General features: G+C 41.1%; 6 protein-coding genes, 1 long non-coding RNA gene and 1 other non-coding gene across 9 annotated transcripts; 2 read left to right on the top strand and 6 right to left on the bottom strand.

Annotated features, from left to right (window-relative positions):
• Window positions 1–759: 759 nt before the first annotated feature.
• On the bottom strand, window positions 760–1,719 carry LOC144225000 (olfactory receptor 2S2-like). Its single transcript, XM_077756080.1, has one exon. The coding sequence runs from the start codon at window positions 1,717–1,719 to the stop codon at window positions 760–762; it is 960 nt and encodes a 319-aa protein (XP_077612206.1).
• Window positions 1,720–12,471: 10,752 nt separating this feature from the next.
• LOC144224999 (olfactory receptor 13C7) lies at window positions 12,472–13,431 on the bottom strand. The gene has a single exon (XM_077756079.1). It carries the CDS (start codon window positions 13,429–13,431, stop codon window positions 12,472–12,474), a length of 960 nt encoding a protein of 319 aa, XP_077612205.1.
• An 11,745-nt stretch (window positions 13,432–25,176) lies between these two features.
• Window positions 25,177–26,133, bottom strand: LOC144224998 (olfactory receptor 13C7-like). Its single transcript, XM_077756077.1, has one exon. It carries the CDS (start codon window positions 26,131–26,133, stop codon window positions 25,177–25,179), a length of 957 nt encoding a protein of 318 aa, XP_077612203.1.
• A 5,584-nt stretch (window positions 26,134–31,717) lies between these two features.
• Window positions 31,718–32,674, bottom strand: LOC144224997 (olfactory receptor 13C7-like). The gene has a single exon (XM_077756076.1). The coding sequence runs from the start codon at window positions 32,672–32,674 to the stop codon at window positions 31,718–31,720; it is 957 nt and encodes a 318-aa protein (XP_077612202.1).
• Window positions 32,675–39,450: 6,776 nt separating this feature from the next.
• LOC144224996 (olfactory receptor 13C7-like) lies at window positions 39,451–41,841 on the top strand. Of its 2 annotated transcripts, XM_077756074.1 has the most exons (2): window positions 39,451–39,471; window positions 40,915–41,841. In XM_077756074.1, exons 1-2 carry the CDS (start codon window positions 39,451–39,453, stop codon window positions 41,839–41,841), a joined length of 948 nt encoding a protein of 315 aa, XP_077612200.1. The 2 variants fall into 2 exon arrangements, with proteins under 2 accessions (XP_077612200.1, XP_077612201.1); XM_077756075.1 differs by lacking the exon at window positions 39,451–39,471 and having other exon boundaries at window positions 40,891–41,841.
• A 17,095-nt stretch (window positions 41,842–58,936) lies between these two features.
• Window positions 58,937–141,887, top strand: RECK (reversion inducing cysteine rich protein with kazal motifs). Its single transcript, XM_077756194.1, has 21 exons — window positions 58,937–59,069; window positions 76,439–76,497; window positions 79,361–79,435; window positions 79,808–79,844; window positions 82,334–82,419; window positions 83,833–83,880; window positions 96,444–96,477; window positions 98,663–98,860; window positions 101,016–101,283; window positions 103,364–103,543; window positions 109,915–110,127; window positions 111,567–111,703; window positions 113,743–113,883; window positions 115,279–115,467; window positions 118,255–118,377; window positions 120,556–120,727; window positions 135,337–135,529; window positions 136,671–136,881; window positions 138,450–138,523; window positions 139,341–139,496; window positions 140,330–141,887. The coding sequence occupies exons 1-21, from the start codon at window positions 58,970–58,972 to the stop codon at window positions 140,549–140,551; spliced, it is 2,916 nt and encodes a 971-aa protein (XP_077612320.1). The 5' UTR covers window positions 58,937–58,969; the 3' UTR covers window positions 140,552–141,887.
• TRNAR-UCU (transfer RNA arginine (anticodon UCU)) lies at window positions 62,367–62,450 on the bottom strand. The gene has a single exon. It is a non-coding gene; the product is annotated as a tRNA-Arg (tRNA).
• LOC144225057 (uncharacterized) lies at window positions 132,797–135,097 on the bottom strand. The gene is made up of 3 exons (XR_013333199.1): window positions 135,008–135,097; window positions 133,604–133,759; window positions 132,797–132,900 (listed from the first exon to the last, which is right to left on the bottom strand). It is a non-coding gene; the product is annotated as an uncharacterized LOC144225057 (long non-coding RNA).
• Window positions 141,888–144,179: the final 2,292 nt, after the last annotated feature.

Below are 144,179 nucleotides of genomic sequence, written 5' to 3'. Positions count from 1 at the left end.
CACCTTTCTCTCTCTCTCTCGTCTTTCTTCTGTATTTTCCTTCCTTCCTCCCTCCGTTCCTTTCTCCCTCCCTTCCTTTCTTCCTTCCTCTCTTCCATTTCCAGAATCTGAGTTATTATCTAACCAAAAACTAGCTTTTCTACTAAGAATTGTATAAGTGGTAAACATCAAAATCTAACTTTATTCTCCTTCTTGAATTTAAATAGCAGTATTTCATAATGTGAAGTGCATTGAGAAAAAATAGCCTCAATTTTCTCATAGCTGAAAAGCAATTCAGTTTATCAGACTATTATTTCCACCCAAAAGCTCTCTATGTGGAACCTTGTCTTTGTTTCCTCTTAGTATTTCAGGAAAACTGAACCTAATAACGACAATTTCCACTTCTTCTTGTTCCTCTGGCTGTCCTAGGGAGTCCAGCAGAGATGACAAGTTGCTGTGAGAACCCTCTCTATGTACTGACTCTGTAGCTCACACACTGTACAGGCCATTCAGCTTGCTCTAAATGTCCTGTCACCTTGGATTTTCTGTGTATTCAGAATGTCTTTGGACACATTAGCAATTTATTGTCTAACATCTGTTGAAGCACTCAGATATTGGACTAAAACTCAAATGATACAATCTGAAAAGTTAACACATTCCCTGAAAATGGACGTAAGGGCAAGAGATCATTTCAGTTAGTGTGACCTGGCTTGTGAGTGGAGCTGTAATGATCAAAACCCATGATCCACAAGATAGTAACCCCAGAGAACCCCTCCTCCATCACTGACTGAAGTATTTCAGACCCACCAGGTTCCTCACAGCAGCCTTTACGTCCTTGTTCCTGAGGCTGTAGATGATGGGGTTGAGCATGGGGGTCACCACCCCGTAGAAGAGAGGGATGAGCTTGTCTGAAAGGTCCTCTTTGTCTGCCCTCTGGGGATCCTTAGACTTGGGCTTCCAGTACATGACAAACAAGGTCCCGTAGAAGATGACCACCACAGTGAGGTGGGCAGAGCAGGTAGAAAAGGCCTTTTTCCTCCCTTCAGTGGAGGGGATTCTCAGAATGGTGGCAATGATGAAGATGTAAGAGACAGAGATGAACAGAACTGGGACTCCCAGGAAGATCACATTTGTCACCCCCATGCTAATCACATTGATGGTGATGTCAACACAGGCCAATTTCAGGACTGCCAGGATCTCACAGCCAAGGTGGTTGATGACATTGTTCCCACAGAAGGGCAGCTGAATTGTCAAGGATGTGTGTACCACAGAAGCAGCTCCACCAATTGTCCAGGAGCTGACAACCATGGACACATAGACAGACTTGCTCATGACCACAGGGTACCTAAGGGGGTTACAGATGGCCACATAGCGATCAAATGCCATCATGCCCAGAAGCACACACTCTGTGGCGCCCATGGTAAAGGAGAGGAACATCTGCATAGCACAGCCTGAGAAGGAGATGGTTTTCCTGGGAGTGAGAAAGCCATCCAGGAGTAGAGGGACGGAGGTGGTTGTGTAGCAGATGTCCAGGAAGGAGAGGTTCCCCAGGAAGAAGTACATGGGCGTGTGCAGGTGGGAGTCAAGGATGGTCACCAGGATGAGGACCCCATTGCCCAGCAGGATCACCAGGTACATCAACAAGATGAGCACAAAGAACATCTTCTCCAGCCTCGGGTGGGCAGAGAGTCCCAGGAGAATGAACCCCACCACAGGGGAGGACCAATTGGCTTTTTCCATGTGATATCCCTTGTGTCATCAGCAAAGTACAAAAGCAGCACATCAGGCTTTCTTGAGAAGAGTCTCAGGCATCTAGTATGTGGTCAAGTCTCTGCTACAAAAAGGAGAGTGTGTGTGTAAGAGAAACCTGGCTGTAAGAGACAGTAGGTAGGCATGTCCATAGCTTTTAGATGAGAGAAGGTCAGGGATGGAACACAACAGAATCTACAGGGTCTAACACTGAGGGAAAGCCTCAAATATTCCAGCCAACTGTGTGCCAGGGTTTTTCTGATGTTGCATCCTCATTGCCCATAAAGCAATTGAGACCCCGAGATGGGGAGTGACCTGTCTTAGTCTTCTGAGCAGGTTGCCGATAGATGCAGGATTGGAGGCCAGGAGAGCTAATCCCAGTGAAAGAGGACTTTTCCTCTGCTTTATGATCAACAGCTGGAAAAGGCTGTCAATCATTTCTTTTTAATGCAAACGCATACAAGTTTCATTTAATCTGGGCTTTCTTAGATTCTCAGGGAGGAGAATCCCCAAGCTGCTCCCATTCTTAGAACCAGCATATTTTCAAGCTTCTGAAAACGTTGATAACATTTGGAGGGAACTTGTATAAAAGTGTGAATCCACATCCACACAGAATGAAGCCCAGGTATAGGCTAAGCCGTGACAAGGGTTATTTCTTCAGTCTGCCCACCCTCAGTAACACAGACTTGAGGGTCATCAGAATTGAGATCTGCCTATTTTTATACACATTAATAGCCATATGGGGGGAGGTTCCTGAAAGGGTAGAGCATTTCAGAGTCACCACAAGGATCAATTGGAGTTATTGAACCCACACTATGGCATGACTATGCAGCTCACTGACTGGTTAACACAATTCTTACTATCCATGCTGACTACAGTAATCAGATAGCAGGAAAAATAGCTTTGACTTCTAATCCAGCTCATTAGAATCTGGTGACTTTATTAGCCAGGGGAGAGTAAGGAATCTTTTTCTTTGTTTGTATGTTTACACTCTCTTGTGAATATTCTGGCTCTTTGTCTCCGATCTTGTGTTCCACACAAGCAGCGATCTTATAGAAAGTCCTGCCTGCCTTTGTATAGAGGATTTCCAGTTTCCCTGCTGCTATTGACCACCATGTATATTCAGGATTCTCATTCATCATATTTCTATAGCTCTTTCTTAATTGCAATGGTGCATGTGTGTGAGCATGTTAGTGTGTGTGTGTGTGTGTGTGTGTGTAGTAGTGGGTGGATGGTAGAACACAAGTGGTTAATATTCACAAACATCTATTCTGTGCCATATTCTTTGAAACACCTCATAGAAAAGATACTATCATTCACGCTTTATTGGTGAGAGTAACCAAGGCTCAGAGGAGCCAAAGCTTTGGTACCTAAGATTCAATGTCAAATAGCTGCCTCTCTCTTGCACAGATGTTTAGAAGAGTCTGTCTCTGCCACAGCAGCTCTGTGTATTCTCTGATCCGCCTCACTGTCCAGCACACTCTTGCTTCAGTCACGGTAGGAGTTTATGTCAGTTACATTGTCAGACAGAGTAGGCCCCACCCCGAATTGAACCCAGACGCCCTCAGCCTGGGCACTGTGGACACTTGGGACTGGAGAATTCTTTGTTCATAGGGCAGGGGGTGCCCTGTGCATGATAGGATGTTTACCACCATCCCTGACCTCTGCGCACCTGTTGCCTGTAGCACCTGCTCCTTGAGCTGTAACAACCCAAACTGTCTCCAGACATTGCCAATGTTTCTGGGAGGTGGAGGGGGTACAAATGTGCCCAGCAGAGAACGAGTGATCCCACCCAGAGAGGTCTGCCCCATTATACAACCATGGGTTTCACTGTCTTTTCTGTGCAAGCCTATGACCCTTTCCCGTCCCTGTCCACATAGCACAGGATAGTGCTCCAATCAGCTCAGTGCAGGCCCACTCTGGGTGCTCCACCATGAAATTCTGCCCTAGCTTATCTCCCCTTCCTCCCAGTGGCTCTCTCAGACCCTCCAGAAAATGAAAAGTAAATATTACAGTCAGTTCCACAAGCGGGATTCCATAGTGTCAAGGATATGCTGTGATTGCAAAGGCCAAGGACAGTGGCTCTGGTGAGAAGCCATATTGTCTATTCCCATCAGCTAGGGGTGTGCACACAGAAGTGTCTGCCCGTGAACGATGTGCCATGGGCCTGAGTGCTGCATGGGATTTGTCCCACGTGAGAACTACAGCCATTTAAGTGTCCAGTTGGAGAAGTACTGAATGAAAGCTGCTTCTACTGGAATGAACGAATGGCTGAAAGATCTTGTGCATGGAGCCAGAGCTATGGGACCTGCCTCTGCCTGTGACATGGGTATTCTGGGTAGCTTGAGCGAGTCCCTAAGCCCCAGTTTCCCCATGTGCTTTATCTAGGCTGAACAAGTGCGTCCCTGGCAGAGGCATCCCAAATCTGTCATGGATTGGTCAGCATCCTCCTCACCAGGCAGGGCACAGTCTTTGGTGAAGTGACTTTCTGATCCTTTGGGTGTATGGTATGGGCTGTTTGTGTGTGCGCGCACGCATTGCTTCACTCATGAAGGGGAGATCTGAATGCTTGGTCTCCTATGGAAATATGGCTAGGAGGAAATAGGGCTGTCTTAGGTGCTAGAGGAGACTCAGGATGGATGAAAACCAGGAACCCTGACTCCAACAGGCCCAGATGGGCTGGAGTCCGTCTGGGATCGTGAGGAAGGGAAGAGAACACCATGTTGTCAAGAGCCCCATACACTGACATCTGTCCTCCAGGAAAGCAGAAAAAGGAAAAACCTGGAAATCCCACATAACTCAGCAATTTTCCCACCTCTGGAGAAAAAACCCTAAATCGATGAGTGTAGAGTTTGTTATCTCTCAATAAAGGCATTTATCACAGCCATATTTGTGAATGAATATAGGAAACAAATAACTGTCTACCAATAAATACATAATGAAACTGTTTCATATATTAGAATATTAGACATTAATAGAATATTAGACATGATAATAATAGACATTAAAGTTAAACTTATAATTTTTATACTATTACATCATTACACTACCACGATAACTTGAAAGCGAGATGACAAAATTGTACACACTGACATGATCTCAATTAGTTAAACAATATATGTGGATAAAAGTGACTCAAAAGAAATTATAGAAAAATCACTATGCGAGGGGATTCCTCTTTTACCTCTTCAGTATTATCCAGTATTCTAATACTGTGGGACCAAATTGTATTTGGGAGAAAAAGTCTTAGTACGATAATACCTCCCCCCTCACTTACCGATATTTTGCGTTCTGAAGTTTCACTTCCTGCCCCGCCACCACCTCCAAGTGTGGTGTGGAAGCAGAAGGTGGTCTTTCTGAGTATGGTCAGGTCAGTAGTAGCCTCACAACACCTAGGTCACTCACCTCACTTCATCTCGTCATGTGGACGTTTTATCATCTTCTTCATCTCAAGAATGGGGAGGGAGGCGTGCAGCATAATAAGATACTTTGAAAAAGACCAAATTCACATAACTTTTATTATGATATTTTGTTACGGATGTTCTGTTTTATTCTTGGTTATTGTTAGTTTCTCACTGTGCCAGATTTATAAATTAAACTTTATCGTAGGCGTGTATGTACAGGAAGAAACAGTACACACAGGGTTCAGTCCTACCTCCAGTGTCAGGGATATACTCGGGGACTTGGGATGTGCGCCCCGTGAATAAGAGGAGACTACTGTAGCTGTCGGAAGAAGGTAGGAAAAATGGAAANCAGAATTGGCTGCATTCGTTGAGCGGCTCCCATGTGCCAGTCACTGCGACAGACTCTTCACAAGCATCAGTTTTTTGTTTTTTGTTTTTAAAATAATTCTTCTTTTTCTTTTTTTATTTATATATTTTTTTTCTACAAATAGTTTATTGTCAAGTTGGTTTCCGTATAACATCCAGTGCTCATCCCCACAAGTGCCCAGCTCCACATTTTCTCCACTTCCCCTCCAGGACATGTCATTTCTTGTCTTTTTGAGCTTAGGCATTCTGACAGGTGTGAGGTGGTATCTCATGGTGGGTTTAATTTGCATTTCCCTGACGATTAGTGATGTTGAGGCTCTTTTCATGTGTCCGTTAGCCATCTGTAGGACCTTCTTTGGAGAAATGTCTATTCAGATCCTCTGCCCAGTTTTAATCAAATTACTTGTGGGAATTTTTTGGTATTGAGTTTTATGCGCTCTTTATATATTTTGGATATTAAAACTAATATGTTATCAAATATATTGTTTGCAATTATTTTCTCCCATAACTTTACAATTTTAACTTAAAAAAGCCAAATAATTTACTGAAGACCACATCTCTTGTGAATGCCAGAGCTGGTATTTTAGTCTCAGTACATCTGAATTTCTTTATCATCATTGGATATCTCTTCCTTTACCTCCTCGTCATCATGATTATCATCACGTTAGTAGACATTACTTGTACCTGAAACAAAACTTAAAAGGTATAGAAGAATGTATAATAAAAATGAAGCCTCTTTCTTGTCACTTAGTTATGTTCCCTTGCGGCAACCAACATTAGCAATTTTTTGTATGTCTTTTTTCCCCAGAGATATCCTATCCTATGGATATTGTTGAGTGAGAAAAGCAAGATGTGAAGAGAGTGACAAATTTTACACAAATACACAGTTTCAATATCTTGATTCTCTCAGTTAACAATATATATTGGAGCTATATATCTGGAAAATATGTAGAATATTTATACATATTTTGTATCTGATTCTTTTACTTACTTATTTATTATTAATGTTTATTTTTGAGAGAGAGAATGCATGAGCGAGGAAGGGACAGAGAGAGAGTGAGAGACAGAATCTGTTAATGGAAAGCAGGGCTTGAACCCACAAACCATGAGATCATGACCTGAGCCAAAGTCAGGTGCTCAAGTGATTGAGCCATCCAGGTGCTCTAGTGGAATGACTTCCTCACGTGATAGGAAAGAGTTGTTGGCATCCTAATTCACATTCTTCTATTTGAGTCTCCAGGTGAGAACCAAGCCCTGACCAGAACCTAGACTGCAGTCTTGTGGAGGACCTGATCGAACTGCTGACTTACAAAACTGCAAGTTTATAAATGTTTGTTGTCTTAAGCCACTAAGCTGGTGGTTCTCTGCCATGCTCCAATTAGAAATTTCCTGAGGAATGGCTCTGATTAGTTTGACTTAGGTTGCATGCCTTCCATTAGGCCGATTGCTGTGCCAAGAGTTGATGTACTATGATTGGCAGCCCCATTAGAATCACATAAGAGTGAGAGCGAGCAAGTTCCCCCGCCCCCAAAATAATAGGTGCCCAGTACAGGAGATAGCTGACCTCTGAGATAGCATTCTTAGGGGGTCCAACTGTGTCTTATGAGTGCTTATACTGGATTTGCAACCTATAGCCAGATCCAGCTATGGATCGAACTTTGTTTGATCCTCATACTACTTATCTTGGTACCATTAAAGAATTTTGAGGGACACTCAGCTCAACTCTGCAACCATCAGAGGTAAACATGGAACCTGCAGCTGGGACGATATCTCTATAACCTTCCCCCACTCCTACATCCCTTCCTGGTGTTCTGCTGGAAGAGGCAGTCATGTCCTCCTTCGACACCTGGTCCTTTCCTGCAGTCCAGCATCTGAAATGCTCTGATTTAAGCTATGTGGGTGATTACATTCTTAACCTGTTATCTGTGATTATCTGTGGTGCTTGATTTGATCCTGTTTGTAATCACTTTCATTGGATACTGTAATCTCCAGAAGATTTTAGAGATCATCCTAACCTGAGATAAACGGTCACTTGTTGTAATGACGTGGCAATTAATCGGCACATAAGCAGAGCTCTGAAAACCACCATTTGTCAGTGGTCTCTTCCAGACTCTTTGGTTACCTCCAAAAGCAAGGGCTGAGCTGAGGCTGGTTTTCTTTGTTTCTGTAACCTTTAGATCAGTGAGCCTTCACCTTGCCTCCAAGCCCTGAGCGTGGACCTTCTTTCCCAAAGAACAGGATGTGCTTGCTCTAAGGATGGGAAAGTGGATGGAGCATGGCTCATCCCAACCTGTTAACAAGGGGGAGAAAGACTTTGAATGAGAGCACGTGGAGGATAGTTAAATATCCTGAGGCTTACATTCAGGGTACGTCGTTCTTTCAAAATGGAACTGTCTCTTTATTTCTCCTGTTAGTGTGTGACCATTATAAATATATAATATTCATTATAGTTTTCTCATACTTCTGTATATGTTTTTCCTAGGCATTTTCAAATTCTTGTGACTGTTGTGAATTATATAAACCACTCTAGTGTACTTTCTTACTACTTATATAAGCTTTGGCATTTGATTAAAATTTTTTTGTAGTTGAACAACGAATGGGAATAGTTTTCTTATTCTTTCTTCTTTTCACCATTTGTGTTCTTTTTTTCCTGATCTCATATAATTAGCTAGACTCTGCAGAATGATGCAGACATTGAAAACAGGTGTCCTAATCCAAGTTGTAGACAGGCTACATGTCGATGTTCTTATGTTTTCTTTCATGTCAGGAATGGTTTCCTCTACTCAAGCCTCCTATTTTAAAAAAGTCAAAATTAATGTTAAATTTTATCAAATGACTTCTCAACACTTGTTTCTGGGATCACTTTTTCTGCTTGAATCCATTAATAAAACAGTTGCAGTAAACCCAACATTCCTAATGTTAGAAACCCTGAAACTCCTTTAAAAACTGGGTAATGTGTATCATTTGTTTAATATACAATGATCTTAATCTACTCAGATTCAGTAAATTACTTTTTTTCATTTGGTCAACTTTTTTTTTTTGTTCATTCACAATCCTCTAATTCTTTAAAATGTCTTCATCCTAATATTTGTCTTATGGTCTTTTCTCTTAAAATTTCAACAAGTATATGGGGCGCCTGGGTGGCTTAGTCGGTTAAGCGTCTGGCTTTCGCTTGGGTCATGATCTCGCGGTTAGTGGGTTCGAGCCCCGCGTCGGGCTCTGTGCTGACTGCCAGCTCAGAGCCTGGAGCCTATTTCAGAGTCTGTATCTCCCTCTCTCTCTGACCCTCCCATGCTCACGCTGTCTCTCTCTCTCCTAGAAATTAAATTTAAAAAAAATTTCAACAAGTATATTAAAACTTGTATTTCATTATCAATTCAGTTAGTTAGACTCTTAAGATTTCTGCTTCTGTACATTCTTCATAGGATGAAGCCTTAAGTGGGTTGTACTTTTACTTCTCTTTCTTAATTTCTCAGCTGAATAGAGTCATCTAGAATTGTAACTGGAGTTACACCCTTGCTTTGTTATCACTGTTTACCTCTGCATGTTTTCTAATAATTCCATCATGTATTTGTCTTGGCAAATTTGGTATCAAGAGTTCATTAGACTTGATTATTCTTAAGCATCTGTTCATTCGTTTCTTACATACCATATCTGTCACATTCATTCAATTATTTATTTTTAACTATGTGTTGGGAAAACTTTATAAGTAAAATTTCTTCTTCAGAAAGCGACGACAGAGCTATGTGCTTTCTGTGTTTGCGTGCACCAGCGACGTCTTTCCACCTCTTCCATTTGTGCAATGGTCCTGGGACATAGGATTCAGGACTCGCAGCCCATTTCTGTCAGGACTCTGAAAACCTTGTTCCGCTGGCATCTATATTTAGGGCAGCAGAGCAACAGGCCAATGGCAGCCAGATTCTGATTCCTTGCTGGGAAGTATGCTTTTCTTCTGTGGAAAAGTCTTTAGAATTATTTTGGCATATATGAGAATCAAAAATTATCCTTGGATCGACTACACATAGGTATGTCTTTGGCTACAATTCTTTTTAAAAAAAACCCAACGCTTAAATGTTTTATTTATTTCTGAGAGAGAGANCTGTTTCCATCTGCTAGAATGCAAGTTTCACAGAGCAGGGATTTTTTTCCACATTGTTTACAAATGTATCTTCAGAATAAAAACTGGAGCTGGCTTACATTTAGGCACTCAACGAATAGCTGCTGAATAAATTAATAAATGAATTCGTGAACTACCCTTATTTTCTCCTTTGTTCCATGTTAACCCTTCTTTTTATATTTTTACTTTGAGCTCATCTTTTTTAATTTCTAATTTTGTAAACTTTGAATAATGTAAATAGTATATTGGTACAGTAGAACATTTGTGTATTTTATAAGTAAATAACAGTGTAAATTACAAGGAAGCATGATTTCAAAACCCTGAGGACCACTGACCCCAGATACTGAGCTTCTTTCTGGCTATGGCTCCACCTTTTCAATGTTTAACAAACCTGTCTTTCCTAAGTGGCTCTTAAATTTTGGAAATTCTATCTTGAGCAGAACAAGCTTGCAGAATTCAGGATTTGGGGCCCTATTCAGGGAGGATCTATCATCTTCCTTGTGCGCACCACATACCTTTCTTTGTCGCACGCCTCCTGTTTTGGAAAGTCTGAGCTTTGAGATGCCTTAGGGGTCGTGTTTGGAGTCTCTCTTTCTCTCTCCAAATTGGATTTCTCCTGCCACTCTTCCATAGCCTGTCACCCTTCAGTACTACACTCATGGGCTTGGGTCTCCTGTGGAAGGCTCAGGAACAAGTGGAAGGGCCCACACCATTGCCTCAGCTGTTGTGATTGGCCCCAATACTGCCAGGCACACAGGAATGGGGAAACATATCACAGTGACAGCCCGACTCACTTCTGCTCTTTACAGGAACTGAGTCCACATTAGCTATCAACATTTTATTATGTTGATATAATTTTGTTGGTGGGTGGACTGGGGATACCTCAGGCTCTGCCACAGCCCATCGAAAAGATATTGCTGGGGTCTGTTGGTCTCATCAGGAGAAAGAATTCAAGGATGGGGTGCCTGGATGGCTCAGTCAGTTAGGCATCTGACTTCTGCTCAGGTCTGATCTCACCATTCATGAGTTCCAGCCCCTAATTGGGCTCTGTGCTGACAGCTCAGAGCCTGGAGCTGCTTCAGACTCTGTGTCTCCCTCTCTCTCTCTGACCCTTCCCAACTCAAACTCTGTGTGTCTCTCTCAAAAAATAAATAAAACCTTAAGAAATGTAAAGAAAAAGAAAAAAAAGAATCAAGGACAAATACAACCCAGCAGATGAGCAGCATGTGCAGGAGGGTTTATTAAGGCAAAAGTATACTCTAATTGTGAGAGTGGGTGAGCTCAGAGGGGAGCTATGCCCATTGCAGTTTAGATTTCTATCTTTTATTGACAGTTGTTAACAAAGGGGTGGAATATTCATTACTTGAAGGTGGAGATTTTCTTGGAAGCAGGGTGGTCTCTTCCAGGAATGTGGGTCATACACCTTTTCTTCCTTACTTGGTCAGGGATTTTCTGCCATGGCACCCTTAGGGAGGAGACTTTCTCAGCCGTCTTGGGCCTGTCTGGTGTGATTGGGTTTCTAATGCTTCATTTTGGTGTGCTGCCAAGACAGGCTCTGACTGTCTTTAGCCATGACTTCCTCTTTGCTGGCTTCCAGGCATCCTGTTAGAACCTAACTAACTGTGTCAGCACGCCTGGGTGGCTCAGTGGGTTAAGCATCCAACTTTATCTCAGGTCATGATCTCACCGTTTGTGATTTTGAGCCACGCATCAGGCTTTCTGCTGTCAGCACAGAGCCCACTTTGGATCCTCTGTCTCCCTCTCCCTCTTGTATACCCCTACGCTTGTGCTTGCACTCTCTCTCTTTTAAAAATAAACATTAAAAAAATAAATGTTTGGATGGGCATGGAGGAGGACACTTGTGGGGATGAGCACTGAGTGTTATGTGGAAACTAATTTGACAATAAACTATTAAAAAAACAAACAAACAAAACAAAACAAAACAAAAAAAATAAATGTTTAAGAACCTAACTAACTGCTTCTAACAACTTTAAGCCCTCTCCATACTTTGGATATCAGCTCCATAGTCATTTTGTTTCAGGAGCTCTTATTTCTTTTAGTGGAGAGTGGTATTTCGAACCCCAATCTGAGTGCCAAGGGTGCTATTGATTTTCTCATAGTTTCTAGGACTCTTAGTGGAAAGAGAAAACATGTGTACGTATGAAATATTTCTATGTATATAAAATTCATACCTATATTTTCTACAGAATTTTTGCTTAACCTCATTGATTAAGGTTATCTCCTAAGAACTTTCACATGCATTTTTAGGATCCAGTTCACTTGCCCTCACCTGAAATACTCTACATGGAATCTACATGATCCCAACTTCTCTGAGTCTCAGGGGAAGGAAAGAACCAAGTTAATTCTTATCTCCTCTCTCAATCCTGTCACTAAGAAAACAAAATTGAAAGATGTGCCATTTTATCTATAATGCTGATAATTTTTTACACTTCTGCCATGAAGTTTTGCTCCACACTGTCTTCCTTGGTTCCTTTCCAGAGAAGGATCTTGGGTATTTATGTAACTCAAAGGTATATTAAGCTGTTTTTCCCAAAACAAATGGGCAAGCTGCTCACAAGGGTGAATTCTGACACACCCAAAAGGGAACCAGCAAAATCATTTGTGTTGTCAGCAGCACCCACTTCCGACCCTTCAAGTCCCACCCCATCAGGTTTTAGATTTTATTGTTTTTGAACTTGGGTCCAGTAATAGCCCAAGTTCTCCATTGTGTATGTAATTCTGTTTTCTGGCAATCATTCTTCACATTTATCTTCCTTGGGGGGACATATTCTTCTGAGATTCATGGGTGCAGGCAGCCAAGAGCACAGAACTACAGGAACATTTGTCCTTCAGACGTCACTGGGTGAAGCATTTCTGACTCACCAGGTTCCTCACAGCGGTCTTCACATCCTTGTTTCTGAGGCTGTAGATGATGGGGTTGAGCATGGGGGTCACCACCCCATAGAAGAGGGAGATGAGCTTGTCTGAAAGGTCCTGCTTGTCTGCCCCCAGGGGATCCTTGGATTTGGGCTTCCCGTACATGAAAAGGATAGTCCCATAGAAGATGACCACGACCGTGAGGTGGGCAGAGCAGGTGGAGAAGGCCTTTTTCCTCCCCTCAGCTGAGGGGATCCTCAGGATAGTGGTGAGGATGAAGATGTAGGAGACAAAGATGAACAGAACTGGGACCACTAGGAAGATCACATTTGTCACCCCCATGCTGATCACATTGATGGAGATGTCAGCACAGGCCAACTTCAGGACAGCCAGGATCTCACAGGTGAAGTGATTGATGATGTTGTCCCCACAGAAGGGAAGTCTCATTGCAAGGGACGTTTGAACCATGGAGGCAGCGCTTCCAGCTGCCCAGGAGCTGGCAGCCATGGGCACGTAGACAGCCTTGCTCATGACCACAGCGTACCTAAGGGGGTTACAGATGGCCACATAGCGATCAAACGCCATCATGCCCAGAAGCACACACTCTGTGGCCCCCATGGCAAAGGAGAGGAACATTTGCACAGCACATCCTGAGAAAAGGATAGTTTTCCTAGGTGTCAGGAAGCTGTCAAGAATGAGAGGGACAGAGGAGGTTGTGTAGCAGAAGTCCAGGAAGGAGAGGTTCCCCAGGAAGAAGTACATGGGCGTGTGCAGGCGGGAGACAGACACAGTCACCAGGATGAGGACCCCATTGCCCAGCAGAATCACCAGGTACATCAGGAGGATGAGCACAAAGAATGTTTTCTCCAGCCTTGGGTGGGCTGAGAGTCCCAGGAGAATAAACTTGGTCACAGAGGCAGTCTGGTTGTCACTTTCCATGTTATGTCTCTCTTTCAACAGAGGAAAACACCCACGTATCCAAACTCAATATTCTTTGGCCTGCATAGGCCCTGGACATATGCTCTGGAGTTCCAGTTAGGCTGAGTAATTGGATAATAGTCTTGAAAGTCCACAGTCTCAATTTCTTTCCAAGAAAGAGATGCAATAAAATCAGAAATTACTTTGGGACAATAGGACATCAAATTTACAATGTTTAAAATGGTGATCTGGTATTTTAATGAATTTGATCAGAGATATGACATATAACACATTCTTTTTTTTTTTTTTGGTACTGTGTCCATATGCTCCTCTCATTAAACTTCGATCTGAAAAGTGACATTAAGTTTGCTCCATTTCTCCAACTTTGTGCCAGTTACTAGTGGAATGATTAGTTGTGAATACACACTTTATTTCCTCTCCAGGTCATTCTCACAGAAAACGTACTCTTGTTGTTTCCAACATCTCCTTTCTCATGGGCAACACTGGATTCAGGGGTTTTCATCCATCTGTCCATCCATCCATCCATCCATCCATCCATCCATCCATCTGTTTGTGTGTGACCATCCTTCCACCTACTTTTTAAGCTCTCAGTATATGGGTATGACATTTACTATGAGGAGTAGGACTGCCCCATAACCCAGACTTAAGTGAGCTCACAACTTCGCAGGAAAGGGAAGCAAAAATATTCAGGAGAGGCTAGAGTAGCCGAAAGGGCACCCAGGGTATTGGTGGAAATAGGGTCATGGAAAGCTCCTTTGGTAATATAAAATCCAGCTGGGTTTTTAAGGACAAAATGAGATGGAAAGACAAGTTGTGTGTTTTGGGTGGGAGGGGGTCTCAAAGTAACTTAATGTTCTGGAAATGTTAATATGTCCCAAATAGCTTGAATCTGATATGAAACTACAGGACTGGCATTAAAGATGCAGAGAGAAATCACAGCTTCTGGAAATCTAGTTCTGTTAGATATGTAGAGCAGCATTTTTAAAAATCATTCTACTGGGTCACCTTTCCTCTGGGTGAGCATCCATACAGAAATCAACGGACATTAGTAGTTCTTGAGCCTTTTTACTTAGCTGCTAGATATGTCACTCAAACTAATAGTCTGTCACTGATTATGTTCCCCAAGCAATCTAATCCAACCCTCTTTCCCATTCAAGATCATTTTCTACCCACAGATGCATGGTTTTTCAGTTTCAGCTTGATATCTTCTAAGAATGAAGAGATTATTGCATTCCTAAACAGTGTACTCCATTATTTGCAGAGCTCTAAAGTATTAGAAAAATTTTCTTCATTTTGAACCAAGTAGACAACTTTCTAACAGTTCCTTATTTATTCAGTGGTAGTCAGCTTCCTTCTGGAATTGCAGTGAATCTGTGGAAAGTCATCAGGTCTGTAAGACACACATTCGGCTACATTCTTCTTAACTTTCTAACTTGCTTTGTAAACTTCAGTTCTTCCTTCCCTCTCTTACATCCTCAAGTTACCCTATTCTGTGTTGGGATTACAAGAGATCAGTAATGTTCAAACTCTTTAGTAAAGAGAATTTCTTTTCTTTTAAGGAAAGAGAACTTTTGTTTTCTTAAATTCAGAGCCCTCGAATATAAATCAGAGCTGCTCTTGTTGAAGTGGGGAAGGAGGGCTCAGGAAGTCTGGGCTGCTGAGCCAGTGAGGCTCCTTCAAGGCCAGGCTACAATGATGAGCCAATCCAGATCCCATTTACATTGCAGGCAACATAAACGGTGCCCTCTGGAGCCTAACTCTGGGTAACTTCAGTCTTTTCCATGACTACTGTGTGAATAATGCTCCCTGGAGTTATAGGAGAAGAGGCTCTGAAACCATGGGACCATCTCATTTCCAGGGGTGTCTCTAAAATTAGATGAGTCCATTAAATGAGACTGAAAAGTTTCATAGGCTTTCTGCCATCTAGATTTTTCTAAATCCAGGAAGAAGCCATTTGTGTGGCCCTCAGTCTGCAGTACCACTGAAATTATGTCATCTCTTCTCTTTTCAAGTCCCAAACTTTTTGAAAAATCAAGTCAGAAGCTGGAAGTGTTGCTATGCAAACAAAAGGTTGAGTATTACTCTGATAAGAACTCTCACTTACCTTTATCAGGAACCTACGGAAAAAGGGTCCCTACAGCTTGGGAATAGTGCATAAGCCAGAAATAGTAATACTAGTTTGAAAGGCTCAGGCTGAGATGTCCACTTCGGATTTGAAGAAGGAATGGAAACCATTCCTCCCATCTGTTTTGATTCCGTGCTTTAGGCAAAATCTCCAAAGAAACAACCAGTACATACAGAAGGTGATTTGAAATCAGTGCTGTAATTGGGACTATTGTGTTCCCTGAAGTGATTAAGTTTGGAAATGGAATCATACAAAGTCAGAAAACTTTTTATACTTCTGGGAAAATGTCCCCAGGATCTAATTATGCACTCTAAGAAGACTTCTTTTTCTCTTTCTTTTGTTCCTGCTAGAACTTTCCATTCTTAGGCCATTGAAGGATATCAAGGGAAGCATTTCCATGCCCTACTTGAATTTCTACAAACTTCAAAATGCTTAAAACTCTTGAAAAGAGCAGATGGAGAGATATGAATTATTTACAAACAGCCTGTGTTCATGGCATTATGAAACTAGCAGCTGCGGGCACAATGCTTCTAAACCAAGTGCTTAAGGGCATGGCTATGGACACTTGGGGGGAATTTCCACCTAGAGCCCTAAGAAGACTTCAGGGAGGAAGAGATTTCTGGCCAGGCCTTTAACAACGAGGGAGAATTTACACATGGAGAGATAGGAAAGGGGTGGTCAGAAAAGGAAAACCATCTTGGAGACAGAGCTTGGCACAAGTGTTGGGTTTTAGTATTTCTTCCATAGCCTCAAAAAGTCATTTATTTGGAAAGCATCATGGAGCAGGACGTATAGAACAAAGTCCAGGGAAGGTGTTCCTGGGTGGTTCAGTCAGTTAAGCATCCAACTCTTGATTTTGGCTTAAGTCATGATCTCACAGTTCATGAGTTCAAGCCCTGTGTCAGGCTGTGCGCTGACAGCCTGGAGCCTGCTTGGGATTCTTGCTCCCTCTCTCTCTCTGCCCCTCCCCCAACAACCCCCGTCCCAAAATAAATAAATAAACTAAGAAAAAAAAAAAAAGAAAATGAACAAAGTCCAAGGAAGACGTTCTATGTCTTCTATGTTGGTAAGAATCTGACTGTAGCCTCTAAGATGGCCCTCATTGATTCTTGCCTACTGATATTCATGGTATTGTGTAATTCCCTTCCCTTTAGTGACTTGATTCTAACCAAAAGACTACACTATCTTTCTGGGTTTAATGAAGCAAAATGTCAGAGAGGCCTCTGTGGCAAGGAACTGAGGGAAGTCTCTGTCTGACAGATAGTGTAGAATTGAGATCCTTAGACTAACTACCCTCAAGTTACATGGCTAACAACCATGTAGGTGAACTTGGAAATAAAACTCCTCCCTCTTTCCCAGTGAAACCACCAGAAGAGATCCCAGCCTTAGTCAACATCTTCATTATAGTTTTATGAAAGACCCTGAAACGGAAGACCCAGCTAATCTGTGCTCAGATTCTTGACTTACAGAGATCAGGAAGCAATGCATGTGTGTTCCTCTAAACTACTAGGTTTTGTAGCAATTTGTTTTACAACAATAAATAAATAACAATAAAATAAATGGATTCATGGAGTGAGCTGTGAAGAAGAAACTAGGGAAAGGAAGAGGTGACACATCTAGAAAAAGGTGGTTCAGTCTAGAAAAAGGTTGTTCAGTGAAAGGGAACCTTTTGTCTTCCCAAAAGTCTATTTCATTGCCAGAGGACATTAGTGATCAGAAGGATTTTTCTCACTCTGGACCAAAGGTTGCCTATCAGCCTCCCTCTCGCTTAGCTCTTGAGAGTCACACAAGACATGATTGCTTCCTCTTGTGTATCAGACTTCCAAAAATAAGAAGACAATAAATCATTGTAGACGTGTTCAGTTACACTGAAGATGTTGAGTGCCGCCAAGATGGCGGAGAAATAGGGAGCTCCATGCATTTCGCTTGCACCCATCTCTCAAACAGAGAAGGCCTGAAGTCATAGGACACTGAGCCACAGGAGTTTGGGAAGAGAAAGAAATAGAATACACTGGGAAGGAAACCTCATAAGTGCGGCTACCTCAGTAAACAAGCCAAAGTACACATGGTGGAGAGTCCCAGTTACACTGAAGATGTGAGCCTGAAGTAAGCACAGCATCTCTTCCACAGTAATTTAACAAATAGCATACAGTAACTAAACAGTAACTCAATAAATAAATTTAGTTACTAAACAGTAACTAAATAAATATGATAAAATCATGACTTAGAGCCATCCTGCAAACCAGTCCCTATCATCAGATCACATGACACAAGGAATCTTGGGCCCTTGAATGACCTGCTTACAAGAGGGGCTTTTCACTGTGATTTAGAGCGAAGTAACAATAATAAATACAATAACAAGCCCCCAGTAGAATACACCTTCCTGCTGTGTTGAGGCTTCTAGGAAGTTCATTAGACAGATTTGTGCCTTGCCAATAGCAGTCATTATAACAAGTCCATACATTTACGCAGACTGATAGAAAGTTGTTCGCTTCTGGGGAGTAAATTTTACTTACAGTGAGATGTGTACATCTTAAGTGTGTCATCCAGTGAGTTTTGACAGATGTGCACACTATGTGACCCAAATCCAATCAAATTAGAGACTATTTCCAACACTGTAATGAGTTTTCTTATGCCCCTTCCCAGTCAGTCCCCAGTACTACCATGCCCAGAGCAATCTCCATTGTTCTGATACTTTTTACCTTTTTAGAAACATCATATTAATAGAATCATACAGTAACTTTTCTTTTGTCTAGGTCTTTATTCAGAATGTTTTTGAGATTTATCCATGTTGTTAAATGATTTAGTGGTTTGTCCTTTTTTTATTGCTGAGTAGTACTCTGTTACATGGATATTCCAGTTTGTTTATCCATTCTCCTAGTTGATGAACATCTAGTCTGTTTCCAGGTGTGGTTATTATGAATAAAGTAATTATTGACAATCTCATACAAGTCTTTTTGTAGACATATATTTCAACCTCTCTTGGCTAAATACCTGAGAATGGGATTGCTGGGTCATAGCATAGGTATACACTTAGTTTTATAGGAAACAGACAGAACTTTTGCCAAAGTATACCATTTTACATTCCTATCAGTAATGTACAAAAGTTCTTACTGCATCACATTCCCGTCAGTATTTGGTGTTGTCAGTCTTTAAAATTTTAACCAACCTCTCAGTCAGTTAAGCATCTGACTTTGGCTCAGGTCATGATCTCACGGTTCATGGGTTCAAGCCCCATGTCAAGCTCTGAGCTGTCAGCACAGCACAGCACAGCACACAGCACAGTTTTATTAATAAATGAACATTAAAAAATTAAAAATTTTAGCTAAACTGATTGATGTGTAGTGGTCTCATTACGATTTTTCTTTCCATTTTCATGATAACTAATTATATTGAGTACCTTTTCACTTGCCGATTGGTCATTTATGTAGCTTTGTCAATTATTGGTTCAAGTATTTTGCCCATTATTATACTTTGTTGTTGTTTTTAAAAATAATGGTTTGTAGGAGTCCTTATATATTTTATTATTATTATTAATGTTTATTTATTTTTGAGAGAGACAGAGTGTGAGCAGGGGAGGAACAGAGAGAGAGGGAGACACAGAATCCAAAACAGGCTTCAGGCTCTCAGCTGTCAGCACAGAGCCTGACATGGGGCTTGAACTCATGGGCTGTGAGATCATGACCTGAGCCAAAGTCGGATGCTTAACTGAGTCACGCAGGCGCCCCCTTTATGTATTTTAGATATGAGCCTTTGTCAGATATGTGTATTGTGAATATTCTCCCAGTGTGGTGTGGCTTCCACGTTCATTTTCTTAATAATGTCTTCCGCTGAGCACCTGTTTCAAATTTTGATAAATTCTATCATTTTTCTTTTTTGGTTATTCTTTCTGTATCCTATCAAAGAAAATTTCGCTTACCCTCAGTCAAAATGATATTTTTCAATGTTTTATTATAAAAAGCTTTATAGCTTCCACTTTAATGTTTAGGTCTATATTCCAATGTGAATTAATTTTTAATTTTTTTTTGTCTAGTTCTATCAATTACTAAGAAACAGATATGAAAATCTCCCATTCTGATTATGAACCTATATATCCCTTTAATTTTTTTTTAATTATTTTTTTTTAATTTCTGAGAAAGAGAGAGAGAGAGAGAGAGGGAGAGAACGTGAGCAGGGGAGGGTCAGAGAGGGAGGGAGACACAGAATCTGAAACAGGCTCCAGGCTCTGAGCTGGCTGTCAGCACAGAGCCTGACGCGGGGCTCGAACCCACAAACCGCGAGATCGTGACCTGAGCCGAAGTCGGACGCTTAACAGACTGAGCCACCCAGGCGCCCGGCTATCCTTTTAATTATGTCCATATTTTGTTTTATATTATTTTGAGGTTTTGTTACTAGGTGAAATACATTAATGATTTTTATGTCTTCCTGATTGACACCTTGTCATGATGAGATGTCTCTCTTTATCTCTGGTAATACTCTTTTATTTAAGTCTACCTTATCTGATATTTATATAACCCTCCAGCTAACTGTTTGATATATTTTTCCATCCTTTTGTTTTCAGCTTGTATGTGTCTGTATATTTAATTCTTTTAGACTTCTTTAGAGTCTGATAGTCTCTGTATTTTAATTGGTATGTTTAATCTATTTCTATTTAATGTAATCATTGATTAGTTGGGTTTAGATTTACTATTATGTTATTGTTTTCCATTTATCTCATCTATTTTTTGTTTCTCTCTTCTTCCTTTCCTGCCGTCTCTTGGGTTAATCGAATAGTTCTTAGAACTAATTCCACTTTAATCTATCTATTGGATTTTTGGCTTTATCTCTTTTCCAATGGTTACTTTAGGGATTACTGTATACATCTGAATCTTTTAGCTGTCTCAAAATTATTACTCAAACAGGAATTTATAAATCAGCCAGAAAAGCAAATTAATAAATCAACCCCAGTGCCAGACTTCTTCTGCCAGAATATTCTAGGTACTTGCTCCTCAAGGTGTAGTTTAAGACCAGCAGTGACATCACTTGAGATCTTGTTAGAACTACAAAATCTCCAGTCCCACTCCAGATTTGCTGAACCATAATCTGCATTGTAACAAAATCCCCAGATGATTCATATTCACATCAAGGTTTGAGAAGCACTGTCCTCAATAATTAACTGACATTCTGGAGTAACACAGAGCAAATATTAGACCCATCTGAATCCCTATTTGATGATGTCCATCACTTCTTGGAATCCATCACACCATGATCATCTTTGGTCAACTTGGATAGTTTTGTTTGTTCCTGTTGTGAGTACTACTCCTTGATTGGCCACAACCACATAACCAGTCTTTTGTTGTACTATCAGCTGCTCGGCTTTCTGCATTGTTCTGAAACCTGATACTTACCTAGTCCCCTATAAATGGAAAGTGCACAATGCCTTTGCTCCATGCAATGCCACATTTATTTTATTTATTTTCTGTGAAATTCTTTCTTTTAACTCCACAGCTGTGTTGTGTTTGCAGTGGAATACCTTCTGGACTGAAATGATTGCTCTCTTGAAAGCCAGACAACCTGATTCAGAATCTCTGTGATATATGGTCCTGTTGTTGGATACAAAGCAGTCAGAGGTTGAGTTTTCTAGGTTATAGATTCTGGATTCAAAATATGAATTTTAGTGGGACACAGATATTTAGTCCATAGCAGCCCTCATTGGGTTAAAGCAGCCCTGTCTCCTCCTGATTACTAGGATCAGTGACTCCTTGCCTTGCCTGCTGGTCTCCTGGCATAAGAAGTCCAACATGACTGGAGGATAGCCATAAATTTAAGTTTAGTAGATATAACAGAATAGAAAGTCCAGAAATCAATCCTTAAATTTATGGTCAATTGACTTTCAACGAAGGTGCCAAGGCAATCCAATGGGGGGAGGGGGGGGTTTGGAAATAGTCTTTTCAACAAATGGTCTGAAACAATTGGATATTCATATGTAAAAAATTAATGAAATCCTTACTTCATACCACACAAGAAGTTAACTCAAAATGGATCACAGACCTAAATGTAAAACTTAAAACTATATAACCTGTAGGGTGCCTGGGTGGCTTAGTCAATTGAGCATCTGACTTTTGATTTTGTCTCAGGTCATGATCCCAGGGTCATGAGATCGAGCCTTGCATTAGGCTCCATGGTGAGTGTGGAGATGGCTTAGGATTCTCTCTCTCTCTCCTTCTGTCCCTCTCTCCCACTCATGCCCTCTCTCTTTCTCTTTAAACAACAACAACAACAACTATACAACTTCTAGAAGGAAACATGGGATAAAATGTTTATAACCTTGGATAAGTGAAGATTTCTTAAATAAGACATCAAAATTTATTTTTAAAAATTGATTATTATACTACAAAATTAAAAACTTTTGTTTTTCAAATGATACCATAAAAATGAAAAGACAAAAAAGACTGAAATACTTGCAATTTACATATATGATAAAGGATGTACATCCAGGTTACATAAAAAACTCTTATGTATGGCTCAATAATGAAAAGATTAATAGCCCAATTTAAAATATCTTCACTAAAAAGGTGTGATGGCTAATAAGCACATGAAAAGATGCTCAACATCAGTAGCCATCAGGGAAATGCAAATTAAAACTACAGTGGGTTGCTACTGTATATCTACTAGGAGAACTACATTGAAAATACTAATAATACCAGATGTTGGTGATGATGTAAAGAAACAGGCAGTGTCGTACAATGTGGGAATTTAAAATGATGCAGCTACTTTGGAAACCAGTCTATCAGTTTCTTACAGATAAACATATTTGTACCAATCAACCCACCAATTCCACACAAGCTTGTGTACATGAATGTTCATGGTAACATTATTCATGATAGCCAAAAGGTAGACAAATCCAAATGTCCATCAATGAATGAATACATAAACACAATGTGGTAGATCCATACAATTCTTGTCTGTGATAAAAAGGAGAAAACTACTAATACATGTTATAACTAGGTGAGCCTCAAAAACATGCTAAATGAAAGATGTCAGACACAAAATACTATATATTGTATTGTGCCATTTATCTAAAATTTCTAGAAAAGGCAAATCTTTCTAGAAATAAGTAGATTAGTAGTTACCTGGGACTGGAGTTGGGGATTGATTACCTGCAAATGGGCATGAGAGAACTTTTTGAAATGATGTAAATGTTCTAAAATTGGTTTGTAGTGATAACTGGACAACTGTATAGATTTATCAAAAATCATTAAACATGACTTCTAATGGGTGAATCTTATGGTAGGTAAGTTATACTCTATTAAGTGCTACAAAGGTTTAATGAGACTCTTTCTGTGTCTCCCGGTGGAAGCCACACTTCTCTGAGAACTAGGACACTTAGACCTATAAAACCTAATGTTACAGTCACTGAAAGCACAAATTGTCCTAATAGACAACTGGAGGTTATGTAACCAGGGCTACTCTTGCTTCTTTGTGTGGAAGAATATACCTGAGATTGTTCAAGAGCAGTGAATACACTCTTGGTCTCTCAGCTCTACATGGCTGGCCAGGGATTTGAACCTAGACATTTTATGTTACATCAGCCTCTGGACATGTTCCAAATATACAGAAGATGGGATCCACAGAGATCAAAGCCACTATAGCAGAAAGGGAGTAATTGATTACAAGAAGCGCTGCCTAATGAGTTCACAACGGTTGTTTCAAAACTGAATTCTTTAAGGCTTTTGCTGTTCATTATAGCCTAGCACTCCGTTTGCACAAGGCACACAATAGAGAATATCTACTTTCTACAAGTTAGTAATCATATTAGATATGACTTTTATTGCCCTCTTTCAAAGAAAGTAACTTAATCTAGATTATTGAAAAGTATAATCTAATAGAGAAGAGTGTCCTTTAGAAGCAGAAGTGCAGGAATATGGGCCAGGTTGAGGAAAAGTTGGAAACCGAGAACTGGGAACATATGAGGATGCCCTCAATCATCTGCTCTTTGGCTGTTCTCTCTCTTCTCTTTGCAGACTTGGTTTCTCTTTATCACCCCAGTACACATGGGCAGACACAATTACCCCAAAATTCCCAGGTTTGTATGTTATGGTTGCAGTGACTCATTTCTTGGGTATTAACAACAGTCCCCAAAACCTTGCAGAAAGAATCTGGCTGGCCAAGATAGGGTCAGTGTCACACAGCTCAGACATGCACACCTCATATGTGAGGATAAGGAAGAGGGATGACTGGGGAAATGCCCAGAGAAATGGGATTATGGACTCATAAACTAGGAAGCCAAACAAAAAGGCACTATAATAATAAATTGAAAGTGATTCAGTTAACTGTGGAATTGAACTGTATTCAAGTGTCATATGGCCTCAGAGGAGTTATTTAACATGTTTCATTAATAATAAAAATGTTCATTTATTAATTGGGAGAAAACTCTTTGTTAACCACTGTGCATCATATATGTATATATATTAAATTGATATGGAATATATGAATTATTTTTATTAATATAATTTATTGTCAAGTTGGCTTACATACAACACCCACTGCTCACCCCAGCATGTGCTCTCCTCAGTACTCATGACCCATTCTCCCTCTCCCCCACCCTCACCCCCCGTCCTAAATGAAACATATTTAATCTCCACAACAACTCCATGGGGTTGATTTAATTATCTCTAATATACAAATTAGAAAACTGAGTCTACAAGATTAAGTAGCTTTTTAAAAATGTATCCGGAATCACACAGGCAGAGGCACCTCCACATCAGTCAGGCTCCAAAGTCCATGCTCTTAACCATATGGGTAATTACAAGTGTATTTGTAGCATTGGTGCCAGTGTCCAGTCCAAATCCTGAAGAGACAGAGGAAACTGAGTTTGACCATTGGGGTCTGGATAGTTGTAAGCATTAGAAATAAAGGGACTCAGAATATAAGCTTTGCATTGCAGTAATAATGAACTGGAGAATGCTAGAAATTTTATTCTTGGCCTACAATGTCTTGAGTTTGATTAGTATTGACACAAAATCCTCCTTCACAAATTTGGGTAGGAATAGATGTGCTTTATGTACAGTAAAAGAAGATGGAGCCAAAATAAGTTCTATGATATTAAGCAGGAAATAATTAAACAGGAAGCACTCTGGGCCCCTTAACAGGGTTAAATGGTATTATTGAGATGTCTTGGTGTTGGTAATTTTCCGAAATGGCAGGTTGGTTTTCAGTTTGGACACCAGTTAAGAAGTGACTTTTCCTCCCTGCCCTACTCCCTTCCCTTTGCACAGTAAAGCAGAAAACAACACAATTGGCACAGACAAATTGCAGCTGGTCAGCACATGAACAAGGAAAGTATGTTTTTCTTACAAAGTTTTCCATTTTTATTTATTTTTCATGATAAAAATAAAATTTAATAGTCACTTATCCTTGTTTCTAGGTGATGTAGCACAGTCCTCTCCCCTCTTCATTCCAAGGATTTCATGTTCCATTGTCAATCAGTCAGGAGAGTCCCAACCTGATGTGCATTGTTTGGGCAGTTTTGTGATGAAACTGGTGTGTAGGACCATCGAACAACTCTATGCTTATGAAGCAGTCATTTCCTAGGGTATCTGTATGCACAGAGCCACAAGTTATGCTGCTTCCTCCCACTCTCACTGGGCAAAGCATTTCTGACTCACCAGGGTCTTCACAGCGACCTTCACATCCTTGTTTCTGAGGCTGTAGATGATGGGGTTGAGCATGGGAGTCAGGACTCCATAGAAGAGGGAGATGAGCTTGTCTGAAAGGTCCTGCTTGTCTGCCCCCAGGGGGTCCTTGGATTTGGGCTTCCCGTACATGAAGAGGATGGTCCCGTAGAAGATGACCACCACAGTGAGGTGGGCCGAGCAGGTGGAAAAGGCCTTTTTCCTCCCCTCAGCTGAGGGGATCCTCAGGATAGTGGTGAGGATGAAGATGTAGGAGACAAAGATGAACAGAACTGGGACCCCCAGGAAGATCACATTGGCCACCCCCATGCTGATCACATTGATGGAGATGTCCGCACAAGCCAACTTCAGGACAGCCAGGATCTCACAGGTGAAGTGGTTGATGACATTGTCCCCACAGAAAGGTAATTGCACTGCAAGAGAGATCTGCACCAAGGAGTTGGCTCCACCAGCCATCCAGGAGCTGAGAGCCATGGGCACATAGACAGACTTTCTCATGACCACAGGGTATCTCAGGGGGTTACAGATGGCCACATAGCGATCAAACGCCATCATGCCCAGGAGCACACACTCTGTGGCTCCCATGGCAAAGGAGAGGAACATCTGCATGGCACAACCTGAGAAGGAGATGGTTTTCCTGGGAGTGAGGAAGCCGTCCAGGACAAGAGGGACAGAAGAGGTTGTGTAGCAGATGTCCAGGAAGGAGAGGTTCCCCAGGAAGAAGTACATGGGCGTGTGTAGGCGGGAGTCAAGGATGGTCACCAGGATGAGGACCCCATTGCCCAGCAGGATCACCAGGTACATCGACAGGATGAGCACAAAGAATGTTTTCTCAAGCTTTGGCTGATCTGACAGCCCCAGCAAGACAAATCCTGCTACAACAGATTGGTTGCCCACTTCCATCTTAAATTCTCTCTTCTACCCTCAGGAAAACTGAGGACAGCAAGCACATGTTTATAGGGATCGATATGTGGTGATTTAAAAATGAGAACTTAAAATAAATTTATGCTTTGACATGCCAACTTATAATACCAACATTGAAGTTATGAAAATCATTCTCCACTGAAGTTACCTTAAAAGTCAGGATATATAAAATCAAAAGCAGGAAGAACAGACCCTGGAAGAACAGACCCTGGAAACAAATTATGATATACAATAGAATTTTAGCCAGATCAGTAGTGTCGACACACTTGAAGGAAGGGTCTACATAGGAACCAGAAACAAGGAACTCTGAGGGTATGCTGCATGCCTGGGTCCAGAGCACTGATTGACTCTTCTGACGCCCTGCCTGCCCGTAATTGTCCCTGTAGTGTCCATAGAACTTAAGGCTGTCTTATTCAGTGATGATAACCACTGACATCACTTCACTTACTCCCCTTGCTCTAATCATGTGCTTATACAATAATTTTCTGACAATAATTTGGCTCCACATGGAGTCCTACATGGAGAGAATGTGATGAACAGAGGTCAGGAACATTAGAATCTGCCAAGCATTTATATTTGTTACTTGATGCCTGGCTTATACTTCATTTCTCATGAGTTTGAGAGGCTGATCTCCTTCATTACACTGTCAATAGGGACTATCTGGCTAATAGTTCGTGGAGACCCTAACAAAAGCACTTCCACATGCCCCCTCTCTAACCATGGCCTTTGTCCACAGCATTGAAGTTGCCCTTCCAGCCCCCTTCTCCAGTCAGTTCCAGCCCCCAGCGCTAGGGAGCAAGAGTAGAATCCAGGGATGAATGTCCTGCATGCCTCCCAGTGTGAATATTTGTGACTTTATGATCAGGCTCTATGTTTTTGTAGCTGTTTTATAAGTCACAACTCCCCACTCAGACCCTTTTATATCAGAGTTGACCATTAAAGCTGGTGCAATGCCACAGTGATTCTTTCTCCCCCACAGAAGAGCAGACAATTCTACCCAGCCTTGTAATAGGGTTTCTCCAAAGAGGCGCTGGACATAGGATGTGCTCCAGTCATGTAGACCAGTTAATCCAATATATTAGAGAAAACCTCAAACCTTGGCTTCTCATGTTAAACATGAGGAAACAGAAGCTCACAAGTGCTCCCCAGTTGGTGCCAGAGCAGGTCTGCTGAGGATCCATGGACACACTATGAAATCCTGTTCATGTCCTGATCCTGAGATGTCACACCTTTCTCTAAGATATCTGCCTTGTAACAGAGCTTGGGTAGGGGGCTGTCCCTGGGCTTCACACATTACATGACTATTACATTATTGATGCTACTTTGAAGCTGTCCTCATGCAATTATCAGAAGACATTAACTATAGGCATTGAGAATCCTTGGAAAAAAGAGATCTGTTTTTAGAGACATTAGTGCTATTGGCTGAAGAATCTCAAGCTTGGCAGAAATGTCAAAAAGTAACTGGTTTGCTTCTTTCCCCTCGATTGTATGAACATCTATGAAATGCAATTTTCCCATTTCTGCTTTGAATACCTTGAGCTATGCGAGTACATGGCTCCCATCACTTTGTCAGACAGCCTTGATTGCTGGAAAGTTTTCTCTTACATTGAACAGAACTTCCTTCTTCTAATATTATCCCCATACCTTACCTCCTACTGCCCCCCACTGGCCTGAACTCCCAGGACATGCCTGCTCCCTTCCCCTACAGAAGTCTTTCAGAGACATGGAAGCTGTGAGCTGGTACCTACTCACAACTATCTTTTCTTTTCTCCCACCAATTTGGAGAAGTTTCAGCCACAGAGAGAGCTCGGTCTACATCCAGTATGGGGATGAGTCCATAATGGGGTCAGGAGCTTACCTGGACAAGAGATTTTGTGGCAGGGAGGATGGTAAAGGCTTCTGGCTTTGGAGGTGATAGCTTCAGCTGCCCACCTTGACCATTCCCTGTCTAGCTCTATCCATTGAGGCTGTGCCCGGAAATGTGCAGCGAATTCTGTTTATCAGTCTTGGAGCTAAGCAGTCCCTTCAAGTTTCACAGAAGGTAAAGAAATTTCAGGGTTGGCCATAGCCGAAGGGGCCCTAGCTGCTCTCTTTGCTGGTCTTCTCCATGCCTGGTGAGGTAATAGCAGGAAGGACGCCTCAAGTTGCTGCTTCCCAGTGGCCCTGCAGTCATGCCCAACCTGAGTGATCAGGGCAGACACACTCTGCTCTCTGCCCCTTGCCCTCTCTCTACAAGTTCTGTCAAAGACCATGGAGCAATTTAGAGTTCTGGTAGTTTGGGGCCAGTTTTAATCCCAGAAGCAATTTAAAGTTTGGCGGAGGCCTCACAGGAGTTTAGAGCCTGTGTCCTATGAACCCAATTAGATAGGCTGTGGACAACACTATGTAAATCTTAGCTCTCACTACAAAGAACTGTTCTTTAGATTAGAAATTCCCATCTTGTCCTTGCTGACCATCCCAGAAGTAGAGGAGATAACTAAGGTCTGACTATGCTTTTACCACAATGGTGTTTGTTAGAGGGGGCTCTGCACTTGTCTTTGCAAGACTAAGTGTCCAAACAAGAGGTGGACACAAACAAGGTTTGCCTAGGCCCTCGCAGACACACTGGGCATCCACATGCTCCAGTAGCTGACCTTTGCTACAGTCACCCAGCACTCATCTGGGGCTGATCGGCTCTAGCCCTTGCCCTCAATGACAGGAAACAAGAGACAGCCACACAGACCAGCACCAGGTACCAGAAAAAGGGCAGAAATGACAAGGATGGTACCTCTGAGCTCCAGAAAGCTCCCAGTGACAGATACAGTTTGAGAGATGATTGCCAAGTGCCCCTAAGCTGTATGGGAGCCTGAAACAAGGAAGAGTCAGAAGAAGGAGGTCAGAGCAGCTTAGGTCCCAACTAGGAAGCAATTTTTCCTGCTCCCTGCCATGCTTATAATATAGCAGGGAATAAGGATGATGGATTGAAGCAAAGGACATGAGGGCAGAAGAGAGCTCTGCGGTTGGTGAGAGAACAGCAAAGTCTACACTTAGAAGCAGCACTGGAGTCACAGGCCAGACAGGTAACTAGCATTTTGCTAAGAGCTTCTGTTTAGTTGGAGATTTTTGGTGACAAGGAAGAGAGAACCTTCAGGTAACCTCAACTGGAGTCCAGGAGGTGAGAATCAGGCAGTGTGGAACGTGGCCATGCCTGCTCAGCGGGGCTTGAGAACTGGAATTCTCCCATACAGTGGATGAGAGGGAAGGCAGGGAGGAGGTGAGGAGCCTTGAATTGAAGCCTAATCTCTATCAAAAGGGACTGGTAAAGAATGGTCTTAAAGAGAAAGAGGATGATTTGCTAATTGTGGGAGCCCGACAGTGACCACAGGAAAGCGTGGTTAGGGACGCGGGGATGTGCCTGCACACGGGGCTCCCTGCCTGGGCAAAGCATGCCTGCAAACAGGATGCTCTGCCAGGAGGCCTGCACACAATATCCAAGTTTAATGGTCCGCTCGCAAACGAGGGAACACGCCCTCCTTAGAACTAAGGAGGAGGCTGGAATTGTGAGCAGGCCTCTTAGTAAACATGTTGTGGTCGCTTCCTCCCTTTGCTCCCCCCTGTCCTTGAAATGTGTTTGGCTACTTGCCCTTAATTGGTAAAGGAATGCATCTTGTAGATTTCAGTTTGTATCCAGTTACCGGGTATAAAATAAACCGCAAGAGGGGCTTGCGTAGAATTGTTCCTCCGGCCGGAGTTGTGTCTGTGTCTGTCTTTTATGTGTGTCTTGTCCTCTGTGTCATTTCGTCCGCAACAGCTAATAAAAGACCCTGGGTACTAATTCTTCCCTGGTAAGAAGATGGAAGTTGGTATCATTTGTTGTGTGCTCTTGTCGCCCACGTAAGCATCATGGTCCATGTTATCACAGGGGAAATGCACAAATATCTCATTATAGAGTGTGGGTTCAGCCTCTCTCCACCAATGCTTTTGTCATTTTCATAAAGACTGAGGAAAAGAGGCCCTGGGGTCCCCTGGCTGGGGACCTCTACAACCCACAGACCGCCGCAGGCTTCTGGATAGAGACTAGCATGTTTGGATTTTCTCTTAGAGAAAAGTTTCACCCCTCTGAGCCCTCACTGTAGACCCTCTATAGAAGTCTACCAGCCACATGTCACATCTCTCTGAGTACAAGGAGTGCAGGGGAACAAGAGAAAGTGGAAAGGTAGGCGGGGAGAGACATCTGTGTATCTTCTTTAGTACCTTCATGCTGATTACATTTTAGGCATGGCAGACAAATACATTGGGAACTAGAGGGTCCATTTCAAGACTGCTCCCAGCCTGGGCACTCTTACTTATGGAGGTCCCACCCCGCATCATGTCAAAATGCACCTGCATCCCACTTTACGTGTAATTTTGTGGTAAATTTGAAATGATTTTTCTGCTTCTGTTATTAGAATTACCTGGCTTACAAGTGACTCAATTTACAATTCTATGATTTATCAACAATAAGCATGCAAACTCTGGGGTGCTTGCAAAGTGGAAGTAACTACATACAGATTTTCTCAAAGTAAGATTCATGAGTACCCTACATTCATTTAGCCATTACTGAGGTTGACATAATGTTCCGTTTTTTAGGCACACAAACAGTTATCAAGTTTTTTAAGGATTTTTGTTTGTTTGACTTGTAGTTAAGGGCCAACAGGTTTTCCAGACCTCAAACATCTTTGTACTTAGAGAACACCCCACAGACCCGACCCGACTATTGCACCCTCATGTCCAGGGGGTAAAACAGCCCTGCCAACTCTCTGTTTAGGAGTAAAGACATTTTTACAGTAAGTACAAATTAAGATCCATTTACAGAAGTAAAAAATAAGGAATTTAACTTAGCAGATCATTTTTGGGAAATAATTCTTTTCCTTGAACAAAAGGAATTCACCAAGTTACTTTCCTTGGGAGCCAGGGTTCAGGAGACACCTGAGAATGCAGACCAGTCACACACAGCTCAGGCTGAGATTTGTCAATTGTTTTCTGTTGTGGGTAAGCTTTCCCAGGAAGTTGACTCTGATGGGGAGATTTTCATGTGGGATGTTAACCGGAGAGTGCTCTTAAGATCAATACCTATGGGGTGGAAGTGAAGGAAGCAGGACAGTGCAGATGGAGAACTTGAACTGCCACATAACTCTCATGGGCCAAGGGCAAGCCAGTGCAAGAACTCAAATGAATATTCTTTGCCACCAATACTCCCAGCAGCTGGAGTAACAGAAGCTACAGCCCCTAGTGAGAGAGAGACAGGATCTGGGCAGTATACTCGCCACAGCATCCACTCGATACTCAACCAATACTTCTCAAGGCTTAACATGCACATGAATCTCCTGAGGGATCTTGTTAACATGTAGATTCCAATTCAGTTAAGTCTGGAATGGGCCCCTTCTGCATGTCTAATAAGCTCCCAGGTGATGCTAACACTGCTGGTCTATGGACCACACTATAAGCAGCCTGACTCTGAATTCAATTTACCCCTCACCTAGCATGACTTTGCATTGACTTTCTCAAGTGAATCAGAGTGTGTGGGTCATGACATATCCCACCATCACTGGGTAAAGTGTTTCTGAGCCACCAGGTACTTCACAGCGGTCTTAACATCCTTGTTCCTCAGACTATAGATGATGGGGTTGAGCATAGGAGTTAAAAGTCCATAGAAGAGGGAGATGAGCTTATCTGAAAGGTCCTGCTTGTCTGCCCCCAGGGGGTCCTTGGATTTGGGCTTCCCGTACATAAAGAGGATGGTTCCATAGAAGATGACCACCACAGTAAGGTGGGCCGAGCAGGTGGAAAAGGCCTTTTTCCTCCCCTCAGCTGAGGGGATCCTCAGGATAGTGGTGAGGATGAAGATGTAGGAGACAAAGATGAACAGAACTGGGACCCCCAGGAAGATCACATTGGCCACCCCCATGCTGATCACATTGATGGAGATGTCCGCACAAGCCAACTTCAGGACAGCCAGGATCTCACAGATGAAGTGGTTGATGACGTTGTCCCCACAGAAAGGTAATTGCACTGCAAGAGAGATCTGCACCAAGGAGTTGGCTCCACCAGCCATCCAGGAGCTGAGAGCCATGGGCACATAGACAGACTTTCTCATGACCACAGGGTATCTCAGGGGGTTACAGATGGCCACATAGCGATCAAACGCCATCATGCCCAGGAGCACACACTCTGTGGCTCCCATGGCAAAGGAGAGGAACATCTGCATGGCACAACCTGAGAAGGAGATGGTTTTCCTGGGAGTGAGGAAGCCGTCCAGGACAAGAGGGACAGAAGAGGTTGTGTAGCAGATGTCCAGGAAGGAGAGGTTCCCCAGGAAGAAGTACATGGGCGTGTGTAGGCGGGAGTCAAGGATGGTCACCAGGATGAGGACCCCATTGCCCAGCAGGATCACCAGATACATCGACAGGATGAGCACAAAGAACGTCTTCTCCAGCCTTGGGTGGGCAGAGAGGCCAAGCAAAACAAACTCTGTCACAGCAGACTGATTGGATTCTTCCATTTCAAACTCTCTCCTTTATCCCTAAAAAGACTTAAAGCAGAAATTCTTGTTGGTGTTTTGATGGCTTGCTTGACTCAGTACATGGGGATCACAGTATGATGTCCCTAAAACTATAAATAAACTTAATCTATGGGATTCAATGATAAAACCACGTAATATTAAGTAAGGCTGTGTATCAGTCAAAAGCATGATGAGCAGAACCTGGAAATCTAATGAAACTTAATAAAGTAAGGACATTTCTGTCTAGTCAATGATATTAATGTACCTAAAGGAAAAATTGTGTGTCTGCATGTGCTGTGTGTCTCCAACACTTTCCAGAGAAGCAGGAGCCTCTGACTAACTCTGTCTCTCTGGTATAATTGGGACCAGAAGCTATCCAAGCTCAGTGACACTGGCCATTGAAGTCATGTGGCCCATTCCTCTGGATCTAGTTCTTAGTTTCTAATCAGTAAGTTTCTAATATAGTTGAACTTCCAATACAGTTTTATAGAAAGAGAATGTGCTGGTTTGAAAACACAAAGTTACTTATATCTTGAACTTTTTTATTTCTTATACAGTATGTGGTTTATACTTCAGTGTCTTCGGAGTTTAGTGTGAATCAGTATATCTGATCCTAGCTCTCTTCTCTGAATAATCTGACCCAAATGAATTTCTGGAGCCTACAACATGGAGCACCCACCAAAGTCTCCTATAACCACAGCTGACCTGTCTGCACCTCTGCGGCTCTGGACCTTGAGCCCAAGGAATATAATCATATTTAATATGACGGTCAGAGCCCATTCATAATATACATCCCTAGCCTAGGTTGAGTGGGTCCTTGAGTCATGTGCCATCCAGTGCCGTTGAGATGCTTTGGAAACATCATCACATGTAAATCTACTCAGCTTCCCAGAATATTCAGTGCCACATTGTAGATCATCACAATTTTACTGCCTAAGAGATTAGGAACATCAGATGTGATCAGGCCCTGTAGCAGAGTGCCTAAAATAGCATGGAGTGACCTGAGTTCTGGTTAAAAATACAAACTGCTGAGTCCTACATTTGCAGATGATCTTGGAGATCAGTTTTTTGCTTGTATAGTTTTTAAATAAATGCCCCTTGTATACTTCTGGTCCACACCAGTCTTGGGAATCACTGACCTCTCAGTCTAAAGGTAGGGAAACTGAGGTCTGGAGAGAGGTTTGTGAACTGCATGTGGCCCTGAGGAAAGGTGCCCAAAAGAGCTTATCTCAGGATATGTGGAATGAAGAGATAGAGAATCATTTTTTGAGAAAGGCTCCTTTAGTACCAGGAAGTGCAGAATTTGAAGCTTGGCAGAATCTTCAGATATTAAACCAATGAAGTCCCCTTCTCTAACCCACCTGTTACAGCGATCCTCTCCTCAGAAAGTGATTTCTCTGCCTCTGCTTGAACATTTTAGTAACATTGGGGCTCACAGCCTCCCATATCGTTGTCAATATATATCAATATATTATTGATTGCTTTTTTTTTTTTCTAACTTTTTGCTTCCTCCACGGACCGAAAGGGTCCTCTGGGCTCAGGCAAAACAGACCTGCTCCTTTGTCATAGCAGCACCCTTCAGAGCTTTGAAAATAACCGTCTTGTCCCCCAGCCCAGTTGTTCCCTCCCCACCTCACCCTGCACTCTCTTTACATCAGCCTCTTTTCTTCCCTCCCAGCTGGTGAAGAGCTAGCCATAAACAGCTGGCACTTACCTAGCACGGGGTGACATCTAGGCTGGGTCTGTTGCTCACAGTAAGAGAAACCACTGGAGTGGGGAGGCTTCCGGTTTATAAGAGCAAGCAGAAATGACTGTCTCTGTTGTCATCTGTCCATCTGGGTGCTACCAAGCCATCACCAATCAGACCATACAGGTCTTATCTCTCAGAGCTGCTCCAGCAACAGGTGGATACACATTTGTAACATGGGCACATACTCTTTAACTATTGTCTTACTTCCTGGTGTCTCTAAATTACCCCAGTATAGAGGGGTCCAAAGTGCAGCCACAGGCCAAAGCCCTTAGAAGCTACAGCTACTCACAGTGCCTTTGCCTGACCTTGGGGTTCAGTAAGACAGAGACATAGGCTGACTCTCAAGGCTGAGGCTCAGCCAGGAACCTCAGCCCAGAGTGGGCTGGTAAGCCATGCACAGCTACTAGACCCAACATCCTCTTCTCTGGGCTCCACACCTTCTCCAGGGGGCCCCATGATGACTCTCTCAGGAATTAAAGCTGGGTTGCTTTGGGACCAGGTCCTATTCCAGAAGCAATTTAAAGTTTGGTGCGAGGCTCAGAATTTAGACTTCACTCCCATAGACCCAATTAGCCAATGTTGTGAAGTCTACCCAATGCTGCCCTCTCACTTCAAGGAAATCTTAGCTTAGAACATCCTCCGGCCAAATAATCAGAGTTCTCCTGGGTTTTGATCACAATAATTGGTCCAAGATGGCTCTTACATTGTCCTCAGAGAGCCGAGTGATTCAAATATTCCTGGGAACTTTGGGCCAGACAGACTCCCTGCCAGCCAGGCATCTCCTCCCCTCCACTCAGTGACCCAGTGTTCTCTCTCTCTCACTCTCTCTCTCTCTCACTCTCTCTCTCACTCTTGCTCTCTCACTCACTCTCACCACTCTGGACAATCACTGTGACTATGTCAACTACCAAATGCCAAGTACCAAAGAGTAGGGATGGGGGACATGACGACCGGAAATGTGTCTCTGTCTTCAGAGAATGCCTGGGACAGAAGGAATATCTAGAGAGTGAGGCATGACTGAGAGGGCCACAGAGCTTTCCAGGAGGCCGTGCACAGGAGGAGTGCCCAGAACTAGCCCAGGATGAAAATAACAGAGATGGGGGAGAGAGGGACCAAGGGAGACGTTTAGAAGGAAGAAAGGATAGGATTTAGAGAGAGATCTGGGGTGAGAGATGCAGGAGAGAGAAGACTCAACAGTGGCTAAAATACCAGATGACAAGGAGGAGAGCCTATCTGGGCTGGTAGGGTGGCTACAAGGTTGTTTCTGACATTTCAAGATACAGCTTTTGTACATCTTTTGTGCCCAGCTCATTGGTTGCTAGAAATAATGACTAAGAAATCGTTTTTGTGACTGAGCAGATTATGGCCTGTTGGATTTGTTATAATTGAGATGATGGTCAGATGTTGATATTAATGAGTTACCATTAATTTAGAACTTTTCTAAACCTCGTCTTACCTAAGTTTCCCCAAGATCCCTTGAGCTAAGTATGAGGATACTTGGATGTGAGCAGGTAGAGGAACCCTCCATCACTGGGCACCTTGCATTCATGGTGTCTGACATCTTTGACCTCTGCTTTCTAAGTGCTAGGAGCCTCTCCTCCTTCGCTCTTGGTTTCCTCAGGGCGAGGGGATGTTTCAGAGTTTGTGGGGGAACAGCGGTGTAAGTGGGCCTTGCAGTGGGACAGGCACTGGAATGTCCATCTGAGTGGCTCCTGCTGGTCCCTCTGTGGCAAAGCTCTGTGTCCCCCAACTCCAGGGCTCTGCCACATTGGCGACTCCAATGTGCTTCGCGGACTCCCGCCAGGACTAAATACCCCCTACTCTTTTCCCTCTGCCTCGACTTCACCTACCACAAGCCTAGCTTCTCACAGCCTTCTCTGTGTTGCTGTGCTTTCTCCTTCCTCTCCTTCCTTCCTTACACCAGCTGCTGACTACGTCCTGGTGTTTGAGTTCCATCTCCTAAAAGACAGATCTAAGGGAATTGGCTAGTCATCAGGCAATGTAGGCCACCAGAGAGTTCACACGTTAACTGCCCCCTAGGACAGGCATCTGCCTGGTCTAGTCAGGTGAGTCCTGGGGCCAGAGTGCTTCACAGTGCAAAGCATGGAAAGAACGTAAGGGGAAGGAGAACATGGGTATAGCCAGTAAGTGAGGCTTCCTAGAATGGAGCAGCAAATCGGGCAAATGTTGTTTAAACATTCAGTATTCAGACTTCAGAAATTACACACTTGTGTCTCCACTTAGTGCTTGCTGCATGGAGTGGTCTCCTCCCCTTGAAGAGGCAAAGCTTTGGCCCTTGCACGGAGAGATAGCTTCTCCCTCCCGCCTCTTCCCTTTACCATCTTCAGAGAAGTTCTGTTTCTTCAACCTTATAGCACTTGAGTCCAGTCATGGTTTTATCTCAAAATGGTGGTGGTTCTTTTCTACCTTCACAGAGAATGCCTGCAATTCCTCTGCTCTGGAGTCAGCTGCTCTTTCAGTCTTGTTTGCCCTTAATTCCTGACCCTTGACCCTTGACTGTTCACACCCATGCTGCCCTCCTCTGGGTCTCTGTTCTCTGGGGTCTTTCTGTCCTCAGGATCCACTTTCTCAGAGCGTTCTCAAATAGAGCAATTGGGACCCTAGGAGCCGCCAGGTCAAGGAAGTCCTGGAGATACTATAAATTTGCATTCCAGGGGCTGTCAGCAATCTCTTACATAGTATGGCTGGAATTGTCTCCAGACGCGGCAGAGCAGTGCCAGCCCCTCTAGGTAGTCAGTCCACGAGTCTCCCACGCAGACATCTCCAACTCTGCCAAACACACTATACCCCCAAATGAATTCATCTTCTCCCTGAAAACCAGCAACTTGGTCAGTACACCTCAGCAGTGCCGCCCTCATCCACCCATTATCTGAGCTACAGATATTGACTCTGCCCTCTTTCCTGCCTGCTCTATGCAACCAAACTCTAGTATTGTATTTTGTATCTACCCACCATTTCTTAAATCTCTGTCTTCACCACCCCTCAGTCCCTTCCCCAGTTAATGTCCTTATCTCCACTTGCCTTCAGTGTTTCCCTCTCTCTTTCATTCTGTCCTCCTGCGCCTATATTCCCCCGCATTGTGTTCAGAAGAATCAACCTCAGATGGAAATTTGACCACATCAGACCTTTACTCAAAATCCCTAAGTGCCTCGGGATGCCTGGGTGGCTCGGTTAAGTGTCTGACTTAGGCTCAGGTCATGATCTCTCAGTTCCTGAGTTCAAGCCCCACTCTTGATCTCTGCTCAGATCTTGATCTCAGGGTTGTGATTTCAAGCCCCATGTTGGGCTCCACGCTGGGCATGAAGTCTACTTAAAAAAAAAGAAAGAAAGAAAGAAAAAAGATTCCCCAAGTGCCTCTGTATCCCCTACGGGAGGAAGTTAGGACTTTTCTCAGCATGCCCCAAAAGATGAACCAGAGTCCACTCAGCAGTACCTGCCTCATATGCTCCTACGATACTGTGTGGCTGGTCGCTCCTCACTCCAGGGGACTCTTTCTCATTTCTGTGTCTTTGTTTACGTAGCTTCTTCTGCCTGGGATGATTCCCACTCCCCTTTGTCAGGTAAACTGTCACTCACTCATTCCAGTGGTATGCTGGTAAATGTTTAACAACCAGATCTCCAGGTCAAAAAACCCTGGCCTGAAGCATTTGCCGATTTCTGTGGTGTAAATGCCCCCACCATGGCCAATGTCAAGCAACCAACAAAATCACTAAATGGGAGTTGGGAAGAAATGTACATATTTGGTGCATCAGTTTCAGCACATGATGGGCTTGGGATCACCTGCTCCAGGAAGTCTGGCCCCTGCCTCTCTCTGGGTTCTCAGGACAGCTGGGCATTCTCCCTCTCCTGCCCATCCTACCTCGGTTGGTCATTTTCTTTTCATGGTCCTCTCCTGCCACTAGAGGGCACAATCCAGAAGGCAGAGACCACGGTCACTCTGCACATTTCTGCGTCCAGGCAGCGTGCACTCAAACATTGTTGGCTGAATAAAGAATATGCTCACTATCTGGGCCCATCCCTGTTCTTGGCCACATTNTAGAATCTTTCTTCTTTTGTAGTTAATGATTCAAACTACAGTATTAATAACAAGCTGTGTTTCTGGATCTGGTGATGATGGCATGAAGGGAACATTTTCTTCACATGATCCAGGTTCTTGGGAGAGGGCGGGCCTACTCAGGCTGGGACCAATTTACTGACCCAGCACATATGTCACAAGTAGTAGTGTGTCCCGGGCATCTGGGCCATCCCCAAGCTGGGGCCATTCTCAGTACTGAGCAGCCTCATTTCCTGGATGTAGTCCAGCAGTCATTTCCTGGATGGTACACTGGCCTCAAAGAGATATAGCAGTGTTTTTAAGACGCTGGGAGAAAAAGGGAGACTGACTCTTGTTTATCTTCCTGCTAAAGCCAAGGGGTTTGTAGATATTTGGAGGGCTGGCACATGGAAGAGGGATTAAAGTTGCAAAGGAGCAGATTTTGCTCAGTGTCCAAGGAGAAGCTACTTCAAAGTGAACGAACCTCATCAGGAAGCGCAGAGTCCCACATCATTCAAGGCATCAAGCACAGGCTGGAGGACTAGAGGAAGTTGGTAGTGCTGTCTGCACTGGAAAGGGAGCACATTGCTAAATAGATCCTAAGGCCCATTGTCGGTAGCGTTGGTGTGATTACTGGGGTTGCTGCTGCCATAATTACTTGTCTGCATGACTATTTGCGTGTCTACTTCCCCTGCTGGATTTTGAGCTCTTTCTTTGAGGTCACAGGCTCTGCCTTTCCCGGCTGTGCTCCCACCACCTAGAATCATGCCTGCCCCAAAGCAGGTGCCCGATAAATGTGTCAACCTGAACTGAATTTTTGTGGCACTGGGTCACAGCCACGATGTTAAGAACCATGTAGGAGTGTCTCAGAGCTCCCCGGGTAGATGTGCCCCTGCATAACCAAGGAAGGGGCTGGATTGCTGAGAGAACTTGGCAAGATGGATGCCTGGGAAGTTTATGAGGGTTTTAGCTATGGAGCACATAAAACTGAATGTCCAACACCCTCAGTGTTGCCTACAAGTGGGTTCTTTTATTGGTTCAGAATAAATCCCAGTTTGGGGAGCTCTCAGAAGTCTGAGGAAAGAGTCAAGCTTTCCAGAAAGAAGAGCTGACAGAGTGGAATGCGGGGCTTTGTGAACAGTCTTGGGGAGAAGTCGGTGCCGCCGATGCAGGCAGCTGGAAAATGAAGAAAAGAGGAGATATTCAGTCCGAAGTCTCCATCAGTGTGGCCACAGTGTGTAAGAGGTCCATTTGCTGCCCCAAATGTACAAAAGGATCAACAAGATGTCAAGACCTTGGCACTGTGGTCTGAGCTAATTCTCCCAAATGTGACAGCAGGGTAGAGGAGCTGATGGCTCTTATCTACCCCAGGAAAAGGGATGCTCGATTTTGTTTTTTTTTTCCTGTTGGTTTTAATTTATGTTGTCTTGTCTCCTGCATGGTTTATTCTTTTTTTCTCTTTTAATATGTGCCAGATGTTGTATTTGCAAAATTCTTTGTGGAAGTGATTTAGAAGGCTGGGGTGATGTTACTTCCCTTCAGCGTGGATTTATATTTGCTTCTGATTTTTGGAAGCATCAAAAATCTGGGACCACTTCGATCCAAGTTCAGGGCTTGGGAAGATCACAGCCCCTATAAACAAATGCTTCCTTCTGATTCTCTTACTCCTGTGGTTCTGCCCTTTGAGATCCCTGACTAGAGGGAGGAAGTTTAGTTAGAGGCCCTTCACAATGAGCCTTGAACTTCAAAACCTGTTCCCCTCCTCCAAGAGGCTGAAAGTAGTGCTTCTTAGCCTCTCAGTAGCCACCTCCAGATGCTGCACATGCCTCACTTGAAACATAGCCTCAAAGGCTGGACTTCTCTGAATCCCTATTTTTTCCCCAAATCATGACCCTGTGAGTCTTTGTTGTTTTATAAACCTCACTCATGCTTTATGCAGGTGTTTTATATCATTGCCTAGTTTTTTTTTTTAAGTTTATTTATTTATTTTGAGAGAGAGAGAGGGAACGTGTGAGCTGGGGAGAGCATGAGAAAGAATCCAAGCAGGCTCAGTGCTGTTAGCGCAGAGCCTGACACAGGGCTTGATCCCGTGAATTGAACTGTAAGATCATAACCTGAGCCAAAATCAAGAGTTGGATGCTTAACTGACTGAGTCACCCAGGTGTCCCTAGTTTTTTTTTTTAATTGTCATATGCAGGAGAGTTAGTCCAAATTAATTCCTCATTCTTAACTAGAAGCAGAAGTTAAATACTATTCTCTACTACATTTTTCCTAGAATCCTATAAAGATGACCAAATTGTCAGAGCTATTCTCCAGTTGCTCAGCAGGATTTTTGCTCTGCTGCCCAAGCACTTTTGGAGTCAGAGAGAGCTGAAATTGACTTCAGAGAGTTCCTGCAGGTGACAGAGGAGGTGCACCATGGATAGGTCCAATCAGACCTCCCCCGTGGTGGGATTCATTCTCCTGGGACTCTCTGCCCACCCAAGGCTGGAGAAAACGTTCTTTGTGCTCATTTTACTGATGTACCTGGTGATCCTGCTGGGCAATGGGGTCCTCATCCTGGTGACCATCCTTGACTCCCACCTGCACACGCCCATGTACTTCTTCCTGGGGAACCTCTCCTTCCTGGACATCTGCTACACAACCTCCTCTGTCCCCCTCATTCTCGACAGCTTCCTGACCCCCAGGAAAACCATCTGTTTCTCAGCCTGTTTGGGGCAGATGTTCCTCTCTTTTGAGATGGGAGCCACAGAGTGTGTGCTTCTGGGCATGATGGCATTTGATCGCTATGTGGCCATCTGTAACCCCCTGAGATACCCTGTGGTCATGAGCAAGGCTACGTACATACCCATGGCTGCTGGCTCCTGGGCAGCTGGTATCACCAACTCTGTAGTTCAGACATCCCAGGCTATGAGGCTGCCCTTCTGTGGGGACAACGTCATCAATCACTTCACGTGTGAGATTCTGGCTGTCCTGAAGTTGGCCTGTGCTGACATTTCTGTGAATGTGATTAGCATGGTTGTGGCTAATGTGATCTTCCTGGGGGTCCCAGTTCTGTTCATCTTTGTCTCCTATGTATTTATCATGGCTACCATCCTGAGGATCCCCTCGGCTGAGGGGAGGAAAAAGGCCTTCTCCACCTGCTCTGCCCACCTCACAGTCGTGGTTGTCTTCTACGGAACCATCCTCTTCATGTATGGGAAGCCCAAATCCAAGGATCCCCTGGGGGCAGACAAAGAGGACCTTTCAGATAAGCTCACCTCCCTCTTCTATGGGGTGGTGACCCCCATGCTCAACCCCATCATCTACAGCCTCAGGAACAAGGACGTGAAGGCTGCTGTAAAGAACTTGGTGCATCAATAACACCTAATCGAGTGACTATCAAAGATTTCCAGATTGCCAGAATGCAAGACCTCCAAACTCCTCATTGTACTCATGGGAAAAGAGTAACCCAGAGGAGACAAGGGAGTTTTGTAAGGTCCATGTTGCAGACCATGTGACTAAGGCTAAAAAGTAAACCGGTTCTCTATCCACTCACCCACCCACCCATTGTTCCATAGTCAATGGAAGCTTCTATCTGTGAACCTAGAAGGAAAGAGCCTTCACAGTTCTAGAAATGTTGGCTAGTTGTTGGCCTTGTGCACAAGCACAGTGACATCACTTCAGAGCTATTTTATGCTGGTGAAATCTGAGATTCTCTGCCTCCAGAAGCTGGCGCATATCTGTGATGCCTCACTGATGTGTGCGACATTAAGAGACAGGCACGAAATCTGGTTTTAGTAGAACTGGGCTCTTGGAATGTACTGTGAGGCCCTAGGTAGAACTGCTAATCACTGCACATGCTTTGATATTATCCTAGAGGCCTGTGCTCAGTAAGAATAACATGAAAAATAAAATCTATACCATTGGCTGATAGCACCTTTAGTGAGAATTCACCTTATGTCTTGGCACCAGAAAAAGAGCTCTTACCTTCAGTATGGAAAGCTCTGAAGAAGCACAGAGAGATGTCTGCACTCACCTACCCTTACCTCAGGTCTAATCCCACACCGGTACAGTACTGCATGCCTGGGAGGCAGCAGCTTTCCATCTCTTTTCCTCACACAAACTACATGACTCACAGTATCAAACACTCCCATGGGGGTGCCCAGACAATAAGGAGGCCCAATACATGTTTTGGGGAAAGCAAAGGATTATAATAAGCCTCAATTGCACGGCCCTCATCAGCCATTAGTAAGAGTTGCTCTACATTGGTTATGGCACAGGTATGATGGGCTGTGGAGCCACAGGTTTGGACTCTTTAGGTTGCAGCCATAACAGCATGGAGGTTGGAGATCATATTAGGTGGGAGATCTTCAACTGCCCAAAAGAGAGAATTCTACTCAACCTGGTTTAAGACTAATGTGGATTTATCCAAAAGTAGGGCCAGCCTCAGGCAAAGTTAGTCAGGCTCTGGCTCCTTTGCTCTGGATTCTCTTGACTCTTCACTCTTCCATGTGTCAGCTTTGTTCTCTGGCTGACTCCTCTCAAAGTCACAGGATGGCTGCATAGTCCTGGACCTGCATTTTCCACATTCATTTATGGGATAGAAACCACTGGTTCTTACAGCCAGAGAACAAGTGTCCTGAGGTTTGTTCTGACTCCACTGATGGATGCAAACTGCAAACCAATCACAGTGGCAGGTGAGATAAGATTATGCAGATTGACTTAGACCGCAGCAGGCTCTGAAACAGAAGGTGGGGTCAGTCTAACCTAAGTCTATGGCTGCCACACAAAGGAAAATCTGGAGTTGTTAAGAGCGTGGTAGAAGGGCAATGGACCCTGGAAAGGCAGCTGACAGATGTCCACTATTTTCTGGGTCCTTGGTGAGGCTTTCTGATTCTGGGAAATCCCTAGGAGGGTAGAATGCCTCTTATTGAATGTTGAAGCAGAATATTCCCAGCCTAGTCAAGCGGAGGCTCCATGTCAGACTAAATCTGATTAAAGAAAATAAATACAAGAATATGCCTTGTGCATCTGAGTTTTTGTCCTAGATTCACACCTGTCCCCGGTACGTTATGTCAAGTCTCAACTCTGCAGTTGAGAGGTCCTCCTAATGGTCTGCCCTTTGAGGTGAACCTTACTCCTCCTTGGCTTTGTAATCTTAATGATTTTTCTACTTTTAGTTTTCCTTTGCCCCATTTTTCCACTATTTTTAACTTTTTAAAAAAGGATTGGGTTGAGGCGCCTGGGTGGCTTAGTCAGTTAAGCGTCCGACTTTCGCTTAGGTCATGATCTCGTGGTTCGTGGGTTCGAGCCCCGCGTCGGGCTCTGTGCTGACTGCCAGCTCAGAGCCTGGAGCCTGTTTCAGAGTCTGTATCTCCCTCTCTCTCTGACCCTCCCCTGCTCACGCTGTCTCTCTCTCTCTCCTAGAAATAAATTTAAAAATTATTTTAAAAAAAAAGGATTGGGCTATCTCAATCCTTTGTGGGAGGATGCCAGGCATATATTGAAAGACCAACAAGCAAACAAAACAAGTAAGCAGGCAAACAAATAAACAAAAGCCAAAGGAACTAATGACAAAATGCGGCAATGGGAGGGACAGTGGTCTGGCTGTTGGAGGAGCAGTCTCTTCCAGCTCTTTTCTCTGGGCCTTGTTGTCTCTCTCCCCAGCTGTACCTTAGTTTGGGACTGGATGGCCTTGAGGTCCTTCCAAGGCTGACCTTCCAAGGTGGTGACTCTAACCCCCAGGCCACGAGCATGAGACTAGGGATGGTGAAATGAGACTTTGTAAAAGTCATCTGTCCAGTATCATGGCCCCTAGGGCAGACTTGCCCTGTGCTGCTTCCTCAACTCCCAGTCCCCTGCGTTTATTATATGTGGCACGTGACACATACAGGAGATGCTGACTCTCAGTATTTCTACATTTGTACTTAGATTTCCCTCAACATAAGCCCCTGTGAGCAGATCTCAGGTCCTTTGCCAGGGACGCTCCCAAAGGTATGTCTGTGCTGTTTGCAATTGCACTTGAAAGAGACTGCTCATCCCCAGATTCTGGGTGGTGGCAGACCTTCCTTTCCTGTAGAATTTGCATACAAAATACCAAACCTGCCTGCAGTGATTAGGACTTCACGTGGGCTTTCTCACAGGAGGGAAGGAAGAGAACAGCAATCTCTACTGAACTTCTCTTTGGGGTTGGGCTCGCTGAGAGGGGATCAGCTGGAACCTCCCTCCTTAGAAATCTGTAAATGAGGATCCTAATCTTATTGAAAGGACCACAATCCTACCCCCCTCACCACCAGAGGTGAGCAGGGATGCCAGCAAGTGGAGGAAAGCGGTTGTACCCTAGGAGAGAATAAATAGGCAAGGGGACGCAGGGAGGGTCTGAGACTCTATTGAGTCTGTTTCTCTCTCGTTCTCCACGCTGTCTGCCTCTGCATTTTCCTTTGTTTCTTGATCTCTACTTCATCTGACTCACCGCGTTAACAATGTGGTTAGAGCAAGCCTTACTAACAGTTAATAAAAGGGATGGAACTGAGCATTATCATGATCCTTTGCTCCCTCCCACCCCATTTAAAAACATTTCCTGAGGGGCGCCCGGGTGGCTTAGTCAGTTAAGCGTCCGACTTTCGCTCAGGTCATGATCTCGCGGTTCGTGGGTTCGAGCCCCGCGTCGGGCTCTGTGCTGACTGCCAGCTCAGAGCCTGGAGCCTGTTTCAGATTCTGCGCCTCTCTCTCTCTCTCTGCTAGAAATAAATAAAACATTAAAAAAAAAAAAACGTTTCCTGATAGCCTGGGAACACGATGTTCTGGCTCTGTCAGCCCCAACTCTATTAAAACTTCTGCTCATGAACTCTAGATGATTTCCCGAATCAACCCAAATAAATTCTTAGGGAGAAAAATGAGAAAAAATTTACTGGAGCCTGCGCAAGTGAATCTTTGTTCTTATAACTAAAAGAGCAAAACTAAACAGATGGAGATGAAAGTTCACTGAAGAGTCAGTGGCTCACGGCTGGTACTGGCTGCAGACTCAGGAACCATTAAGATTCCCCAGGAGCCCTCTGAGGCCCGGGGCTGGTTCTGTTTGCTCGCAATTAAGGCCGATGGTTTGTTCCCCTGGGGCTCAAGTCCAGGAACCTGAGTATTGTGGAAAGTCCATTAGTATTCCAAATTGAATCACTACAACAGCTGCTGCGAGCACGCCCAAGGAAAATAAGAGGGCAGTTCAAAGAGCAACTGGGTGGCAAGGATTGGAGAGGTGGGCATGGAGGCTGCTCAGGTCAGCACGCCCGGGACTGAGTCATCGTGCCCTGTCCCTCCAGAGGTGCCGGGAGCCCAGGCCAGGGAGCCAGAGACCTGCTTTCCAATTCTCCTTTGATTTGCCACAGTTGAGTTTCTTTCCCTCTCTGGGCCTCAGTTTCTTTTCTTTTCTTCTTCTTCCTTTTTTAATGTTTTATTTATTTCTGAGAGAGAGACACACACACACACACAGAATCCGAAGCAGTCTCCAGGCTCTGAGCTGGCTGTCAGCACAGAGCCCGACGCAGGTCTCAAACCCACAAACCACGAGATCATGACCTGAGCCGAAGTCGGACACTTAACCGACTGAGCCACCCAGGCACCCCTCTGGGCCTCTGTTTCTTTGCCTGTAAAATGTGAGTGTATCCTCCCACCCCTCTCACTAGATGATGGATGAGAAAACACCTAGGAGGGCCCAGAAGGGAGGAATTCATGGCTCACACCCCACAACCTGTCACTCACTGATTAGGGGTCCCCTCTGGCTTCTCCCCCTCCACAGTGCATGAGCTATGGCTCTCAATTCCCAGCACTACTTCGTGCACTGTTTACAGGAGACATGGGTGGCTGATTTGTGGCCCTGACTACCTGTGCCTGCTGCACACCTGCCATCTGGTGGACATTTCTACAAGCCTCGATGATCAGTGCTTCCAGAAACAATGTGCTCAAGAGTCACGTTGGGGTGTTGTGAAAATGCAGATTTGGAGTCAGTGAGTCTGAGGAGGGACCTGAGACCCTACATCTCTGACACGTTCCTGGGTGCCTATGCTGCTGCCCTGTGGGCCACACTTTGAGTAACAGGCCCTCGAAGACATGGGATCCGGGCCGAGGGACCGAAGGAAGAGGCAGGGAAGACCTCCTGCGTGGAGGTCTCCTGACCTGCGCCAAGTCCTTTGGCTTCGGCCACCCAGTCCAGTCTCTCCAGTGTCAAGGGCAGTAGTTTGCCCTGTGACCTCACTTCTCTTATGGATCTAAGAATTATGGATTTATCAGTTTGTTCAGCTTTTCACTTGTCAACAGTGTTGGCGACCCAGCTTCTTACATGGTAGACCAGAAACTAGCCATTCCCATTTCAGTAGCTCCAACGTGCAGCCAAGTGCAAACAGATATGCAATGTGGTCAGGACCAGAATAAGAGGCATAAATACAACAGAGGAAGAAATATGTATCAAATTTTGCAGAAGACACAGTTATCATATTTCTAAAAATGAACTGGAAAGCTATTAGCAGCGATATGAGTTCAGAAAAGATAAGGAGATAGAAATCCCTTCTCAAAAATCAATTGCATTCCCACATACCATCACTATACAAAAGGAAAAAAAGCAGGAATAATGTGCTATTTGCAATAGTAACAAATATCAAATGAATGGAAACAAACATAATTCCAGACATGACCGAGTTAAGAAAAAAAGATTATGAGTTTTGGGAGTATAGAGGACAGCAGGAAGACCGACCAGGAATAATTCTAGGGAGAAGCAAGAGAGAAGAAATACATTAGAAACGACCTTAATTTCGAGGGTGGAAGCTCTCAAACTTATCAACAGAAGACCCCTTTTAATCTGTATACCCTGGGCTCTACCTCCAAACATTTCAATTTCTCTGTGAGGGGGTAAGGCCAGTGGGAACGCTGGGCTCAGAAACAGTTGTTTGGGGTTTTTAAATCCCTCAGAGACTCCACTGAGCTACATAAATTGTTAGTGAAGAACAAGTGAACAATACAAAGATCTTTTGAAGGAAACAGTGTTAGATTCTTCCTACCAGAGTTGAACTTCTTACAAAGTAACAATCACTGAACTATAGACCATTGTGCTTTTTTTAAGTTTGTTTATTTTGAGAGAGAGAGAGAGCATGTATGTATACCAGTGCACACACACCAGATTGAGTGAGGGGAGTAGCCAGGGGCTGGGGGTGGGGGGGGGGGGAGAGAGAGACAAAGAGAAAGATGGGGGGGGAGAGAGAGAGAGAGAGAGAGAGAGAGAGAGAGAGAGAGAGAATCCCAAGCAGGCTCCACGCTCAGCATGGAGCCTCACATGGGATCATGACCTGAGCTGATATCAAGAGTTGCACGCCTAACCCATTTTGCCACTCAGGCACCCCTCCCTACACCATAGCTTCTTAAAGTTTTACAAAACCAGTGGTATCTGAGACAACAGAAAATTCCCAACTATAAGAATTAAATATAAATATTTCAGGTCAAAATTCACAGTGTGAGGGGTAAAAAATCACTTTTTAAAGCGGGCAGCAACAACATTCAACCGAATGAAGTTTTGCCTCCAACAAACATCACACCATACGTTGCTATAAACTTCTGATGGATTGGAATTAAACATCAAATACCATTGTGATTACAAAAATCTAAAAAAGAACAGAATGGCATATTTATTCCAGCTGTGGAAAGGACTGTTATTCATTATTTTGGAAGAGAGAAGTTATCAGAATTAAAATAGATAAGTTCAAACATACAGTCTGCAAAAACTCCTGAATACTATAGTCTGATCTAGCAAGTATCAAACTATAACCAAATGGAAGTTTGTCAGACTCTACAAGTATTTTTTAAAATATATATATTCCAAATAACTTTTAATAGGCAATAAGACAATGGACACATGCAGACTTGAGATGTTTTGACTTTTTTTTACACGCTGGGGTCCCGTATCATGTTAGCATGTGTGCCATTGAGTGGACTTCCTTTTGTGTAGACCTCAGAATAGATCTTTTCCTGCCATCTCTGTGCATTTAAATGTGTCCTTGATTAGGAAAAGCATAGTTCTGCACTGATCTTTTCTTTAATCTGGGCTGATGCACATCCGCATATAATTGTACCAGGGAATACACATAAGCACTGTTCTCAATTAAGTGCAGGGCAAGACTCAGAATCATCTGCTCCGTGCATGTCCTAATCATGGTGTCCTAGCCGAAGGCACAATAACAAATGAGCAAGTAACTGGTTACACAGTAACAATGTCACATTATAAATAGTATTGGGATGAACCATAAATTTGGGGCACTACTTTTCTGACCACATTCTTTTTATTTTTAATATAATTTACTGTCAAGTTAGCTAACATACAGTGTATATATACAGTGTGCCCTTGGCTTTGAGAGTAGACTCCCACGTTTCATCGCTTACATGCAACACCCAGTGCTCATCCCAACAAGCGCCCTTCTCAGTGCCCATCACCCACATTCTCCTCTACCCCACCCCCCATCAACCCTCAATTTGTTCTCTGTATTTAAGAGTCACTTATGGTTTGCCTCCCTCTCTGTTTGAAACTATTTTTTACCCTTCCTTTCCCCCATGTCTGACTACATTTCTGAAAAGGAACTGAACAGATATCCAACCTTATTGGTGAACCACTACTGTTTCTGAATTTTAATGTCAAACTAGCATTTTTTAAATTCATAAACTTTGTCTTTTAGAGCAGTTTCAGGTTTACAGCAAACCTGAACAGAAAGTACAGAGTTCCCATATCCCCCATCACTACCCCCCGACACCACCTCCTTCATTAGCAATGTTTCCCACCAGAGCGATTATCTTTGTTACAGCTGATGAACCTACACGGACACGTCATCACCCAGAGTTATAATTTACATTAAGATCATTCTTACTGTTGTACAGATGCATAATGACCTGTGTTCAGCACTATCGTTTTGTGCAAAATAGCTTCACTGACCTAAAAATCCTCTGTGCTCTGCCTCTTCATCTCTCCCTCTCCACCAAGCCCTAGAAATCCCTAATCTTTTTTTCTTTTAATGTTTATTTATCTTTGAAAGAAAAAGAGAGGGTCCCTGGGTGGCTCAGTTGGTTAAGCGTCCAACTTCGGCTCAGGTCACAATCTCACGGTTCGTGGGTTCGAGCCCCGCGTCGGGCTCTGTGCTGACAGCTAGCTCGGATTCTTCGGATTCTGCTTCTCCTGCCTCGGATTCTGTGTCTCCCTCTCTCTCTGACCCTCCCCTGCTCACGCTGTCTCTCCCTCTCTCAGAAATAAATAAAACATTTTTTAAAAAATGAAAGAAAAAGAGATCGGGGAGGGGCAGAGAGAGAGGTGAAGAGTGGATCCGAAACAGGCTCTGTGCTGACAGCAGAGAGCTCAGCATGGGGCAAGATCATGTGAAGTCATGACCTGAGCCAAAGTCGGAGGCTTAACGGATTGAACCACCCAGGCGCCCCTGCTGAATCTTTTTACTGTCTCCATCATTTTGCCTTTTCCAGAATGTCATATAATTGGAACCATACAGTATATAACCTTTTCAGATTGCCTTCTTTCACTTAATAATATGCTTTTAACTCTCTTCCATGTCTTTTCATATCTGGATACCTCATTTCTTTGTAGTGCTGAATAATATTTCACAGTCTGGAAGTACCACAGTTTATTTATCCACTTCTCTACTGAAGGGCATCTTGGCTGCTTCCAAGTGTTTGGCAGTTATGAATAATGTGGCTCTAACCACCCAAGTGCAGATTTTGGTGTGCACATACACTTTCACAAATCAATATTGAAGCAAAGAATTTTTCAAGAAACCAACTTAATGTAAATATAGAGTAGTTTGGGATTGCAAGGCAAGCTCTTTCAAAAACCATGATCCTTTGCAAACTACTCATCTGCATGAATGAGCATTTTCTCTACAGCAGGCAACCAAAACAAAACATAAATCAAAGGCGGAAACTGGTGCAAAGGCAATTACCATTCATAATTCCAGATTTCAGGTTTTTGTGTTCCTCATAATCTCATTAGCTTTGAATTTTCATACATTATCTTTGAACAAAGTAATTGTTATAAATTTAAATTTATAAAAGAAATGTAACAATAAAACAGCATTTTAAAAAATATTTTACATAACAGGACTCTGTAAGATTTTATTGGAAAAAAAGAGTCCAGTGCTGGGGCGCCTGGCTGGCTCAGTCAGTTAAGTGTCCGACTTTGGCTCAGGTCATGATCTCGTGGTTCATGAGCTCGAGCCTTGCAGCGGGCTCTGTGCTGACAGCTCGGAGCCTGGAGCCTGCTTTGGATTCTGTGTCTCCTTCTCTCTCTGCCCCTCCTCTGCTTATGCGCTCTCTCAAAAATAAAATAAAAACATTAAAATTTTTTAAAAAAAGAATCCAGTGCTGAAAAATAAAAATAATATTTCTTAAGTTTGAAAATTACTGAAATAAACAGGCAAGGAGAGTGTTTCATGCTCACAGTCTCCTATCTTGGAGGATGCATTGGAGCCTGGCTGGTACTTTATGAGCCACAGATTGAGGGTCACAATGCTGAATTTTACAGTGTTGGTGTTGGATGCCCTGGGTAGGGCTTCTCTTCCTCCTGTGACATCTCCAGATAGGATCAATGGAGATGCCAGATACACAGATTCTGCTTTAAGGCACAGGGATCTCCCTCGATCTCTAAAGCCATATTCCCAGTTATTAAATTAGCAGTGAACATGACAACAGAAAATGTTTTCTCTGGCTGGGAAGCTGCTTCTAAGCAACAGCTTCTAAAAGGACTGATGGACAGCTAGCTGTCTCTGCAAGTCCCCTTTCTGCTAAGTGACTAAAACGTCATCTTAGTCAGTTCAGTGGGATCTCTGTTTAGTCAAGGCTTCTCCTCAACACTCTTCCTAGTTTTCAGAAGCATACAGAAAGCCAAACCCAGCAGCTGGGACAGGGAAAGGAGGCAGGACATCTGGTCCTCAGTTGTCATCATCAGTTCCTGTTAACACCTGCACTCCCATCTGGCATCCAGTTGTACAGCTCACGCAGGACAACAGCCACAGCCTCCAGGCTCTGATCTTGAGGCCTTTCGGGCTCTTGGTGCGCTCTCCACTCCTGCTTGCCCCTCTCGGAGGGCACAGGAAACACTCAGCCACTCTTCCATGGCACTCTAAGTGGAGAGCAGGGAACAAGACGTCCTTGCCTCCATTTCTCGTCTACACTCCCATCATGCGGAGGGGGAATTCAGCGAAGTGTGCCATTTCCCTGAGCTCCATGGGAAGTGAGGGTGAGGCTCAGATCCTCTCTTATCCCATATTCTCAAGCCCTTCTAGGGCTCTAGGTCCCACCCCACTGCATCCCCCCACAACCCCCTCAGAGTGAGCTGTTGGGGGATGATGGCGGGGGGGGGGTGGTCCGAGACTATGCCTATCAGAATATTCTTCCAAGTCTGTGTTCATACAAATATTGTATGCCCTCAGTCTTTGGGGCCAGGTTCTAATATCTCAAAAGCTTTTACTTGAATGACCACTGTCTCCACCTAGAATTTCAAAGGTCTCTTTTTGAAACCAAAAGGCTAGGAATTGTCTACTTTTCTACTGTAATAATCATCTCTGAAGAGATGACTGCCTTACCCATATAATTTAGTTCTAGTGCAGGCATTACTAGAAATAAAAAATATGTTCATATTTTAAAACTGGCCCACTACGTATGTATGAAACCAGATATCATCAAATCTGAAAGAATTCAAAACAGACCTCTTCCTTATCAAGACAGATCAGTTTGTGATTGTAAAATGTATTTAGGTTAAACAAACACAGAAACATTATTTTCATTAAGGAGTAACTTCAGAAATTTACTGTGCACAAATTCCTGAAAACAAAGTATGGGATCCTAGCTAATTAAAATCAACAGAACCTGCCCTGTTATTTGTGGGCTTTTTTGTTTGTTTTTTAAACCTGTTGTGTTCTTAATTAAAAAGTTTCTTCCCTCCAGATACCAGAGAAAAAGTTGGATCTACACGAATGAAGAGCATCAGAAATGCTTGATATGTAAGTAAATATAAAAGACATTGTTTCTTATTTTATAATCTCTTGTTTATATAATTGGCTATTTAAGGCAAAATAGGGGCACCTGGATGGCTCAGTTGGTTGAGTGTCTGACTCTTGATTTTGGCTCAGATCCTGATCTCAAGGTTTGGTTCGTGGGTTCAAGTCCTGCATTGAGCTCCATGCTCACATTGTAGAGCCTGCTTGGAATTCTCTCTCTCTCCCTCTCTCTGCCCCTTCCCTGATTTGTTCTCTCTCTGTCTCTCTCTCTCAAAAATAAATAAATAAAACTTTCTAAAAGGCAAAATAATAATAGCATGTGGAAGCAAAATGTATGACAACTTTAACACAAAAGATAAAAGGGAAAATGGAATCATATTGTTGTCACGTTCATTTATTTTACATGAAGTGATTATTATTTGAAGATAGACTGTAATAAGGGTGCCTGGGTGCCTCAGTCATTAAGCGTCCGACCTTGACTCCAGTCATGATCTAGTGGTTCGTGAGTTCAAGCCTGCGTCGGGCTCTGTGCCGACAGATCAGAGCCTGGAACCTATTTAAGGTTCTGTGTCTTCCTCTCTCTCTGCCCCTCCCCTGTTCATGCTTTGTCTCACTCAAAAATAAATAAACATTAAAAATTTCTTTTAAAAATGAAGATAGACTGTAATAAGTTAAAATGTATATTATAGTGGCGCCTGGGTGGCTCGGTCGATTGAGCCTCCAACTTCGGCTCAGGTCACCATCTCGCGGTTCATGGGTTCCAGCCTCGCGTTGGGCTCTGTGCTGACAGCTCAGAGCCTGGAGCCTGTCTTCGGATTCTGTGTCTCCCTCTCTCTCTGACCCTCCCCTGCTCATGCTGTCTCTCTCTCTCTCAAAAATAAATAAAACATTAAAAAAATAAATAAAATGTATACTATAAACCCTAGAGCACCTACTGAAAAATATAGAGGCAGAGCTAAAAAGGCAATAGAGAAGATAAAATGAAATCATTAAAAACAATACTCCAAACACTAATATTCCAAAAGAATGTAAGAAAAGAGAAAAAGTGGGAAAATGGAAAAAAGAACAAATGGAGCAAATAGAAAACAAATAGCAAGATAGTAGGTTTTAAATTCAACCATAAGAGCAATTATATTAAATCTAAATGACCTGAACACCCCAATCGAAAGACAAATATTGTCAGATTCAATTAAAAGAATAAAGGCAACCAACTATATGATTTCTACAGGAAACCTACTTTAACTATAAAGAAACAAGGGGTGCCTGTGAGACTCAGTCAGTTAAGCATCCAACTTTTTTTTTAAGTTTTTTTTTTAATGTTTTTATTTTATTTCTGGGAGAGAGAGAGACAGCATGAGCAGGGGAGGTCAGAGAGAGAGGGAGATACAGTCTGAAGGAGGCTCCAGGCTCTGAGCTGTCAGCACAAAGCCCAACGCGGGGCTCGAACCCACGGACCGTGAGATCATGACCCGAGCTGAAGTCGGTCTCTTAACCAACTGAGCCACCCAGGCGCCCCAAGCATCCAACTTTTGATCTCTGCTCAGGTTATGATCTCACTGTTCTTGAGATGGAGCCCATATTGTGCTCTGCACTGACAATGTGGAGACTGCTTGGGATTCTCCCTCTCCTCTCTCTTTGCCCCTCCCCTGAGCTCTCTCTCTCTCAAAATAAATAAAGCATTAAAAAATGAATATAAAGAAACAGATGAAAGACAGATTATTAACTATAGAGAACAAACTGATGGTTAGCAGAGGGGAGATGGGTGGGGGCTGGGAGCAATAGGTGATGGGGATTAAGGAAAGCACTTGTGATGAGCTCAGGATCTTGTATGCAAGTGTTGAATCACTGAATTGTACATCTGAAACTAATATTGCAATGTATGTTAATAACTAACTGGAATTTAAAAAAATTTTTAACGTTTATTTATTTTTGAGAGACAGGGAGAAATAGACCATGACCAGGGGAGGGGCAGAGGGAGAGGGAGACACAGAATCTGAAGCAGGCTCCAGGCTCTGAGCTGTCAGCACAAAGCCCGATGCAGGGCTCGAACTCATGGACCATGAGATCGTGACCTGAGCTGAAATCGGACACTTAACTGACTGAGCCACCCAGGCGCCTCTGGAGTTTTAATAAACACTCAAAAAAACCCAGCTGAGTTAAACAATGGAATGATGCAGAAATTATATCACACAAACATGAATCACAAAATTTTATGGGTTTTATTTATGTAAAACACAGAAAGATGTTTTGAGCTCCGGAAATTGTTGGTAAGTAACATTTTAAAAGTGCCATATTGATCTGTAAGCATTAACCTTTCGTTAGAAAGAAAGATAATTACAACAGCACCATAGAATAGAACTGTATCAGCCCCAAAGTGAAACACGTATGTAATTCTAAGTTTTGTAAAAGCCACACTAAAAAGAGTAAAAAAAAAAAAAAATGTTGGATACATGTCCTTATATATTTGTCAAAACCCATAGAATGTACAACACCAAGAATGAACCCTAATGTAATGGACTTTGGGTGATGGTAATGTGCCACTCAGGTGCAGGATGTTGATAGTCAAAGAGTATGTTGGGGTGGGGTATATGGAAAATCTCTGTACCCTCTGCTCAATTTTGCTGTGAACTGAAAACTGTTCTAAAAAATAAAGCCTATTTAAAAAAAAAAAACAAGTAAAAAGAAAGAGGTGAAATTAATTTTAATAATATTTTACATTCTTAATTTCATACTAAATCTTTGAATCTGGGTTTAGTGCATTTCACTTTGGACTTGCTCTATCTCAAGTACTCAAGAGCCACATGTGGCTAGTGCCTACCATATTAGACAGTGTGATGTTAGACTTTTGACCCTTCTCTCCTAGGGAGGAGATGGGGAGTAAGGCAGGAAGTAAATCCAGCCAGTCAGTTATGTGACCCAAGTTGAAGATTGTCCAAATCTCTAGTTATGGTTCTAGAGTGTTTAACATCATTGGCTGTCAAGCTCTGTGTTAGACAGTTAAAATACAATATTTTCTCAAGAAGTTAAAAAAAAGGAAAAACACTGAGACTCAGAGAAGTTAAATGACTCAGCCCAAGGTCACATAGCTAGTTAATGCAAGGAACTATTAATGTGATCAACAGCTAGTTAGTGCAATTTGGACACAGGTGTGTCTTAAGCCCATGCTGGTTACACTACATTACATTGTTTCTTTCTATCTCCTGAAAAAGCTAACTCCTCCTGGTGGTCTGATCAGAGGGAAATAGGAATAAGCTATTGGCTTCATCACAAAACAGCAAGGAAATCCCAAGATGGATGTGCTATTTGAGTGTACTGAACATGCCTGAGGCCAGTGTCAGATCACTTGCCTCAATGGGCAATCATCAATAGAGTCTCCAGATCCCTTCCGCTTTATGGGATCCCCCCATAGGAGGGTTAACGAGCCAGATAGTGAGCCAGAAAATGCTCAGCCAAGAAGGGCNTTGTTTCTTTCTATCTCCTGAAAAAGCTAACTCCTCCTGGTGGTCTGATCAGAGGGAAATAGGAATAAGCTATTGGCTTCATCACAAAACAGCAAGGAAATCCCAAGATGGATGTGCTATTTGAGTGTACTGAACATGCCTGAGGCCAGTGTCAGATCACTTGCCTCAATGGGCAATCATCAATAGAGTCTCCAGATCCCTTCCGCTTTATGGGATCCCCCCATAGGAGGGTTAACGAGCCAGATAGCCAGAAAATGCTCAGCCAAGAAGGGTTCCAATGTCCCTATTTCTTGACTTCTCCCAGGATATAATGGCCCATCAGCCATCTTTTGGTGTGGGAGGACCTCAGCTTTGCTGCCATATCTCATAGGAATTACCTGGAAATAAAATCATTTCTGATTCTATAGCTAAAAGATCTCCAGGTCAAGCATTCTTTTTGTGCATGAGACTCCAGGAATCACCTCTGTGAGTCAACCGTGGTACGTCCAACCACTCCTGTTACTGGGAGACTTAGGATCTTTGAATGGCAACCGACCAGTCCTTTATCGTTTTCTTCCTTCTTCAGCCTCTCCTTCAGTGCCAATGCTTTCTGAACTATGTCTCCCTGCCTCCCCTCAAATTTGGATGTTGAAGTCCTAACCCCCAGTACCTCAGAATGTGATCTTATTTAGACATAGGGATTATTGCAGATGTTATCAGTTAAGATGAGGTCATACTGGAGTGGGGTGGGCCCCTAAATCAATATGACTGCTTTCCTTATAAAAAGGATAAATTTGGACACAGACACACACACACACGAGGAAAATTCCGTGTGAAAACGAAGGCAGAGATGAAGGTGATGTGTCTGTTAGCCTAGGAGTGCCAAAGACTGCCAGTAACACAGCAGAAGCTAGGAGAGAGGCATGAGTCAGATTCTCCCTCAGAGCTCCCAAAAGGAACCAACTCTGCCAACACTTTGATCTCAGACTTCTAGCCTCAAGAACTCTGAGACGATAAATTTCTGCTGCTTAAGCCACCCGGTTTGTAGTATTCTGTTATGGCAGCCTCGGACTCTTATACAGGGACCCAATGGTCTGATCTGCGTGGCTTATAGCAATCAGTCTACCTATTGAATTATCTTAGGAGTGGTATCTATTACCTGAATGACCCCATTTTCCCACATGGAAACCTTCTTACAGGCCTCTCTGTTACATTTTCTGAGGTGCACAGAACTAAGGAGATCAAGTGTCCCATTTCACCTGGGACTAAGGAGGTTCCTGGGATATGAGACTCAGTTTTAAAATCAGGACAGTCCCAAGCAAAGCAAGATGTGTTGCTCACCTTATATAGAGCCCACTTCCTGCTCAGGTCCTTCCAGGGTACAGCTGGGCCCAGAGCAACCATTTAAAAAAATGTTTTTTAATGTTATTTTTGAGAGAAAGAGAAAGAGCATGAGCAGGGGAGGGGCAGAGAGAGAGGGAGACACAGAATCCGAAGCAGCTCCAGGCTCTGAGCTGTCAGCACAGAGCCCGATGTGGGGCTCGAACCTACAGACCATGAGATCACCTGAGCTGAAGTTGGACGCTCAACTGACTGAGCCAACCAGGCACCCCCAGAGCAACCATTTGTGTTCCCTCAGCTGAGCGGGTTACCACAGGAACTGGGGAATTGTGTGCAGAGGAGCTAGGTGTTGTGACAGAGCAGTGAAAGCATCTCAGAGGACTAGAAGTATAGGTAAGAGGTTCTGAAAGGATGGTGGCCGAGGTGCAGGGAAAGTGTGGCGATGAAGCTGGAAAAGATAATTGGATGTGATTGCTAAGAACCTCTGACACCATGTTAAATAACTGCATGTCATTCTATCCTGTAAGAAAGAGGCAACCTCTCAGAGTTTGAAGCCAGAGATTGTCATCACAGCAAATGCTTTAGAAAGAATATCACGATTTATTTATATTTTCCCTTTGTAAACTTGGAATAGATATAAAGGGACCTAAAGCACATATAAACTAACTTCAATATATAGATTTTGTTTGGAACTTGAAAAACTGTAAAAGGAAATGAGAAGACAATAGGGGAAATGTAAATAATTACTGGATATTTGATAATATTAAGGAATTTTACACTCATACCTGTGGTGATGCTTTTTTTTTTTTTTTAAGGGAAGGGAGAACAAAAGGTATTAATTCAGGAGCAGAGATGGGGGAAAAGTGAGGGAGAGAAAGAGAGAGACAAGAGGCACTTTGATAACCAGTGGGCCCTCTCAAACATTCCTCACAATAGCTGTGGGGGAAGGGGTAGAGTGGGGATCCACCTCCAAATTATATCTTAAACGAAATCTAAACTCAACCTGACATTCAAGGCTCTCCATATCTAGATACACAAGCAGTCCAACCCTCAATCTTCCCTAATAGGAATAGGTACTAAAACTGTACATCAAAGACATATAGAGGCTACATGTGCTACTTGAGCTTTGGTAGCGAATCTGTCCCTTAGTCCCTTGCCAAGGGACCATGTCTTGGGCAGTGCCCCTCAGATTTTAAGGGAGGTCAAGTTGACCCAGTTGTCTTCTTTGGGTGTGAGGCAGCGTCTCGGCAGAAAGGATATTAAGAAGCCCATTGAGGGTAAAGAGAAGTGAAAGGGAGAGGTCCCTTTGGTTCAGCCTTGGACTTGCAAGTGTGATCTTGGGAAGGTCGGTCTCCTCTCTGAGCCTCAGCGACCCCAGCTGCAAAGTTCGGAGGTGGTAGAGGAGTTGTAAGGGTCCTTCCAGCTCTGACTACTTCTGACCCTGAACGGGCGGAACGCTGGCTGCGGGACTCCGCAGCAGAAGCCGTCACACAGCTGGGCTGTAACAAAGACCCGGGGTCTCCGGAATGTTCCCGCCCCCAGCAGGTTTTGGAAACTCCCAGAGGCCGAGGGGCGGGGCCTGAGAGCGCCGCAGCCAATCACTAAAGGTGCAGGGCGCCGGGGCGGGGCCTCCGCGAGCAGCGGCGGCGGCCAGACTGGGTCCGAGCATCCCGCGGCTCCGGACCCCCTGGCCCGGACATGGCGGTTGTCCCGACTTCCCCCCGAGGCGCGCTGCTGCTTCTCCTGTCCGTGGCGGGGGTCGCGGAGGTGGCAGGGGGCCTGCCCCCGGGCAGTGTGGGTGAGTAACTGCTGGAGCAACGGTTCGGGGCGGTCCAGGGCGGCAGCCTCAGCGCTCCAAGATGGCGCGGAGCAGGGGGCGGGGGTGCGCGCGACCCCCAGACCTGGACCAAGTGCGGTGACCCAGGGTCCGGAGGTTCCAGCAGGAGGAAGGGGTCGCCCAGACGGGACGAGCGAGGAGCCCTCTCCACTCTCGCTCTGTCCGCCCTGGACATCTGCTGCCCTGGGAACGGTGACCCGGGTTCGAGGCCTTGCTCTGTCACCCACCGGACAGGGGCCGCCGTCTCGGCCCTCAAACCCACACTGGGCTCAGGTCTCTGTCAGAAAAGGGTGAAATCCCTTCGCCCAGGAGGGTGGCGAGGGTTGGATGGGATTTCCGAGGTGCAGGAGCCTTACTGCCGCTCTGGCCGGTTGTAACTTGACCCTCGGTTCAGTAAGGCAGACCTCGGGCGGCGAGCACTGATGGGCCCCACAGCCTGCCAGGTTCAGGTCTCTGAAGAGAATCGGCCTGCTAAATCCAATTCTGCTAAGTCCAGTTCTGCTGCCACCCGCGGTGGGTGCGCTGTGTGTCCAAGGCAGCGCTGGGATCTGGCGGGAGATAGATTAAAAATCAGTAAACTCTGCTTTCGGGCGGCCAGCAGGCTTAAGGAGACTTGTTATTCTTGCTCTTGAGGAATTAAACCAAGAATGGATGAGAAATTGTTCAGCGCTTGTAGAGTATCTCCCACGTGCCGGGCTTTCGGAGTTGATGCCAACTCCTGCCCTCTTCGAGCTCTCTGGCTAGGAGGTGGGGTACAGCAGGACACAAGCCACTGGAGTTCAAGGCCAGAGTGTCCAGAAGAGATGGAAGACTGTGGGTGCACAGAGGGAGAGAGATGACATCCGTCTAGGGTGGGAGGAAAATCGAGAGATCCTTCAGCTGCTCAGACATTAAAAGATGGCTGGGATTTATAGGTGCAGAGTGGTGGGGACATGCATTCCCTACAGGGAGAGACATGTGGAAAGAGCAAAATCAATCGCCACAAGGTTTTAAGGCAGTTTACAGTTAAAAGGTTTTTGTTTTTGTTTTTTTTTTTTTGCTTTTTCTAGGTGGGAGGGAATTGTGTCAGGAGCCTGGGATTAGATAGTTAATTGTAATGAGGTTCCAAATTTAGCTGTCAATTAGAACTCAAACGAGAGAGAGAATAGGAATATGCTGTGTATTCTTGGCTAAGTCAGCTTACCTTTCTGGGCCCCATTTTTTCTCATAAAGTCAATCTAAAGCACTTCAAAGTTATGGCCCATAGAAAATTAGTTGTCCATTCTCATCCCACAATCAGTTGGTTCTGTGGGAAATATTAGACTGGAGTAATTAAGAATATCTGAACAAGTTACTTAGCTTTAATCTTTTTGTGTGTTAATAGCCACAGTTATTATGTACAGTCCCTTTAGGGTTTTATTGTGAGAATTAATTGAAGTAATACATGCATAGAATTTAGAATAGCATATAATAAGCACTGAAATGTTACCTATTAAATATGTTTGGGAAACACTGCACATAGTACCCTTCTCTTATAAATGCACAAAACATGTTAGATTCACAATAAAGGGTCCAAGGATTCTATAATAAAGAAACTTGTTTGCTGAGGGAATGGGAAAAAGACTGCTATTGGTATGGAGTTTCTTTTAACAGTAATGAGAATGTTCTTGAAATTAAGTAGTAGTGATGGTTGCACAACTCCATGAATATACTAAAAACAACTGAACTGTACACTTTGTTTTTAAGTTTATTTATTTATTTTGAGAGAGACAGAGATAGCGTAAGCTGAGAGGGGCAGAGAGAGAGGGAGAGAGAGAATCTGAAGCAGGCTCCGGACTGCCAACTGTGGAATCTGACATGGGGCTCGAGCCCACGAAACGTGAGATCATGTCCTGAGTGGAAACCAAGAGACTTAGCCGACTGAGCCACTCAGGCGCCTTAAATTGTACACTTTAAAAGGGTGAGTTTAGGGGAGCCTGGCTGGCTTAGCTGGTACCGCATGTGACTCTTGATCTCTGGTTGTAAGTTCAAGCCCCATGTTGAGTGTAGAGATTACTTAAAAATAATATCTTTTAAAAAATAATAATATCTTTAAAAATAAATAAAAATCAAAAGGTGAGTTTAGTGGTCATGATTGTTAATGTAGAAACTGAGGCATGTTAAAAAATTTAAGAGTTTATTTGAGCGAAAATTGATTTGAATCCAGTAGCACCAAAAGGGAAGTGACAAGAGCTGAGGGAAGGATTTTCATAGAGGAGATGTGGAAGCAAAGCAAGGAAGTTATTTGATTGGCTACAGCTTAAGCAGCTGCCTTATCGGGGAAAGCCTAGGTGGCTGTTTATAATTGGGTGTCCTTAGGTTTTGATTTCTTAATCTCGAGGTATTATAAGCTTAGGTTTTAATTTGCATACATAGGCTACTGAGGCATTAAACCACCTCAGTCTAGTGGCCTTGTTTAGTTAATTTAACATGATTTATATCTCAATAATTATAGAAGAAGAGACTTGTTTGCTTATAGAGCTCTTTTTTTGTTCATGAGACCTAAAGGACGCTTTAGAAAATGCTGAGCTAGATAATTTCTAAAGACCCTTTCAGCTCTAAAAGTCCATGACAGCATAGAGTTTGCATTGTTTGATAAAAAGAAAAATTTCAACTTTGAGCTAAAAGTGAGATTTGTCCCTTGTGCTAAATTCTAGGAAGGATATATTGCCTGGTCCTTACATAGAGGACATTAAATAATACAATGGACAAAAGCTTCCACTGTGGGTTTGAAGAAAGTGTGGAAAATGTTCTTCAATCCTAAATAAAAACTGAGAACAAACTATTAAATTATATTTCAGTGAATGCCTGGCTTTTATTACTGATCAGTCTTCTTTTTCCTCTCCAAGGCTGGGTACCCGTCCATGTATTCTCTGGTATAAGGCTTTACAAGTCTAATCTGTTCATAGAGATTTTTATTGCTGTACCTGGGGGTGGAGGTGAAGGAATGATATTACTTATTCAGTGTTATTATCTCTTGTGAAGTGTGGCCATGCTACATGGGAGTAGTGCCACTCTTCCTATCCCACTGTGCTTTCCAGTCCCAGCCCTGCACGCCACTCTCCTCCCCCTGCCCATTTCTTTTTTCTTTTTTTCTTTTTTTAATTTTTTTAATGTTGTATTTATTTCTGAGACAGAGAGAGAGAGAGCGCGAGAGCATGAGCAGGGGAGGGCCAGAGAGAGAGAGGGAGGTATAGCATCTGAAACAGGCTCCAGGCTCTGAGCTAGTTGTCAGCATAGAGCCCGATGCGGGGCTCGAACCCAAAACCATGAGATCATGACCTGAGCAGAAGTCAGACGCTTAACCAACTGAGCCAACCAGGCGCTCCTCCCCCTGCCCATTTCTAATGTTCTCTTCAGAAGGATGGGATGGGACCCTATGCTCAGGTCTCAGGATCTGTGTGTCACGGCACCTAATAGTAGCTCTGTTTCTATTTAAGATGTTTTGTAATGGTATAAAAGAGGGAAAGATGTAACATTAAGGGCTAAATTTCAATAAGCTGACATTTAAGGAATTATGTAATAGCTTAGAGTCCTGAAAAAGAATGTGATGAATTTTAAATTAGGAAAAAGCAAACACTATCTGGTGGAAAGTCATAAAAAGCAGATTCTCTTCACAAAGACATATCTTGGCCCACCTTGTGGAAAGAACCAGGATTGGTGATAGACCAGATATGACAGTTTATTCTGGTATGCTGAAAAAGTTCCTGTCTCATAGCCATAGATTGAAGCAGTCTCAAGAACCACACTTTTCACCAAAAGTGCGCCTCTTCTAGACAAAAAGTGGAACAGTGTCAAGGAGGTGGTTTTTATATATTTTAAATGCAGTTTTTTTTAAAAAACAAAGCATACTGCAGAAATTTGTTCATTTGAAAAATACTGAGTGTTTGCTATATGTCAGATGCTGTTCTGGATATAAGGTTGCTGCTCTCAAGGAGTTTGCATTCTACCAGAGGAGAGATAGACAGACGGATAAATAAAATGACTTTTGATAGTGATAAGTATGCTATGAGGAAACCAGCTGATAACAGAATTGTGTGAGTAGAGGGGGAGTTGTTTACATAGTGACAGAAGAAAGACCTCTTTGAAAAGGTAAAGTTGAGAAGCAAAGTCTGAAGACTAAAGCTCTTAAGAAAGACAGAGATAGAGACCAGAAAGTGCATAGGCACCAAGGCAAGAAGGAGCCTGTGTGGTTGCAGCATAGTGGGCAGGGACAGGCTAGAGCTAACGGTGCCGAGCCTTGCAAAAAAGCCGCATACGGATTATGGATTTTATTGTGCAGAAAGAAACTAGTGGAGCATTATGTAAGAGATATAAGCTTTGATTTATATTTTAGATCACTTTGGCTGCTGAATGAAACACAAAAACCCCCGTGATTATAGTGGGGTTGGAGTGAAAGCAGGTCAACTAGAAGACCTCTCAGGAGATAATGGTGACTTAGAGTGAAGGGGTGATAATAGTGGAGATAGAAGAGGAGAGGTTCAAGATAAATTGCTGATGGATTGGATGTGGGAAGTGAGGGAAGGAGAAATTAAAGATTACTTGTAGATTTTTACCTGGAGCAATTTTGTAAAACATGATGCCATTTACCAAAGTCGGGAAGATGGGGAGGAGCGGATTAGAGGAGAGCTGGCAGGTGAGCCAAGAGCATCAAAAGTTCTGTTTTTGTGTAGGTTTAAGATGGATATTGGGAATAACTGCCCTAGGTCCATTGCTTGTTCAGCTAAATTTCATACCCGTCAGTAATCCGTTAAGCAAATATTTGTTAAGCGGTTAATAGTGCCAGACACTGTGATAGGCACCAGATAAAAAGTGGGAAGCAAAACCACACATGGTCTCTGCTTTCATGGAGTTTATTGTTTAGTAGGAAATTCAGACATTAAATATCACCAATATATGCATATCTACATTGCTAACATTATGTAGTTATATTAGTATGTATCTATTTATATTCTAACTCTGGAGAATATTTCTGAGGAAAAATGTGATTTAGTCAAGTATATAGCACATGTGATCAGTGCTGTAAAGCACATTGATAACATGTAAACAAGAAGAAAAATACAGTATTAAGAGAAACTTTCTCATCATGGAATATACCACTGGGAGCCAGACTTTGTACTTTTAGATTCCTTGTTTTACAGATGGGAGGCCTGCAGCGTAGGGCAAAGGCGTTATCCAAGAATACGAGCTATCAGTGTCTGTGAGGAGGCCCTTAGGAGAGTCATTTGCTTTAGTTGTTTCATAATGATGAATGTCAAGGTTAAGGTTTTCTTGACCCCCTAAGGGAACAGAAACCGAGGTAGCTCAGGATTGGGGGCTAGCTGTGTAGCATCTCACAGGGAGGCACATGGAAATCCAAAGGTAGGAAATTCAGCAGAGCAGACCTTGGACTGCTGTGGGAAATGGAAAGCTGCCAGGAGCTAAGACTACTGTTAGGGACAGTCTCTCTCTACCTTGCATAGCTTCTCTGTGCACCTCCTGCATTTCCCACTCACTCTTCACCAACCAGCTTCCTGTTTTTACTCATCGTTTCTGGACTACCATAGAATTTCAGCTTCCCCTGCTCCAACTCTTCTTGAGCTGTGGCTGCAAGGCCCATCACCAACTGGCTGCATACATCCGTGCCTGTGTATATGATTGGGTCCAATTTCTCTTTTGTTCTAGGCCAAAACCTCTTATGATGTTGCTAAATTAGGGGTTAGTCACCATATGAAATGTGGTGCTGAAGTGCTATGGTGGGAGGAATAAAACTTTTTGTGCTTTTTTTTCTGATAAAAAGCATTGTATAACTAGGAAATTATTACTTATTTTATTACTTATTAACCAATAAATAACATATTTTTTGAGCTGAGCATTATGCTAAGTGGATACAAGAAGTTTAACATCAAACTGAGGAAACCATAAGTACACATATGATATGGTTAGAGAAGATTGAAATGTTAAAGTTGCCAGTTCTGACCAGAATATCAGAGCCAAAAAATCCAACAGAGCTTGGAGTTATTGGTATTAAGAGTTGAGGTAGAATTTAAAAGTTGAACGTATTTGGTATTTAGGTCAGCAGGGAAAGGGCACTAAGCATTTCAGTCAGAAGGCTAAGGTAATTGTAGGCTTTCCTTGTTGAAAAAGAACAGAAGGTCAGGGAAGGTAACATTAAAGGAAGATTTGGAAGGTTTAGAATTGGAATCCTAAGAGGCCATTATGGGCCCTTTATTAGAAGAGTGACATTATGAAAGGTCTGTGTGGCAGTCATATTGGTAATAGAATCAAATGAATATAATTGGCTGTTTGGCAGGCAATGGAGACGGATATCTGTAACTTGCCAATAATTCAGAAAAAAATATCATCTTTCTAGAGAGATAAATAAAGCGGTATGACAGAATGTTCGCAATGCTGAATGCAGGTAGTGTGTATATGGGTAATCACTTTACTATTTGGCTCTTCCTTAAGTGATAATATATTTTGTATATAAACACAAACATATATATATCTTTAAAAGGAATAGTATAATGTTTGCAAGAATGTACTTATAAGTTGAAGATGTAGTTGTCATTTAAATGTTTTAAAATGTCAATTTCCAGGCTGTTTTGAAAATAAAAATGTGATATGGAAACCAATTTGACAATAAACTATTTGTTAAAAAAAAAAAAGAAAATAAAAGAAAATAAAAATGTGATTAAAAGTAAGATCAGAGGCACCTGGGTGGCTCAGCCGATTGAGTGTCCAACTTAGTTTCGACTGAGGTCAAGATCCTAGGGTTGTAAGAACGAGCCATACATCAGGCTCTGCCCAGAGCTTAGAGCCAGCTTGAGATTCTCTTTCTCCCTCTGCCCCTCTCCCCAGATCACACACATGTACACTCTCTCTTAAATTTAAAGGAAAAAAATGTTTAAAAAAAAGTAAAATCAGCTTTTACATTTTTCTTAAAATTTTTTTTAATGTTTTATTTATTTCTGAGAGAGAGAGACAGAGACAGAGACAGAGAGACAGCATGAACAGGGGAGGGTCAGAGAGAGAGGGAGATACAGAATCTGAAACAGGCTTCAGGCTCTGAGCTAGCTGTTAGCATAGAGCCCGACGCGGGGCTCAAACTCACGAACCGTGAGATCATGACCTGAGCCCAAGTCGGCCACCCAACCGACTGAGCCACCCAGGCGCCCCAGCTGTTACATTTTTCATCTATTTATTGTTAAATGTTTATTTATTTTGAGAGAGAGAGGGAGACAGTGCACATGCAGCAAGCAAGTGTGAGGAGGGGAGGGGCAGAGAGAGAATCCGAAGCAGGCTTCAAGCTGTCAGCACTGAGCCCAAGGCGGGGCTCTGTGTCACCAACCCAACCATGAGATCATGACCCGAGCCTAAATCAAGAGTAGGTTGCTCAAACAACTGAGCCCCCCAGGCGCCCCAGGATCAGTTTTTTGCTAACCTGTCTTTTTTATTTAGAATGATCTTTTTCTAGTATCTGCTCAGATTTAGTATTTTTCTCCTCAAGTGTGAGATAGATAGATAGATAGATATGTGTCCCGTTTTAGTAATTCTTTAGAAAGACATTAATTAGGAATATTTTCTTTAGAAAAGAAAACAAGAATGGCTTTTCATTAACTAAATTGATAGCTTTTAGGAGGTTTCTGTGGCAAAATTCCTTTTAACTTCAAAAATCCTATAATTCTGTGAATATTTTAGTTTTAGATTAGGGTGTGTATTTGTTGTTTTAAGTGCTGGTTGGTCTTAGAAGTTGCATTTTTTCCCTTGTGGCTGGAGCATGTGCTTCCTGCTTATTGCCTTTCTTTAGCACACTAACTTTCTTAGTACACAAACTATTAGCCAAACCTTGATGTTTCTAATTATTAGGTAATTCTGCTTGCATATTTCTAGGTTGTACCTCCTTAAAGCCAATATACATGGCTTTTAGCAATCTATTTGTTTTTTTGTTTTATTAATTTTACAATTACAGACTCTTGGAATAAGAGCGCAAAATATGACACTCATCCATATGTGTCTTTAAAAAGGCGAAAGATTTATGAGATCTGAAGAGAAACCAGAGTACCTTATGTGTCTTTAATGAGGATAACACCTGAGCTTTTTATTTTCATAATGTGAATATCAAATTTTATTTTGAACTAATTTACTTTTATCTGTTCAGTTCCATTTCATGCAAAGAAGCAGAGTTTTAAACTATTTTTCTTGAAGAATAAGAAATTAGATTAAAAACAAATTAGGAAAACGAAATGTTTCTAGAATTAATTGTCTTATATAAAAACATAAGGCTTTGGAGAGTTTTTTGCACTCTAATTGTTAAATGACCCAATTAACCCATTTTAATAGCTCTAAAAAAGACAAAGACCTTTAATTGCTACATTAATTACATTTGAATCCGTTCTCCCCATTCTTAATGAAGGCATATGAATTGATGCCTATTTGTAGACATTTATTTCTTGAAAAATAGGCAGTGTTACAGATTCAAATAAGTTTCAAAGGAAAAATGTGCACCAATATAATAATGGCTAAGGTTAAGAAGAGGGTATGGAAAATGTGGTGGAGCATAGGTCCCCTGAGCCTGTTCACGGAAGGTGGCAGCCCTCTCAAGGGAGGAAATGTACTATTACAGAGGAATGCTCCATTGGGAGGGGGAAGGGAGTTATTACCAGAAGACTTTGGGCTGCCCTCTGTAATCCCACATTGTCAGAACTATCAGAAGGCTTTTGGAAAGACTAGAAAGAAATATGTCAAAATGTCAACATAGGTTCTGGCAAGACAGTGGGAGTATAGATCATTGTGCTTTTTATTTTCTAAAGCTGGGAGTTTCTTAATGAAAAAAAGAATTATTTTAAAAATTTAACTTTGGGAGTCACTACATTGTAAATTTGACCTTAACTATTAAATAGGAAAAAGATAGGCTTTTATATTTTTAATAAAACTTTCCATTGTTATTGGAATTTTAATTATAACACATTTTGTTTCTGTTCTAAATAGACCTTTGCTCCAAGAAACTGTTTTTCAAAACTCCCTAGGCCCAAATCAGACTCTTGTCTGCCTGAGTGTTTACTTTTTGCTAAGCTTGTGCTTATTGGGACCATATGTTATCCTGAGTTATCTTTGCTCACCATCAGCTGGATTTTTTGCCCTCAAATGACCTTTGTGTTAGAGGCTAGTAGAAAGTGGCAGTTTCTACAGGACTTCAAAAGAGTACATCATTGTCACATAGGAGAGCCTTTTTTGTTTTTTGTTTTTCTTTTTCCTACCTGCCCTCCCCATTATAATGAGTAATGAGGCTGGGGACATAACCAAATCTTAGAAGATGAGGGGGGGCGGGGAAGCATGGCATGTCAGGGAAGAAGGGGTGTTTTGAGAAAGCTTCATGAGTGATTGGCCCCCTCAGCTTGAATTAAAGTTTCTAAGAAAGCAACTATAGCTTTACAAACAAGGGACTTTTTCTTCTTCTGAAACTTAGTGACACTTTTATATTCTTCAGAATTTGTAAGTCAAGTGTTTTAGAACTTGAAGCCACTTTTTCCCCCATAGAAATAATATTGGAAAGCCAGCCCCACAGTAGTCTTCTATGGAACAAAACTATAGTAATATGCCAATAATGTCATAAACTTTGACACTGTTTTATGGAGAACAATTTCCAGTTTTGAATGTAGAAGGGTTTTTTTATAAGATCTAAATAGGACTTCTGTGATTCATCTATTTATTCATTGCTTTCTCCCCTTACAAATCCTACCTTCAATAATAAAAGCCCTTCTTTCATCTAATTTGTATACTGAAATTGTATAGATTGCATTTGAAGAGATTATGTTGCAAATTTTTATTTTTATTTTATCTGATCCAGCTGCCTGAAATATTTTCATCTTCTTGTCTCTTTTGACAGCCCCTAATCAGTCCAGCTAGCTGTATCTTTTTTTTCCAGTTGGGTCCACTCTAGAATAATAACATGTCCCTGCTGATTATCTTTAAGGCCAATTTATACATTTCCCTGGGTTTGTAATGCTGCTTGGCAACATTGTTCCTTTTCTCTAATTTCATGTTTCTCAAATTGGCATTCTGAAATTTAGTAAGTGGCATGAAAAAAATGTTCTGTGCTATGAGGAGTCTATCTACTTGGATCCCTTTTTGGGAGATTAATAATGTATAAACATATTAAAGGCTTTGGTCCTGCAGTAAGGAATTCTCTGTAACTTTTTTTAATCCTCATTTCCCAGTTTATTTGAACATGAAACATTTTCTTCTGAGGAATAGATATTAACAAGTCATGAGTAGAATACAAGTTTGAGAAACCTATTTGTAGTTGCCTCCTTTTTCTGTCCTCTGAAGTGACTGTTCCACACTTCTACAGTTTCACCTCAAGCCTCCAACCCCATCTCAACACTGTTTTCAGACCTAATCTGTGTTTGACTGAGAAAATGGAGGCTGTCAACTTTCCTCTTAATTTATTAGTGAGTGACCTTAGATCCTATCCTTTTGCCTAGACTTTGTTCTACCATCAGACTGTAACCGGATAAAGTCAGAGAACATAACATTTATTTGTTCATTGTTGTATCTGTAGCCCCAGACTCAGTGCCTTTTCTTTTCTTTTCTTTTCTTTTTTTTAATATAGTTTATTGTCAAGTTGGTTTCCATATAACACCCAGTGTTCATTCCAAGAAGTGCCCTCCTCAATGCCCATCACCTCCCTTCCCCTCTCCCCCAGCCCCATCAACCCTCAGTTTGTTCTCAATATTTAAGAGTCTCTTATGGTTTGCCTTCCTCCATCTCTGTAACTATTTTTCTCCTTCCCCTCCCCCACAGTCTTCTGTTAAGTTTCTCCTGATCCATATATGAGTGAAACTATATGGTATCTGTCTTTCTCTGCCTGACTTATTTCACTTACCATAATACCCTCAAGTTCCATCCACAATGTTACAAATGGCCAGATTTCATTCTTCCTCATTGCCATGTAGTATTCCATTGTATAGATGAACCACATCTTCTTGATCCATTCTTCAGTTGATGGACATTTAGGCTCCTTCCATGATTTGGCTATTGTTGAGAGTGCTGCTATGAACATTGAGGTACATGTACCCTATGAATCAGCACTCCTGTATCCCTTGGGTAAATTCCTAGCAGTGCTCTTGCTGGGTCATAGGGGAGTTCTAGTGTTAATTTTTTGAGGAGCCTCCACACTGTTTTCCAGAGTAGCTGCACCAGTTTGCATTCCCAATAAGAGGGTGCCCATTTCTCCACATCCTTGCCAGCATCTATATTCTCCTGATTAGTTCATTTTAGCCACTCTGACTGGCATGAGGTGGTATCTCAGTGTGGTTTTAATTTGTATTTCCCTCATGATGAGTGACATTGAGCATCGTTTCATGTGTCTGTTGGCCATCTATCTGGATGTCCTCTTTGAAGAAGTGTCTGTTCATGTCTTCTGCCCATTTCTTCACTGGATTATTTGTTTTTTGGGTGTGGAGTTTGGTGAGTTCCTTTTAGATTTTAGATACTAGCCCTTTATCTGATATGTCATTTGCAAACTATCTTTTCCCATTCCATTGGTTGCCTATTAGTTTTGTCGATTGTTTCCTTTGCAGTGCAGAAGCTTTTTATCTTGATGAGGTCCCAATAGTTCATTCTTGTTTTGATTCCTTTGCCTTTGGAGATGTGTGAAGTAAGAAATTGCTGCAGTGGAGGTCAAGGAGGTTCCTTCCTGCTTTCTCCTCTAGGGTTTTGATGGTTTCATCTTATATTCATTCAGATCCTTCATCCATTTTATTTTTGTGTATGATGTAAGTGGTCTAGTTTCATTCTTCTGCATGTTGCTGTCTAGTTCTCCCAGCACCATTTGTTAAAGAGGCTGTCTTTTTTCCATTGGATACTATTTCCTGCTTTGTTAAAGATTAATTGGCCATACATTTGTGGGTCCAATTCTGGGTTCTCTATTCCATTGGTGTATGTGTCTGCTTTTGTGCCAGTACCGTACTGTCTTGATGATTACAGCTTTGTAGTAGAGGCTAAAGTCTGGGATTGTGATGCCTTCCGTTTTGGTTTTTTTCTTCAATATTACTTTGACTATTTAGGATCTTTTGTGGTTCCATACAAATTTCAGGATTGTTTGTTCTAGCTTTAAGAAGAATGCTGGTGCAATTTTGATTGAGATTGCATTGAATGTCTAGATTGCTTTGGGGAATATTGGCATTTTAACAATATTTACTTTTCCAATCCATGAGCATGGAATGTTTTTCCAGTTCTTTATGTCTTCTTCAATTTCCTTCATAAGTTTCCTATAGTTTTCAACATACACATCTTTTACACCTTTGGTTAGGTTTCTTCCTAGGTATTTTATGGTTTTGGGTGCAATTGTGAATGGGATCGGTTTCTTGATTTCTCTTTCTTTTGCTTCGTTATTGGTGTATAAAAAGACAACCAATTTCTGTACGTTGATTTTGTACCCTGCAGCTTTGCTGAATTCATGGATCAGTTCTAGCAGACTTTTGGTGGAGTCTGTCAGGTTTTCCATGTGGAGTATCATGTTGTCTGCAAAAAGTGAACGTTTGATTTCTTCTTTGCCAATTCTGATGCCTTTTATTTCCTTTTGTTGTCTGATGGCTGATGCTAGGACTTCCAGCACTATGTTAAACAACATTGGTGAGAGTGGACATCCCTGTCGTGTTCCTGATCTCAGGGGGAAAGCTCTCAGTTTTTCCCCATTGAGGATGCTGTTAGCTGAGGGCTTCTCACAAATGGCTTCTATGCTGACTTTCTCGAGGGTTTTTATTAAGAAGGATGCTGTATTTTGTCAAATGCTTTTTCTGCATCTATTGACAGAATCATATGGTTCTTATCTTTTTTTTTTTTTTGTTAATGTGATGCATCACATTGATTGATTTGCGAATATTGAACCCGCCCTGCAACCCAGGAATGAGTACCACTTGATTATGGTGAATAATTCTTTTTATATACTGTTGAATTCGACTTGCTAGTATCTTGTTGAGGATTTTTGCATCCATATTCATTAGGGATATTGGCCTGTAGTTTTCTTATTTTGCTGGATCTCTGTCTGGTTTGGGAATCAAAGTGATGCTGGCTTCATAGAATGAGTCCGGAAGTTTTCATTCCATTTCTATTTTTTGGAACAGCTTGAGAAGAATGGGTATTAATTCTGTTTTAAATGTCTGTTAGAATTCCCCAGGGAAGCCATCTGGTCCAAGGCTCTTATTTTTTATCTTATCCCTGATATTATATTATTTTATTATCTTATTCCCTGATAATTACTTGCATTTCTGAGGAATTGGTTGTAATAAATCCATTTTCATTCGTGATTTTGTCTATTTGGGTGCTCTCTCTTTTCTTTTTGAGAAGCCTGACTAGAGGATTATTCATTTTGTTTATTTTTTCAGAAAACTAACTTGTGGTTTCACTGATCTGTTCGTCTGTTTTTTTGGATTCTATATTGTTTATTTCTGTCCTGATATTTATTATTTCTCTTCCTCTGCTGGGTTTGGGGTGTCTTTGCTGTTCTGCTTCTTGTTCATTTAGGTGCACTGTTAGATTTTGTATATGGATTTTGTCTAGTTTCTTGAGATAGGCCTGGATTGCAATGTACTTTCCTCTTAGAACTGCCTCAGCTGCATCCCAAAGAGTTTGGATTGTTGTATTTTCATTTTCATTTGTTTCCATATATTTTAAAATTTCTTCTCTAATTGCCTGGTTGACCCATTCATTCTTTAGTAGGGTGTTCTTTAATCTCCATGCTTTGGAAGTTTTCCAGACTTTCCTGTGGTTGATTTCAAGTTTCATAGCATTGTGATCTGAAAGTGTGCATGGTATGATCTCAATTCTTTCATATTTATTGAGGGCTGCTTTGTGACCCAGGGTTGTGATCTATCTTGGAGAATGTACCATGTTCCCTGTGCACTTGAGAAGAAAGTGAATTCCACAGCTTTGGGACATAGAGTTTTAAATATGTCTGTCAAGTCCATCTGATCCAATATGTTGTTCAGGGCCATTGTTTCTTTAGTGATTTTTCTGTCTGGTTGATCTATCCATTACTGTAAGTGGAGTGTGAAAGTCCCCTGCAATTAGCACATTCTTATCAATAAGATTGCTTATATTTGTGATTGTCTTATATATTTGGGTGCTACCAAATTTCGGTGCTTAGACATTTATAATTGTTAGCTCTTCCTGACGGATAGATCCTGTAATTATTATATAATGCCCTTCTTTGTCTCTTGTTTCCGCCTTTACTTTAAAGACCAGTTTGTCCAATATGAGTATGGCTATTTCAGCTTTCTTTTGACTTCCGGTAGCATGATAGATATTTCTCCATCCCCTCACTTTCAATCTGAAGCTGTCCTCAGGTCTAAAAATGAGTCTCTTGTAGACAGCAAATAGATGGGTCTTGTGTTTTTTTTTATCCATTCTTATACCCTGTGTCTTGATTGGAGCATTTAGTCCATTTACATTCAGTGTTATTATTGAAAAATATGGGTTTAGAGTCATTGTGTTCTCTGTAGGATTCATGCTTGTAGTGGTGTCTCTGGTACTTTGTGTTCCTTGCAACAATTCCCTCATAGAGTCCCCCTTAGGATCTCTAGTAGGGCTGATTTAGTGGTGATGAATTCCTTCAGTTTTTATTTGTTTGGGAAAACCTTTATCTCCCCTTCTATTCTGAATGACAGGCTTGCTGGATAGAGGATTCTTGGCTGCATATTTTCCCTGTTCATCACGTTGAAGATTTCCTGCCATTCCTTTCTGGCCTGCTAGGTTTCAGGAGATAGGTCTGCTACTACCCTTATGTGTCTACCTTTGTATGTTAAGTCCCATTTATCCCTAGCTGCTTTCAGAATTCTCTCTTTATTCTTGTATTTTACTAGTTTCACTATAATATGTCGTGCAGAATATCGATTCAAATTATGTCTGAGCAGAGTTCTCTGTGCCTCTTGGATTTCAACATCTGTTTCCTTCCCCAATTTGGGGAAGTTCTCAGCTATGATTTGTTCAAGTACCCCTTCAGCCTCTTTCTCTCTCTTCTTCTAGAATTCCTGTGATATGGATATTATTCTGTTTGATTGCATCACTCAGTTCTCGAATTCTTCTTTTGTGCTCCTGGATCATTTTATCTCTTTTTCTCAACTTCCTCTTTTTCTGTAATTTTATCTGATATCTAATTCACCTATTCTCCTCTCTGCCTCTTCAGTCCACGCTGTGGCCACCTCTATTTTATTTTGCACCTCATTTATAGCATTTTTAAATTTATCATAACTATTTTTGTGATCCATGATCTTTGCAGCAATGGAGTCTCTGCTGTCTTCTGTGCCTTTTTTTAAGCCCAGCAATTAATTTTATGACTGTTATACTAAATTCTTGTTCAGTTATGTTGCTTATATCTGTTTTGATCAATTCTTTAGCTGTCACTTCTTCCTGGAATTTCTTTCAAGACTTCTTCCATTTCATCATTTCGGCCAGCTTTCTGCCTCTTGTAAGTTTTAAAAGCTTGTTATGTGCTCTGTACCTGGCGTATGGCTAAATTAAAGGAGGCTCATACACTGTCCAGGGCCTGGCCATTCAGGAGGTGTTTTTTTGAAGTGTGTCACTTGCTCTCTGTTGTTGTGACTTTGGTTATTTTATTTCCCTACTTGTAGTGATGTTTTGGACTCTCCACCATGTTTGCCTTGGTTTCTTCCTTGAAATAGCCCTGGAAAGGAAAACAGACAGACAGATAGGGAATAAGAACATGCAAACGCACAAAGAAATCCAACAAACAAGCAAACAGACAAAAACAAAAAAACAAAATGACTATCTAAAAGCATAAAACCAGAAACACCAGCTACAAATAAAGAGCAGGGTGGAGGCAGTGCTGATGGAAGAGCATATACAAAGAGAGAAATGAAAAGGGGCGGGGAGAAAGAGAAAATAAACATTGACCAGGCAGAGAGACCAAAAGGCTTAATCCAGAGAGAGAAAATGGAGAATACGGAAGGAGACGAGGAGGAAGAAATGAAGATAATGTTGCCTAGAGAAACTATATGGCTTGATTATTGCAGAGAGAGAGAGAGAGAAAGGAAAGAAGATGTAGAACATGCATCAAGAAGATGGATTAAATATGTCTGTTTAAGCAAACCAATAATCAGAGTAACCAGTCTAGAGGAGGGAAGAGATAAAGAGAAAAGGGAGAATATATGTGAATAACAAGAACTGACCTAGAGTTAATCCAGGCAATGTAGCAGTTCTGGTCTGGAGGAGAGGGCTGTCTGTTTCCGCAGCATCTATCCCTCTCCCGTTAAAAAAAAAAAAAAAAGGAATTTCTTTTTTTTACAGGAGACAGATAGATGCTGGAATTACTGGAATTTGCAGCTACCCAGCAGGGAGGGGCCTGGTTTGGTGTAAATGGGCCCTGCCTCCACTGAGGCTCCACCTCCACTGAGGTCCCACCTTGGTGGTTATGGGTAGAAAAATGGTGACCCCCCAGTCCCTTCTTCTCCAACCAGGTTTCCCAAATCACTCCTTTGGATCCATTCTCACTGTGCCCCGCTCACAGCCAAGGTGGGCCGTCTCCTATGCCCCACGCCCAGCCGCTTTCCAAGCTCCCAATCTGTGCGTGTTAATGATGCTGCTGGAAAGGTAACCCCGCAAGCCACAGCACTTCAGGGCATGGGACTGGTTCCTCCTGATGCCAGCTGCATCCCTGAGGTACCACCAAATCCGGAGAGGATTCCCCTTGTCCCCAGGCATGGGAACAGGGCAACTAGCCCCAGTCCAAAGAAAGTCCTATAGTTAGAGATAGGACCTCTCTCCGAAAGCCCTATGATGCTGTCTTCCTAGTAGACTACGTCTTCTTTCCCCTCAGACTTTTGGGGTCAAGTCCTATGTCTTCAGCCCTTCTTTGTTTGAGAGATGTGGGTGGGAAGTACTTTAATTTCTGACTTTACTGGAATTTCCATCTGGGTGTCCTGTAGGAACCTTATATTTAACATGTCCAAAACAAAATTCACTTCCTTTTCATCACTTAGTCTTATATTATAGGTATAATAATAGAATGTAGCCTATAGAATAATTATCAGGATTGAATGAGGTGTAATGCATAAACCAAATTTAGTAAAATTCTGACACACAGAAAGTATGTATGACCATATCCCCTGTTAGCCTGCAAGCTTGTGGGCAGGGACCCTGTCCTCAAACCTAGCACTGCCCTTGACTTGTGTTAGGTATGCAGTAAAAGTTTGTTGAGTTAAAATGAATAATAATCTGTTGAATAAGTGTTTTGTGTAGCCATCTGATTTAGTTTAATCATCTTTTTAAATTAACAGTGGTAAACATCTGGTGTTTATTTTTTCTCCTAGGTGCACTATGTTGTAATCATTCAAAGGATAACCAAATGTGCCATGATGTATGTGAACAGGTAAGCTTACGTAATAATTGTTGAGGCTATTGGTTATGTAACTGTTTATGAAGTATAATTGTTTTGGAGAAATCTGTTGGATAGCACCTTAACCAAGTGATCACAGTTCACATCACCAGTAATGGAATGAATTAATATGTGTTTGCTGACATGATGTACTGAAAAGGAGCACAGCATCTTTAGTAGGATTCCTGACAGAAATATATAACCTGAATCATGAGAAAACAGTAGGGCAAGCCAAGATTGAGGGATATTCCTCAAAACAACAGCCTGTACTCTTGAAAGTTATCAGTGTTAAGAAACTTCAAGATTAAAGGGAGCTACAGAGATATAACTACTAAATGCAATATGTGATCCTGGATTGAATCCTGGAATTAAAAAAGAAAGAATGCTATAAAGAACATTATTGGGATTAAGTGGTGAAATTTGAATATGAACTCTAATAATAATGTATCAATGCTATGATCCTAAATTTGATGATTGTATTGCAGTGACATAGGACAGCGATCTGTTGTTGGGAAATATATGCTGAGATTTAGGAGTAAATGATCATGTCTGTAATGAGTTATAAAATGTTTCAAAATAACAATAATATCTGTATATGTAGAAAGAGTTAAAGCAAATGTTGCAAAATGTTAATAATGAGTAATCTAGATGATGACTGTGGGTGTTGTACTGCTCTTCAAACTTTTACGTGAATTTGAATTTTTCTGGTTGAACCTTTTAAGTGAAATTCCACTGAGACAATACCTGGTTATAAAGTCTGTCTTTCTTTATCACCTTGTTTTTGCAATTCTGGCCTTGGCACTTGAGAATGAATGGCCTTGGGGCTCGGTCAGTTAAGCGTCCAACTTCAGCTCAGGTCATGATCTCACGGTTCATGGGTTTGAGCCCTGTGTCGGGCTCTGTGCTGACAGCTAGCTCAGAGCCTGGAGCCTGCTTCGGATTCTGTGTGTCTCTCTCTTTGACCCTCCCCTGCTCACACTTTCTCTCTCTCTCTCTCTCTCAGAAATTAAAAGAGAGAGAGAGAGAATGAATGTCCTCAATTATCTTTTGAAGAGTTTTCAATAATCTAGATTTTGTCATTTCCTAAAATTTAGAGAGTTACCTAACTGGGATTAAAACTTCTCTCAAATGGTATTATGAATTTAGAAAGATTTTGCAAGATACTCCTTAATTATAAAACAAGACAGTGGCTCAGCATATCTAGGTAGCTGCTAGAGACTTCATGTCAAAACAATATAGCAAATTAAGTTTTCTGCAAATTTATTGCCAGAACAGTAGCTTTTAAAAGCAGAAATGGCCCCTAGATAATGTCACCTTAAGGGAGCTTTTAAAATATCTCTGCTGCTTTTGGAAGCACTGCTTTCCCAACTTTGCTTTTTGATGAATAAATTCTGGTCATTTATCCTGTAGAGTTTCTCACAATCTGAATTATGCTATTTGCAGCCCATCATATCATTCAATGTGTTCCTCTTTCCTCTGTATGTCTTAGTAAGTGGTAGGTAGGGCTATCCACAGAGCTTTCTGCAGTGATGAAAATATTCTATATCTATGTGATCCAGTATGGTAGCCACTAGCTATATGTGCCACGTGAACATTTGAACTGTGTTTAAAGACGTTGAGGAGAGGTGCACCTGGGTGGCTCAGTCGGTTAAACATCACTTTTGTTGGGGCTCGGCTCATGATCTCATCGTGGGTTCGAGCTCCGAGTCAGGCTCCTTGCTGACAGTGTGGGGCCTGCTTGGGATTCTCTCTCTCCCTGTCTCTCTGCCTCTCCCCCACTTGTTTGCACTCACTCTGTCTCTCTCAAAATAAATAGATAAACTTAAAAAAAAGAAGTTGAGGAGTTTGAGGAACTGAATTTTAAATTTTATTTAATTTTAATTGATTTAAGTTTGAATTTAGATTGCCACACGTAACTAGCAGTTACCTAATGAAACAGGTCCAGAGGCTTGATAAGATTCAGGTTAGGTTTTGTTTTGTTTGTTCAGCAGGTCTTACTCATAACGTTTTTGTGTCTGATTGTCTCTTTTTGTAATTAACATTACAGTCATTCTAGATAATTGCCTAAATGCATTAATTCACTAGGGGTTGCAAAATGGTGATATTCTAGCCCTTGTCACTTATTAATTATAGTTGATAGTTTGGGAGAAAAATGGTTACTAAAACTAACTGGAGATAAATCCTTTTTCATTGTCCTTAGCATTCATGGATTTCACAGTCTTGACTATTTGCAGGTAACCATGAAGTTCTATCTGATATGTGTAATGGTTTATAATTTACTGAGACATCAAATTATAATCACATTAATTGAAGTTCCCTTTCGGAAGAGAGCCAGTTAGCCTGGTGAAGGAACTTATCAGCTCCTTCGCATCTTTATTAAAAATGACTTTGTCTCTATTTAATGCCATTTTATGGAAGTTTATGCCATAATGCTAGTCACAAATTTGTTCTTCACTAATATCAAGGATATGACATAATCTGTTTTACATTGTCATCAGTTGACTAAAAGCAGCTTATAGAACAGTTTAGAAGGAACTTCATTTTTTCTTTTCTGTTTTCCTTTTTCTTTTTCTCCTTTGTTCTCTAACAGATTTGGTAGCCTGGTTTTCTCTATTTTTGGTCATTAGAAAAGGGTCTAGACTTGCATATATGGACTTTCTTGATTATTTGCCAAACTAACCAACCTTTTAAGAGATGTTAGCTCAGCTTAACTTAGATCTTTCGAAAGGGTTTCCATTTATAAAAGGAAGTTGGAAAGTATTTTAGACAACTCACAAGAATAGAGGACATTAAAATTTGCTTCTTATTTCTTACCAAAAAAAAGCCTCAAAAACCTTTTTTTTTTTTGGTCAAATAGATATTTTCCTCAAAAAGTGAATCCCGACTAAAGCATCTGTTACAGCGGGCCCCAGATTATTGCCCTGAAACAATGGTAGGTCTTGTTTAACTTAACTATGGAAGCTTTTGTTTAAATGAAACCATCTAATGAGTTAACTCTTTGGTTCAGGAAATTTTTCAAAATGAGTTTTGTCTTTTGCTTAGAAACAGAGATTCCAGTAAGCATCCTCAGTACCTGGACTCAGCATTAGTGGTCCTAAATGGGAAGATGGGAAAAGAGCAAGCAATATTATTTGCATCTCAGTTTTATTTTTTCTTCCCTGAATAGCTGTTTGATACTCATGTAGTCTTAGAACATTGATTATATAGAGACAAACATAATCAAATTAACTGTACATAATTTCTGTATAAATTATCATATTTAGGGACTGGTTATATAAAAGCCTTTTGGTGTTTACAATTTTAGGTTGAAATTTGGAGTTGTATGAATTCATCTTTGCCAGGTAAGCAATAGCTAAATAACATTTAGCACTTTATCTTTAAAAACTTATTTTGTGACTGTAAAATCTGTGTCATCGTCCTGTACCCTAATGTATCCCTTTGAGGTGCTATCTTCTCCTTTTTGTAGGCACCCACATTTTCAAATGTGTAATTTATTCTCATTCACTTAGTAATTAACGGTGTTCTTGTCTCTGCTTCTCCTATTCCAGTGAAACTGGTCTTTGCGAGTTCACCAGGATCTCATGGCACCTAAATCTTACGGCCTTTTCTCAGTACTTATTACCTTTCACTGTCCTGCAGCACTTGATGCACTTGACCATTACCTTCTTATGACTCCACCTTTGGCCTCATGACCTTATCCTCTCTTACCTCCTCTCTTCCCCCATAAGGACTTTGGTCATTCCCGTGTACACTTGTCTTCCCTTCTCTGTCCACACTTACCCTGGTGATTGCTTTCCTTCCCAGAACTGTTAACTAATCAGCCCTGGGAAGACAACCTTCAAATCCAAGTTATCGCTCAGGACTTGTAGACATGTCTGCCTGGATCTCTGCATCCTGGTGACAACTGAAGTGCAGACCTAAAACGAAACTCATAACTGCCTGTCTTGTAAATGAAACCAGGCTGGAATCCCTCAAGTTATCGTTGATTGTGTTTTCTGTTTAGCTCTACTGACTCTCCCCTTGGAAAATCTTGCATCTGTCCTTTCTACTCCTAGTCATTATTATTATACTCTTGGGGTAGACTGTTCTAACAGCCTTGTAGCTGGTATTTCAACATATCATAACTGTCCTCCTTGGCTCCTTCAAAAAGAAAAAAAATCTCTCAGGGAATATCCACTTCCATCAAAATAAGGCCCGAACTCCCTAGCCTGGCCTTCACATTCTTTCAGTTCTGGTTAAAGCCAGTGCCTTGAAAAAAGAAAGTGTATTTTATATACCTCTAAACTCTAAAGGCTTTCACGCTGTTTGAAGTTTGTATTTCGAACAAGTTGGACTGTTGTGCCTTCTTGGAATTTCCCATATCCTTGCTTGTTCTCCCAATTATCCCTCTACCTAGTGTTCTGAAATTATTTACATATAGTATATGTCTAAGATATATATCTCCATATATAATCTCCATAATGGGATAAATCATATATTTTATCTCTTTCATAGCCCACACACTACCTAATGGAGTACTTTGTACATAATATTATAAATGATTGTTGGACAATTTAATAGTTTGTAAGAGGCTACTAGGTGTATGAAATAGCAGTATGGTGTAAAAGTTCACAGAATTTATGACCTACATTGGCTCCATTCAGAATAATTTTGAAAAGGTGAGTGATTCTGAATAGTAAACAGCAGAGATTTAAAGGAAACTCTGCTAGGCGATGGGGCTAGATGGAAGTCTCTTGCCCTTGTTCCATTAAATCTTACAGGGATATAGAAGCTTAGGATACTCAGTATTTCTAGCCAATTTAAAAAAATTGGGGTGGTTTATAATTTTAAGAGATTTGTCCATCTGCAGGCCGTTTGTTTACTTTTGTTTTTTAGCAGAAAGTTTCTATTTGTTGTGTTAAGCCCTAGTTTCATTTGGAGAACTATGTTACCTATTGCATTGAATCCTTGATACTTTTTTCAGATGTAAATAATTATATAATTTAGACATGAATTTGCAGACATATGTATTACAGGGAAGCAGCATAAAGTATTTCTGAAAATAGGTAAGGGAGAATTTGCCACATGCCTAGGAGCATATGTCTTTTCTCTTTTCATATTATTACTTGAGTTTCCTAATTTTATCCTAGGAATCATTCATTGACATTTATACTTGTAAAAATGGATTTAAAAAATGTGTTAGAACACTTTTTATAATTGCATTGCCTTTCAATATCACAGTAGTTTGGTTGGAGAATAACTGCTGAGTATACACTGAAACAGTAGTCAATTTGCCCCATAATTAAGTGTACCCACCAAAGTCCATTCATTCTTACCCACACAAGATGTTCCTGTCTGTTTAATAAGTATCAATTTCCAAACAGCATCATGGGTTTTACGCTATTCTAGGTATTTAATATTTTGAGTATAATAAATCTTATGCCCTTTTTGTTTGTTTTCATGTTAAGTTAAATTGGAACCTTTGCCTCTGATTCACAGTCTAAAAGTGAGGAAGGCCTCTCCTTGTTTTCCTTAACCTGTGTGTCCTATGGAGATGCTGTCTACCCAAGAGTGAGATGATCTAAAGAGAGTTTAGGGTGGGCAGAGAGGAGAGAGAAAAAACAGAGCACCTGGTAATTATGTTGTAAGGGCCTCTGAGAAGACTGGCGGCATTGGGAGTAGGGGTGGGAAGAGGGCCTTAATAATTTGAGGCCTTGTTATCTGAGCTAGTTTTCCTGTAGACGCCTGCTGTGACTTTTACTGGTATCCACGAACCAGTTGGGCATGCCATTTGTGTTTGTTACTGCTCATGACCAACACATTTTAACTTTTTGAACTTTTTGTTTTTAAGGTGTGTTTAAGAAGTCTGATGGCTGGGTTGGCTTAGGCTGCTGTGAACTGGCTATTACCTTGGAGTGTCGACAGGCATGCAAGCAGGTAACACTCGGCCTTCAGGCTCATAAGCAGCATGGGAGACAGTTTGAGTATTAGCTGCGTGTATGTCTTGGACCTTGCCCACCTCATACCTTTGCAGAGGTGACCCGTAAAAGCTGCAAATTTTGCATTTCTTACGTAGACCACTTCCTTTTAGACTTGCTGCTTTCTCATTTATGGCTGCTCCATGTAAGGTCCTCAGCCTTCTTTTATTCTTTCTTAACTTTTCTCTGCCATGCAAAGAAGGAACATTACAGGAACCACGGCCTTTTGTACTTTCCTGTGGTCATACTCAGTCAATGCTGAGTGACTCCGAATGGTTGTGTAAATTTAGAGTATGCTTGGATGAGAGCGGATGACACAGCTGGCTTATTTAGCTTTCATCTTCCATTCTCTTTCATCATGGGTTTACCCTGGGCATGTTCTTTTATCCCTTCTCTGCTCCTGAGGTGAGCATGACTCCTACGGTGAACTGTGACTTCTCTTTGATCTGATAGATCTCTGGTCCAATTCAAGTTGAGTTCTTCCTCACTGTGTATATTTTCATAGTGGTTCCTCAGAGTGCTGTGGGAGAACTAGTCTCCTAGCTCCTCATACTTCCAAGCAGTGAGAGTAGATTTAAGTGGGAAATTTAGATGGACCTGAAACCACAGCTGGAAAGCCTCCTCTTATTTTCTTCTCGTAGTGACTGGTTTCTGGATCAGAGTACATGAGACATGGTGTCACCTTTACTTTCATACAGACCACAGACCACTGTACTATTTAGCCTGAGCAACACTCTGAGCAGCTCACAGCCTAGTTAGTGATCTGCTGCTGTCATCCAGCCATTGAGATGGAGCTGAGTTGCAGAGGCTTTGAACTCTGGATCAGGGCAGGAGGGAGGGCATAAAGAGAATTAGAAACTACTTTTGTTAATTGCCTGGCAAAGCCTTTTCCTCTTTAGTTGCCCCCTCCATTACATACAGATCTTTGCTGAGGAGATTGGCTCATAAGCTAGTAGGAGAATTTAGAATATGAAGAGTTAAAGAAAAAGCAAAAGATAAATGCCCTGGCAGAGCTTCACAAGAACATTTGCTGCAGAGTGGATTTCAACTAAGAAAAAAATTCTCTGATTTACATTTCCTTCAAAGTCATCTAGTTTCTGAAATAACAAAAGGACCCTGTTATTATGTGAGATTAAAGCCATAAAAGAGCGAAGCTTTAGCAGATCGGGTAGTTCTGGGGCTGATGTTTATTTTAAAGAACTTGCATGAAATTTGTTGTATTTTAGGAACTTTTAAATATTAGAGCATAAGTTTTCCTTGGTGAAATAAAGAATACCAAAGCAGCAAGTAACATATTAATTTGTGGGGGGTTTTTTGTCTCGTGTTGAATAGCATGTGTAATAAATTAATGGAGAAATTTGTTATCTTTTAGGCATCTTCAAAAAATGATATCTCTAAAGTTTGCAGAAAAGAATATGAGGTATGCACTTTATTTAACAACTTTGGATAGACTAATTCAGATATTATCAGAATTGCTAAAAATCACCTAAATTTTCAAAATGAATTCATTCTTATATAAATTACCCTTTACAGAAAATATAGCCTTGACAAAATGTAGCCTTATCATTTGCCTGTTTAGAAATGTCATGACTTTAATTGACTTGTCGAAATTGAACGTTAATTTTAAAGAAATGCCCTGTTAGCTATACATGAGTTAAAAAATAAATCTTAAAATTAAAAAAAAAATTTCTTAAAGAAATGTCTAAATCACATATATAGAGGCTTTAACCTATATTGTATTCATAACGGCAACTGGTTTTACCCAAGTGTAAAATAGTTTTTCTAAAGTTCTATATCCTCTATTGCCCCCTTTCCTATGCCTTGACCCGTGCAGGTATCCATGTTTATTAACTGTCTCTAATCGGAAAAATAAAATCACACTGCCAGTGTGAATAGCTTCAAACTTTTGCAGCTCTCGCATTTGGTGGAAAAAGTAGTAAATTACGAAGGCTGTATTAAATCTGAAGGATTCTTGTCTCCCATTGGTGGTATTTCCAGCACTGTGGTGTCTAGATGGGGCATGTCCTAGGGCATTGGTAGACGAGGTATTTCACGTTGTGCAAATATATACAGAAGATTGTCCCTGATGTGAAAAAGCTCCTCATTGCACTACTTCCTTCAGTGTCTAGAAGTCCATTTTTAAATGTGACATTGCTTTTCATAGTGTAAGACCATGCAGTTACGGGTACTAACATGTATCTCCTCGTTCATCATTTTTATCTATAAACATTGGGATTCCTATTTTAATAGCCTGTATTCTCTTGGAGAAGAAAGATAGAACAGTTCTCCTAACAGCTTCTAGATTATAGTTCTGACTTTTTTTTCTTTTTCTCAATGCCTGTATTATATCTCTTGATTAATATTATTAAATTGGAAAAATCTTATTTATCTTTTGTCCCTTTGTACTATTTGCTAAGTTATATCTGTTCTCTGAAGACAAAGTTCCAAATTAACTACAACTCTCCTCTGTTCTTATTAAAAGGAGCCTTGCTGCAAAGAAATAAAAGAGCTTTCTTTTTTTCTTATCCCTCTACCTTTAAAATAACTAGTTTTAGTTTCTCTTGAACAAAGTGGCTAACTGTGATAATTCCTTCTTTTCTCCCACATGATGTCTGACACTGTCCATCTTCTGTAGCCTGTCCTCCATTATTTTAGTGTGCTTCCTTCTCTTGTCTGGATTTCTGCATTGCCCTAGGAAGTCTGCCAGTATGTGTTGATGAAGGACGGGACAGGAAAGGTAAGAGAGATAAGCTCTGTCCTATGAGAGAAATACTAAGGATAGTTTACTTTTCCAGTCTATCCTCCCTTACTGGCCTAGAATTAGGCAACTGTTTTAAAAAAATCTACATGCTGAGAGGGTTCTTTTACACACACACACACATATTATATTTGTGTGTGTAAAAATATATATGTAAAATACATATATATGTAGTATAATGTATTTATGAAATATACATATTAATATAAATCTATTAAAAATTGTAAATTATTAAAGATAATTCAAGACTCAATTTGATTTCTTATGTATTACTTAGAGATAAAAAGAGAGACAAGAGCACTTTAATGCAGCAGGCAGGTTCTGCATTATAAACCCCAAATAATAGTCACTCTCATGATTATTGAAATCTAAAGATAACAACTATTTGTTATAAAGTGAATTGGGTAAGTTTGGTGTAGTGCATCCTGTTTTAACTGGATTTGTTATTTATCAACAGAAGAATAATTTATACACTAGGCTTTTTAATATCTTTTCCTTGACACTGGAGTGGTCCCTGGAGTGAACTTCTAGATGTGTAAGCTATTCGTTTAGACAATTTCAAGAGTTAGCATTTACCCTGAAGGATGGTTTTGTATAGGCTGATTAGAGAGAGTCAGACAGTGAGTAATTTTATTTGAGGGGATTTCCTAAGAAATTCACTTATATGAAAAAAATTGAAAAATGTTAATGCTATTTAAAATTGTTTTGTTCCAACCAAGCGAAGATAAACCAGTTAAATGTTGAAGCATTGTTATGTCTGATTTTATAGCTTCTAGTTTCTTATGTGAGTCAACATTTATTAAATACTAAGAGGTAGTGCTATATATTAGAAAGAACATAAACTTTGGTGTTATACCTAATTCTGAATTCTCGTTAAGCTACTTATAACTTAACTTCAAATACTGAAGAATTATATCTAACTGAGTGAAGAATTAAACCATATGCTTATATACATAAGGGCTCAGGGAAATCAGAAAGCAGAGTGAACACATTGGGATTTATCAGGGGAAACTCTGCAAAGGAGAAAGGCCTAAAAGGATTGGTGTATTTTGGTTAAAAAACTGTGGATCAAAAGCATACTAGCAAAAATCCTCATGGCTTGTGCAGGGGACAGAAAGAAAATGAGCCTATTTGGGGCTATTAATCTGTGCTTGGATTGGCAAAATTGGACCAGATCCTGGAAAGATGATTTTTAAGGACTTGGCTCCTCATGAAGTAGAGGGAGAAGATTCTGTAATAGACCAACGTAACAAATCCGTATTTTAGAAAGCTAAAGCCTTAGTTGTATGTATGGTAAGGTTTAGATCCCACAGACCCCTCTAACCTAGCTAAAAGTAGATAAGGCCAAAACTAGGGTGATAACAGTAGAACCAATTATTCAAGAATAACTAAGACATTTGAAGGCAGAATCCATCAATAGCATTTGTTATGGTGGACTGAGAAGAGGAGATAATATTCAAGGAAATATATTTTAAGAAGACACAGTAATTAGTGAATTTGGAGGTAGAACTGGAAAAATTGTATGATCAAGCAGCATTGGAGGACAGACTGAAAGACAGCTTATGGGTTGTGGGAGATAAAGGTTGGAATACTAGAAGAAAAGAGAATATGGGGAGAGGCAATATTTAATGAAGCCCAATAAATCCCTAGCAGGATTAAAAGGGGAACAAAATCCATATCTTACAGACACATCTCATAGCCAAGATCTTAGAAGCAGTCAGGAAAAAAAAGACCTTGCCTTCAAAGGAGACTAACAGCTGATTTCTCAATAGCAACAGAGGAAGCCAGATGCAGTGGAATGATGCCTAAACTATTCTGAAAGAAAATAATCAACCTAGAATTCCATATCCAGTAAAAGTATTTTTCAAGCAAGAGGGCAAAAGGAAGGCCTTTTCAGACAGCAAAACAAAGAATTGCCTTTACTGGACCCTTTCTCAAAGTCCTTCTCTAAAGGAAGTTCTAAAATGTCTTCTTTGAGATGCAAAAGATAATGGGAGAATGATGAAAATACAAAGTGGCTAAATTAAAACACAGATTGTAGAAAACAATAATGAATGATGTATTATTCAGTTTTAAACAAGTAATATGTAACACAGTAACAAGAGCATATGTGTTGGGAAAAGAGTTTAAAGAAATTGAGGGTATTGAATGTTAGGTATTTTTAAATGTAAAAACCCTATCTCAGAGGTAGTTGGGAATACAGGACTAAAGAGGAGAAGAAAGATCATGCCCATGTAGTAACCCTTGAATCTTGAGAGTGAAAGAAACCTCACTAAAAGAGAAAGTGTTGAAAAAAGTAGAGAGCTGCTTTTTGAAAACAGCTTTATTAGGGACCTGGAAGAGAAGGAATTAGAAATCAATTAGGAGGCCCCTACTGTGTTGAATAAGATTATTGGAATGCAGTGTTTCAAGAAAAAGAGAACTAACTTCCTGCCAGTGGAAATGTTCAAGCAGAGGCTTACTAGATTCACATATCATGGAAGAGATTTCTGCAATGGATGGGAGATTTGGCTAATCTCCCAACTCTGCAGTTCTCTTTTTTTTGACCCATATGTAAGAAAGTGTACTTCCTTCAGTAATTAAGAGTACTGTTTTCAGAATCACATGTTTGATTAGAGCCACCAGTATCAACCAGTGGCTTGATGACTCTTGACAAGGACATGTTCAAGTGTCACAGGCATGCTTAGTTCTAGGTTCTCTGCATTTTCACAGGCTTGGGCCCTTGGCTCACCCAGAAGTATTAGGCCACATGGATTCATAGATGTGTGATACTAGAACCAGGGATGACATTCAAAATATTCAACAACTGGAAGAACCGATGTACCAACAGAATAGATGCTGGCTTTAATCCACTGGTATAGCCACACTAGTGCATGATGCCTCATTAGAACCAAATTACAGACTAATTCATGTTTTCTGCAAGATGTGAGACATCTAGGTTGTTATTTTTTTACATAGTCTCTGTCTGCAAGTTGGCTGAAAATATTTTCTTCTAGCAATCAAAATGGTGATTGAAAATTTTTTGTTGTTGTTCATAGTTTCTTTCTTGATCAGGATAAACATTAAGGTGATGTGTGGGGGATGAATTTCCGGAGAGTTGGCAATGGCTCTAGAGTGATGAGACAAATTTTAGTTTTGGATTCATAAATCTATTTCATTTTGGGTTCATAAATCTGTTTTATACCTTTATGTCACCCAATGTCTCTAGTGCCATTCGTTTAACATAATGGTCAAAAATATAAATACCTTTCCATTTGCTGCATGAGCCACTAAAATACAGTGGTACAAATTTGTCATCAGACTTACATTTTTACTTGTTTCTTCTTTCTTTCACAGATCCTTCTCTGTGCTTTTCTTTATATTCTTTTTAGAAATATTTTCAATTCTTTCCTTTCTAGCTTTTTTTTTTAAGTCCATTTATTTGACGTTACTCCATTAAGAAGGTGAGAAACTATGAAAGTCAATAGGAGGTATTTTTGTAAGGACTCTTTTTTATATCTTAAGGCATTTAAGTTTTAAACTAAACAGTTGCCAAACAAAACTAAAATAATGTTCTGTCCTGGGGCCCTGGTTCTGTGAGAATGCTAAGATAAAATTAAGACTCTGAAGAGATATTAAAAAGAGGCTCTGTGAATCACAAAAACAAAGGTGGCCAGCCCTATGAGTTTCAGAGCCAGTTCTGTCAGTATGTCCTGTCAACACACAGCTCTGTGTATAAGAGAAAGGTACACATATATGTTAATTTTTATTTTTTGAATATGCACATGCTCAAAATTGAAAATGGTGTACAATAAAAAGTGTCATTTCAACTTGCTGTACTATAGCCACCCAGTTCCTAAAGTCACTAAAGATATTTGTGCATATAAAAGTAAATATATATAGTTCTTCTCCACCCCCTGTAACACAAATGATAGTTTGTCCTCTCCCTGGATGCTAGTGTTTAGTACATATTTATGTATGCCTACACAGGCTGTACAGTGTATTCCCAGGAAATGTCACAATAAAATGTTCTGCTTTAAAGATTTCTATGTATTAGTTTTATTGTGTTCCTTTTTCTCTCAAATGAACCTTATTTCTAAATTTACTACCAGAAGCATAAAGGAAAGGGATGAAGAAATAGCCCTAAAAATTTAGGAATAAGGCAGGGATGTTAGGGCCAGCAGGATTCTCTGGACAGCTAGAGGCCTGCTACGCTTCATGTGATTGGATCTGTTCTGCAATGCTCCAAGAATAGAGTAGACCATCTTCATGGCAGATCATAGTCTAGGCTGTGGATAGTCAGCTCTGGGGGATTTAGCAAAAAGAATAATGCATGCTTTGCCCCAGCAAAGCCTTCAGGACCTAAATGTAAAGCTTCTTTTAGTTAGTGCTAAGGAAACCCCAAGAACTGACAGAATATAGTAACAGAAGACTGTGAATGGGAGGCTTGTAAAGGACAAAATGCTATACTGATGCCCGCTATCAAAGTCATTGTGAGCCGTTACCTGCAGCTGATGAGCTCCAAAAAGAGCGAAACCTATTAGGTCCTGCAGTACTGGCTTAAGATATATAAAACCTTGATTATGTTCCATTTGTGGATTTGTTTTGTCATATTTTGTATTAGAAGGAAATAACTCCAGTCTCTTTGTGCTAGAATAGCTCCTCTCTTGTCCTTTCTTCTGAGAAGTCACATGAATGAGATCATCCCAAAGGGAAATCAGATGGAGTTTGATTAGATTGTGACCTGGTCTAATCTAAATGGCCAGATTTTTCTCCCTAGGCAATCTCATCATAGTTTTATTTGCCCTGGTTTGATGACAATTCTAGAATATTCTTTGCTAAACTCTTTTTCTGAGTTCTTTAAACAAAAATTTTTTTTTAGTGTTTTATTTACTTCTGAAAGAGAGAGAGACTGCGTGAGCAGAGGAGGGTCAGAGAGAGAGGGAGACACAGACTTGGAAACAGACTCCAGGCTCTGAGCTGGCTGTCAGCACAGAGCTTGACGCGGGGCTCGAACCCACCAACCGTGAGATCATGACCTGAGCTGAAGTCAGATGCTTAACCGACTGAGCCACCCAGGCACCCCTCTTTTTCTGAGTTCTTGAATCACTATTGGATATGTGTACTTTTGATTTTCAACTGGCATTTCAAATCAGCCAAACTGATTGTTACCTTCCATCCTTCCCACCACCTTCCCTCCGCCCCACTGCTACACAGTGCATGTGCACACACGCACACACACGCATCCAAAACAAAAACCTGTTGTTTTTTCTTACATTTCTTGTTTGGTTATTCCAGTATAGTGCTCTCAGACACATATGCTAAAAGTCTAAAGGGTATTGTCTCCTCTTTCCTCTTTCTCACCGCCTCCCACAAATAATTGGTTACCAAGCTCTGAAGTTTGCCTGCAAAATATATCTTAAGTCGGTCTCTTTCCAAATCTTTGGTTACTACCTTAGCTCAGGTCCCTCTACCACTTTTCTGGACTATAGTAGTTGCCCAACTAGCTTCCTTATCTAATTTCTCCTCTTATTTATTCTCTCCACTTAAGATGATTTCTTTAAAGACCAGGTATGGCCATATCATTCCCTTCCTCAAAACCCTTCAATGGCTCACCTATGGGATGTAGTTCATAGGCTTTTCTCCTTCTAGCTGCTGCCTCTTCTCCTTTACACTTCAGCAGTATGCTGCTTGTACTTTCCCAGATTGTTTCTTGTGGTTGGACAACTGGCTTGTGCTACCTAGAATTCCTTCTCCCTGAATCCCTCCCATTACCCCCTCCAGTGCTAAGCTGGAGCCAGTGCCTACTTGCTAGGGAAAACTGTTAAATATTCAGGAATTTTGCCAACCAGTTTTCAACCCAAAATCAGCCATGATGGGGGTATTTTCACCACAAACATCAGTAAATATTACATATCAGGACTTTCCCTCCACCCCACCCCCTGCAAAAAGTACACCAGTACTCCCGTCCAACTGGCAACAACCTTTGCCTCAAATTCTAGCTTAGACGGTTCTTTAAAAACCTTCCCTGCCCAGCCCTGTCACCTCTACACACGTAAAATTGACTGCTGCTTCTCCTTTACTTTGCATGCTTGATTATAGCATTTGTCACCTTATAATATAACTGTTTACAGGTCACTTTTTAATACTCAACCCTTGAGTTCCTGGGGCAGAGACCACATTTCATTTGTCTTTGCATCTGTCATCCATTCAGTCAACATTCACAGAACTGGTACACTTAATGTGTCTCAGGCACTGTTCTCAAGGTATGTGGCAGAAGGACTTAGCCACTGTCGGCAAGAACCCCATAGCCTAGTCTGTGGGAAGAGACAAATTCAAATAGGTCATTACAATACAGTGAGACTAGTACATTGCCAAAAGTCTGTACAAGACACATTGCAGCCTGAAGAAAACAAACAAACAATGCCCAGTGTGATGGGAAAGTCTTCACTGAGCAGGTAAGACTTAAAGAGTGAACAGAAATTTGTTGCCTGCAAATAGATGCTACAGTCAGTATTTTTATAGATAGAATTCTTTAATAGAAATTTTGCAATTCTGGACAGCTGAATTACACAAGGCTCTTTGTCTCAGAGTAAATAGCAGTTTTATGTGGAAACCTTGTATAAATGTCAGTGAATTAGGCAATCTCTGAGTGAGTCCAGAAAGCACTGAATACTCTGTCTGTTATCGCAATAACATGTAGCAGACCATCGAAAAACCCCATAGCCTGAAACAATAACAGTTTATCATTTCTTATGAATCTACAGGCCAGGTAGGCGGTTCTGACCTCACCAAGCAAGCTTAGCTGATTTGGGCTGGGCTCAGTCATGCATCTACAGTCAGCATGCAGGTCAGCGTGAGCCTAGCTGATTTAGGATTCAGCTCAGCTCTCCTCCATGTGTCTCTTCTAGCCCTTGAACTCAGTCATGTTCCCATGGTGGTGACAGGGCCCCAAGAGAGGAAGTGCAACTATCTGTGCAGGACTCTGCTTGCTTCAAGCCTGCCACTGTCCACTGACCAAAACAAATCACATGGCTAAGTCCAGAGTTAATGTGAGAGAAGCAGATAGAGGGAAGGGAAATGTGAAGAATTGGAGCTATCATTGAAGTCGTTCTACCACAAACACTCCGTGCTGAGCTCTGTTCTAGATCTTGTGTTACTCTGCAGCTATTACTTGCCCTTGAATTTGCTTCCACTTGGTTGGATGCTCTGGTGATAATGAGCAAATTTCTTTGAGCAGTCTAGACCTATTAATCTTATTTTAGTTATGGGTGTTTCTTTTTATCCAACTCTTGGGGACATGATATTTATTATTTGGGAGGCTGAAGAAATTGAAGAATCACTTGTGATATCCATATCATGCTATTAAATCATTACATATTCTCGTCACTTAACTTTTTATCTAAAAAGCCATAGTGTCCACAACAAGGAAAAGACATCTTGTAGAGGTTTAAAAACATGTTTGTTTTTAAAGGTCAATTATTGAGGGGTGCCTGGCTAGCTCAGTCTGTAGAGCATGCAACCCTTGGTTTCTTGGTTATGAGTTCAAGTCCCACATTGGGCCTAGAGCTTACTTAAAATAAAGGTTAATTATTGAGTATCTCCAACTTAGCATTTGATGAACTAGATTCCTCATATGAAATGGAAAACTTCAAAGTGGGAGAAACTTCAGACCATTTATGAAAAAGAAACAATTTTTGAGGCCTTAGGGACAGAGCAGCTCCTTTACTTTTAACAAGTAGCCTTGGGAATAGGGAACATTAAACAACAGTTTATAAAATGTGCTCTTTTGGGTCTTTGTCCAGAAGTGACTAAAACTTCTAAAATCAAACTTTTTTTTTTTTTAACAAGATTCGTGTGGTCAGTGTTTGTTTTGTTTTCATCATCCTCATCATCAGTGAGGATGGGGAAGGAGTGGAAGCAGGGTGGCGGGGCAGCCAGAAGTAGAAGGGCAGTGGCCAGGGAAAGGATCAAGACGAGTGGAAAAATGTTAGAAAGGAGTCCCAGAAATGGAAAAGTGTATGGCCAGGACAGAAAATAAATCCACGGAGCCAACTTCTGAACAAGTGATTAGACCAGGAAAGTCTGCCTCCCAGATGTACCCCAGTGGCTCTTCCCCTAAGGAGGGTCACTGTGGCTTGAAGGATCACATATGGTTCTCTTGACTTTGGTTTTACTTTGTATTTTAGTTTTTCTGCCGAGATTGCCCCCTGGTCAGCCTGCTCCCGGTGCTGGGTGGAAGGGCTTGGGGCAGTTTCTAAAAACCAGCAGGAGTAGGGCAGGGACCTGGAAGTAGCTAATAGTGTAACTCATTAATGTGTATCTCTTAAGACCTGTCAAACTAATCAATAGTTTAAGTAGTGAAAAGGTAGAGTTACCTATCATTTATATAATAGATACAGTTAGCTAAGGTATAGTTTATACCTAATTATAGTTACCTAAGGTTAAGAATCCTTTATTAAAGAGGAGGATATGATCAGAGTTTGAAATCATGAGTATAAAGTAAGCAACAGAGGATTGATGAATTCTTCAAAAACTGGTATATTTAAATGAAGGACCATCCTTTAAAACCTTAAAATTAGTAAAGATAAAAATAGAGATGTAAAAATGGTATCTGTTAATACCAGAGGTACTACTGTGTAGAAATATGAATGGTTTAGTTTGATAAATTAAGGTGAACCTATCCATGAAAGGTCTATCAGTGAACATTAAGAGAAATGAGAGGTGCTTAAGGAACATTTCTGAACTCTGGCTGTGACATCGAGGGAGATAGTTGTGCCCTCCTACATCAGGGGTTGGCAGACTTTTCCTGTAAAGGGTCAGATCTCAAATATTTTAGGCTTACAATTTGTACGGCCTCTGTCTGTTCAACTCTACCTTGTAGTATAAAGTAACTATATACAGTATATAAACAAATGGGTGTGGCTGTTCCAATAAAACTTCATTTACAAAAGCAGGCAGCAGGCAAGGTTTGGCCGATGTGCCATAGTCTGCCAGCCCATTTGTGGGTGAGAGCTAGAGTTCTATCTAAGTATTTTTCCTGTTCAGGCCTCCATCTCTGGCTTTGGTCAAATAAGGGGTTGAATTAGGTGATCTCTTGACATTTTTCAGGTTTTGTCCTTCCTTAAGTATCTCTCTGAAGTGAAGTGATCTACCACGTCAACTCAGAGTGATATTTCTTTTATTTGGAAGGTCACATTTCCAAAAATCCAGCTTGAACAAATTTGGAAGTCTTTAGAACAAGGTTTCTGAACCTTGGCACTATTGATCTTTTGGGCTGTTGTTATTGTTGTCAGCAAGCTGCCATGCACACTGTAGGTTGTTTAGTAGCTTCTCTGGACTCCTCCACCCATTAGATGCCAGTAGCACACACTGCTCCTCCACACCAGTTATGACAATGAAAAATGTCTCCAGACATTGCCAGTTGTCCCCTGGGAAACAAATCACCCCTAGTTGAGAACAACTGCTCTGGAGACTTGTATGAGTAACTGGAAGAATTATCAGAACTGGAGATCAGGCCATGCGACCCAGGATGTCCACCAAGATAATGAATGCACTCCTTCCTTGTTGGGGATGAGCACTGGGTATTATATGGAAACCAACCTGACAATAAACTATACTTAAAAACTAAATACACTCCTTCAAGTACAAGATCAAAAAAGCCGAGCCCAATTTCTTAACAACCAATTTGTTAGAAAGAGAAAGGCAATGAGACTCAAAGGAGGCTGGAAAGTTGGTAGCAGATTGCTTTTAATATTGATTTAGATCATTTTATGGAAATTATCCATAAACCACTGAACCAAAATAGATGGCTATCTGTAGTAGGTATTTGAAAAGTCAAAGAAAGAAACGTAAATGAAGAGAGATCTAGAAATGAGTGTTAAAGAACACCAAGAATGTTGACTTTTCACTCCTTATATTGCTTGATGAGATCTCTAGCAGAAAGAATTCCTACTGGATGAATTCTCTAGCCCTTATCTGTGAGGCCTGGGTTTTTTGCTTTTGTTTTGTTTTGTTTTTTGTTTTGTTTTGCTTTAAATGGATAAATCAAGTATGGTTTATTTCTACAGTAGAATATTATTTAGTGGAGAAAATGAATGTAGTACAGCTTCACACAGCTTCATAGATGGATCCTTGAAGGTAGATTTTAAATGTCAGTAAAGCTGGTCCTTTTAAAAGTCCAGATCACATAGCCAGCTTATGATTTAGGTACAACTGAAACCTAAAGTCATCTCTGTTCAACTATAAGAGCGCTTGATTTCCACCTACCTTTTATTTATGCCCATATTATTACTTTTAGGAATTCATTCTCTTCTACTATAAGAGATATTAATCATAGCTGATAAGCTCTGAATATCCAAATGGCTTTGAACAAGGAATTTCTTGTTTTCGTCTTGTTTTACCTCTTATTTGCCTTACAATGACTTTAACGTAGTGTGATATTTTCTGAACAGTGATCTAAGAACTCTAGAAATACTAATTCTAGTCTCTTGATCTGCTTTTGACTTGCTCTGTAACCTAAGGCAGTTTCCCCTCTGATGAGGAAATGGTTTATCTTTAAAATGGTAGAGAGAGCCCCCAACTTCCCAGGGTGGCTACATAAGAATCATCTGTTTATTTTCTATTTTAATTCCATTATAATTAACAAACAATGTTAATATTAGTTTCAGGAGTACAATACAGTGATTCAGTAATTACATAAGAATCATCCTGGAAGCCTTAATGTGTAGATTTCAGTGGTTCCTTCCCAGGTTCTGATCCTATAAGTTTAGAGAAAGGCCTACGAAGCCCAGGTGATTGTAGTGCATGGCCATGTTTGAGAACAATTAGGGATGATCTCTAAGGACCTTTCAGCTCTAAAATGCAATGGTTACATGAAATCTCTTATTTCCCTAAATGCCTTTAAGTGTATTATCTTCTGGGAGCTCTCTTATATACGCCAAGAAATAATTTAGATTAATACATTGTGGGTCACCCCCACATAAACACACATGTACAGCTTTACATAAACTTGGTTTGCTATAACATGATCAGCTCATGATTCAGAATGAGGACCTTGACCCCCAGTATGTGTTAGAAGGTAGTTTCTTTTTTCACCAGGGTGCAGCTCACTTCCTTCATCTTCAGCCTTGGATTTGGAGAAGAATCAAATAGTTTGATATTCTGATTTCCATGTAACCATAAAGTGGAATAAAATTAGAAATTCTGCGTGGTGGTTAATTTGTCTGTTTTTCTTTAATTTGCAGAATGCTCTTTTCAGTTGCATTAGCAGAAATGAAAGTAAGTATTTTGTCAATGGTTATACGAGCAGTCCAAGGAGCAAAACACAGTTAACAGAATACGATTTAGCTGTTAGAAGTATTGCCAAGACCTGGCATTATGATGTGGGCTGTTAGTAAGCTGTCTGTAGGCCCAGCAGGGTTCTCATAGGCTCTTTCCCCTAGGGTGTCCAGATCATTCATGAATTATGACAACTGCTATGCCTGCAATGCAGATTTACAAAGTAGACACTACTGTTAGATGGGAATATCATGCCTGACTTGACTGAATAGGATTACTTGCAGAAATTCAGCATTCCCAGGTCATATAATGTAGCACTTGCCGAGAGCTGCCTCTCAGTTCATTCAGCAGATGTTTACTGACTGCTGGCTCTGTGCAGACATACACGCATATGAGGACACAACCTCTGCACAAAAACCTCTAGAACATAGAGGATATGGGATAGTGTCACTGATAAAAGTGCTTGCTGTAAGAGTTCAGAGGAAGGAGGGATCACATCCTGCCGGGGTTTTAGAGGTGACTTCATGGAGTTGGTAGCTGATCTGGGCCTTGAAGGATGGACAAGATATGACAGTGGAGATGGGAAGAAAGGCATCCCAGGTAAAGGGAGTAGTGAGGGCAGTTAGGGTTGGGAAAACATAGCTGAGGAACAGAAGAGTTGATTAGATTAGCTTGGCAGTTTGGTTCATCAAAGTGTAATAAGAAACATTAGCTGGCTACACACTTTATCTTCTAACCGTCTCGAAGCATGGTTTAATTCACAGTTTCCCAGATAGTGCTGCACATAATCTCTGTCCTCCCACATTAGTGAGCAAGCCAGCCTCATGGAGGAATCAGAAGATGGGCATCCTTGGCTTATTCTCACTTATCTCTTATGTCCTCAGTATTCCTCCCCTCCCCATCCCTCAGTTTATCCTCACTAAGGTTAACAGTGATAAATGTAGCCATTAATTATTCTTTGTGTTGAAATTGAACAGTTCAGCAATGAGCACAGTAAGTAGTAAATTATAAGCAATGGACACAGTTCAGCAATGAGCACAGTAAATTGTAAGTTAAAAACAGGTGGCACAATAATTAGGAAACTGTTTCCTGGTGCAGGAAACCAAGGCCTGTCCTGCATCAGTTCAGTCCTAGCTTAATTTGTGTATAGTTTTATCATTGTTATTATTTCTGGAAGTTGCCTGGATTCCCTGCTCATTCCCTGGTCTGTAGAATTCATCAGAAACCTGATTCTGGTTCCTCCATAACCTCTAATAAGTATCAGAGATTTCCTACCTGCCTTTCTCTTACCTGTTTCCTGCCATACCTCCATCTTGGTTCCCTTCAGCCTCCCACAGACCCCTTAACCTCTCCTGTGAGGGTCTCTTGTTTTTCTCCAGTGTAAATCCCACATCTGTACCCACAGCCACTCATCTAACTCTCCCCAGACACCTGAGATGGTCCCCCGCTTTGATTTCTAAAAATATATAAATCAAGAAATGTATTTCAAATACAGGCTTTGCTTTTCAGTATTAAAGGAGGTCACATCAGTTGGGAACTAAAGAGCATTTCAACTTAGGCATGTTCTTGGAGATATTCAAATGGAACAGAACTTTTGAGTTTTTTTCAAGATATATAGTTATATAAGTGTCAAATTTATGAAATGAGCCTGATCTCTCTTAGTTTTTACTGGACCTATTTTATAAAACCCCCAAAGGGGTCTTGTTTTATTTTGGTTTTGTTTGCCTTGCTTTGTTTGTAAATCTCCACAAGTCTAACATGAAAAGAAGCTGTTCCAGTGGTTCTCAGCATGGGCAGTATTAGGAATTTTGGAGACAGTTTTGGCTGTGTGAAACTGCCTCGTACACTGCAGAGCAATGTCCCCATGCACTAAATATCACCAGTAGTTCCCCAAGTCATCATGAAAACCAAAAACACTTCCATGCATCTCCATAATCTCCCACAGGGGTGTGCAGCTCCTGCTGAGAATCACTGGACTATGTAGATTCTAAGTTGACGAATAAGACTTTCTTGTACCAGTAAGCACCTGAATGTCCTCATGGCTATTCCGAAAGTAGTGTTGATTTAAAGTAATTGTCTTCTGCGGCATGGTTTTATTTCTCCATTTTTCTATCAATATTACGATGCTTTCTTGTCAGCCAATAGCTGTTTCCATTCCAACATCTTCTCCTTTTTTCCCCCTTAGTGGGCTCAGTTTGTTGCAGTTATGCAGGCCATCACACAAATTGCCGAGAATACTGTCAAGCCATCTTTCGAACAGACTCTTCTCCCGGCCCGTCTCAGATCAAAGCAGTGGAAAACTATTGTGCCTCTGTTAGTCCACAATTAATACACTGTGTGAACAATTATACCCAATCTTATCCAATGAGGAACCCAACAGATAGTAAGTAAAATGGACATATTCCTCTTGCTTCAACCTTTGGGAAAATAATTTGTAAAAAGGAAGTAAATTCTTGTAGATATCTGCAGTCTTGGTCATTTGGGAAGTACCAGACTTCCTTTGGTGTTTAGATTTGGCAGATTGAATGTTATGAACACAGCTGAAAGATGCCAAGAAAGAAGAGCTGTCAAGGGTATAAGGAAGCAAGCACTCTTTGTTTCTGGGAATGGGAGAATTCATTGGTATGGAGATTTTGAATTTTTTTAAATGTTTTATTTATTTCTGAGAGAGAGAGAGAGACAGCATAAGCAGAGGAGGGTCAGAGAGAAAGGGAGACACAGAATCTGAAGCAGGCCCCAGGCTCTGAGCTAGCTGTCAGCACAGAGCCCGACGCAGGGCTCGAACCCATGAACCGTGAGATCATGACCTGAGCTGAAGTCGGACACTGAACCGACTGAACCATCCAGCCCCTGGTATGGATATTTTGAAAGGGAGTTGAGAATTTCAAATGATCATACCTTTTAACCTAGGAATTCCATTTCTCAGAATTTCTCCTTCAAGAAAACTCATAAATTTGCAAAAATCTATCTACGCACGTAAAAAAATGTTTGCTACAACACTGATGGTAATGAAGAAAAATTAGAAATAACCTAAATACCCGTCAATAGGGTATTGATGAAATAAATTATATATCTGTATAGTAACAATACTATGTAACTCAAATAAAGACAAAAGTATGTTTATATAGAAAGAAGTCCAAGACCTAATAAAGAAAAAAAGCAAGTTGTAGAACTAAGTGTATAGTATGGTACATATTTAGTTATATACATATTCCACATTGTCTGTTTTTGTGATGTTTGAATTTTTATGGTGAACAATTATTACTTTTATAATAAAAGCATCATTAAAATGAGAAGAGATCCTGATATTTTTGAAAATCAGGGCCTCCTAATGAGCCTGCACCTTATGGGGTCTTCAAAGTCTCAGCATTGTACATCCCATAATCCATTTTCTTTACTTAGAGGTGACCAAACTTGAAACGATTGACTTTTTAACCAAACTGACAAAAGATGAGATTTATAAGCCGAATGCCAATGTTTTGATTTATACTGGGATGCTGACAGACTTGTTTTTGTAAACTCAGAAGCAGTGCTATGTGCCCTGCATATCCAGCATCTAAAGCAGAATTCTAAAGCTTATGACATACTGTGGTATGACTGTATCATGACTATCAGAGGATGAATATCAAATGACCTTCATTCATTTGAAAGGCAGAGTTGTAGAAATTGACATTTAGGCTATACAGAGGTGCTGCTGGAACTCAGGTGGTAACAGCTCTGAAAAAATAAATAAAAACAAAAACCAGAAAGATGTTTTAAAGCTAGAAGAACAACCATCTCAAATGTCTGTACTGATACATAGGAAATCTGGAGAAGAAAAAGCTACAAAAAGATATGCCTGAATATGTTTCTTAAAAAGTCAAAGATGCCTGAGAAAACTACTTCAAAGAACCCCTTCTGAATTCTGTAATCGGGTTAGAAGTGCTTTTCTTTTCTGATTCTTTGTAGAAAATTAAAGGCAGAAGGAAACTGATATTTTGTCAGAGTTTGCTATTATATTGTTTAAATTACAGCTTAGATTAATTAACTTGGAGAGATATATAAGAGCTTTGCATCCCAGAATGTCATGAAATACGGCGTTTGTGGTTTTTGCTATTGAAATTATTCTTCTCTCTCATTTTGTCGAGAACATAATCCCTTTTAGGCAGTTGCTTCTAGCATGAAATAATTCCAGTTTAATCTGTAGTACCTTTTCCAGGAACTTAACATACTTTGCACGTAAGGGCTTCTTAGGTGTAGGACGAGATGACCTTTCATGATATAGGATTGACTTGATATAGGGTATAGGATTGATGCTAAAGATCTCATGACTGGGGGCAGTGGTGAATTCTGGGAATAGGTACCTAATCCACCTATAGCTCTTCAGTTATTTGCTGTGCTGCCAAGTAATGGAGAGAGAATTTGGTAGGCCTCGTGTGCTGCAGCTACGGACATATGACTCACTAGTAGTGTTTCCAGTACACCACCATGTTCTTCTGTTCTGAGCAGTGCGTGACATAAAATCAGCTAATTAAGCCACATATATTCTAAAAATGTAGGTTTATATTGCTGTGACAGAGCTAAAGACTATGCTTGCCAGAGTGCCTGCAAGAGAATTCTGATGTCTAAGAAGACAGAAATGGAGATTGTTGATGGCCTCATCGAGGGTTGTAAAACTCAGCCTTTGCCTCAGGATCCTCTTTGGCAGTGCTTTCTTGAAAGTTCACAGTCTGTTCACCCTGGAGTCACTCTACATCCTCCTCCCTCCACGGGCCTTGATGGGGCTAAATTGCATTGTTGTTCTAAAGCAAACACTTCAATGTGTAGGTCAGTATCTCATTTTCCTTTATTAAAACCAGTAGAAAATAGCACTGTAATTCATGATTTTAAGTCTAGCAAATATATGTTATATTCTCACATTTACTTATTGAGTGTCATTTATAGAAAACATTGTTTTTGAACATCAAGTGCCAAAAGAACTGTGTTTGGGGGTATAGAGGATTAGCATTGGCAGGGCAATAAATATTTAAAGATGATGTAATTTGGACTGTACCCCCAAAGTATCATTAAGTAAGCTTAGAGTTTAGAAGATGTTTTGATCTGACATCTAAGGGATATTCTTTTTGTTAAATTATGAAACTTTGAACATTAACCAACCTTTTGCACATATTGGTACATGATCTGTGTTGGCACTTACACCCAAAGGTAGAGAACAGTGGACTGGCATTCATTTGGATGATACACTTGAGGATAAAAAAATTAACAATACAGATTTAGGATGGCAGAAACGATCTATAGACAGGAATAAATGGAGATTACTAAGGTTGTGGTAGAACACAGGTGAAATAGAAGTTTGCTTTACTAGGGAGATTTTAGGTGAAAAGGAAGTACATATTACTAAAACATCCTGAAACGAATATCACCTACCAGAATGAAACAGTCTTTTCTGTGGTTTCCAAATGGAAATTAGTAAAAATTATGCTTAGAATAGCATAATCAAACTAAATCAAACTTTACCAAAGATATTTTAAAAAACTGGAAAATGTCCAAAGAAAAATCTTAAAGAGAAGTTAAGTTGGTCCTGTAATTAAGGAAATTGAATTGCTGACAGGCATTGATAAATATATTTATGGGAGGGATGCTGAGTAATTCTTTGAATGTCCTTAAAAGAGTTTATGCCCTAAAGACACTGGAGACTGGAATCCCTGCATCATCCTAGAAGAACTTCACTAAAAAAACACTTTGCCCTGCCTTACCTTGATGTAAGGTTTTATGGTTTATTTCCATCTTATTTTCTCTTCATGAAACCTTAAAAGATGATTGTGTCACCTTCTGATAGGTGTCAGCTTGTGTAATTCCTGCTTATATATAGAAAACTAACTCTGAGATGTTATTAAACCATCTGTCCAAGGTCATAGAGAAAGTTAAGGGCTAGAGAAAGGACTGGTTTCCAGCTCAAAGTACCTAATATAACTTGATCTCAGCATCTTTATCTCTATGATGTATGAGCTCCATTGAGAGCAGAGACCTTGTCTCTCTTATTTACCACTGAATATCCAGTGCCTTGAACAGGGTCTAACACAAAATAGGCACTCAGAAAACATCAGCAGAGTAAATGAACAAACTTATGAAAGTAAAGACATCCTCCTCAAAGGGTTAATTTTAAGAGTCAAATAAAATGTGGCAGGAGTGGAAAATTTTTACTTCTGACTTTGTGTATTTTGGTAGAATTAAATTTTATATTATATGCATTATGGTTTTTTGCATTTTTATTACATTTGTAAATTTTAAAACTTAAACTAATGTGAAGGCACCTTGGAAATGGTACTGATATTATTTTAGTTATATGCATGTAGTCAAGCTGCTTTGTAATCATGGAGTACTACAAATAAGATTGTCATGTATTAAATCCAATAGTATATAGGAGCTTTGGAGTACATAAGCCTTTACATGTAGAGTATCTTGGTATATCTTAAGGAATATAAGTGATTTGGGGGTAATTTTTCAGGGAGAACTAGTGAACCCTAAGTCTGTAAAGCTTGTTAAGTCTGAAGACCACATCACAGTTTTACTTTCTGTGATTGGAACATAAGTGTAGATATATCTTACTTTAAAGGTAAAAGAGGGATCAGAAGTAGAAGAAATAATTGTGCCAAGAATAAGGATGTACAAATACTATAATTAAACATTACATTTAGCACTGAGCTTTGTTAACAACCATGGCAGAAAGGAAAGAGATGGATGATTAAAAGAAGGCTAACATTTTCATGGTGAAGCTCTGTTTATGGCTTTAAATTCTAGGAGATAAATTTTAGTCTTTTGGTTTTTGTACTTTCTTCTTGTTCATATTCTAAACAATGTATTCATTTGGCTCACCTGTGTTTCTACATTTGTGCCTTTGTTTTAGGGAACTGTGCATGAAACTTTATAGCATGAGCTGGGGCAATACACAGAGTTGGCAAGAGTTTGATCGCTTTTGTGAATATAATCCAATGGAAGTGTCCATGTTGACTTGTTTAGCAGATGTTCGGGAACCTTGCCAGTTGGGCTGTAGAAATCTTACTTACTGTACTAATTTTAACAACAGGTAGGTGCAAATTATTGTACATGGAATGGAAGTATTTTGTCATTAATTATCTTGTTTTTAAGTAATTGAAAAGACCACTTGACTCTGATTTTTACTCGGATGCCAAGTTAAAAGGAAGGAGCATTTCTTTATGATTTCATCTTTAAATGCTATAACCCATCTGATACGTCACCTCTGGGAAAGGGAGCACTTCAAGACTAGACTAGACTAGACTAGACTAGACTAGACTAGACTAGAGATACTTAAAGCACCCAGAATTCAAGAATCTTCTCTGCCTTCAGTCTACCAGTCTTACCCACTCCCTTCTATTACACAACCAGTAGAAGCAATTTACTGCAGAATAAATCACTGTGAACAATTTGGCCATCCAAATGCCCTCTTGTGAACAGTTTACTTTGAAGGACCTTCAGGATGTCTATGGGCCCTACCACCCTGAACACGCCCGATCTCCTCTGAAGGACCTTCAGGGCGGTTGAAGGTCTCACTCAGTGAGTTCCCTATTTCATACAAAAATATTTTCTTACCTACTTGTATTTTCTTGGGTTATCAAGCCTGGTCAGAAAAACAAGGGCCCAAAACCTAATGGCTGAACAAGCAGTGAGGAAAACACAAAGGCATCCAAAAGCCTAGAGAACACCATATCAGGAAGCCAGAGAGAGAGTTTCTGAATGAGAGGGGGCTGATTTTGTGAGCTGCAGCCTGGAGATCAGGAGGGCAAAGAGGAAAAAAAAATCATTCAGTTGGGCCAGAAGAAGGTTCAAACTAACACAAATCCCATTCTTCTAAAGTATTCAGAATATTATTTCAAACAAGAAAATTGAGATATCTTTATAGCTGGTAATAGAATGTTAGCCAATAAGGACTTGGCTTAGAGATTGAGGAAATCTGAAATCTATGAAATGTTTGAAGTTAAACTTAGACACATAGTTCTCGCTTGTAGAGATGGTGGAATAGTTTGTATCAGACTAATGCTTCTACAGGTACCAATTATGAACTCTGTCTAAAATATTGAAAAAACTATTGTCTTAAGGCATTAGAGAGGGACCAAAAGCAGGACGGGTAGAAACCACACTGTGTGAATGCCACATATCCAGTTTTCCCCCATGGGGACTCTCAGTCTCCTTGCATGGCATAAAGAATTCAAACAAAAATCAGCAGTCTTGGGCAGAGGAGTTAGAGATCAGAATTTGGGACTGCTGCATTGGCTACCTGTGGGAGTAGCAAACCCCAGAAAGGTGGGAACCACAAATTTGGAGATGCCCCCAAATTTCCATACAAACTCCCCTTAAATCCTTGAATTTAACAAAGTCACAGGATACAAGGTTAACATGCAAAAGCCAATTGTATTCCTGTGTGTTAGTAACAAACAACTGGAAAGTGAAATTTATTTTAAAAATACAAATTTATACAATTGCGTCAAAAAACATGAAATACTTAGGATAAATTTGACAAAAAATATTTAGGAACTATACACTGAAAACAAGAAAACTTTGCAGAAAGAAATTAAAGACAGTAAATAAATGGAGAGAGCTCCCATGTTCATGGATTAGAAGACTCAATATTGTTAAGATGTTAATTCTCCTGAAACTGATTTCTAGATTCAGTGCAGTCCCAATAAAAATTCCAACAGGATTTTTATTTTTTATTTTTCTTAATATTTTTTAAATGTTTATTTATGTTTGAGGAGAGAGAGACAGAGCACAAGCAGGGGAGAGGGAAAGAGAGAGGGAGACACAGTATCTTAGGCAGGCTGCAGGCTCTGAGCTGTCAGCACAGAGCCCGACAAAGTGTTTGAACTCATGAACCATGANTCAAAAAAAAAAAAAAAAAAATTTTAAAAACTTAAAAAAAATAAAATTAAAAATTAAAATAGAAATTAACATGCTAATTTTGAAATTCAAATGAAAATACAAAGGACCTAGAATAGCTAAAAGAATTTTCAAAAAAATAACAAATTTGGAGAATTTATAGTACCTGAAGTAACGAAAATTAAAGCGATGTAAATTGGCATAAGTTTGGGCAAATGGATCAATAGGACAAAACAGAGAGTCAAGAATAGACTCACACACAGTAAATTGATTTTCAACAAAGGTAGCAAGGCATTTCAATGCAAAAAGAAACATGTTTTCAATAAACAACACTGAAACAGTTGAATATGTATATATATATATATATAAAAAAGGAACCTCAACCTCTATCTCACATCATACACAAAAATTAATTTAAAATGGGTCATAGAACACAACATAAAAGCTGAAAATATAAAGCTTCTAGAAGAAAACATAGGAGAATATCTTGACAATCTGGCTGTAGGCAAAGATCTTATAGATAGGAGACAGAATGTACTAATTATAAAAGAAAAAATGTTTACAGTTAGAGTTCAAATGTAAACATTTGTTCACCAGAAGACACCATTTAAAAATTGAAAAGGCAAGCCACAATCTGAGAGAAAATATTCAGTGTACCACGTGTACACACTCACACACATTTGACAGAGGACTTGTAACCAAAATATATAAATAACTCCTACAATCTCATAATAAAAAACTAACCAACCCAATTTTTAAAATGGGCAAAAGCATGTCAAGGGTCTTTCACCAGAGATGACATCAAAATAGCCATTTAAATGTACAAAAAAGTTCTTTGTCTTTTTTGATGCAAAATACAAATTAAAAGCTCAGTGAGATGCCTCCTCACACCCACTAGAATAGCTAAAATTAAAAGACCAACAGTCTCGGGGGGCGCCTGGGTGGCTCAGTTGGTTGAGTATCCAACTTTGGCTCTGGTCATGATCGCAGTTTGTGAGTTTGCTCCCTGCGCCAGGCTCTGCGCTGACATCTTGGAGCCTGGAGCCTGCTTCGCATTCACCTCTCTGTCCCTCCCTCTCCCCTCAAAAATAAACATTAAAAAAAAAAAAAAAGACTGACAACATGTGAAGCAAGTGGAGCTCTCATACTTCCCTGCTGGAATATAAGATGGTTTAAGAACTTTGGAGAGTTTCCTTGCAGTGTGTTAAAAAGTCAAGTTCATGACCCAGCAATCCCATTCTGAAGCATTTACCCAAGAGACATGAAAATCTAATTCCAAAAAAGACTTATATAGCAACCTTATTCATAAGAACCCAGAATTTGGGGGAAAATAAATAAAATGTACATCAAGAAGGGAATGAAAGAGCATATCATGGTGTAGCTGAACAATGGAATAGTACACAGTAAGGAAAAAAGCTAAACTACTGATGAACCCCAAAATATGGATGAGTCATATGTTGAATGAAAAAAGCCCAATATAAAATAAAGGCTTTGTAATTCTGTATGTATGAGGACCAAGAATAGGTAAAAGTAACCTATGAGGATAAAGATCAGAAAGATAATGCCTTTGGAAGAGGAAATTGGCTGGAAGTGGGCATAAGGGAATTCTGTGACGTAATAGAAATATTCCATATCTTGTCTGAGGTTTTGATTACATGGATGAATACAATTTTCAAAACTTATTTAACTCTCAAGATCTGTCCATTATATTCTTTGTAAATTATATCCCAATAAAATATTTTAGCTAAATAAAATAAATTAAAAAAATTTTTTTAAATTTTGCTCATCAAAAGACACCATTAAGAAAATGAGGGGCGCCTGGGTGGCTCAGTCGGTTAAGCCTCCAGCTTTGGCTCAGGTCATGATCTCACGGTTTGTGGGTTTGAGCCCTACATCGGGCTCTGTGCCGACAGCTAGCTCAGAGCCTGGAGCCTGTTTCAGATTCTGTGTCTCCCTCCCTCTCTGACCCTCCCCTGCTCATGCTGTCTCTCTCTCTCTCTCTCTCTCAGAAATAAATAAAACATTTAAAAAATTAAAAAAAAAAAGAAAATGAAAAGGCAGGGCTGCTAGAGTTGCTTAGTCAGCTAAGCATTCGACTTTGGCTCATGTCATGATCTCGTGGTTTGTGAGTTCAAACCCTGCATTGGGCTCTGTGCTGGTGGTGAAGACCCTGCTTGGGATCCTCTCTCTATCTCTCTCTGCCTCTTCCCCACTGACATACTCTCTCTTGCTCTTTCTCTCTCAAAATAAATAAACTTTATTTCTTTATTTCTTTATTTATTTATTTTTATTTCTAGGAGAGAGAGAGAGAGAGAGACATTATGAGCAGGGGAGGGTCAGAGAGAGAGGGAGATACAGACTCTGAAATAGGCTCCAGGCTCTGAGCTGGCAGTCAGCACAGAGCCCGATGCGGGGCTCGAACCCATGAACCGCGAGATCATGACCTAAGCGAAAGCTGGACACTTAACCGACTAAGCCACCCAGGTGCCCCAAAATAAATAAACTTAAAAAAAATTTTTTTAAATGAAAAGGCAAACCAAAACTGGAAGAAAGTATTTGTAATACATATTTGAAGCAGGACTTATATCCAGAATATATTAAAAACTCTTATAACTCAATAGTGAAAAAACAACTTTTTCTAAAAAGGGCAAATAACTAGAAAGATACTTCACAGAAGAAGATACCTGAATAAATAATAAGTGCCTGAAAAGGTGTTCAACGTGCCTAGTCATCAGCAAAATGCAATTTTTAAAACCCCATCTACAACTAAAAAAGACGGACAAGCACATAAAGCACCTGGAACTTTCATACATCGTGGCTTAGAGTGTAAAATGGTGTAACCACTTTAGAATATAGTTTGGCAGTTTCTTAGAAAGTTATGACCCAAAAATGCCATTTGTAGCCATGAAGAGACATGAAAACTGGAAACAAACTTTTTTTTTTATTTTTTTANACCTAAGCGAAAGTTGGACGCTTAACCGACTAAGCCACCCAGGCGCCCCTGGAAACAAACTTTTTGTCTATAAACAGGTGAATGAATAAACGAGCATTTCTCAAAGTGTGGTCCATGGTTCCCAAACCCCATGAGATCAAAACTATTTTTATAATAACACTAAGCTGCGATCTTTTTTCACTCTCATTCTCCCAAGAGTGAAGCAGTAGAGTTTTCGCAATGATATAAAACACTGGGATGATGTAACTGGGGTGCCTGGATGGCTGTCGGTTAAGTGACCAACCCTTGATTTTAGCACAGGACATGATCTCACATTTCATGAGTTCAAGCCCTGCATTAGGCTCTGCACTGATGGCATGCTTGGGATTCTCTCTTTCCTTCTCTCTCTCCCTCCCATACTCTCTCTCTCCTTCCCAAAAATAAATAAATAAGCTTTAAAAAAATGCGCTGTAACAACAGACTGAAGTCAAGAGAAGATATGAAAATCCAGCAGTCTTCTGTTAAGCCGGATATTAAAGATATTTTCAAAACTGTGAAATAGTCCTATTCTTCTCACTAATTTTAGTTTTATTTTGAAAAATATAGTTACTTTTGATAAAAATATTACTTCTTACATGTAATGGGTTTATTAAACCCATTTTAAATGAATTAGGAACTATGAATCAAAAGATGTTTTGATTTATAATGTCATAGATATTGGTGGTTATAACCCACATAAACAAAAGCTTTTTGAGAATACAGAAATTTTAAGAGTGTAAATAGGTCCTAAGATCAAAAGTGTGAGAACTGCCAGGATAAACAAATTGTGGTACATTTATTAATAGAATGCCACTCAACAATAAAAGGAAACAGACAACTTGCAATATACATGACAAAGGTAAATCTAAAAAAATTGATTAGCCAAAGACACCAGACCCAAAAGAGTACATACAATATGTTCTCATTTATATAAAGTTCTAGAATGACAGAATTAATATATGGTGATATAGGTATGAATGGAGGTGGCCTCTGGGGTATAGTCAATGGGAAGGGCATTGACTGGACAGGGACGCAAGGGAACTTTGTGACATGATGGAAATGCTCCTTAATTGATTTGGGTGTGTTTATGTGAATGTACACATTTGTCAGGTCACACCAATCTGTACTTATAAAATCTGTGCCTTTTTTTATTTTTTTAGTATAGTTGACACACAATGTTACATTAGTTTCAAGTCTACAACTTTGTAATTTGACAGGCTTATACATTGTGTCCTGTTCACCACAAGCATAGCTATCACCTGTCCCATTTGTGTATTTTCTTTTTACAAAAAAATTATACCTCAGTTTTTAAAACTTGGAACTCATTTATTTTGTAGTATGAAAGTCTAGAGATGATAGCCCCATACAGAGCATTTAAGTTTTTAACTTGTATTAAAAAGGAAAGATGCAGTCAAAATCTTAATGTGTCTGCATTGAATCTCCATACATTCAAAGCTGATATCCTCTGATGCGCCATAGGTACTTTCTTTAAAAACACCAGATTTTCCTGATGCATTAGTATGTCAGGATTTTACCCATTACTTCTCTCTAGAAAATAATTGCCTCTCAATTCTGGCCTTTTTGCTTTTCAGGCCAACAGAACTTTTTAGGAGCTGTAATGCTCAGTCAGATCAAGGAGCCATGAATGACATGAAGCTGTGGGAAAAAGGAAGCATAAAGATGCCTTTTATCAACATACCTGTTCTTGACATTAAGAAGTGCCAGCCGGAAATGTGGAAAGCAGTAGCTTGTTCACTGCAGATTAAACCTTGTCATAGGAAATCACGGGGAAGTATTATTTGCAAGTAAGTTTCTTTCATGGTAATTACTCTCCAGTCTTGTTCAGACCATGATCTGAACCACAGCCTATCTTTAGAGTTTTCCCTCCCACCACTTCCCTTTGCCCATCACCCCCACATGTCAAGTGCTTTCCTACTTTTTCCTCCTCTGCTTGAGATACTCCTCCATCTCCACTTGCCTACTGCCTATATTTCTTAGCCCCTCTCAAATGCCCGTCATTCCCATGGAACCTTTCCAGATTTCTCCAGCTAATAGTAATTTATCCCTCCTACAAAATTTTATAGGCCTTTATTTGACCTTTTCTTATGGAATTTAGTTCCAGAAACCTTTAGTGAGTAATTTCAATACACAATTCTATTTTTATATTTTATTTTGTATACTTGTCTTACATTTGGTTAGCCTTTGCTCTCCTTGAGTTTATTCTTCTTTGTGCCTCCTTTTTCTTATCTCCTCTTTTCTCTTTTTCTCCCCTTCAGTGATTAGCATAATCTTGACACACAAAAAGTGCTCCATAAATGTGTGATGAATGAAGGAATTAGTGATTGTAGTCATTGGGACCGGTTTCTAGCAAACATGTTGTGAATGGTTTGCTTAGGAGATCTAGGATGAAGTAAAGAGGAAAGCTGCTATACAGAGTGAAACCACTAGTATTGGCCACATCGTAATATATGCCAGCTGATCTTTAAACATCTATTTTTCAAAAAAACTTTTCTAAAAACCAAATTAACGTCCAGCCCCTAAGATGTTGGTGTGCGCCTTGGTGCTGCTGGGGACTTGATGACTGCTTGCAGATTACTTCAACCTTAAACAGGATCCAGATCTATTCTCTGGCATGACTTGGGGATGACCTGTGTAAGGGGTAATTTGGGCGACAATTAGAGGCAACCAGTGGGAAATTTATAGACTCTTAGTATGAAAAATGTATAGAAAACGAGTCAAATCCCTTTTGAAGACTGAAAAAATTTTAAAGTAGTGTACTTCCAGTTGTTATAGGTGAAACACCTTAATGTTGATAACTAAAAAGATATTTAAAAAGAGAAAGGGAGGGAAGGAGGAAGGGAGGAAGGAAAAAGCAAGCATGCATAAGGTCCTGAAAGAAAGGATGTATGATTTTGCAAAGAGCTTAGCTTAATTTCCTTTCAAAGACGGGGACACGCCACATCAATAGTAGTAACTGTATGAGTGTAAAATTTGAGCAAGGACTTTGATCTCAGATAAGAGAAAGCTAGGGATGCTTTGATACCATAATACATTACTTACCACTGTTCAGCCTTAGGTCTTCTATGACTACTGTTTTCTTTTGCCATTACTTTGATCTAACCAATTGTGAAACATTGTTATGAAAACTCACCTTCTGGAAAGCTTCAGAAACAGGACTGATATTGATTAGACAATATGAGGAGGTTTCTTGAACCCCAAACTTGTGTGTATTTTTCTTTTTAAGATCAGATTGTGTGGATATTCTCAAGAAATGTGGGAATCAGAATAAATTCCCCGATGACCACACAGCTGAAAGTATTTGTAACCTTCTGTCACCTAAAGATGACCTAGAGAATTGTATACCTTTGGAGACATACCTCAGTAAGTATTTTGTTTTTTTAGATTTCAAATACTTCTCCCTTCTATATCTGCCCTTCATGTTTGCTTTGGATAAACATCTGTCTGTTGAGAATGTGTGGTTCAATGTTACTATCTCAGTTGCAGACTCTAATCTTATATGCTTGGCCTTTTTGGCCTGGAAAGAATTGTCCTCTTAAAATATATAGGCACAAGTGATTATCTTATCAGTTTGAGGAAGTGATAAACTATTATCAATCAGGAATTCTAAGCAGTGAATTTGGGGCCAGTATTCTAAGATAACAGCTCCATATCAATGCTGTTTCCTTGCCATGATTTGACCAGGGAGTGAAATTTCTCCAGAGAATCTTCAGCTTTTTGTCATCAGAATAGTAATGCACCTGAGCTAGGCACTAGCTGAGACTGACACACCAAATAGAAGTAAGGAATGACGGTCTGGGTTAGTACACGAAGGTGGAACTTTTGTCTCTGCCGAAATACTCCTGTCAAGAGTTAGGCCAAGGGTTAGAAGAATAAGTTGGTATTTCATTGAGGGATCCCGGAGCTGAGCTTCTTGGCAGGAGGTGACCATGCGTGGTGGAAACCAGAGGGATGATGAGTGGAACCCATATACACACCAAATGTCTATGCTGCCACCAGGGGGCACTCATGTCCCAAACTGGCTGGAAAGGCAGACCTGGATCCTGTTCCTCATTTCTTTGTTTTCCCTGTGTCAGATAGGACTGAGTTCTACTGCAAATAACAGAAAAACAGGTAGTAGTAAGAGAAAACCCAAAGTAAATAGTCCAAGGCTGTTACAGTGGCTCCCCCATATAGAGTCCAGGCTTCTTTTGCTTTATGCACCGTCCTTAATGCTTGGTTTCCATCATCAAGGTAACTTCAAGTACTTTATTATCACAACATGACTCCTGGGACTCTAGCCACCATATCCTAGTGTAAGGGAAAACCACCCTTGCTGTAAGGGAAACTGAGGAAGATGATATTTTTAGCTGTGGGCCCATTGTCACTCTAAGCAAAATTGGATTTCTGTTATTAGCGAGCAGAAAGAAAAGAGTAGATGCTAGATTTGCAGCTAATGATATTGGCCACATTTTCCTAAGGCCAGCAAACTATGTACCTTAGCCTTTGTGACCAGTATAGCAAAAAAGAGAGCCTTGGCTAGAATATAGGCCTCTGTGATTTTGAACAGATCACTTCTTTCTGCCTCAGCTTTGCTATTTATAAAAGGATTGGGCTGGATGTGATGAACTCCAAGAACTCTGATACCTTTATTAGCCTAACAGTCTGAGTCTGGCCTAAAATTAAGTAAGCAAAACTAATATCTCCACTAGCCTAGACCTTATTAGAGCAGTGAAATGTATGTTCAGAATGAAAAAGGTTCAAGAAATGTTTTTGTTTGAATTTTAATATTCAAACAAAATTTAATATTAACTTTCTTTAAATATTATACATGAGACTCTTAGTCATTATTTCACAAGTTAACAAATATAATCATGGTACAGCATCTGTCTTACCATAGTGAGTTATTATGGTTTATGGTAAAATGTGCTGAGTTATTCCTTTTAGGCATAAGCACCTGTTTGACCCCCTTACCCAAAGTAAGTCATTTTCCATCCCTTTATACAACTTATTACATATCAGAAAACAACTTATTACCTATTGAAAAAGTAGGTGCCTTTTTCATTTATATACATGGAAACACATGTGCACACACAGATGCCCAGTCTATTTATTGTATATTTTCCAACTAGAATGTAAATTCTATGTTAGAGATTTATCTGTTTTGTTAACCACTATGTCTCTAGTGCTTAGAAACTTGTCCAGCATATTGTAGGTACCCAATAAATAAGCAGGTGAATGAATGTATGTTGCTAAATTCACAAATGATCAGAGAATCTCTGTATTTTAGTAGTTTATTAGAATCAGGCCTCATGTTATGCTCATGAGCTCTCCATTTATTAAAGCCATAATTAATTCGGATAATTTACAGACTTCCGTTTCCTTCTGGGGTTGGTTAAACTGATCTGTGTTTTGTTTTTCAGGGCCTAGTACTTTGGGTAACATTGTAGAAGAGGTCACTCATCCCTGTAACCCAAACCCTTGCCCTGCTAATGAGCTCTGTGAGGTAAACCGGAAGGGGTGTCCGTCTGGAGATCCCTGCCTTCCATATGTTTGTGTTCAAGGTAAGAGGCAGATGGGTGTGAATGTAGGGCGGGTATGGATTGCTACTGGTATTTCTGTATAGGCATTATCTTTGGAATAGTGAGGTTACAATAGACTTTAGATTCTAACTTATATTTTTCTGTAACATTTGAGGTTTTCCCAATAAACACGTGTTAGTTAAATAGGCAGGAGAAGACAAAGACAAATATAATTTTCAATTATCATTTAGATTGTGAACTGACTCTCATAATGAGTTATAGGGTTCTTGGCAACAAAAGAATAAAAACTCTTGAGCCACTTTTTGTGTATTTTCTTCCATGTTGTAACATTTGAGAAAATCTGCATGTAGTGATTTTTTTCTTTTCTTCCCTTTAGTTATATGGAGAAATGGCACACTCACTGGGATGTGTAATTATCTCCATAAAGCTTAATGTTTTATTGAGATGCATGTGATTTTTTTTTAAGTTTATTTATTTGGGGTGGGGAGGGGCAGAGAGAGGGAGAGAGAGAATCCCAAGTAGGCTCTGCACTGTCAGCAGAGCCTGACGAGGGGCTCACTCTTACAAATTTGTGAAATAGTGACCTGAGCTGAGATCAAGAGTGGGGCACTTAACTGACTGAGCCCCCCCCCCCAGCTCTCCAAGATGCATATGATTTTAAGACTGATATTTTTGTTTTTGAAATGCAGGAGGCCTCTTGAATAAAAAATGTTTATCCCATAGAATTTTGAAAGTCTTTATCTCTTTGTGCATCCCTTTAGAGTACAGTTGTGGCAATATTTTGTTGCCTTTTATCTATTTCCCAATTGAAAATGTTTATTATGTTAAAATCACCATTGAAAAATATCTGTGATGTTAAAAGGAATAGAAGATTGAATTAAATAAAGCTGATGTCTCAAAGGATCTATAATATATCAGAAATATATCAGTTACAGAGTCATGATAAATCTTGTTAAAATTGGAAATGAATGGGTTTTCCTTAAACCCAATCAAGTATTCAGCTTTTCTATGAATTTAAGGTATGCTTGAATTCCAACACTAAAAGTTTTCCTGACCGAGAATATTCTAAAAATATTGTCCATTTCCATACTCTATTCTTAAAATATCTGTGATTTTTAAATATATTTGATAAGTCAAAGCAATAAAAAGTACATATCTTATAGTATTTTTGTACTGAACTGTAGCTAACTTTGGGGTACAGGTCCTTAATCAGCATCTTCTCATGGAACATGGAATTTTTCATTTGAGATGATATGTTTTGGTTAGTGAACCAAACCAATTCTTTAACTTAGTGCTATTACATAATGTTCAATAGCCACACAGTACCTCTATGAGACTTATGTAAAGTATATGTAATGTCATAAAACAATGACATAGAACAATGCTATCTCTCTAAGCTAATTTTTGTTTGTATAGGTTGCAAATTGGGAGAAGCCTCTGATTTCATCGTCCGTCAAGGGACACTAATCCAGGTGCCATCATCTGCCGGGGAAGTTGGTTGTTATAAAATTTGCTCATGTGGACAAAGTGGACTCTTGGAAAACTGTATGGAGATGCACTGTATAGATCTTCAGAAGTCATGTATTGTTGGAGGAAAAAGAAAAAGTGAGTCTTGGACTGTTTATATTTGCTTTTTGGTTTTAATATGAGATTGTTTCTCTTAACTTTGTAGGAAGGACATTGGATAGATTCCCACCAGAGTAAGGTCTACAAATCAGATCCTCCAGGGAAGTATTTTCCAAACTGTACTCTACAGGACACTAAGATTTTTTTTTAATGTTTTCATTTATTTCTGAGAGAGAGAGAGAGAGAGACAGCATGAGCAGGGGAGGGTCAGAGAGAGAGACACACACACAGAATCCAAAGCAGGCTCCAGGCTCTGAGCTAGCTGTCAGCACAGAGCCCGATGTGGGGCTTGAACCCATGAAGCACGAGATCATGACCTGAGCTGAAGTTGGACGCTCAACCGACTGAGCCACCCAGGTACCCCAGGACACTAAGATTTCTAAGGAACCTCTTAGGAGCCTCCTTAAGAAGGGACTAATAACTAATAATAATTAATTAGCACTTACTGAGCTTTTAATTGTGTGCGAAGTGCTACGCTAAGTCTTGGCCTGTGTTATCACATGTGAGCCTCCCGGCTGCTCTGTGGTTCAGTACTGTTATGAAGAAGCTGATGCTCACCCAGCTAGTAAGTGACCAAAACAGAATTCAGTCCCAGACCTGTCTGATTCCAGAGCCCGTGTATTCCACAGGCAAGGACACAGGTGTGCTTTTTCTCCTCAATTGTATGTCTTCACTGGAAGTAAACTTTAGAGTTTGAGATGGTGGAAAGCGAACTGGAGGATGGGAACTACACTATTGACTAAGCATTGGAAGAGAGCAGGTTACGAAGTGCCATCCTTTTTACACATATAATGGAATATTACTTAGCCATGAAAAAGACTGAAATCTTTCCATTTGCAGTGATGGGAAGGAAACTAGAGTGTACTATATTAAGTGAAATAAGTCAGAGAAAGACAAATACTGTGAGTTCATTCATATGTGGCATTTTAGAAACAAAACAGATGAACATACAGGAAGGGAAAGAAAAACAAAATAAAAACAGAGAAAGACAAACCATAAGAGACCCTTAACTACAGAGAACAAACTGAGGGTTATTGGAAAGAGGTGGGGGGGCGGTGGGCTAAATGGGTGATGGGCGGTAAGGAGGGCACTTGTGATGAACACTGGGTGTTACGTCTACATGGTTCTACTCCTGAAACAAATGCTACACTCTGTTAACTAACTTGAATTTAAATAAAATCTTGGGGGTGCCTGGGTAGCTCAGCCAGTTAAGTGTTCAACTCTTGATTTTGGCTCAGGTCCTGATCTCACAGTCATTAGATCGAGCCCAGTGGGGGTTCTGCACTGGGCATGAAGCTTGCTTAAGATTCACTCTCTCTTTCTCTCTCTCTTCTCTCTCCCTCCTCATCTGCCCTCCCCCAACTCTTGCTCCAAATAAATAAATAAATAAATAAAATCTTGGAATAAAAAAAAAAATACCACCCTTTGATGCCCTCTCTAAAAGTCTGAGAGTCTTGCTTTCTCACTGCTTCCTTAACCATTTTTTGCTTATACCCCTAACAACCATTCATGTCAATATATGACCTTAAAAATTGTGAAAAACAGGATGCCTGGGTAGTTCAGTCAGTTAAACGTCCGACTTCAGCTCAGGTCATGATCTCACGGTTTGTGGGTTCGAGCCCCGCATCGGGCTCTGTGTTCGGATTCTATGTCTCCCTCTCTCTCTGACCCTCCCCTGCTCATGCTGTTTCTCTCTCTCTCTCAGAAATAAATAAAACATTAATAATAAAATTGTGAAAAAAATGCTACTTTTGAGAATGTACTCCCCCACAGCGTTCACTCTGCTACCCTCACCCCTACCTCCATCCCCATCCCCATCGATCAGAGTACAGATTTTATATAACTGTTGGTTTACTTTTCTATGTGAGATCTCATTTGAAAGAAGATCTTTTGGCTAAAAAGAGGCTGCAAGTGTCTGCCCTAGAACAAGTCATGTATTCATTTTTTTAAGTTTATTTATTTTGAGAGAGAGAGAAAAAAAATGAATGAGTAGGGTAGGGACAGAGAGAAGGGGAGAGCAAGAATCCCAAGCAGGCTCCGTGTTGTCAGTGCAGAGCCTGATTCAGGCTCAGTCTCACTAACCATGAGATCATGACCTAAGCTGAGATCAAGAGTCCAACACTTAATTGACCCAGGCACCCCTAGGTATTCATTTTTTAATCCATATCCTATTTAGCCAAAGTGTAGGGTAGGTACCTTGGACCACAGAATATATCCGAGGATAAACTATTCATTCCTTCCATAGGCTCCACTGATTAAAGGCCTGTTTCTTACAGAAGAACATACTAGTGCCTTATGGGGCTAAAACTGGCCTGAGGGATTGAGGTCATACTGTACATGATCAGATGGGGGAGAATTTGAGCCACAGAAGGGAGCAAACCAAGTGGTGTCCTTCAAGAACCTAGTCACTCCTACCAGGGCATCAGGGGAGTCTTTGATTCAAAGATAGCATCAGGGCTGGTTCGGGAGACTTGAGCAAAGTTCCAGAAGGAGAGGAGCATGTGAGGCAGAAGGGACAGCCGGAAGCATTCTCAGAGAATAGGGAGCCATCTGGTGAGACTAGCACATTAGGGTTTGGAAGGATATGGTGGGAATTAAATAAGAAAATATAAGTATTACAGATTTAACTCCCCCAGTTTGTATATTCATAAGTCATCTTTCAAGAATTTCTATTTTAAAACTTTATTTAAACTATTACATTTTAAAATTTATGATATATTTATAAATGCATAGAATAGATCAACATTTTATTTCTTTTTTTCTCAGGTCATGGGACATCCTTTAACATTGACTGCAATATCTGTTCTTGTTTCGCTGGCAATTTGGTGTGTTCTACCCGCCTGTGCCTCAGTGAGCACAGTTCAGAAGATGACCGTCGCACCTTCACAGGTAACCGTGGTCACCCAGAACATGTCCTCAGCAGCCATCATCTCTTTGTACCCATTTCCCTTCAAGGCAACTTCGCTGGGCTGGCCATAACCGCAGCTGTACCCAGTAAGACAAATACATAATCCGAGAGCAAGGTACTTTTCCTCTCTGGGTCTGTTTCCTCCTCTATGAACCGAAGGCATTAAACTACATGGTTTCTTAGGGCCCTTCCAGCTCTAATATTCTGGAATTCCATGAGTCAAAAGAGCAGTGATTGGGATGGTTTTGGTTAAATGGGACTTTTCTACCTGCCCACATACCCCATCTCCCCCTGCCATTATGTTGTAAAATGTCCATGTATTTTCTAAGTTTGTTTCTGTTCTAATGTTTTTCTCATAATCTTCTTCCATGAACTGCCTTAGCTTACTAGTTCATTAGTAAATTCACTAGTTCATTACCTAAAGCTATAGGTAGAAAAAGTAAAGAATCTTCCTTCCAGTCTAGTGTATAAAATCTAGAATTTAAGGGATGCCTCGGTGGCTCAGTTGGTTAAGCATCCGACTTCGGCTCAGGTCATGATCTCATGGTTCGTGGGTTTGAGTCCCGCTTTGGGCTGTCAGCTGTGCTGACAGCTAGCTCAGAGCCTGGAGCCTGCTTCAGATTCTGTGTCTCCCTCTCTCTCTGACCCTCCCCTGCTCCCACTGTCTCTCTCTCTCTCTCTTAGAAATAAATAAAACACTAAAACAAAATCAGAATTTAAATGTTTGAAGTCTGACTTGGGGGATTTCTGGAATGTCAAAGGGTAATTAATACCAAAAACAAGACAAAGACAAAGATTGTAAACTCTTCATGTAGGTTCCTTCCACTCTCATCACATTAAGGGAGGGGAAGAACAAGAAAGTAGCTTGGGAATTATTGTAATTTTGAGGCTTAAGGATTTTTATGAATGTCTCTGAGTCTTGTTTGGGCTGGGACAATATCTGAGTCCCAAGAAATGTGGTACACTTTGTGGCCAATAAAATCTCCTTAGAATCTGCTAACTAAACAGTCACTAACTTAATTTATCCCAGCACCTGAGGGGCTACACACTATAGGGAAAAGGGTCCTGCTAGTTATGAAGTTCATCTTCCAAAAACATTTAGATATAAGTAAATAAGTAAGTAAGTAGTCTGCTGCATAAATCGTTAGTTCACTCTTCATCCCCACATGGTTTTATGGTCTCTCTAAGCAGAAGGAATTGCTCTCACCAAAGCAGAGCAGATAGAGGATAATAATAATAAGAGCAACAACAATGATGACACTAAAGCATCAGGGCTGCTACTCCAGGTGGGGAGAGGGTGCGGTGGAGACACGCCTGCTTTTACTTCCCCAGCGGCCTGCTGTTCACTTGTTATTTCTGATTTCCTTTTTATTCCCAGTGGGCTGGAGGTCCAAGGTTGGCAGATACCTAATCTACCCTCCTCCCACCCCGCTCCATGTATAACTAACTCCAGGGAAAGAAGAATCAACTTGCTGCTGCCGTGGCATGAAATGGGGTAAAGGAGGCTACCTGGTTCCTCTTTACCTGGAATCAAAGGCATTCCAGATCTGGAGAAAAGCAGATACCAGCAGATACCCAGAGACTGTGCTGTTGCTGTTAACAGTGACAGCTGCCTCTCAAGAAAAGAGCATCCCTTCTCGGTAGCCTTTTTACTTGCTGGAGCATGATCCCAGCAGCGTAAAGCATAGGAATATTAAGAAAGTAGAATTCTTGGTTGATTACTCATAAAAATTTTTAAGTCTCAAAATTAAAGTAATTTCCCAAGTTACTTTCTTGTTCTTTTGATATTACCCTTTAACATTCCAGAAATCCCCCAAGCCGGACTTCATACATCTAAGTTCTAGATTTTACATACTGGACTGAGAGGAGCATTCTCTACTTCTCCTACCTATAGCTTTTTTTATATGGGTCTCTACCCCTGGGATCAAGGTCTAGAAACCCTCAATTAGGTGGTAATAAATGGAACAAAGGAAAGCCATCATGCAGATAAATGGCTTTTCAGAGCCTCTCCACCTGTAAAAACACTGTCAGAGATTGGATGCTTTTTCCTGATTCAATTTACAATTTTATTTTAACTTGAGACCTCCAGTTACTTGGGAAATATGAGGAGCAAGGAAATGTACATCATTTCCTTCAGTGAGTCTGTGTCCTCTCCACAGGTCTGCCCTGTAACTGTGCAGATCAGTTTGTCCCCGTGTGTGGGCAGAATGGACGCACTTACCCCAGCGCCTGCATTGCTCGCTGTGTGGGCCTCCAAGACCATCAGTTTGAGTTTGGATCATGCATCTCAAAGGATCCATGTAATCCTAACCCCTGCCCAAAAAACCAAAGGTAAAGTAAATGACTCCTTATCTTTTTCTGTTTTAATCCCCCAGTGCTCATCACATATTTCACCCATCCACCCCACCCACCTCCCTTCTAGTAAGGATATTGGATACTAACCATCAGTTTGTTCTTTATAACTAAGAGTCTGTTTCTTGGTCTGTGTCTTTCTCTCTTTTCCCTTGTTTTTTTTTTTTTTCTTAAATTCCACATCTGAATGAAATTATATGGTATTTGTTTCTCTCCAACTGACTTATTTCACTTATTTAGCATTGTACTTTCTGTCTCCTTCCATGTTGTTGCAGATGGCAAGATTTTATTCTCTTTTATGGCTGAGTAATATTCCATTGTCTATGTATACCACCTCTTCTTTATCCATTCATCAATTGACGGACACTGGGCTGCTTCCATAGTTTGGCTATTGTAAATAATGCTGCTGTAAACATAGAGGATTTGTATCCCTTTGAATTAGTGTTTTTTATTTTTTGGATAAATACCCAGGAGTACGATTGCTGTGTTATAGGGTAATTCTATTTTTAACTTTCTGAGGAACTTCCATATTGTTTTCCAGAGTTATTGCACCAGTTTGCATTCCCACCAACAGTGCAAGAGGGTTCCTTTTTCTCTGCATCCTTACAACACCTGTTGTTTCTTGTGTTGTGATTTTAGCCATTCTGACGGGTGTAAGGTGATATCTTATTGTTGCTTTGATTTGCATTTCCCTGGTGAGAAGTGATGAGCATCTCTTCATATAGATTGGCCACCTGTATGACTTGTTTAGAGGAATATCTGTTCTTGTCTTTTGCCCATTTCTAATTGGATTATTTGTTTTCTGGGTGTTTTATATTTCTTTATGTATTTTGGATACTAACCATTTATCAGATATGTCATTTGCAAATACCTTCTCCCATTCTGTAGGTTGCCTTTTAATTTTGTTGATTGTTTCCTGTACTGTGCTGAAGCTTTTTATTTGGATGTAGTCCTAATAGTTTATTTTTGCTTTTATTTCCCTTGCCTCAGGGTACCCATCTAGAAAAAAGTTGCTATGGCCAACATCAGAGAAATTACAGCCTGTGCTCTCTTCTAGGATTTTTATGGTTTCAGATTTCACATTTCGGTTTTTAAGCCATTTTGAATTTAGTTTTGTGTATGGTGTAAGAAAGTGGTTCATATTCTTCCTTTTGCATGCTGTCTAGTTTTCCCAAAACCATTTGTTGAAGAGACTGTCTTTTTCCCATTGGATATTCTTTCCTGCGTTGTCAAAGATTAATTGACCATATAATTGTGGGTTCATTTCTAGATTTTCTATTCTTTTGGTTGATCTGTGTGTCTATTATTGTGCCAGTACAGTGCGGTTTTGATTACTACAGCTTTGTAAAATCACATGAAGTCTAGAATTGTGATGCCTATGGCTTTGCTTTTTCAAGATTGTTTTGGCTATTTGGGGTCTTTTGTGGTTCCAAACAAATTTTAGGATTATTTGTTCTAGCTCTGAGAAAAATGCTGTTGGTATTTTGATAGAAACTACGTTAAATGTGTAGGTTGCCTTGGGTGATATAGATATTTTAACAATATTTGTTCTTCCAATCAATGAGCATGAAATGTCTTTCAGTTTCTTTGTGTCATCTTTAATTTCATTCATCAGTGTTTTATGGTTTTCAGAATATAGGTCTTTCATCTCTTTGGTTAGGTTTAATCATAGGTATCTTATTATTTTTGGTGCAGTTGTAAATGGAATTGTTTTCTTAATTGCTCTTTCTGTTGCTTCATTATTGGTATATAGAAATGCAACAGATATCTGTAGATTGATTTTATATCCTGTGACTTTACTGAATTCATTTACCAGTTCTAGCAGTTTATTGGTGGAGTCTTCTATATATAGTATCATGTCTTCTGCAAATAATGAAAGTCTTAACTTCTTCCTTACTGATTTGGATGCCTTTTTATTTCTTGTTGTGTGATTGCTGTGGCTAGGACTTCCACTACTATGTTGAATAAAAGTAGTGAGAGTGAATATCCTTGTCTTGTTCCTGACCTTAGAGAAAAGGTTCTCAGTTGATCCCCACTGAGGAGGATATTAGCTGTCAGTTTTTCATATATGACCTTTATGATGTTGAGGAATGTTCCCTCTAACCCTATTTTGTTGAGGGTTTTTATCATAAATGAATGTTGTACTTTGTCAATGTTTTTTTTTCCTGCATCTGTTGAAATGATCACATGGTTCTTACCCTTTCTCTTACTGATGTGATATGTCACATTGACTGATTTGCAAATATTGCAACCCAGGAATAAATCCCACTTAATCATGGTGTATGATTGTTTTTTTAATGTATGTTGGATTTGGTTTGCTAGCATTTTGTTGAGGATTTTTGCATCTGTGTTCATCACACATATTGGCCTACAATTCTTTTTTTTTTGGTGTCTTTATCTGATTTTGGTATCAGAATAATGCTGGCCTTATAGAATGAATTTGGAAATTTTCCTTCCTTTTCAGTTTTTTTGAATAGTTTGAGAAGAAGAGATATTAACTCCTTTTTAAACGTTTAGTAGAATTCACCTGGTCCTGAACTTTTGTTTGTTGGGAGTTTTTTGATTATTGATTTCATTTCTTTGCTGATGATCTGTCTGTTCAAATTTTCTATTTCTTCCTATTTTAGCTTTGGTCGGTATATCTTTCTAGGTTGTCTAATTTGTTGGCATATAGTTTTCATAATATTCTCTTAGAATTATATTTCTGTGGTGTCCGTTGTTATTTCTTCTCTTTTATTTGTGATTTTACTTATTTGGGTCCTTTCCCCCTTTTTTCTTGATAAGTCTGACTGGAGGTTTATCAATTTTATTGATATTTTATAAAGAACCAGCTCCTGGTTCCATTTATCTGCTCTGTTGTTTTGGTTTTGTTTTGTTTTGATTATATATCAGTTATTTGTGTTCTAATTCTTATTATTTCCTTCCCTCTGCTGGTTTTAGATTTTGTATGTTCTTTTTTTAGCTCCTTTAGGTATAAAGTTAGGTTGTTTATTTGAGATTTTTCTTGCTTCTTGAGATAGACCTGTATTGATATAAACTTTTCTCTTAGAATCGCTTCTTGCTGTATCCCAAAGGTTTTGAACTGTTGTTTTTGTTTTCATTTGTTTCCATGTACTTAATTTCTTTTATTTCTGCTTGACCCATTTATTGTTTAGTAGTATGTTATTTAACTTCCATATATTTGTGGTCTTTCCAGGTTTTTCTTATGGTTGACTCCTAATTTCATAGTGTTGTGCTCAGAAAAAATGCATGGTATGACTTTGATCTTTTTAAATTTGTTGAGGCTTGTTTTGTGCCCTAATATGTTATCTGTTCTGGAGAATGTTCCATCTGCACTTGAAAAGAATGTATATTCTGCTGTTTTGTTTAGGATGGAATGTTCTCAGTATATCTATTAAATTCATCTGCTCCACTGTGTCATTCAAAGCCGCTGTTTCCTTCTTTATTTTCTGTTTAGATGATCTGTCCATTGATGTAAGTGGGGTGTTAAAGTCACCTACTCTTATTGTATTATTATCCATTATTGTATATTTCTATTAACCATTTTATGTATCTGGGTGCTTCCAAGCTGGGTTCATAAGTATTTACAATTGTTATATCTTCATGGGGCACCTGCATGGCTTAGTCAGTTAAACGTTTGACTTAGGCACAGGTCATGATCTCACAGTTTGTGAGTTCAAGCCCCGCATCGGGCTGGGTGCTGACAGCTTGGAGCCTGGAGCCTGCTTCAGATTCTGTTTCCCTCTCTCTCTGCCCCTCCCTCACTCGCACTCCATCTCTCTCTCTCAAAAATAAACATTAAACAAATTGTTGTATCTTCTTGTTAGATTGTCCCCTTTGTTATTATATAGTGTCCTTCTTTATCTCTTGTTACAGTCTTTGTTTTAAAGTCGATTTTTTCTGATATAAGTGTAGCTACTCTGGCTTTCTTTTGACATGCATTAGGATAATAAATGTTTCTCCATCCCCTCAATCTACAGATATCATTAGGTCTAAAATGAATCTCTTGTGGGCAGCATTTGGATAGGTCTTGTTTTCTTATCCATTCTCTCATCCTGTGTCTTTTGATTGGGCCATTTAATCCATTTACATTCAAAGTAATTATTGATAGATATGTATATATTGCCATTTTATTACTTATTTTAGTGGTGCTTTCTAGAAATTTTATTTGATTCTTTCTTGTCTTTCTCTCTTTCATGGTTTACTGGTTTTCTTTAGTGATGTATTTGGATGTTTTTCTTTTTATTCTTTGCATATTTATTAGTGGTTTTGATTTGTAGTTACCATTAGGTTTGTATATAACCTCTTCTGCATATAGCAGAAGATTAAGTTGATGGTTGTTTAAATTTGAACCCATTCTTTACTCCTCCCCTCCCCACATTTTAGGTATATGGTATATTTTACATAATTTTATTTTGTGAGTTCCTTGACTGAGTTTTTACAGAAATATGCATTTTTACTGCTTTTGTGTTTCCTACTTTCATACTACCATTTTTGGTCTTTCCTTGTCACTCAAAGACTACCCTTAAATAATTGTTACAGGGCTGATTTAGTGGTCATGAATTCCTTTAGTTTTTATTTGTCTGGGAAACTCTTTATCTCTCCTTCTATTCTGAATGATAGCCTTTCTGGATAGAGTATTCTTGGCTGCAGGTTTTTCCCATTCAGCACTTCGAATATATCCTTTCCAGTTGGGAAAGTTTCTGCTGAAAAATCACCTGATAGCCTTATGAGGTTTCCTTTGTATGTAACTGTCTTCTTTTGTCTTGTGGCTTTTTTAAGAACAATTTTATTTATTTTGAGGGAGAGAGAGAGAGAGAGGCAGAGAGAAGGGAGAAAGAGAATCCCAAGCAGGCTCTGCACTGCCAGCACAGAACTCGACATAGGGCTCAATCCCACAACTCTGGGATGATGACTTGAGCCAACTGAGAGTTGGATGCTCACCCAACTGAGCCATCCAGGTGCCCCAGTGTTTTTTTCTTTGTCACTATATCTCGCCATTTTAATTACAATATGTCTTGGTGTGGACCCTTTTTGTTGATTTTGTTATGGGTTCTCTGTGCCTCCTAGATCTGGATATTTGTGTCCTTCTCCAGATTAGAGAAATTTTCAGCTATTATTTCTTCAAATAAATTCTCTGCCCCATTTTTCTCTCTTCTTCTTATGGTTCTCCTATAATACAAATATTATTACATTTGATGGACTCACTGAGTTCCCTAAGTCTATTCTCATTCTGCATAATTCTTTTTTCTTTCTTTTGTTCAGCTTGATTACTTTCCATTACTCTGTCTTCTAAATCATTAATTCATTCCTTTGCTTCTTCCAGCCTGCTGTTCATTCCACTGGGCATGTTTTTTGTTTAATTTATTGAGCCCTTTATCTCTACTATGTTATTCCTTATCTCTGTGTTAAGGGTCTCACTTATGTCTTCCACTCTTTTCTCAATTTCAGTGAGTATCCATATGACCAATGCTTTAAATTCGCCATCAGCATGTTACTTCTATCTGTTGTGCTTAGATCTCTGGCCATGCCCTTGTCCTGTTCTTTCATTTGGGACAAATTCCTCTGTCTTCTCATGTTGTTTAATTCTCTGTGCCTGTCTCTGTGTGTTAGGAAAGTCAGCTATGTCTCCTGTTCTTAAGGCTGATGGCATTATGAAGAAGCTCTCTAGTGCCCTGCAGTATAATGTTCCCTATTCGCCAAGGCCTGCTTCCAGGAGTGTCTCCAATGTGTGCTACATGTGCTCTGCTGTTTCATCCTGGCTACTGTATCCTTCAGGCCAGTCGTCTGCAGAGGCTCTTTACCTGTTGTGGGCACTGTTAATCATGGCCTGAATGTGGGGCACTTTAACTAGGTGTGCTCTGATCTGTTTGTGAAATGAGACATGTTGCCACTGCTACTAGAACCAAGTCTCTGCAAAACTCCCACACGGGGAGATGCATCATGAGCAGGGGTTTGGGCCAGTCTTCTGCAGGAGGGAGCCCACCATGCTGGGACTCAGGCAAGTGTGCCTGGAAGGGTAGTTCCACCAGAGCATGATGGGGCAGGGCCTGGTGTAAGAAAGTTAAGTTGCAAGTGTTGGTGCTGCACTGGTTCCCAAAGGTGACCCTGTGCTTATCTTGAGGAGTGCGGGAGGAAAATGGCACCTGCCAATTCCTTTTTCCATGGAGGGGTCTCCATGAATGCTGTCTCTCTGGGACACATTCTGAGATGAGCGAATAATCTCCCTACTGTGTGCTCCACTTATTTCCATGTTGTATGCCCATAGGCCGTTTGCCCTGCCTTTTCTTCAAGAACAGTCCCAATGCCCTCCAAGCTCTCCTAGAACCAACCACAGTGACCATTAAAACTCCGGGCTTTAAGCCCCACTGGTTGTAAGAACTCATGAAATTTGAGCCCTCTCATTTTCCGAGCCAATTGCTGCAGGGATTTGTCTTCCCCAAGCACTCCCCTCTGTGCATGCTAGTTTGTTTTCTTGCCTTTCTCTATGACCATGGCTGCCTCCCCAGCATAGGGGCCACAGTCTCTTTCTCTCCCGAGCTGTGTCTGAGTGGTAGGATATATTCAACCTGCTGAACTGGAAAAATATGCAGCCAAAAAGTCTTTATTCAGCAACGCTGTCATTCAAAATAGGAATGGAGATAAAGAGTTTCCCAGACAAACAAAAACTGAAGGAGTTTGTGACCACTAAACCAGCCTTAAAGAAATTCTAAGGGGGAATTGCTGAGGGGAGAAAAGATGAAACAAAACAAAAATGACCAAAAGCAACAAAGACTATAAAGGAAAAGAGAACACCACCAGAAATTCCAACTCTACAGGCAACACAATGGCAATAAATTCATCTTTCAGTACTCACTCTAAATGTCAATGGACTAAACACTTCAATCAAAGACATAGAGTAACAGAATGGATAAGAAAGTAAGATCATGTATTTGCTGTTTACAAAAGACCCATTTAAGACCTAAAGACACCTTGAGATTGAAAGTAAGGGGATGGAGAACCATCTATCATGTTAATGGATACCAAAAGAAAGCCAGAGTAACCCTACTTATAGCAGACAATCTAGATTTTAAAATAAAGACTGTAGCAAGAGATGAGGAAGGACATTATATCATAATTAAGGGGTCTATCCACCAAGAAAATCTAAAAATTGTAAACATTTATGCCCCCAACGTGAAAACACTCATACATATAAATCAATTAATCACAAACATAAAGAAACTCATTGATAATAATACCATAATAGTAGGTTACTTCAACACCCCCCTTACAGCAATGGACAGATTATCCAAACAGAAAATCAACAAGGAAACAATGGCTTTGAATGACGCACTGGACCAGATGGACTTAACAGATATATTCAGGACATTTCATCCAAGAGCAGCAGCATACATATTCTTCCTCGAGTGCACATGGAACATTCCAGAATAGATCACATACTGGGACACAAATCAGCCCTCAACAAGTGTAAAAAGATCAAGATCATACTGTGCATATTTTTAGACCACAATGCTATGAAACTCTAAATCAACCACAAGAAAAAATTGGAAAGACAATGAATACTTGGAGATTAAAGAACATCCTACTAAAGAATGAATGGCTTAACCAATAAGTTAAAGAAGAAATTTAAAAAGTACATGGAAGCCAATGACAATGATAACACTATAGCCCCAAAACTCTGGGATGCAACAGAAATGGTCATAAGAGGGAAGTATATAGCATTAGAGGCCTTCCTAAAGACGGAAGAAAGGTATGAGATACACAACCTAACCTTACACCATAAGGAGGTGGAAAAAGAACAGCAAATAAATTCCAAGACCAGCAGAAGAATAAAGATTAGAGCAGAGATCAATGCTTTCAAAATAAAAAAAACAACAACAGTAGAACAGATCAATGAAACCAGGAGTTGGTTCTTTGAAAGAATTAACAAAATTGATAAACCCCTAGCCAGTTTGATCGGAAAGAAAAAGGAAAGGACCCAAATAAGTAAAATCAAGAATGAAAGAGGAGAGATCAAAACCAACACCCAGAAATACAAACAATAATGAGAGAATATTATGAGCAATTACATGCCAATAAATTGAGCAATCTGGAAGAAATGGACAAATTCCTAGAAACATATAAACTACCAAAACTGAAATAGCAAGATAGAAAATTTGAACAGACCCATAACCAGTAAAGAAATTGAATTAGTAACCAAAAATCTCCTAAAAAACAAGGGTCCAGGGCCAGATGGCTTTCCAGGGGAATTTTACCAAACATTTAAGGAAGAGATAACACTTATTTTTTTAAGCTGTTCCAAAAAAATAGAAATGGGAGGAAAACTTCCAAACTCATTCTATGAGACTTCAATATGGATTACAAAGCTGTCATCATCAAGACAGTATGGTACTGGCACAAAAACAGACACTTAGATCAATGGAACAGAATAGAGAACCCAGAAATGGACCCACAAATGTATGGCCATCTAATCTTTGACAAAGCAGGAAAGAATATCCAATGGAATAAAGACAGCCTCTTCAGCTAATGGTGCTTGCCAGCGAATGGAAAACTGGACAGCAACATGCAGAAGAATGAACCTGGACCACTTTCTTATACCATACACAAAAATAAACTCAAAATGTATGAAAGACCTAAACATAAAGACAGAAAGCCATCAAAATCCTAGAAGGGAAAGCAGGCAAAAACCTCTTTGACCTTGGCCTCAGCAATTTCTTACTCAGAGTGTCTCCAGAGGCAAGGGAAATATAAGCAAAAATGAACTATTGGGACCTCATCAAGATAAAAAAAAACTTCTGCACAGCAAAGGAAACAGTTAGCAAAACTAAAAGGCAACCAGCAGAATGGGATAAGATATTTGCAAGCGACATATCAGATAAAGGGGTAGTATCCAAAATCTATAATAAATTTATCAAAGTTAACAGCCAAAATACAAATAATCCAGTGAAGAAATGGGCAAAAAACATGACTAGACATTTTTCCAAAGAAGGCATCCAGATGACTAACAGGCACATGAAAAAATGCTCAACATCACTCATGATCAGGGAGATCAAAACCACAACGAGATACCATCTCACACCAGTCAGAATGGCTAACATTAACAACTCAGGCAACAACAGATATTGGTGATGATACAGACCAAAAGGAACCCTTTTGCACTGCTGGTAGGAATGCAAACTGGTGCAGCCACTCTGGAAAACAATATGGAGTTTCCTCAAAAAATTAAAACTAGAACTACCCTACGATCCAGCAATTGCACTACTAGGTATTTATCCAAAGGATACAGGTGTGCTTTTCAAAGGATCACATGTACCCCAATGTTTATAGCAGCACTATGGACAATAGCCAAAGTATGGGAAGGACCCAAATGTCCATCAACAGATGAATGGATAAAAAAATATCTGGTATATGGGGCACCTGGGTGGCTCAGTCGGTTGAGCATCTGACTTCAGCTCAGGTCATGATCTCATGGTTTGTGAGTTTGAGCCTCACCTCGGGGTCTGCGCTGACTGCTTGGAGCCTGGAGCCTGCCTCAGATTCTGTGTCTCCCTCTGTCTCTGCCCCTCCCCAACTCATTCTCTCATTCTCTCTCTCAAAATTAAAAATTTTTTTTTAAATGTTTTATTTATTTCTAGGAGAGAGAGAGAGAGAGACAGCGTGAGCAGGGGAGGGTCAGAGAGAGAGGGAGTCACAGACTGAAACAGGCTCCAGGCTCTGAGCTGGCAGTCAACACATAGCCTGACACGGGGCCCGAACCCATGAACCGCAAGATCATGACCCAAGCGAAAGTCGGATGCTTAACCGACTAAGCCACCCATAAGCCCCTCTCAAAATTAAATTTTAAAAAAAGATGTGGTATATACATACAATGGTGTATTACTTGGCCATCAAAAGGAATGATATCTTGCCATTTGCAACAATCTGGATGGAACTGTATTATGCTAAGTGAAATTAGTCAGTCAGAGAAAGACAAATACCATATGACTTCACTCATATGAGGAATTTAAGATACAAAACAGATGAAAATAAGGGAAGAGAAGCAAAAATAATATGAAAACAGGGAGGGGGACAAAACATAAAGAAACTCTTAAATACAGAGAACAAACTGAGAGTTGCTGGAGGGGTTGTGGGTGGGGGGATGGGCTAAATGGGTAAGGGGCATTAAGGAAGACACTTGTTGGGATGAGCACTGGGTGTTATACATAAGGGATGAATCACTGGATTCTACTCCTGAAATCATTATTGCACTATATGCTAACTACCTTGGATGTAAATTTTAAAAATATCTAAATATAAATAAACAAACATAAATAAATAAGAAGATGAGGAGATTGCAGGCAGGGTTGACAGTGGAAGAAAGGTGGTGTTGGTGAAGTCAGAGAGAAAAACAGGAGGAAAGATCTTGGCTGCTAGAAATGAGGAAATAGCGGGATATCTCCTGGGAGCTATAGCAGTTCTGTAAGACTAAAATGGAAAGTGCAAGGCACGGAATGACAGCAGACAAGACAAGAGAAATGAATGTATTCTTATTATTAGCTATTTATGCCTTATAGTAATGGAAATTTTCTCCTGCTTATCTACCTCTATTTTAGGGATTGTACATGAGAAATCTCTAGAAATGCAACTTCAGTATTATGTGAAGTTATTTGTGGAGGGGCTCCTTTCTCTGCAGTTTCCTCATGAGCTCTAAATATAGTTGACCTAGCCTTAATAATGATGGATTTCTGTATGTGGTGGCCAAACAGCAAGTGTCTGCTGACTGTCTTAGGTTTAGAAACTCCTAGAACAGGAGTTTTCACTGGCTGCCTCAAAGACCTGAACACATCTTTTCATTGTGAAGGATTTTGTGGAGAATAAGCAATTGCTTCTCCATCCTGAAAACCCTGATGCAGTAAGGAGCAAGGGGAAGATTCTCACAATGTGAAAAGAAATGGCAAAGAGAATTAGTCACCCATCTGGCGAAGTTTATACCATGAAAACTAAGCCCAAAAAGTTCCTATGGAAAGAAGACAGGGTGTTGGGCATAACAAATAAGCTAATAGGATAAGCTAGTTGTATTGGGAGGTGGCTTGAGGATTGTTTCAGTGTTTGTTTGTTCATTTGTCTTCCTCTATTTGCTAACCCTTTTGAATAGGGCTCTTTTGCTTTTATAATGAAACAATAAAATCTCAAAATGGGAAGGTCTTGCTGGGTATAATACAAAACCAATGTTTAAAAATGGATTGAAAAATGCAGCTACATGAAAATGAAAATTTTCTGCATGGTAACAAATTACAAACTGGAAAGAATATTGTGGAAATCAAATCACTCTGTCCTGGTTAAGGAGATTATAGGGAATGCATTCCATGCTTTCTGGCCCTGCTAAAAACAGTGGACCAGTATCCAGTTAATGTGTATATAGGGATTGGGTCCTGCCTAAGCTCATGAATTCCTTAGACCATGTTATCTGTAGAATATCTTATCTTGTTTTCCACCCTGCTTTCAGGCATCTGCTCTTTTGGAGTCTTGGGAATGCCTTGTTTTGTTTTGTTTTTTGCCCACTTTCTATACTTTTTTACTGGCACGTAGCCACTGACACATTGTGCAATGTTTTCCCCGTAATGTATGCCTAATAAGTACGAGAGCTTGAGAGCACTTTGGGGTGATTTCCTTTAGCTTCCCTCCCATCTCTCTTGACTTGCAGGGTCTTGAGTAATCTTTTCTCTGGTCCTCAGCTTTGCTGAACAAAGCTTAAAGCGGAACCCACAATTGGTAACTCCAGTGTGATGAGCCAAACCCACAGAATATCATAGAGAAAGGGCTGATTTCCTTAAAATGTAGAGTTCCTACAAATCGTCATGTAGAAGATCAACAACCTCCTATAAAAATAGGCAAAATCAAAAACCTAATAGAAAAATGGAGCAAGGATATAAACAGAAAAATACAAATAGTTGTTAAACACTGGACAAGAGGCTCTTATTAGAGTAACTCTAGCTACTATATACAAGCCCAATAATATCAGTACTTGAACATAGTAGATATTCAAATACCATGCATTTGAGTGTTCAGCAGGTGGCTTTCCACACAGTGATTCAGAAACTTAAGATCCATCCATCTAGTGACGCCTGAAGCTCCAGCTCCAGACTCCTAGTCCTCCTCCATGTCTTCTCCATCTGGCCAGAAATTAAGAGAAGGGAGATGGTGATGGTTGCTATTGAGAAGCTTTTACAGGCCAGGTGTAAAAGGGACATTCATCTCTACTTCCAGCCACATTCCACTGTTTAGAACTCAGTCACCTGGCCACCATTACTGCCAGGGAGACTGGGAAATATAACCTAGACATGTGCCCAAGAAGAAAATAAAATGAATTTGATGAGCATCCAGTCAAGCTACCATGATGCTTAACCTTTCTCATATTATGAGAAATGTAAGTTAAAGGTATAAGTATGCACCATTTTCCATCTACCAGATTGGCAAAGATAAAAAGTTTGAGAACATGATGTAAGGAAACAGGAACTCCCATACAAGAAGGGGATTGAAGGGAGGCTTGGTACATCCTCTGTGGAGGGCAATTTGGCCAAGCCTGTCAAAAATTTAAACGCACAGACTCTTGGGGCGCCTGGGTGGCTTAGTCGGTTGGGTGTCCGACTTTCGCTTGGGTCATGATCTCACGGTTCGTGGGTTCGAGCCCCGCGTCGGGCTCTGTGCTGACTGCCAGCTCGGAGCCTGGAGCCTGTTTCAGTCTGTGACTCCCTCTCTCTCTGACCCTCCCCTGCTCGCGCCGTCTCTCTCTCTCTCTCTCCTAGAAATAAATAAAACTTAAAAAAAAAAAATGCACAGACTCTTGAACCAGTATATATAAATGCTTATACTTACCTAAAGGATCTCTGGAATTAGTAAGCAAGAAATTGATGATAGCAGTTGTCTCTGGGGAAGGCTCAGGTGGCTTGGCTCTGAGAGTAGGAGGCAGGCTTATTTTTTTCACTGTGTACACTTTTGCATCTTTTCAGTTTTACCAGGGACTCGTATTATCTGTTCAAAAAATAATTATTAAAAAATACAAAGTTGTATTCATTCGTCAAATATCTACTGATGTACCCGGCATCTTTCTAAACACTAGAACGCGACACTAAGCAAGACAGAGTGCCTGCCCTGATCATGTTTAATTTAGCCCCTGGATTTTCAGCTTTCCAGATGATCTTATTTTTCAGTACTCAAATCTTTCCTTCCAAAATTACCAAATGTCTCCTGATAGTCTTGGTTCTCATTCCTTCCATGTTAATAGGTAATGAAGTTCTAAATGTTCTTTTCCTTTATTTCTTTTCAAATGTCTTAAATTTCCAAAAAGCCATACAACCCTGTGCATTCTGATTTTAAATCCCATCAGAAAAAGTGACCACAGGTGAGTAGTAGCGATGATGGTGGTAGACGTTTCAGAGCAGGAGGCTTCTCCTTAAAAAGAATGGAGGGTGGGGCGCCTGGGTGGCTTAGTCGGTTAAGCGTCCGACTTTCGCTTAGGTCATGATCTCGTGGTTCGTGGGTTCGAGCCCCGCGTCGGGCTCTGTGCTGACTGCCAGCTCAGAGCCTGGAGCCTGTTTCAGAGTCTGTGACTCCCTCTCTCTCTGACCCTCCCCTGCTCACTCTGTCTCTCTCTCTCCTAGAAATAAATAAAACATTAAAAAAAAAATTAAAAAAAAAAAAAAGAATAGAGGTAATTTCCTTGGAAGTAAAATGATGCCAGCTGCTATACTTTTCTCCTTCTGTTTTACAGACTAACATTTGTATATCCTGTTATTTCAAATGCCCAGTGCAAGCTGAACATTTCAATAGGTCTTCTGATAGAAAGTTATAAATGTCCTATATAGAAATGAAATAGCAGAAAAGTCTAAAGAGCCATCATCCCCAACCCTTCTGAAGAAGTTCGGGAATTGAGACTGAAGCAAGGTCCTGAGGTTATTAGGAAAAGCCAGCTTCGTGGGGCGCCATTCTGTCTCTGATCCACAACCAGCCAGCAGCAGGTCCTCAGCCTGTAAGCACAGAAGCCTGATTGTTTTCAACACACACTGTGAAGCCTTCTCTTAAGACAGATTCATATGTATTAGCCAAGCTGAAAATTAACCCCCAGAAAATGCTTCATTTATTATTGACTAAAAGGGCATCTCACGTCGGACGCTAACCCATGATGACCTCCTATCATGCCACTTCTACCCCTGCGACCTTGGCTCCCGCCCTCAGGGTCACCTCTCCTGTCCCCCAGTCCTGTAGTCTACGGCACCATACCTTTGCTCGTGTGGCTCCCTTAGCCTGGCACGCCTGTGCGACACTCCGCATCCTCCATGTTGCGACCAGGACGCACCCTCTTCCCCGTGCTTTCCTTTGGCTCCTGAATCAGAATGACTCATTCCCATGAGCATTTTATGTGTCATCTACTAGCTTATTTCATATGCACGCTTGACCCTCCCACTCTCCATATGCTTTGGGGGGCAGGGGCTCTTTCTGATTCTTCTCTTGCTTTTTTCCCCCGGCCTCTTGTGCCTCGTCACTGCCGTACTGGCCTCACCATCGCCCCTCCCAGCACTGGCCCACGGTGCCGCACTTGTGTTTTTCAGATGCATACCCAGACCACAAGTCTGTCTGACAACGTTTGATAAATTTGGATGTAGCCAACACGAGTGTTTGCCGAGACAGCTCACCTGTGACCAGGTTCGCGATCCTGTATGTGACACACACCACATGGAGCACAGCAGTCTCTGCACGTTGTACCAGAGGGGGCAAAGCCTCTTATATAAAGGCCCGTGCCAGGTACGGTGGTTTGGCTGACAAACCCAAGCACACTGAGCATACAGTCGGTGTCGGTATATGATCTTTCACAGATGAAGCCGCAGTAAGATCGCCTGGGGGTCTCCTGTGAGTCCTGTCAAATCTGGAGAACTAAAATGAGCCATCCCAAGCTGGGTTTTTTCTGCTGACTCTGGTGGGCTCTCTTGCTAGTGTATGTACCTTCGTGCGTCTAGTGCACAGACGAGGACAGAGCGGCCTCCTGGCACTGCCGTTAGGAGTGGAATGTAATGTTAGCACCATTGTCATTTCCCACGGTCTGTGGGCCCTCGTTAGGGAATAGCCGGGAAGTCTGTGAGTTAAAACCACCAGGAAAAGAGTCCTTTCCCACTCTTTCCATTGAAGTCCCACTCGCACTACTGAAGAGTGAGTGAAAGTTTCTTGAAGAGCTTAATGTCTTTTTACATCAGTCTGTTTTTTAGCCTTGTAGGGTTCATGGGAAAAAAACACCCCCAAGGACAACTCCACACATACCACCGCACAGCACCCCCCACCCACAGCCAGCAAAAACCCGACCCCAGGCTTGCTTCTCATTTCCTGGTCTTGGCCGGCAGGAAAATGCCTTCAGCTTATCCCCCTAGGCTCGTTTTCCTTCAGAGCTTGTTTTCCAAGTGCACTGATGCCTTCTATTCTGAATTCCCAGTCTTCTCTTCCTTCTTGTTCCCTCTTCCTGGCTACAAGTTTTGTCTTACTTATTCCTAACCTACCTTTTGGGTCCCAGGTCTCTGCCCCACTGATCGCTCTACTCTTCCCTCTACTTATCCCATACCAGCAGGAAATGATAAGGCTTCTGAATTTGCATAAAGATTGATCTTGTTTTCTTCAGACAGGCACTTCTGGATTCATAGAAGCCTGGGGTGGAGGGGGGCAGCATCTCATATGAGGACCCAAGTCCCAGGGAGGCTGAGAAAAGTAATCATTTAGGTTCATCTTGGGACAGCCCTATTGACCCCTCCCCCAACCCAAAGTTTAGCCGATCTTAGAGCTTAATTAAGAGGGGCCAGGAATTTATACCTGTTTCGCTTCCCCTTCCTATTCTGGGCTCTTGGTTAGAAAAAGTGTACCATACAGGTTTCTGGGCTAAATGTGCTTTGTTTATTGTCAGCCCTTCTGCAGAGCCACAGAGCCCATCTGCGGGCACAATGGCGAGACCTATAGTAGTGTGTGTGCTGCCTACTCAGACCGTGTGGCGGTTGATTACTATGGGCCCTGCCAGGCCGTTGGGGTCCTCTCAGAGTACAGTTCTGTTGCGGAGTGCGCTGCTGTGAAGTGTCCTTCACTCTCTGCAACTGAGTGCAAACCTGTCATCCCACCCGGTAAGCTGGCAGTGCTTGGGGTGGGGCAGGGGTGGGATTGGGAAGGCTTACTTAGCACCTCCAGAGAATGAGTCACTCAGAAGAGAGTTGACTCGTTTACTTAAATTTTTCAAAAAGTCTTTGCTCTACCTGATGCTAATCTGATGCATTACTCTGAGTCCACCTTAAAAAGCTATAGATTACCTTAGATATCATCTTATCCATTGGATCTAAAACAATATGGCAGGGGTGCCTGGCTGGGTGTCGGAAGAGCATGCGACTCTTGACCTCAAGGTCATGAGTTCGAGTCCCATGTTGGGTGTAGAGATTACTTAAATAAAAAATAAATAAACTTGGGGCATCTGGGTGGCTCAGTTGGTTAAGCCTCCAACTTTGGCTCAGGTCATCATCTAGCAGTTTGTGATTTCAAGCCCCATGTTGGGGTCTGTGCTGACAGCTCAGAGCCTGGAGCCTGCTTCAGATTCTGTGTCTCCCTCTCTCTCTGTCCCCCCACCCCCATGCTCTGTCTTTCTTTCTCTCTCAAAATTAGATAAGCATTAAAAATTTTTTTAATAAAATAAATAAACTTAAAAATAAATANATATAAATAGATAAGGCAATATTTAATTACTAAAGTTATGATTCTTTATTCAAATGCATTAAATTTACTCATTATAAAGTTAATAAAGAATTAGTAGTTAATGAGTAAAGAATCAATAATGAATGAGTGATTCATAAATAATGAATGATTGAGGTAGTTGTGATGAACACAAACATTTGAAATTGAGAGAAATATAAGATAGTGGTCTTGGATTGGCCTTAGCATCTTAATTTAATTGTTTTAGTCGCATATAATCCAGAAAGTCTGTTTCCTACAGACTGTTAGAAGTGGTAACCATTTTCCTAAACTACTTACCTGGCAGTGCCATACTTTTCAGTTAAACAGAGGTATCAGAGAAGGCTTTATCCCGTGTCTGCACAGAACAGGTTAATCTCAAGGCTAACAAGTTCATTCCTCCATCCTTGGATTCATCAGATGTTTCTTGAGCTCCGCTGTGTGCCAGAGACTCATCTAGGCACTGGGACACAGCAGTGAGCAAACCAAGGCCTCTTTCCTCCCGGACACCATGGTCTGATGTTTTGTTATCACTTTTAACAGTTTAAAATAATTTTTAAAATTAGATTTGAATCAAAAACTCATGCAATCCCTAAAACACCTGCTCCCTTGTTTTGTGGACAGGAAATGAAAGGCCCAGGAAAGCACTTTCCCAGGATCACACAGAGAGTTTTGAGGCAGGAGAGGGGCCAGGTCCTGCATCCCTTGAAGGGTCAGCTGTCTCTGCTGTCCTGCACCATAACTGCCTCACCCTGAGAAGTGGTAAAGGGTGAAAGCAGGGGTGGAGGAAGGATTTGGGCACGCGTGTGGACAGTAAGGCCCGGGGTGGTCAGGGAACGTATCTGCAAGCACAGCGAGCAGGAAGGAAGCTACAGCTCTCCTAGCACAAAATGAAGCCTGGGTAATTTCACCATCTACTTTGAATTTTCATTTTCTAATTCTGAACACACATAAAATGGTTTCTGTTATACAGGCGCTTGTTGCCCCTTATGTGCTGGGATGTTAAGAGTTCTGTTTGACAAGGAAAAACTGGATACTATTGCTAAGGTAAGTTGCTTTCTCTGCCAGGTGTTGTTGAAAGCGTATCGATGAGACTCTCAGTAATGCCACAGAGGAGACTGTTGTCCCATTTATAGAGGAGGAAAGCAATCCTCGGAAAGCAACGTGCCCAGGGCCGTGCCACACATAACCAGTAGAACGAGGCTGCCTGGCACCCGAGGCTGTGCTCCTCTCCTCTGCACCCTGGCTGTTTGGTGACCTTGCTCTACACGTCACGGTCAGCCTGAGCCTTCCTTAGAAAAGGTCCCAGCTTTCACGGAAGGCAAAGTTAGGGCTGGAGGCAGGACCAAGCAGCCAGAGACTGGTAGGTGCCCGGGTGGTTTGAAGGCTGCCTGCCCCCTCAGTCCCTGTTCCTCCTGGGGGAGCTTCCGGAGTGTGCCACCCTCCTGTGGGAGGCTTGCCCTTTTCCCTTTTCTACACCATCACTGCTGCCCCACTTTGTGGACCCAGGGCTCCAGAAATGTAGCAGCCACCACCTGCCACCACCTGGAAAACCATCCCCATTTGGATTCAAACCCTTGTGTTTTTACAGGAAGTCTCTAATCGTTTTCCTGTGGCCCCCAACTGAGAACAGTCACTTAAAAGGAGTTGGGGGGGGGGGCTTCTGGTGAGTGTTTATCTTAGCTACAAAGCTCAGCAGTCAGACAGAAGGAGGTTGGAATGGACCCTGGAGGTGTAGCATTCAGCCGGCAGGGCGCCTACTGAGTTGACGCCCCACACTTAGGGATTCCAATAGGCAAGGTAGCAAGGCAGTAATAAGGAATTCCCCTTTTATTCAGGTAATAGAAATGTTTTCTCTTTCCAGGTAACAAACAAAAAGCCAATAACAATTCTGGAAATACTTGAGAAAATCCGCATGCACGTGTCTGTCCCACAGTGTGACGTATTTGGATACTTCAGCATTGAATCAGAAATCGTGATCCTGATCATTCCTGTCGATCATTATCCAAAAGCTTTGCAGGTGGGGCAAGGCGCGTGAACCCTCCCTGTCGCCTTCGCCTTTGGGGGACTTTGTGGGGTAGGGGATGGAGGCCTTTGGAAAGTTAGGCAGGGCGGGAGGGAGAGGAGCAAGGCCGCCTCTGAAGGACAGAGCCGGACCCGTGAGCGCTCTCCCGGTGGCAGAGGCCGGGCACACATTTGATGGCTGACCGTGAAGGAGTAGGAGAGCGGACAGGTCAAGATGCCGCTTCCCGGAGTGTGCAGGCCCGGGGAGGGAAGGGGCTGACACGGGTCACACAGTAACACAGCCAGAGTAGACACCTGTCTCCTCAGGGCCGTGCTCCTACTGGGGAGGAGGAGTGCGCCCGGACTGGTCTTATGGACCCCATTTTTCTTCCTCAGACTCTAGAGTGAGCCTCACCCATTGGGCCCAGGTGTTAGAATCAGAATGGGGGTGGGGGGGGGCTCAAGTGAAGGGGTGACTCAAGCAGTTTGTAAACTGCCCAGGAAGTTCAGTAAAGCCTGCTTGCTTTTCTCCAGGATGGGTACAGAAACACTGAATGTCCTTTCCCTATGATAGTGTCTAACCATGTAAAGACAGTGTCTAAATGTGGATAAGTGGTGAACAGGATTATGGGAAAAGTAAGGGCAGTGGCATTGTGGATCATTTCCGCTAATTTCCATTGACGCTGTTACTATTTGTGTAATAAAGTGAGACTAAATTAAAATGTGACTTTGGCTAAGAAAAGGAGAGCATATTCTCTATGTTGAGATATATTTGGATTTTTGTCTGACCTGATCTTTTCCTAGGTTCTGTGATTTTAGATTTTTAAAAATCTGATTATCCTCTCCTAGATTGAGGCCTGCAATAAAGAAGCCGAGAAGATCGAATCCCTCATCAACTCCGACAGCCCCACTCTGGCGTCGCACGTCCCTCTCTCTGCCCTCATCATTTCCCAGGTACAGGTCTCGAGCAGTGTGCCGTCAGCTGGCATCGAGGCCAGAGCCCCCTGTCTCCCTGTCCTCCTCCTCCTCAGCCTGGGCCCTGCCTTGCACATGTTCTGGACACATAACTGACTGCCCGTGAAAGGTGCGAGATGTTTCTCCATCGAATGTTTCTCTACTGTGAGGGACATGCAGGACTCCTGGTTTCTAGTAGAATAGTGGCCAAGTAAAAGCACTTGTCACCTCTGTTCACCACACAGTATTTTTTTTAATCTGCCAATATTAGGGTTTTTGTTTTGTCCTTACAAATGTTAAAATATGTTCTTCCAAATACTAATGAAGAGAGGATTTCTTCTTCTGGTGGATTTCTGCCTTACAGTTTGCTCATTAGATGGGTCCCCCACTCTCAAACAAATTTGACATCATTGATAAGTGACATGATCGCTTTTTAGAAAGGTAACTCACTTTACTATAAGGTTCAAGTCCAGAAACTTCATTTCAGAGTTCCTTTAAGTATTGAGGTGCCCCTGGGGTATGTGTGCTTGTTTACAGATAACTACCTGGTCTGTCTAGAAGCTAGGGGTCATGGTGAAGAGCCTATCAGAGTATGAAATAAAGGTAAAGCATCTTTGGAATTATCATATACATCATCAGGCAAATTTAGCTTACTGAAATTTTCATCAGGAACCCATCTATTGTGTTAAGCAGAGCAAGCTATGGAAATGGCATTCACGTGACACATTGTAAGCAATAGATAGGCTCAGTGGTTACTAACGTGCATGTGACTTTTGTGAAAGGGAGAAGTTATTTCACATCAAAGCATACTGCATTATGCATTTTTATATTAACCAGATGTATATTCTTCGGTATTCATCCGAGTTAAACTTAGAGTTTTTAAACATCATCCTTTAAACCAATTGCTGCTACTTTATATACTTTGCCAAAAAGTGAAATAATTAGTAGTTCATGTAAATAATACCTGATATTTTTATTTTATTATGAAGAGGTAAATAGCCATATTTGTAAAATGACAATCATGTGTGTTAACCCAGTACTTTCCGTTCATGAAGACACATTGCTTTTTGTGATATGCACAGTGTGAATAAGTGTTCTGTCTTTCTTTTTTGATATAGAATTATAAAGAATTGTGGTTTATATATTTAAAAATGTCGATCTAAGTATTACGACGTTTGCATGTTGTCTGAGAAATTGAATACTTTGAATGTGTTTCACAGTTTGAAATAAGCTATTCAATGGAATACTTCTTGTTTGTATGCACCTAAACTTAGATTTTACATGAAGTATTTTTTTCAGTATTATATGTACCCTTTGAAATATAGGGCTATGCTCATTATACCAAAATATCATTTAAAAGTGGGCACTTAAAGCTTTCAGAATATCTCAGTGCTGATGTAGCGTGTTCGTTGCAATTGCTTTTTCTATATAAATGTCTTCAATGCAATATACTGGAAAGCTTTTTTATTTTAATAAAAATAATTTTATATGATTACGTGTACTTCCAAGCAGTGTGGACCTTTAAAGTGAAATCACCGATCACTCTTAGGTGAGCTATGCCCTTTGCTCTGAAAGAATTTATGGGAGTTTCTTTCTCGAAGCCAAGGGCTCTGGGAGAGCGAGGCAGCTGCAACAGAGCTGCTCAGGTCAGACCCAGGCAGGACCAGAGGGCATACTGTGGCAGGACGGCAAGTACAAAAACCCCAGCTTTAGGAGCTCCTGGGTGGCGCAGTCAGCTAAGCGTTTGACTCTTGATTTTGGCTCAGGTCATGATCTCAAGGTTGGTGATATTGAGCCCCGAGTCGGGCTCTGTGCTGACAACATGGAACCTGCTTGGGATCCTCTCTCTCCCTCCCTCTCTCTCTCTCTCTCTCTCTCACTCTCTCAAAATAAACAAATAAACATTTAAAAAACAAAATCAAAGAACCCCAGCTTTAGGCCTTCCAAGAGCCAGGAACGGAGTAGGCCATCCTCCTCCCACTGCCTCGGGCCCGCTGTTGCAGCTCAAGGGCTTGTCATGAGGCAGAGAGAACTCTGGGCTGTGGAGACAGAGGACCTATTCTCGACTAGAGCCAGAGAGCTTCTATCAGTCACTGAGGCTAAGGCCCCCAAACCTCCATGGCTGACAACAGAGGCTCACACCTTACTTCCATCGCGTGTTCACCACGGGTCAGCCGCACTTTACTCTACACCGTCTTCGCTCCAGGACCCTTCTAGCATTCTCACAAGGGGGAGGAACGAGGCTGGAGTTCTGTGGGAGCCTCTCAGACCTTGCCGTTGGGCCGCTGGTCCTAGCATGGTTGACAGCGCAGGTGCTGTTGAGGCCCCGGCAGACGACGGACGCCCAGTCTCTGGACAGGCTGCTGAGGTCACTGCTTCTGCCACCATGGAGTCACATCCGACCGCGGTGGTCTCTTGTGCAGGAAATAGGAGGCCCATTGGTGTTTTTTTTTTAATTTTTTTTAATGTTTTTATTTATCTCTAGGAGAGAGAGAGAGACAGTGTGAGTAGGGGAGGGTCAGAGAGAGAGGGAGTCACAGACTGAAACAGGCTCCAGGCTCTGAGCTGGCAGTCAGCACAGAGCCCGACGCGGGGCTCGAACCCACGAACCGCGAGATCATGACCTAAGCGAAAGTCGGACGCTTAACCGACTAAGCCACCCAGGCGCCCCAAGAGGCCCCTTGGTGTTTTACCTGGAGGCATGACTGGCTGACTTGATCTTCAGCCCAGATCAAGTCATAATTCTGGAAATGGAGTGGATGAGCCAGGCCCTGCTGACAGTGGACATAGTTAACTCCAGAGATTTAGTTGAAATCGCCATCTTCAGTCAGCTGTGTATACAAAATCAGGTGAGAGCATGCCCTCAGCCTGGTGTGGTGGCACCAGAACGTTGTGCCCAAGCTATGCGCCTGCACAGGGGGAAGACCGCGTGAGGACAAAGCCAGATGGCAGCTGTCTGCGAGGCAAGGAAAGAAGCCTCAGAAGGAACCAACCTGCTGACACTTTGATCTTGGACTTCCAGCCTTCAGATCTTTGAGAAACTAAATATCTGTTGTTTAAGCCAAAAAACAAAACAATAGAAAAAAGGAAAGAGGGGGAAGAGACAGAGAGAACCACAACTATCCATTAGGTTTCTGCTTAGAAGTGACACTGTCATTTCTGCTTACACCTTACTGGCCCAAGCAAGTCACATGGCCACCCCTAACTTCAAAAGGTAGGGATGGTATAATCTTCTAGGGTGTGTATGTGTGTGTGTGTGTGTGTGTGTGTGTGTGTGTGTGTGTGTGTGTGTGTGTGTGTGTGTGTGTGTGTGTGTGTGTGTGTGTGTGTGTGTGTGTGTGTGTGTGTGTGTGTGTGTGTGTGTTGGGGGGAGGCAGCAGGGAAGGAGCTGGGGCAGGGACCGGGAGTATTTGGAACAACAGTACAGTCCACCGCACAGGACATTTCTTATCAGGGTAGCCAGGACTCACTAAAATTTTTTATTAGAAGATCAGTAGACGTTTCATGGTCAGGGAAGGAACTAGGGAAGTGAGAGAGGTGCTTGGGTTTGGGGAAGGGGAGTATTAACGGAGAGGAAGGTTGGCCCTGCTCTGAGGACACAATCATGAGACCTCTGAGGACAGGGGCAAAACGAGCCCAGGTCAGGTCAGTCTGGGGAGAGAACGCTCCTCCCTCGGAAGCTGCTGTGGCGAACACACCCCGACGGCCCCGTGGACTGATCATCTGAGGCTTTGTAACACCAGTG

The sequence above is a fragment of the Crocuta crocuta genome, unplaced genomic scaffold (genome assembly GCF_008692635.1).
Source record: "Crocuta crocuta isolate KB4526 unplaced genomic scaffold, BGI_CrCroc_1.0 scaffold431, whole genome shotgun sequence".
Lineage (NCBI taxonomy): Eukaryota > Metazoa > Chordata > Mammalia > Carnivora > Hyaenidae > Crocuta > Crocuta crocuta.
Note: the sequence above shows the minus strand (reverse complement) of the source record. Positions and strands in the feature narration are given on the sequence as shown.

What these genes read in the sequence shown, in the direction of transcription:
- LOC144225000 (XM_077756080.1), bottom strand. Translation starts at nt 1,719, where the DNA reads ATGGAAAAAGCCAATTGGTCCTCCCCTGTGGTGGGGTTCATTCTCCTG.
- LOC144224999 (XM_077756079.1), bottom strand. Translation starts at nt 13,431, where the DNA reads ATGGAAAGTGACAACCAGACTGCCTCTGTGACCAAGTTTATTCTCCTG.
- LOC144224998 (XM_077756077.1), bottom strand. Translation starts at nt 26,133, where the DNA reads ATGGAAGTGGGCAACCAATCTGTTGTAGCAGGATTTGTCTTGCTGGGG.
- LOC144224997 (XM_077756076.1), bottom strand. Translation starts at nt 32,674, where the DNA reads ATGGAAGAATCCAATCAGTCTGCTGTGACAGAGTTTGTTTTGCTTGGC.
- LOC144224996 (XM_077756074.1), top strand. Translation starts at nt 39,451, where the DNA reads ATGGAGCACATAAAACTGAAT. An exon ending in TGGAGCACATAAAACTGAAT is followed by an intron (nt 39,472 to 40,914) that starts GTCCAACACCCT and finishes AGGTCCAATCAG; the next exon opens with ACCTCCCCCGTGGTGGGATT.
- RECK (XM_077756194.1), top strand. Translation starts at nt 58,970, where the DNA reads ATGGCGGTTGTCCCGACTTCCCCCCGAGGCGCGCTGCTGCTTCTCCTG. An exon ending in CCTGCCCCCGGGCAGTGTGG is followed by an intron (nt 59,070 to 76,438) that starts GTGAGTAACTGC and finishes TTTTTCTCCTAG; the next exon opens with GTGCACTATGTTGTAATCAT. An exon ending in TGACCGTCGCACCTTCACAG is followed by an intron (nt 118,378 to 120,555) that starts GTAACCGTGGTC and finishes TCCTCTCCACAG; the next exon opens with GTCTGCCCTGTAACTGTGCA.